At 45.3% G+C, this 138,411-nt stretch overlaps 2 protein-coding genes across 6 annotated transcripts; both read left to right on the top strand.

Annotated features, from left to right (window-relative positions):
• The first annotated feature begins 34,951 nt into the window (after nucleotides 1–34,951).
• Nucleotides 34,952–67,466, top strand: TFE3 (transcription factor binding to IGHM enhancer 3). 2 transcript variants are annotated; one of them, XM_061614269.1, is made up of 10 exons: nucleotides 34,952–35,325; nucleotides 49,084–49,197; nucleotides 54,949–55,162; nucleotides 56,554–56,829; nucleotides 56,949–57,026; nucleotides 59,255–59,372; nucleotides 59,502–59,558; nucleotides 63,993–64,068; nucleotides 65,024–65,171; nucleotides 65,275–67,466. In XM_061614269.1, exons 1-10 carry the CDS (start codon nucleotides 35,216–35,218, stop codon nucleotides 65,581–65,583), a joined length of 1,500 nt encoding a protein of 499 aa, XP_061470253.1. In that variant the 5' UTR covers nucleotides 34,952–35,215; the 3' UTR covers nucleotides 65,584–67,466. The 2 variants fall into 2 exon arrangements, with proteins under 2 accessions (XP_061470253.1, XP_061470254.1); XM_061614270.1 differs by lacking the exon at nucleotides 34,952–35,325 and adding an exon at nucleotides 38,498–38,681.
• A 2,635-nt stretch (nucleotides 67,467–70,101) lies between these two features.
• On the top strand, nucleotides 70,102–127,987 carry GRIPAP1 (GRIP1 associated protein 1). 4 transcript variants are annotated; one of them, XM_061614265.1, is made up of 26 exons: nucleotides 70,102–70,431; nucleotides 75,195–75,261; nucleotides 76,694–76,755; nucleotides 77,250–77,276; nucleotides 78,310–78,417; nucleotides 79,270–79,423; nucleotides 80,918–81,141; nucleotides 82,778–82,825; nucleotides 82,958–82,989; nucleotides 85,215–85,262; nucleotides 87,643–87,742; nucleotides 88,430–88,507; nucleotides 90,934–91,026; nucleotides 93,782–93,916; nucleotides 94,851–94,946; nucleotides 95,972–96,184; nucleotides 97,177–97,290; nucleotides 97,506–97,583; nucleotides 98,429–98,524; nucleotides 99,410–99,466; nucleotides 100,704–100,803; nucleotides 109,870–109,997; nucleotides 110,977–111,105; nucleotides 111,979–112,072; nucleotides 122,785–122,939; nucleotides 126,888–127,987. In XM_061614265.1, exons 1-26 carry the CDS (start codon nucleotides 70,390–70,392, stop codon nucleotides 126,978–126,980), a joined length of 2,571 nt encoding a protein of 856 aa, XP_061470249.1. In that variant the 5' UTR covers nucleotides 70,102–70,389; the 3' UTR covers nucleotides 126,981–127,987. The 4 variants fall into 4 exon arrangements, with proteins under 4 accessions (XP_061470249.1, XP_061470250.1, XP_061470251.1 ...); XM_061614266.1 differs by lacking the exon at nucleotides 88,430–88,507; XM_061614267.1 differs by lacking the exon at nucleotides 90,934–91,026.
• The last annotated feature ends 10,424 nt before the right edge of the window (nucleotides 127,988–138,411 follow it).

Raw genomic sequence — 138,411 nt, 5'->3', positions numbered from 1 at the left:
TATGGAGCACATAGGGAGAGGTGAGATAGAAAACATCTATAATACCTGCTGCATTGCACATTTCACATGCCAACAGACTGCTATTGTGCAGGTGTGTAGTGGAATAGAGAATCAGAAGTCATGTACTCCCAGAGGTAACTCCCCAGTTCCAAGGAACAGAACATTGCTTCCAGCTTTGTGCCAAGATTTTTACAGCAAAGAAGAACAATACAAGACAGACAAGTCTGCTAATGCCTGGTTCTGGAAATTGGATCTATGGCATTCTTCACTTGTAGGGGCTGCAAAATAACACCTTTATTAGGAACAATCAAAGTTTTTGATGTGGCAAACAAGCTTTTGACTTGCACTGAACTCTTCCTCAGAGCAATCCTATATTCTTAATTCGGCAGGGCTTCTGATATGCTGTGGCTATGCTGTCAGAATGACCACTGAATCGAACATGTGCCTGGCCCGGAAGGAGGGAGGGGAATGCACATAACACAGAATATCCAAAGACTGGGTAAAAATAGCAGCATCCCTGGAAACACTACTGTAGCACACCAATCAGAGATGGTGCTGAAGCTCATATGCCACCCAAGCATGGCAGAAGGGTTCAAGATCCATCTGAGGAAGAAATGAGTGTTTTGACAAGCAGCTAATGGAAGGGGCCAGGGCATACAAGGACAGACACACTCTGACAGCTGCCTCCTCCTGTGGCTCACTGCATAGGGTAGAGGAACAGGAGATTGGGGTCTGAGTCTCACTGGGGGAAAGGGGGAAAACTGCCTCACTTACCACCAGCAGGGCAATTGTCATAGGAATATAGGAATCCACTTTGTACTGAGTTGGACCATTGGTCTCTCTAGCTCAGTATTGTCAACACTGACTGGCAGTGGCTCTCCAAGATTTCAGGCAGGAGTCTCTCTCAGCCCTCTCTGGAGATGCAAGGGATTGAACCTGGGACCTTCTGCACGCAAAGCAAACGCACTACCACTGAGCTGCGACTCTTCCCAAAGGGTTGATGTGAGGCAGCTTTGAAAATATTTTACCCTTACCAGTGAAGTCAATGGGAGGGAAATGCTTTGTGCCAGGTCTGGGTTGGTGTCAAGTTGCACTGTTAATGGGATGTGCGGATTGAGGAATAGGATCTGGAATAAGTGTGCTGTTTCCCTGTGTGGTTCCTGTCCTACCTGGGACTCTACCCCACTTTAGCTAGGCCCGCCAGTGTGTCTTCACTGGGGCATCTGAAGTGTTCTGCTAGTGTATCTACATAGCAGCAGCATAGCTCTGCCATCATAAAAAGAATCCTATAGCTGTCAGCCAACAGATCTCAAGTATAGGATTCCTCTGCAAAAGTATTAAACATTGCATTTCTGAAACAGGGTTCAGTCCTGTTCGCAGTTTGTTTGGATTTAAGATTAAAGAAGTTATTGCAGACCACTTGGGCTGGTGCTGTGCCTTGTGCAAAAGATCTGTTCCTGGGTTAAACAGGTATTTTGGGACAGAGAGCAAGCTGAAGAATCACGTTTGAAAATACAAAACCAGCAATTATTCAGCAGCAGCTGGCAATGTTTTTTTTCTCAGTGCCTGCAGGCTGGCTGAAGAAAGCCCTCATCAAAGGTGAAGAGCTTTTCCTCACCACCAAAGACAGCCCCTATGAAGGGGAGAACAGCCCCAGATGTTGAAAGATGAAACGCTTCTGGCCACACAGTGCCCCCTAGTGACTGTCTCATTTGTTGCTGCTCAAATACTACTGAGAGCCTAGAGCCTATTGATTGGGCCTATTGGACCCTGATCTTTACTTGCAATGGGGCATGACCTGTTGAACTCTTGTACTCCCTGGCACAGTCATCTTCAGCCTATTTTGGCACTCAACTACATTCCCAGCAGAAGATGGAACACCAAGTCTATCACCTTGTATTTTTAACTTTCCCGCACAAGCAAGCTATTGATATATAATCAAGCCTCAATATGTATAATTGCCATCTTGACACATCCATACTTTGTTATCCTTCACATCTTTCCTGTACTATCGTCTCCACTGTAAAATTGTAAGTTTTGGGGGGCTGGGAACCAGACTTTTTTGACCTCAAAACTCTGTAAAGTGCCATGTACAATGATGGCATTAAGTAAAAAAAATAATTATTTATAATTTACAACTGCCCAGTCTCTGTTTCCTCTGCCAAAATTTTATTCCCTTTATCCAGAGTATGCATTACAAGAAAACAATAAGCTCCACGCATGTAGGAGTAAGGCCTATTGGAGTTCATGGAATTCACTTCTGACTAGACATGCATAAGATTGCACCGTTAAAGAAAGAATCACACCATGCTCTTCAGTGCACTTTTGTGCTGCTCATTTGCTGTTGTGCTGTTTGAATGAAGCAATGGTGAATGATAAGAAAACAAGGCCACTGCTCTGAGAGAGAGGTAAATGATCACCCAAGGAACTTCAGTGAATAATACGGCACAAGCATTGTATGTGAAGACGGGGGGGGGGGGAGAAAATCAGATATACCTCTTTTAATAAGAGTGTTAGTATTCCACTATATATCTGTGGTAGAAACAGAGGAAGAAATTAAAAGGACTGGGTCATCAGTGCCCTGCTTGCCTTAATGTGTCTCTACACTAAAAAAATGTATAATAAAATAAAATCTCAGCACATTCTGTAATTGTTTCACATAGAGAGACGCTGCCCTGTAGCTCCCAGAAAATACCAAATATGAAAGGTGACCCCTTTGATTGGGATAACAAACCTTCAAATTACACAGAACTCTTACCACATAATACCAATGGCCAAGCTTGAGGAGACAACATTCATGCAATTAACAATTAAGTGGATGGCTTTTTAAAAAAGTAAACTGCAGGCACAGGGGACCTGATCCAGACTGGGACCCTGGTGCAGAGTATAGGGGGCTTTAACCCTTTGCCCCTTATTAGGATTCTGAGCTTGATTGGGGCATCTGCTTGTTGTTATTGTTATGTGCCTTCAAGTCGATTACGACTTATGGCGACCCTATGAATCAGCGACCTCCAAGAGCATCTGTCATGAACCACCCTGTTCAGATCTTGTAAGTTCAGGTCTGTGGCTTCCCCCATGGAATCAATCCATCTCTTGTTTGGCCTTCCTCTTTTTCTACTCCCTGCTGTTTTCCCCAGCATTATTGTCTTTTCTAGTGAATCATGTCTTCTCATGATGTGTCCAAAGTATAACCTCAGTTTCATCATTTTAGCTTCTAGTGACAGTTCTAGCTTAACTTGTTCTAACACCCAATTATTTGTCTTTTTTGCAGTACATGGTATGCGCTAAGCTCTCCTCCAGCACCACATTTCAAATGAGTTGATTTTTCTCTTATCCGCCTTTTTCACTGTCCAACTTTCACATTCATACATAGTGATCGGGAATACCATGGTCTGAATGATCCTGACTTTAGTGTGCAGTGATACATCTTTGCATTTGAGGACCTTTTCTAGTTCTCTCACAGCTGCTCTCCCCAGTCCTAGCCTACTTCTGATTTCTTGATTATTGTCTCCATTTTGGTTAATGACTGTGCCAAGGTATTGATAATCCTTGACAAGTTCAATGTCCTCATTGTCAACTGTAAAGTTACATAAATCTTCTGTTGTCATTACTTTAGTGTTTTTGACATTCAGCTGTAGTCCTGCTTTTGTGCGTTCCTCTTTAACTTTCATCAGCATTCGTTTCAAATCATTACTAATTTCTGCTAAGAGTATGGTATCGTCTGCATATCTTAAATTATTGGTGTTTCTCCCTCCAATTTTCACACCTCCTTCCATCTTGGTCCAATCCCGCTCTCTGTATGATATGTTCTGCGTACAGATTAAACAAATAGGGTGATAAAATACACCCCTGTCTCACACCCTTTCCGATGGGGAGCCAATCGGTTTCTCCATATTCTGTCCTTACAGTAGCCTCTTGTCCAGAGTATAGGTTGAGCATCAGGACAATCAGATGCTGTGGCACCCCCATTTCTTTTAAAGCATTCCATAGTTTTTCATGATCTACACAGTCAAAGGCTTTGCTGTAGTCTATAAAGCACAGGGTGTTTTTCATCTGAAATTCCTTGCTCCGTTCCATTATCCAACGTATGTTTGCAATATGATCTCTGGTGCCTCTTCCCTTTCTAAATCCAACTTGGACGTCTGGCATTTCTTGCTCCATATATGGTAAGAGCCTTTGTTGTAGAATCTTGAGCATTACTTTACTTGCATGGGATATTAAGGCAATAGTTCGGTAATTACTGCATTATCTGGGATCCCCTTTCTTTTGAAGTGGGATATATATTGAACGCTTCCAGTCTGTGGGCCATTGTTTAGTTTTCCATACTTCTTGACAATTTGTTGTCAAAATTTGGACAGATTCAGTCTCAGTAGCTTGTAGCAACTCTATTGGTATGCCATCTGTTCCTGGTGATTTGTTTCTTCCAAGAATTTTAAGAGCAGCTTTCACCTCACATTCTAAAATTTCTGGTTCTTCATCATATGGTTCCTCCGTGAATGAATCTGTCATCTCTTTTATAGAGTTCTTCAGTGTATTGCTTCCATCCTCCTTTTATTTCATCTCAGTCAGTCAGTGTGTTTCCCTGTTGATTATTCAACATCCCTACTCGTGGTTTAAATTTCCCTTTTATTTCTCTAATCTTTTGGAATAGGGCTCTTGTCTTCCCATTTTGTTGTCCTTTTCTATTTCTATACAATAACCATTGTAATAGTTTTCTTTGTCCCTACGTACTAGTCGTTGTATAGTTGCATTTAGGGTTCTAACCGTGTTTCTATCTCCTTTTGCTTTTGCTTTCCTTCTCTCTTTAACCATTTTAAGAGTTTCTTCAGTCACCCACTGAGGTCTTTCTCTCTTTTTAACAAGAGGTATTGTCTTTTTGCATTCTTCCCTGATAATGTCCCTGACTTCAGTCCATAGTTCTTCTGGTTCTCTGTCAACTAAGTTTAAAGCCTCAAACCTGTTCCTTATTTGATCTTTATATTATTCTGGGATGTTATTTAATTGTATTTTGGCATTATGAGTGCTTTGTTGTTCTTTAGCTTTACTCTGATTTTCGATACGATCAGTTCATGATCTGTACCGCAGTCTGCTCCTGGTCTTGTTTTAGCAGAAAGTATGGAATTTCTCCATCTTCTGTTTCCAATTATATAATCAATTTGATTCCTATATTGACCATCTGGTGATGTCCACGTGTACAGTAGTCTTTTTGGTTGCTCAAAAAATGTGTTTGCAAGAAACACATCATTGGCTTCACAGAATTCAATGCGTCTTTCTCCTGCTTCATTTCTGTCTCCTAAGCCCCATTTCCCCACAATTCCTAGTTCTTCTCTGTTCCCTACTTTTGCATTCCAGTCCCCCATGATTATCATCATATCTTGTTTTGGTGTGTGATCAATTTCCTCCTGTACTTCTGCGTAAAATCTCTCCAATTCTTCTTCTGCGTTTGATGTTGGAGCGTAGACTTGGATGATGGTTATGTTAATAGGTTTCCCGTTTAATCTCATTGATATAACTCACTCAGACCTTGCGTTGTAGTTCTTAATTGCTTTTGCTACATCACTTCTCACTATTAAAGCAACTCAGTTTCTTCTTAATTTCTCATTTCCTGCATAAAATATTTTGTAGTTGCCTGATTGAAAATGTCCCATTCCAGTCCATTTTAATTCACTCATGCCTAGTATTGTAATGCTGATATGTTCCATTTCTTGCTTGACAATTGCTCACTTTCCCTGGTTCATGCTTCTCACAATCCATGTTCCTATTATGTGCGTCGTACAACTCTGGACTCTCCTTTTGCATATGTGCAGTTTACTTTTAATCTGTTGATACAGTTGCTAGTTGCTAAATAGCATCTGTCTGATTTTGGCCCTTAGGAGCTCCAAATAGTCCAAAAACTTGCTAGGCTCTGTCACCAGCACCATCTGATGAAGGAAAAAGGGTGCCACCTTGCCTGTTTCATATCTTTCTTTACCTACAGAATTGCAATGACAGGGAACACCACTATCCCTCCCACCCTTTCCTTACTTACTTTGCCTGATGAGTGGAAAAGAAACAAATTAAATCTATTCAGCAATGGAGTTTAAAAAAAAAAAGCCGGAAAAGGACTCCTGTGAAATAAACCTTTCCTGGCTAATTCTCTTCAGAGTGCACTGTAGCGCCTGGGGTTTCCTGCCACAGGAAATTCGCTTCGCTGGCTGCAGGCAAGTGAACAAAGCTATCCTGAATCCTCCCACTCAGCCGTCTTCCTTCTGGGTCAACAACGAGAATGAACAGCATCTGCACCCGCTCCCTAAGTCTCTGATTTAAGAGGTAGCGTGGCACCCGCCGAGGGATCATAGTCGCTTTCTCCCACCCTCAGAGGTGGTTGCGTAAAGTATAAATAGCTTCCAGAAGGAGCCGTCTCTTCTTGCCTCTGGAAAACAGAGTGGGTGTAGTAGCTAGCCCATGGTTGGGGAGACTGTGGCCAGTTGTGTAGTGGCAAATTCAGAAGTGGAAGGTCCCTTCATGATAGTCATGCTACATCCCCTCACAGCCATGCCCACTTTCCCTCGACTCCCTTGCTCTCCCTGTCATCTCAGAGCCCATACTGTGCTACAACAGACATCCCTAGGGATCAATCAGCATGAAAGGGGAGGCTGTGTTAGCTACAGAGAAGAGTCTTCTCAGTGGCTGACTCACTTCCTTTCACTCTGATTGTCTCCAATCAGCACGAAAAGACAAGGACTCTTCTCAGTGGCTAATATGCTTCCCTTCCATGCTGATTGGCTCATACATAAGGACCTGGCTGGGACCCTGCTTCCTCCTCCAAAAAGTAAGGTGTCTAGGACCCACTGGCACCCCAAATGACTACACTCCTGTCTGTGGCTTTCCAGATGTTATTGGACTCCAACTCCCATCAGCCTCAGCCACCATGGCCAATGGTTAGCAACATCTGGAGGGCCACATGTCCTCTCCCCACATCTGGATTATAGTGTTGGGACTATGACAGGGAAGACCCAGTTTCAAGATTCAAATTGCTGCACAGCCATGAGGTTCATTGGGGGTGCTTCCAGACTGCTGCTTTTTTGAGTGGGATTCAGTACATACCGGCAAATTCAGGATGCAAAATTAAAGTTGATTGGGATTGTGCAGCAAACCCACTTCCCTAAAAAACTGCACTTTTGGGGATAAGGGAAGTGATGGGAAAACGCACTGGGAAGTTTGAGATAACATTTGCTTGATGCAACATCATCTAACCTTCTTTCAAAACAGATGAGGATGAATGCTCAATAAATAGGTCACCTGGAAGCACCATGGGGGCATTAAACCAATTACTATCTTGCAGCCTGCTTTGCCTAACAAGGGTGTTGTGAGACTAAAATGGGGAGGGGGTGATGAGCTCATTGGAGGGCAAGATAAAAATGTATAATATGATCAACATCCCTCATTTGTAAGCAACTGCCTTATTAGGTGTAGAGTTACTGTATAAACAACTGCCTCCATCCCAAAAGCAACTGCAGTTCTGCAGCACACAAGATATCCACTAGCTACCCACTAGACTTGGATGCCACAAATGCATTTGGTCAGGAGGCGATACTGTAGTACTGATTTAGCAGTTGGCTGGTGACATAAGGGCCAGTGCAGTTTTAGGGACCCAATAATGCAGGGATGGCTAACTTGTGATTCTCCAGAGATATTGTTGAACTCCAACTCCCACTAGTCCCAGCCAATGGTCGTAGAATAATAGAACAGTAGGACTGGAAGGAGCCTATAAGGCATCAAGTCCAACCCCCCTGCTCAATGCAGGAATCCAAATTAAAACATACCTGATAGGTGGCTGTCCAGCTGCCTCTAATGCCTCCAGTGTTGGACAGCCCACCACGACCCAAGGTAATTGGTTCCATTGTCGTACTGCTCTGACAATTAGGAATTTTTTCCTAATGTTCAGCTGAAATCTGTCTTCCTGTAACTTGATCTCATTATTCCGTGTCCTGCACTTTGGGATGGTCAGGGATGATGTTAATAGTAGTCTAGCATCTAGAGGGCCTCAGTGTGGAATATTTGAGTAAACACTAAACTACTATCAGACAGTCTACAATCTGTTTGCCAGTCTATCTAGGCCCTAGCCAGTGACAATAACATTTCTGCCTTCCAGACTCAAATTATTTATTATTATTTATTTTATTTATGCGATTTATTTATCACCCATCTGGCTGGAGACCCAGCCACTCTGAGCGATGTACAAAGTAAAGGTATATAAACATCACAACATTAAAAAACAAGCAATAAAACTAAAACAACCAGGTAAAAGCTGGACTATGTGCCTCTGGACTATGAGGTATTACATCCATCCATGTATGGTACCACTCAGTGGATTTTTCTCCTGCCTTCTGCCCAACTGGAAAAAGGGATAAATAATTTCCAATAGCTGATTGTAATTGTGAAATGTGATTGCCTCTGTTTGTAGCTAATCCCACTACCAAAATGAACATTGTGTGCTTGGATCCCTCATACATATCCTTTGCTATTCCAGTCCATGTCACCAAACGTAATCAGGATGTCTTTTGTCTAAATGCAAATGCACCCTGAGAAAGTCTGTGGATAATTAATTAGAAGGTCTGCAAGGTTATACCTCCTAGCAAGCAGGAAATTTAGTTAATTAAGACTTCGTGTTTCATCCATGGCCAAAGACACGTGTCCGCAACAGCAAAGGAATTAACTACGCAGATTACATACTATGGATGTAGTTAACCCCTCTAACCTGATTGTTTTGTTATTCTTCTTCATTATATGCTACATATAAAGTGCTCTGAGCATCAGGCATGCTGGTATACCACCAGTAACAGTTACAATCTGTGTGTACACTTATGATGATGATTTCCATTAAAATTATGTCCAAAATAGTGTATATACATCACTAAATGTGTGTGTATCTTCCACCCAACCAATGGTGTTCAATTACACAAATATTTTTTCTGAGGTGAGATGGGTGATGACAAGGCATGCCCCATTTCTAGAATTTCTTCCCCAGACAGGCTCACCTGACACCAACCTTGCTATCCTTTCAGTGCCAAGCAAAGATCTTTTGTTCTCCCAGGCTTTTTAAATTCTGTGTTTAAACTGTTTCAGTCAGCTGCTTTTAATTGCTGGTCTTCACTGTAATTATTTGCACTCGACTTCATATTAATTTTATTGTTGTTTTGCTTTGGCTAGAAACCACCCTGAGAACACTTTGGCTGAAGGGCAATAAATGTGTAAAACAAAGAAAAAAAACCATAAAGGAAATAAAGTGACGGTTATGGGATTCGACCTGCCTCCCACTGAGGACATGTCAAGGAATGTTGTATATAATACTTGCAGTTTAGTTTTACTAAAATAAAACATATCTATACATGGATATCGACCCAATAATTGTACTTAATGGATGATAAAGCTTTTTTGTTCCAGCACAAAGTTCCCTGGCTCTCATGTTCAGCTAGGAGTGGGCCTGATGACTTCCAGAAGATTCTAGAGGTCACGGCTTAATGACAGAAGATGTGTTTGTGAGGGCAGGAGGGAAGGGACTGTGAAAATAAAATGAAGCTTGCCTAGGGTTGCCACCAGCTCTCCTGAGCCTTACACCCTGAGACTCAGGAAGAGGGGCTTGAGAACTCAAGGGTAGAGCACATGGTGAAGCTTGGCCACAATTTATTTTTAGGTTTTAAAAAAAATTTCAAGCCTTTTCTTTCTAACTGAGCTCCACTTTGAGAATATACTTGTTATGTCTGTATTGGTATTTGCCAGTTTTAGTAATGCTCCCCCACAGAAAGAGCATTGCAGAGCCCAAAAGAACATGCTGTGGGGTGGGGAATGGGTGGCTTCAACTTTAGACTTGAGGGAGAAGGCTGGGGATGGGTCTGGTGGAAGACAGGCCACCTTACAGACACCCTTCTGTCCATATCACTTCATCAGGATAAGACCTGCTACCTGTCCTCCAGAGCTTGGAAAAATTACTTTTTTTTAAACTCCAACTCCCATCAGCCCCAGCCAGCATGGGCACTAGATTGGGCTGATGGGAGTTGTAGTTCAAAAAAGTAACTTTTCCAAGCTCTGGTCCTTTCCTACCCTTAGTACTGATTTCATTATTTCCAATCAAGCACATGAAACAGGAGAGGGAGGAGTCACAGGAGAAAGAAGGATCCAGGCCTTCGTAAAAACATAAGAGCTTTGATGGATTGGGCTAAAGGCCCATCTAGTCCAGCATTCCCCCTCTAGGATGCACACCTTAACGTGGTGAGGGGGTTTGAGAATGTTGAAGAAGCTGAGGGCAATGTCGTCAGGAGTCTAGATCAAGAGGCTAGACTCCTAGCAGGGGCACCCAAGGCGGAATGGTCAAAGCTGAGACTCCAGACTAAGATGCATCCAAACTCAGAGGAAGGCAATGGTAAGCCACCTCTGAATACTTCCTACCACCAACACCCTATGAACAGAGTATCCAAAATGCAACACAATATAGTGCTGGAAGATGAGACGTCCAGGTCAGAAGGCACTCACCAAGCTACTGGTGAAGAACAAAGGACAAGTACGAGTAGCGCTGTGACTAATGACACAGCTGAGTCAAAGCCGAAAGGAAGCCCAGAGGCTGATGCGCACAGATGTTAAAGGAGAGTCTGAAGTTGTACCATGCACACAATAGGAACATGGAATGTGAGAAGCATGAACCAGGGAAAGTGAGAAATTGTCAAGCAAGAAATGGAACATATCAACATTACAATACTTGGTGTGAGTGAATTAAAATGGACGGGAATGGGACATTTTCAATCAGGCAACTACAAAATATTGTATGCAGGAAATGAGAAATTAAGAAATTAGGTTGCTTCAGAGCTTGGAAAATTTACTTTTTTTGAACTACAACTCCCATCAGCCCAATCCAGTGGCCAAAAGTAACTTTTCCAAACTCTGGGTTGCTTTAATAGTGAGAAGTGATGTAGCAAAAGCAATTAGGAGCCACAACTCAAGGTCTGAGTGAGTGATATCAATGAGATTAAACAGGAAACCTATTAACATAACCATCATCCAAGTCTATGCTCCAACGGCCAACACAGAAGAAGAGGAATTAGAGAGATTTTACGCAGAAGCGCAGGAGGAAATTGATCACACACCAAAACAAGATATGATAATAATCATGGGGAATTGGAATGCAAAAGTAGGGAACAACTAGGAATTGTGGGGAAATGGGGCTTAGGAGACAGAAATGAAGCAGGAGAAAGACGCATTGAATTCTGTGAAGCCAATAATTTGTTTCTAGCGAACACATTTTTTGAGCAACTGAAAAGACAACTATACACATGGACATCACTAAATGGTCAATATAGGAATAAAATTAATTATATAATTGGTAGCAGAAGATGGAGAAGTTCCATACTTTCTGCTAAAACAAGACCAGGAGCAGACTGCAGTATGGATCATGAACTGGTCGTATCGAAAATCAGGATAAACCTAAAGAAGAAGAACAAAGCACTCATAATGCCAAAATACAATTTAAATAACATCTCAGAAGAATATAAAGATCAAATAAGGAACAGGTTTGAGGCTTTAAACTTAGTTGACAGAGAACCAGAAGAACTGTGGAGTGAAGTCAGAAACATTATCAGGGAAGAATGCAAAAAGACAATACCTCTAGTTAAAAAAAAGAGAAAGACCTCAATGGATGACTGAAGAAACTCTTAAAATGGTTAAAGAGAGAAGGAAAGCAAAAGCAAGAGGAGATAGAAACACAGTCAGAACCCTAAATGCAACAATACAGCAACTAGTATGTAGGGGCAAAGAGAACTATTACAATGGTTATTGTATAGAAATGCACGATGAAAATGTCGACCCAGTGTGCGGCAGCTGTGAAAAAGGGAAATTGGGATAATTAGGAAAGGTATTGAAAATAAAACAGCCAATATCATAATGCTGTTATATAAATCTATGGTGCGGCCGCATTTGGAATACTGTGTACAGTTCTGATCGCCTCATCTCAAAAAGGATATTATGGAGGGTTCAGAAGAGGGCAACCAGAATGATCAAGGGGATGGAGCGACTCCCTTATGAGGAAAGGTTGCAGTATTTGGGGCTTTTTAGTTTAGAGAAAAGGCGGGTCAGAGGAGACATGATAGAAGTGTACAAAATTTAGGGTTGCCATATTCCAGTTCCACAAATCTGGGCAGGCTAATTTGCATATTATGCAAATTATTTGCATATTAATATTTGGATTGTCCAGTTGTTTTGTTTTTGTGCCTAGGAATTACCACCAAAAACTGGGGAAAGATGTGAGAAATCTTTTTTTAAAAAGCAACATTTTCAGCTTTAAATGCCTAGACTCTAGTTTCCAACACTATGGAATATTTATTGATTGATTAAGAGGATTTATATCCTGCCCTTCTGTTGTTAAAAACAGAGCTCAGCACAGCTTAGAAATATAATGAAAACAATAAAAATACACAATCAATATAAAAACATAATAAAAACACAAAATAGCAACAAAGAAAGTAAGTCAGGGCAGCAATATGGTTAACCTTTGCTGGTCATTGACCAAAATAAACTTATTTACATTTTTTAGTATGGTTAACCATTACATATACAATATATTTCAGATATGTGGTGGGTGGAGAAAAACATTTTGTTTTTCTCTAACATCTTTTCATCTAACATCTTCTAACATTTTGGAGTCTTTCACGCCACATGCTCAGTTCTAAATACTGTTGCAGCAAGTTTTACAAGTTCCTCCAGTATTCCACTAGTGCAGGCACTCAGACATTCAAAGTATCTGTATGTTTCTTAGGTTTTATAAAAGGAGAGCTTTGCTTAAGTCAAAATTTCTTCTCCCTTTGATCAACCACATCTACACAGTTTCCACCTGCATACTCAAAACGAAACTGTGCCTGGAAGTGTGCAACAACCCCACACATACCTTGCTAATTAAATGCCAGGATGTCTGTCTTATTGACTACTCTCCTGCTCCCCCTGGCATCATGAAAGACCCAGTCCTGGGCTCAGAAAGAAAATAAATATCTGGTCCTCTTCAAAGTATTGATAAGCCTCTTGTTTTAATTGAAATAATAATTATAAATTCTTGTTCTTATCACTAATGGGAGTTAATTATCTTGCATATGCTGCTGTTGCTTCTATGGCTGTAACGGAGTGAGGTTAAAGATAAGTGAAATGCAAATAGGAAAACAACAATACAAAAGGCAGTAACACTTTCCTAAATGTAATACCATACTAACCACAACAAGATTCCTATGAGTAAGGCAGAAAACTCAGCATCCCACAACCAGTCAGGATTCATAACCAAAAACCCAAACTAAAAAAATCCTAGCAGCCAGTCAGTCAAGGTCACAGAAATCCCCATAGCACAACCTGACCTGGGGACTGCAGTTAATGCAGAATGCTGCAGCACAATTGCTGACATGAGTGAGATCCTATCAGCACATAATACCTCTGCTCTGAAATCTGCATTGGTTGCTGATTTGCTACCAGGCCAAGTTCAAGCTGTGCTTTCCATGTTATGGGTGCCACATAGTGCAGTACTTGTTCTGCTCTTGTAAGAAATCAGTCCTATAAAGTGGCTGCACCTATGCATTGGAACTCCTTGCCTATTGACATTAGGCAGATGCCTCTTTTCAGCACCTGCTAAAATCAGTTTTCTTGAGGCAAGCCTCTCCAGGCATGTGGAAGCTATTGTGTTTTTAAATCTGTTTTTTTCATTGTTGGTTTTATTATTTTGAATGTTTTTAAGCATCTGTCCTTAATGCTTTTGCCAGTAATTTTATTGTTTTAATTCTTTCTGTAAACCACTTTGAGATTTTTTACAATAAAGCGGTATATAAATGTTGTAAATAAAAATACATAAATAAATGTTGGAGTCACTGTGGCCCTTGAGTCTCTTCCCACTTTTAGGAACCAATGAATCTGCCTTATACTGATTCAGGTCATTTCGTACCATGATTTCTTAAATGCAACACCATACCAACCACAACAAGATTCCTATGAGTAAGGCAGAAAACTAAGCATCTCACAACCAGTCAGGATTCCTAACCAAAAACCAAAAATATGATAAATGAAGAAATATTTATATAAGCATGACTATCAAATATATTTATTATTTACACAAACTGTAAAGATATTTATAGTGCAATCCTAGGTTTATTTATTCAGAAGCAAGTCCCAGTGTATTCAGTGGGGCTTACTCAAACAGGGACAGCAATGCAACCTTAAGTGATAAGCAACTTCATTCACACAACCCAAAATTCCGAATCATGCCACTTTACACTGTTTTGCAACTGTTTGTAGTTGTTTTTATGGTTATTGGATTTTAAATGGCTTTATTTCTTGTTGTGAGCTGCCTTGGTTTCCAACCCTACCTCACAGGGTTGTTGGAAACACTCCATACACGCGCGCACACACACACACACTGCAGATGTATAAATACATACAGCTCATATAATAGTTTATTGTCAAACCAGTTGGTCATTGCAGAAAAATCAATATTAGTTTTTTAAAAATCAGTATTAGTTTCCTACAGAATAAAAACTGTAATTCCTAAGTAAGCCCTGCCTACTTGCTTTAAAATAGGACTAGAGGAGGGACAGAAAGAGTTAGAACACAAACACAATTCTTTTTTACATTCACTCCAAAGCCCCATTGATTTTCAGCACATTCATAACCATGTCTACTCAAAAGTAAGTCCTATTGAATTCAATGGGATTTACTCTAGGCATATGTGATTAGCATTGCTTTTACAAAAGCAAGTATTGGGAAGGTTTTCAAAACACTGCCCAGGATCTGACTCCTGCACACAAGAGGAAAAAAAACTGAAATGTATATACTTACCCAATTTATGAGATTTTCAGATAAACGGGGGGGGGGAAACCACCATTATCTGACATTGCAATGAGGTTTTCTAGACACTGCCTCAGGTCAACCAAACACAACCCTGGCTTCACTGATTGGCTGCAATCCTGAACGGGCGGCGTTAAAGCTACGAAGTGCTATACAGTACTGTTTAAAGAAAGATTTAACAGTTAGGCTGACATTTTTATGTATATCTCGAGAACCAGACCTCCTAGAAACTTTTTTTTTTTAATTAAAGCTGAGAATCCGGGCCACCTAAGGGGCTAAATGGGCACCGGGTGGCATGCAAAGAATCCAGGTAAAACCCGGCTTACCGGGCAATATGGCAACCCTAATAAAATTATGCATGGCATTGAGAAAGTGGATAGAGAAAAGGTTTTCTCCCTCTCTCATAATACTAGAACTCGTGGACATTCAAAGAAGCTGAATGTTGGAAGATTCAGGACAGACAAAAGGAAGTACTTCTTTACTCAGCGCATAGTTAAACTATGGAATTTGCTCTCACGAGACGCAGTAATGTCCACCAGCTTGGGTGGCTTTAAAAGATTAGACAAATTCATGGAGGACAGGGCTATCAACGGCTACTAGCCATGATGGCTGTGCTCTGCCACCCAAGTCAGAGGCAGTATGTTTCTGAAAACCAGTTGCCGGAAGTCTCAGGAGAGGAGAGTGTTCTTGCACTCAGGTCCTGCTTGCGGGCTTCCCCCAGGCACCTGGTTGGCCACTGTGAGAACAGGATGCTGGACTAGATGGGCCACTGGCCTGATCCAGCAGGCTCTTCTTATGTTCTTATGTTCTTATGAAGTTCATTGTATGTGGCTCTTACGTTAAGCAAGTTTGGCCACCCCTATAAATAAAGTAGCTTTTCTTATTTTACTAAGTCTTAAGTCTCAGTGATCTCAATGCAGGGTAAACATCAGCTACTTAGGTAAATGCACACACTGGCACACAGTATCTCAGACCGTTGACAATGTCTGCTAATATATATACACGAATTTACATAACAAAGGGTTATGGGCCCAGTAAACTGTTGAATTGCAAGTTGCGCCTGAAAGCTAAAAAGGCTAAATACTGTGTGTGATTTACAAAGAGTTTAAAAAAAAAGACTAGGCTAGAGAAAGAAAAGCAGAAGAAAAGATAGGAAAGCCATGGCTGAAGAATCAACACTTAAGACAAGCGTCCCAAGGCTGAAGAAGGATAATTATGCGGTTTGGAGTCTTCGAATGACTGCACTCCTGGAAGGAGAGGATTTGTATGGAATCCTGACCAATCCTGAACCCTCAGCAGAGGATGAAACTGCTACAGCATCCTGGAGATGTAAGCATGCAAAAGTGAAATCTCTCCTTATTTCTGCATTATCAGATGAAGCACTAAATGTTTGCATAGGATGTAAGAATGTGAAAGAAATGTGGCAGAAACAAGAAGAAATATATGTCAGAAAGTCTAAAAATCATGTAATGTTCCTTTACAAGGAATTGTTTACTCTGAGAAAGGCAGACACTCTCAATACACATCTAGAAAGGTTCACAAAACTGCTCCGAGAACTGGAGAGATGGAAAGAAAAATGGATGATGAGATGCAAAAAGCATTGCTCCTGAGCTCATAAATTATGTCATAAATTAATTGCTTGTGTGCTACAACAGACAGAATATAAATCAGATTATATCATATTTGAAGGACCAGGATTTTAAAGAGAGACAGGAACAAACTTTGTCGTAGAAGGGATGAGTCATCGCCCGAATCCACAAAAGGGCATAGACAAACACAGCAAAAGGGGTTCAAAGAGATTGCAGTAGGTGTCAGACAGGAGCAAAGCCTGACTTTAAACAAAGGCAAACTGAAAGGAGAAAGGAGAAAAACTGCTGGGCAGACTAAAGTGAAGGCTTCTGGTTACCATGTATCTGATGAAAGGAAACATGATTATAAGAACAGATGTTTAATTGATTCAGGCTGTACAACCCACCTAATAAAAGATAAAAATTTGTTTAAGTATTTTAAAAAACTATATACAGGAAGTAAAAACCGCTTCTGGACACCTGTTCCTTTCTCAAAGAATCGTACTCAAAGAGTGCTTATCAATGGTTCCTTCTCAAACTGGGCGGAAGTAACAAGTGGGGTACCACAGGGCTCGGTCCTAGCCCAGTGCTCTTTAACATTTTTATTAACAACTTGGATGAGAAGGTACAAAGCATGCTTATCAAATTTGCAGATGATACAAAATTGAGGGGGGGCATAGCTAATACCGTGGAAGACAGAAACAAAATTCAAAGGGACCTTGATAGGCTGGAGCATTGGGCTGAAAACAACAGAATGAAATTCAACAGGGATAAATGCAAAGTTCTACACTTACGAAAAAGAAACCAAATGCACAGTTATAAGATGGGGGATACTTGGCTCAGCAGTACAACATGTTAGAAGGATCTTGGAATTGTCGTTGATCACAAGCTGAATATGAGCCAACAGTGTGATGTGGTGGCAAAAAAGGCAAATGCTATATTAGGCTGCATTAACAGAAGTACAGTTTCCAAATCGCGTGAAGTATTAGTTCCCCTCTATTCAGCACTGGTTAGGCCTCATCTTGAATACTGCATGAAATTCTGGTCTCTGCACTTCAAGAAGGATGCAGACAAACTGGAACAGGTTCAGAGGAGGGCAACAAAGATGATCAGGGGACTTGAAACATAGCCCTATGAGGAGAGACTGAAAGAACTGGGCATGTTTAGCCTGGAGAAGAGAAGACTGAGGGGAGATATGATTGTACTCTTCAAGTACATGAAAGGTTGTCACAGAGAGGAGGGCTGGGATCTCTTCTCCATCGTCCCAGAGTGCAGGACACGGAATAATGGGCTCAAGTTGCAGGAAGCCAGATTTTGACTGGACATCAGGAAAAACCTCCTAACTGTTAGAGCAATATGACAATGGAACCAATTACCTAGAGTGGTAGTGGGCTTTCCGACACTGGAGGCATTCAAGAGGCAGCTGGACAGCCATCTGTCGGGAATGCTTTGATTTGGATTCCTGCATTGAGCAGGGGGTTGGACTCGACAGCCTTATAGGCCCCTTCCAACTCTACTATTCTATGATTCTATGAATAGGCACTGTCCAACTGCATTGCAAAATGCCAGAAGACGAAAGACGGCTTGAACTTAAAAACTGTCTATATGTTCCAGATTTTAAAGACAACTTAATAAGTGCTACTAAGATAATGGAATTGGGGGGGGGTAAACTTTATGTGAGTAGAGAATTTTGCCACGTTCTAGATGAAGGAGAAATATGTTGCACTGCAAAATTGAAAAATGGACTTTTACATTTAGAATACCTTGAAGCTATGCATGAAAATATGGTCACGGAAACCTGTAATTCTGAGTGTTTGCATATTTGGTATATAAGAATGGGACATGCCAGCTTAGCCAGAGTAAATGCTCTAGAGAAAGAGAATTTGGCAAGAGGCATTAAAATGAGACAATGCAAATGTACAGAAAGATGTGAGTGCTGTATAAAGCCAAAGAGTGTGAAACCAAAATTTCCTAAGAAAAGTGAGAGGAAAACCAAAAAGCCTCTAGAATTAATTCACACTGATCTTTGTGGGCCAATGAAAGTGAAAATTTATACATGCTGACATTTATAGATGACTACTCCAGGTATACTACAATGTATCTGCTAAAAGTCAAGTACTTCAAAAATTGAAGGACTATGTCAGAATTGTGTCCAACAAATTTGGCAGAAAGCCACATATCATAAGATCTGACAATGGAGGAGAATATGTGTCCAGGGCTATACAAGACTTTCTCTGTGAGGAAGGCATAGAGCACCAGACTACAGTTGTCTACAACCAGAGCTTGGAAAAGTTACTTTTTTGAACTACAACTCCCATCAGCCCTAGGCAACATGGCCACTGGATTAGGCTGATGGGAGCTGTAGTTCAAAAAAGTAACTTTTCCAAGCTCTGTCTACAACCCAGAACAAAATGGGGTTGCAGAACACATGAACTGGACTGCTGGACAGATGATTTGTTCCTTCTTGGAAGATGCACAGTTACCAAAGAAGTACTGGGGAGAAGCAGCGGTTACTGCCACCTACCTGCAGAACCGACAAAATGCCATTTGAACTATGGCATGATAGGACACCAAGCGTGTCTCACCTTCGTGTATTCGGGTGCAAGGCCTTTGTGCACATCACAAAACAAAAGAGGTCAAAACTTGACAACACTTCCAGGGCAGTAATATTCATTGGATACTCTTCAACACAGAAGAGATATTGAGTAATAGATCCCAAAACTGGCGAAGTTGGAGTATATAGAGCTGTCCACTTTGATGAAGGAAAGTGCGCACACCAACCAGAAGGGGCGCCACACAAAACAGATGACAGCAAAATGGAAGAAGAAGCTGAGTTATTCTTCCACCACAGAAGGTATGACAATAATACACCTGCAGAGGAAGGCGAGGAGTCTGAGCCAGAAGAGGCAACAGAGCCAGAAGGGGCAGCCGAAGCGCCAGCACTCAGATGCTCTGAACGCACCAACAGCGGTGTACCACTGGAGAGACTTGCCTACCTTGTGGGAGATGAACTTCCAGAACCAGAGACCTAGAAAGAGATTGAAGCCTTACCCAAAGCTGAAGCTGAGAGGTGGAGGCAAGCAGCCAGGGAAGAGCTGGAAGCTCTACACAAAAATAAAACTTGGAGACTGACCAAACTTCCTCAAGGAAGGAAAGTTGTAGGCTGCAAGTGGGTATTCAAAAAGAAGTCAGATGCTGAAGGAAACATTGAGAGATACAAGGCAAGACTAGTAGCCAAACGATACTCTCAAAAATATGGACAAGACTACCATGAAACGTTTGCTCCTATAGTCAAATATGCAACTATCAGAACTCTTCTGAGTGTTGCTGCTAACAAGAAAATGCAGGTGGAGCACATGGGTATAAAAACAGCATTCTTGCATGGAGAAATAGAAGAGGAAATCTACATGCAACAACCGCCAGGGTTTGAAGTTCCGGGAAAAGAAACCTTAGTGTGTAAACTTCAAAAATCCATCTATGGACTTAAACAGGCTGCCAGTGTTGGAATGTATGAGGTTCAACTCCAACTTGGTGGGTTGAGGCTGCATGGGGTTAATAAGGGTAGCTAGAGAGCTAGACCTCTTGCTGGTTGAGGCTATACCTATCCCTTTGATCCTCTGCCGTCTCTTCCCTTCCTGCTAGACTGATAAGCAACAGGATGCTTGATCCCAGTTCCGTCCTGCCTCACTCAGTGTTCTCTTTCTCTCGAGAGGGGAGCAGACATCTTCTCTTTGTCTCTCCTCTCAGCCAGGATGAGGGCGAGTACTGGGACCAGTGCTCGTTGCTCCAGCATAGCCAGTTAGCTAGATATAGAACTCTTTCCTATCAAGCATGTACTTCCAGAATAAAGTAGTTGTTTCTTATTTTAAAGCTTAAAGTCTCTGTCTGACTAATTTGCAGGGAAGGTAGAATCTTAGCAAAGATTCAAACACACACACACTAAGCTCACTCAATACTCACCATTCCGCAGCGCTACGCAACTCAATAGAGAGAAATTCTGACAGCCAGAGCCTGGAATGAGAAACTGAGCAAAATGCTCTTGAAGGAAGGTTTTGTACAAGGCAGAGCACAGCCATGCTTGTACAGCAGATTCAAGAACAATAGATGGAATTACTTACTGATTTATGTTGATGATCTACTGTTGGCTTATCAAGACCCACTGGACAAGCAACAACTAGTGAATCATCTCAACAAGGAGGTCGAAGTAAAGTGCCTAGGTGATGTTACGCACTACCTTTGAATACAAGTTGAAAGAGAAGATGATGGATCCTTCTTGCTGAATCAAAAACAAAAGATCCAAGACCTTCTTGAGAGTCTAGGACTGAAAGATGCATATCCAGTACCTACTCCAATGGAAGTAGGGTACCTGAAACCAGACCAGAACAAACAACCATGGGAAGACCATGAGAGCTACAGACAAGCCATCGGAAAACTTCTGTATATCAGCACTGTTAGCAGGCCAGATGTGGCAGTATCAGTAGGATACTTGTGCTGAAAAACCAGCTCGCCAACCAAAAAGGACTGTAAAGCAATCAAGAGAGTCGTGAGATATCTGAAGGCAACTGCAACCAAGAAACTGAAGTTGGCAGCTACCCGAGATCCCAAACTAGTGGGATATTTATTTAATTTATTTATTTAAAACATTTATAACCCGCTCTATCTCCAAGGACTTAGAGCGGCGAACAAAAAGCAAAGAACAATCCCATATAAAAATTAAAATTAGCATAATAAAAACAATATTAACTAAGCATATGCAGATGCTGATTGGCCTGAAGACACTACAGATCAAAAATCCACCAGTGGAACCATCTTCTATTATGGAAATTCAGTGATCAGCTGGGCAAGTAAGAAACAAGACACTGTAGCATTCTCTTTCACAGAACCAGAGTATGCGTCAGCTTCTGAAGCAAGCATACAGTTGATGTGGCTGCTTGAACTGTTCAAAGATTTAGGCATCTCTATACCTGGGCCTGTTGTGATGCATGAGGACAACCAAGGGTGCATCAGACTCATGGAGTCAGAAGGGGTGAGGTCACGGACCAAGCCCATAGATGTGAAGCACCATTTAATTTGAGATACCTACCGCAGAGGACTACTCAAGATGGAGTATTGTCCAACAGAAGAAATGACTGCAGATGCTCTCACAAAGGCATTGGGCAAAGTCAGAAATTGCAAGCTGCGAGACAAGATGAACCTTGTAGGCTGAACCAAACACTTGTTGAGAAGAGGTGTTGGAAGTGGGGCAAGAGCAACTCCTGTTTTGTTCTTTTGTTTATGTTCCAGAAGGGAGATAGAGTTAGGGTCCTCCAGATGGCTAGGCTTGACTACCTTTACCTCTGATGCTCTGACTGACTTCCTTCCCCTTCCCTTCCCTTTCTTCGACTGTCCGAGAGAGAGGAGACGCCTTTGTCTCTGCTCTCTCCCTCCTGTGCCATGAGGGCAACTCCCAAACCTGTGTGTTGTGCCTCCAACTTAGTTAGCTAGTTAGAACTAGGTGTGCCTTTCCTATCTACTATGTATTTCTAGAAATAAAGTAGCTTTTCTTATTTTACTAAGTCTTAAGTCTCAGTGATCTCAATGCAGGGTAAAAGCCTGCTACTTAGGTAAACGCACACACTGGCACACAGCATCTCAGACCATTGACGATCTCTGCTAATATATATACATATTTACATAACAAGTGCCACAGCGTCTGATTCTCCTGATGTGCAACCTATACTCTGGACAAGAGGCTACTGTAAGGACAGAATATGGAGAAACCGATTGGTTTCCAATCGGAAAGGGTGTGAGACAGGGGTGTATTTTATCACCCTATTTGTTTAATCTATACGCAGAACACATCATACGGAAAGTGGGATCGGACCAAGATGAAGGAGGTGTGATCACTGGAGGGAGAAATATCAATAATTTAAGATATGCAGACGATCATACTACTAGCAGAAACCAGTAATGATTTGAAACGAATGCTGATGAAAGTTAAAGAGGAAAGCACAAAAGCAGGACCATAGCTGAATGTCAAAAAGACTAATGATGACAGAAGATTTATGTAACTTTAAAGTTGACAACGAGGACATTGAACTTGTCAAAGATTATCAGTACCTTGGCACAGTCATTAACCAAAATGGAGACAATAGTCAAGAAATCAGAAGAAGGCTAGGAATGGGGAGGGCAGCTATGAGAGAACTAGAAAAGGTCTTCAAATGCAAAGATGTATCACTGAACACCAAAGTCAGGATCATTCAGACCATGGTATTTCTGATCTCTATGTATGGATATGAAAGTTGGACAGTGATAAAAAATGGATAAGAGAAAAATCAACTCATTTGAAATGTGGTGCTGGAGGAGAGCTTTGCACATACCATGTACTGCGAAAAAGACAAATAACTGGGTGTTAGAACAAATTAAACCAGAACTGTCACTAGAAGCTAAAATGATGAAACTGAGGTTATCATACTTTGGACACATCATGAGAAGACATGATTCACTAGAAAAGACAATAATGCTGAGAAAAACAAAAGGGAGTAGAAAAAGAGGAAGGCCAAACAAGAGATGGATTGATTCCATGGGGGAAGCCACAGACCTGAACTTACAAGATCTGAGCAGGATGGTTCATGACAGATGCTCTTGGAGGTCACTGATTCATAGGATCGCCATAAGTCATAATTGACTTGAAGGCACATAACAACAACAACAGTCCAGCATTCTGTTCTCATAGTGGCTAACCAGATAACAATGGGAAGCCAGCAAACTTCCTCAGAGGAAAACATTTGCCGCTCCTTCTTAGTTCTACAGGATTTTTGCAAAGAGGGTGAAAGCCAGGATTTCTGATCTGTTGGCGGGGGTGGGGGTGGGATGGGGATTAGGGAGCTAAGCAATTTCTCTGGTTCCCATTCATTTGTCTGCCTCCCACTCCTCCCTCTTCCATTGAAGTTGGGATTAGAGAGTTTGCAGCAGAAGTCAGCACCTGACTTTAAATCAGTTTAAAAAGAAAAAACCAGGGACCAACTCAGGAGAGAGACAAGGGAGTCCCCCAGACCTCCCCACCCATACATTGGGACAGCTTAACTCTTTAAATCCTTTCACAAACTATTCATACACACGACACAGCAGGGCTGACGTCTAGGGCTCTCTGCTTCCTGTTCTAATCCATGACATTATTATTTATTTATTTCATTATTTATTAAATTTATATCCCTCCTTGTCTCCTAGCAGGAGGAACGTGTCCCCTTTCCCCTCCCAGGGCCTGAATTTGTGGCTCCCAGCCCCATCCTGCTCTAACCCAGGGGATCTTTAGGAGGGGACTGAAGAAATGTGTATCTGCAACCCTTCTCTCCCATCAGGAAATCTGCAACCCTTCCCTCCCATCAGGAACAACACCAGTTGCTAGGCAATTCACCAAGCGCTTCCTTCCTTCCTGACTTCCCTGGAGAAACAGCACAGCCCAGGAAGGGATGGTGTGCAGTGGCAAAAGTAGCCAACCTGTCTTTGACCAAATTTGGACCCTCTGTGCTAAAAAGTCCTCACTAATAACCATTGGAAGTGGAGAGATCCTGGGCTGGAGTGTGAGTCCTGATCCAAATTTGATCCAGAGTGCATACCTAGAGAAAAACCTGTGCTCATTGGTAATAATCCAGAAGTTCTGGATTGCTGCTTCTTTGAGCCAACACTCTCCAGCTCAGCTCCCAAACCTAGATTCCTACCCACTGGTTGCAAGTTATTAGATCATGTTTGCTTAGTTTCTATCTGACAAAAGCGGGATCAAGTAACGGCACAACAAATTTGTTCCTCTTTAAGCTTCATGCCTCCTTGTTGTCTTTGATGGAACAGATTAGCATGGCTACACCTCTGCTTTCTAGTTACAGAAAAATTTCATTGATTCTTCCACTGGTTAAGGGGGGGCGGGGAGGGACGAAGGAGATGTGGATTGGAGTCACCACCAGCCTGGTAAATTAAACTAGGTCAACCTGCCGCAGAGCTGTTTCCAGACTCCCTGCACTAGGCCACCTATAGCTTTGCAATTGGGAACAGGACCCAGAAGTTCTAGCTTTCCTTGGTCTTTCTATACATAATATGGTCCTGCTGTCTGTGTCACTTCCAAACCAGGAAATGGATGCAGGGGTCCTAGTTCTCAGCTGCCACCATTCCACACACTTGTAAGCTGATACACTGACCTGCTGTTTACCACAGCTTTTGCCATGATCAGGTTGGGTCTCCTTTAATTCTGCTTTCTGCCCTGTTTCACTCATTCAGTATTTAATTGGTCCCTGTGGCTAATTCAAAACATGATACGAGATGGGGTTTGTGTCAGCCCTGGTCACAGGGTAGGTCTGGCATCAGGATCAGGGTTAACCCACCAGGGGACTTCATCTTCCTAAAAAGCACCAAAGACCCAAACAAACTGGAAATTCAAGTTTGCTTTGCCAGAACGAGGCAGCCACCTCTTGGATAAGACTGGACAACTGTGTATTTAAGGGGTTTATTCCTCCAACACTTAAATGCTGCTGTTTCTGGGGTGGTGGTGAGTAGCTGTTTATGCAATGATCCTTCATCAAAACACTAAGGTTTAGATACTTCCTTCTGCACAGGGAGGTTTATGCCAGGGATGTACTAGCCCACACCAAGTAACAGCCATTTCTTAACTAGAGGAAGAAAAGAGATTACAGCATCCACATAGAGAGATCACACAAAGGCACTCAAATGTCATCTGTCCACCTAATGAAGTCTCTGCCCTTTGATGACTCAATTGGTGGGGAGGATGCTCTTTTCTTTGCATGGCCCTACCAACATTGCCATATACTGCAGCTGATACTTAAAGGGGGAGCTGACCCTCTCTTTAATCATATCCACGAGCTCACAGAGTCTCCTGCATAGGAATGGGAAGTGGTCTAGATAGGCCTATAACAGGAGATTGTGGGTTTTGCTCTGCCACAACTCTGAGGGACTTGCTCACACAAAAAGGAAAAGTGATGAGCTTCCCCAAACCTTCTTCTGTTTGCTGTGACCTCACTCCCCCTCCCATAGTTCTTACACCTGGGGCGGAATTAGAGCTGTATAGCCCAATGGTCAGAGTGATGGCCAGGGATCTCAGACCTGTCATGGATCGCAGTGGTGGTGTTGGGCAAGTCCCTGTTTTTCTTGCTGATTTATTATCTGTAAAATGGGAACAATACCAACAAGAATGCCTTGCAGGATAATTGAAATGAGGCACATATACACAGTTATCTGCCTTGAAAAATTGGAAAGGGGTGGGCTGTAAATTTAAATACTGTTTTAATTGCATGCTTCTTGTCCTTTGACACCCCTCGAAAAAAGCAAAAAACCTTGGATCAGAGTGAGCAAATTCTCATGTCTTCCCGTCCCAATTCTGCCCCTTTGTGCTGTTTTCCTCTCCTCCCCCTCTTCCCAGCCCCCAACAGTCTGATGTAGGACTGGCCCAGTGCCAATGCTTTCTCTCCCCCCCCATTACACCTCCTACCGTAAAATTAATGGATGAGTGGTTTTGCCACCCCCTCGCTGCAAACTTTTAAGGTGGGTGGATAGGGAACTACAATAGAGGCACACACCCCTTCAACGTAAAAAAATAATAAAGACCCCCGTCCCCAGTTGCCCATCTCTCTGAATTCTTACCATTTCCCCCCCGACAATGTTGATTCCCTCTTGATCCGGGTTGGGTTTTTTAGCCGTGTAAACAAGCCAGATCTTCGAAAGGCGAGAAGGTGAGAGAAAGGTGTGTGTGTATGTATAGTCGGGGTCTTCACTCTCAGCGCCGACCCCATCTCCAATCGATTAAGCCAGCTTTCTTCAACCCCATCTCCAATAGGGCTGGGTAGTCTCTGCCCACTGGAAATTCACCCTTTCTAGGGTTTCGAACAGGCAAGCGAAATGAGGCGGGTGGTGGTGGAGGGAGCTAAGACACAGGCGGACGCGATTGCAGAGGGGGCTTATTGTTTGTTTACCTCTTTGCGTCCAGCCCCTGATGGGTCATAATTCTTTCCCAGTAGTGCGTGCGTGCGGCTCCCACTTTCACACAAACACGCAGAGGCCGGCTGTAGTGTAGTGTGGCTGTTGGCTGCACACCCCAACGTATGGTGTATGTCTCGGGGAGTGTGTGTGCGCGCGTTATTCTCCTGCTGTATGCTTTAACCCTTCGGGCGCTGGAGGTAGATCTGAACATCCCTGCTGTGTCTCGTGCGCGTGTCAGAGGATCCGCTCTTTAAAAAGAGAGGGCGTGTGTGATTGCGAGAGAGATAGAGAGTCAGGTGTCATGGCTCAGTCCTGCTCCTTGGAATGCACCACCACGCACTCTTCATCCTGGAAGACCCTGCCGTAATCTCGTGTGTGTGTGTGTGTGTACAGAAGGGGCAAACTGCGATTACCAGGGTAATCGGAGCGGGATAATCCACTGTTTCCCATTCGGGTTGTCAGCTGATAGTCCTCACTTTGCCTTTCCCCCGCTGTTTCCCATTGGAAAAAACGCTTTTTTTGTGGCACAGCGAGATTCCCTATTTCAAACAGCAAATCGCATTTTTGCCGGTATTGGAAGGAGCGGATTTAACCCGCGAAAATGCATAACACCGCGCGACGTCATTTGGACGACCGAAAAATAATAAACACACATAGCGCTGTGTCACACATTTTGCGGTGGTCTGGATGAAGCACCCCCGCCTTTGTTCTGACTTTACTGGGCGGCAGCATTAAAAACAAAGGACAAGATCCAGACCATATTAAGCAAGTCTGTAGCCTGATTCTACACATTTTACTTGGAAGTAAGTCCTACTGAATTCATCCACAGAGTGTTCCATGGAACTGGAGGCAACCTGCTTTCAAAACCTCTCTCACTGGATCAAAATCACTCTCCCTCTTTCTCAGTTCAGTGAAAAAGGGAAATGATAATGACCTACCCAAACAGATGTGGTTTAATCTGGGACACAAAAACTACTATGAATACTGAAGAATGATGATGATAAGTGAAAATAACAAGAGTGCATCTGAACATGAGCAGAACGGTTAGGGATCAACCGAGAAACCAGGGCTTCTGACTCAAAGGTTGTTGCTTGCAGGTAGGCTTGAGCCATAGCATGTCTAAAAGAAAGAAAGAAAAAGAAACCAACACTGTTTGTTGTGAGAATGAAAGAGCCTTTGCACATTAAATGTGCTAATGATTCTTAATGATGTACAGTCAGGTAAAAATGAATGACAAAGATACATTACTATACAATGCAACAATTCAATCAAATACACAACTACACTAACTCTGGCAACAGAACAGCTGGCATGTTCGTACAATTATGCACACTCTGTGACAACTGACTTTGGCTTGGTTCACACACTTGCATGCTCATCACTTGAGCAGTACAAAATCCAGTGATTACCTAAATGTGTGAATAGTCTGTCACAAATATTACACCAGAGGCAGTTTCATATTATTTATAAGTATTTATAGGCCACACTTTTCATAGAGTACATCAAGATGGCCTACAACATACAAAGGCATAAAATATTAAAAACAATAAACATAAAATAGGAAAAACAAGAAAGCATCAATCATACTGTATTGGTTGGGGAGGGGGAAAATAATGTTAAAAGGCCTGCCTAAAAAGTTCAGTTTAGAACCTCTGTTGATAGAGTTCCCCTGTCTTGGTCCCTGGTGGAGGCCAACTGAACCTCAGGGATGCAGGAAACCACCCAAAGTGCCCCATCACAAGATCTTAGTGACTGAGATGAAACATAGAGTGTCAGGTGTCTTTAAGATACTTTGGGCCCAAGTTGATTTGTGAATTAACCCAAGTACTGGAATCTGGCCTGGTAGCAAATTGGCAACCAGTGCAGATCTTCCAGTAGTCGGGCGACATGCTGCTAGTCATCTGCTCCTGTGAACAGCTGGCCGCTGCATTCTGCACTAGCTGCAGCTTCCGGGCCAGATACAAGGGCAGCATATAGTGTGTTACAGTAACTGAGTCTTGAGGTTACCATTGCATGGACCACTGTGGCCAGACTGTCACAGTTTAAGAATGGTTGCATTTGGCATACCAGCAGAAGCTGGAAGAGCACACTCCTGGCCACAAACATCACATGAGCGCCTGGTGACAGAGATAGATTAAGGAGAACCCCCAAACTGCATACCTACTCCTTCAGAGGGAGTGTAATCCCATTCAGAACAGGCAATTGACCTATCTCCTGGACATGGGAACCACCACCCACAAAGCCTACATCTTTCCAGGATTAAAGCTCAGTTTATTGACCCTCATCCAGTCCACCACTGTATATTACCGCACATCACCTGTAATAGTGTTAATAATATCAGTTCATATAGTCACTTCCCAGTCATCAAAGTCTAGTTCACGCATGTGCATGCACATCACTATTCTTACTTGTTTATTGTAGAAATAATGTCTGAACTTCACTGAACTGTATGTGAAACACTTGAAATGCACAGTATGAAAGCTAACAGCATACTTCTTTGCATGTCTACTTAGAAATAAATCCTGTTGAGTTTGGTGGAATTACTCTTAAGTAAGTGGGTATAGGGTTGCAGTAGTAGAATGACAGATTGATAGACAGACAGGCAGATTTTTAATTCATTTTTAATTGCAGTTACATTAAAGGAAAAAAGGAAAAAAGAGAGACAGCCAGAGATACTATATATTCAAATCAGAAAGGTGCCAATTTGAAGCTGTGCTTTCTCAGCAATCCACAAAATACACACTTCGTACCATAATAGAGGCAGAATGGAGCTCAATAAGGGAAGAATAAGGCAGATAAGCTCAGGTAAGGGTGCAAGGGCATGATTGATAACTTCAACATGATTGGCAGGGGACATGGCAAACTGGAAGAAGTCTGGTGGGTCATATAGGAAGCCCTTGCAGGCCAGATTAGGCCCATGGGCCATAGGTCCCACACTGCTGCTATAGAAATGTAGAGGAATGGGCAGACAATGTAACAGGAAGATGGAGGGATAATCAGTTGGTGAAATCCAAAGAGAAGCAGAGCCGGAAAAGAGAGTAATGAAGAGATAGTGAAACAGATGTAATTGAGGAACAGAACTTTCATTTAAGTATGAATATATATCCTTACATGAAGGTTATCCCATTTTATTCTTACAACATTCCTGTGAAGCAGACTGAGAAAGCATGATTGGTCGAATATTAATTTTACATCTGAGCAAAGATTTGAACCCATGTCTGTTCTCTATTAGTTGCACCATCCTACATACAGAATGGAAACGTAAGGGTGTAAGATTCGATAGCTGGACGGACAGACAGACCATAGAGAGGGGGAGAGAAAAATTGAGGGCGAGAGCCCAGAGGAAGAGTGTGTGAATCCCAGCAAGTATTTAACAGCCAGCAGTTCGCACAGCTTGGTATACTAGACATATGTGCCCCACAAACACACACAGTCTGTTTCTCTCCATCTCAGTCAATTCCCGACTTCCAGACATCCAAGAAGGCGCCACTCCCCTCCTTGGATGGAGAGACAGAAAAGGAAGCTTCTTCAGAGACACAAGCCAGAAGTCCTGGAATGACACTACGTAGCAGGTGATGTTAACAACGCAGGGAAGGTTTGCCCATCCGCGATAGCCTGAACTGCCAAGGGGCCCCCGCGAATCACCAGTGATATTTTTGGACCAATAGCTGATAAAGGCCCAGACATCTGCAAAGTGTCCCATCATTTCCGCGCCTGGAGCGAATGTAGGTGGTCGGAGAGAGCAGGAATTAGCCGCCTGGAAACGGCAAGTCGTGGCGACAGCATCCCCTTCTGGTCAGTCTGGAACTGCACGCGTGTTTCCTACCCCCAATTCCAGCGAAAAAATTGTGGGCGGGGAAGGATTTTCTAGATTTTATTCTGCTGGGTTTTTTTTTATATATTAATAAAAAAATCTCACTCTTGTCAGCTACCTTGAACTCTATAGAGGTGTGGGGGTCATGGAATATAAATGGTCAGATAAATAAATTAATTAGAACTGAACTGAATCTCAGTGATCCAAATGTCTTGATTTTGTTGTGCGTTCCTCATGTATGTGTCTGTAGCATGTATTCAGACAGCACTTTTTGATATTAAATCTCAGTAATCCAAATTTATTTATTTATTTATTTATTATTTAATTTAATTTATATACCGCCCTAAGCCCGAAGGCTCTCTGGGCGGTGTACAAAAAGATAAAAAACAAGCAATATATAAATACAATAAATACAGTAAATCAAGAAAACAAAACAAACAAACAATAAAAGAACCAAACAACATCCAAAAATACAAATAATGATGAAAATACCATTAAAACACACATTAAAATGCCTGGGAGTATAAAAAGGTTTTCAAATGTCCTGATTTCCTTGTGCATTCCCCCCATGTATATGCCTCTAAGTAGTAATTCAGAGAGCACTTTTTGATATTAAAAGTGCTTCATGTGCATGTATTATCCCAACTCACAGAGCAAGATGAACAAATTAGCTATAGCATAAACTTTCTTGGACCACAGCCTACTTGTTCGGATGCATAAAGCAGAATCTTCAATTGGTAAGCTTCACACCATTGTTAGGTAGGTAAGCCTGTTTTTAAGATGTTTTAAAGTGTTTTTAGTGTTTTGTTGCCTCCCTGGGCTCCTTCTGGGAAGAAGGGCAGGATATAAATTTAATTTAAAAATAAAAATAAATACTGCTATCATATTCATATTGCAGATGAGGGGGACTGAGGTAGGAAGAGAATGCAAGGTTGAACTTAGATAATTTTAAACTCTGGACTTCATTGTCTTATGGGCTCTTGCTGCTGAGTCAGGCTCTGGACTTCTGCCATGAGGGCACCAATGAGAGAGTGGCCTGCCCCAACTCATTAATTTATTAATTTATTATTCATTTATTTATTAAATTTATATCCAGCTACTTCTTCCCAAGGAGTCCAGGGCACCAATGATATCAAATGAGTTCATGGTAGAGAGGTGAGATTTGAGCCAGGAATTTTCAGGCTCAGAGCTCATACTTGGAGCCACTATTTCCCCAATGTTTGATGTTACATCTACTCGAATGACAAGGCTGATTCTTCCTCCAAATACTGAAACAGGATGGATGCACTATACATGATCTTCAATCCAAAGTTGCCTCTGAAATCTACTAAGATAGGCTTGACACAGTTTTTAGAGCAAGGGCAGATTTGGTAAAATTTTGAAAGCCAAAGAGAAGGCCGAGCATGATAATTTCTTATGGTCACATACCATTTGTGGTTTCTGCTGTGTTTGGGGGCCCTCCTATTCATTCTGCTGAGTGAGGCCCTGGATTTCTGCCCCAAAGTCCTGCCCAGATGGCACCACTGACTACCAATCTTGGGGGCGTTGGGTGTATTTTTCTAGATAGCACTTTCTGTTTAGGTGGGTCAGTGGTGAAGCCCAAGAGCCTTGGCCAGTGGGTCCTTCATGAACTTAGGTTTGGTCTACAATACAGCAGGTGTGGGGGGGGAGAGGAGAGAATGGACTATACCACTTCACACTGCTGGTGGGTGGGATATCACTTTTGAATGTTCTGTCTTAGTGCTGGGCTCATTTTTTATTTGAAGGAAATTTTTAAACACAGGAGGCATTGTTTAAAAATGCCATCCGTCCACCTGATGTCTGAATTGCAACATATAACTTCAGCTTTCTGTCACCTTGCTCTGCTGCCTGAGCAAACTAGTCTGAAACCAGCTCTACACATGCAGCTGGAGAAGGCTAAATTCTGAGGTGACAGAATGGACTGTACCATTTTGGACAGTGGTAGGAAACTATAGATTTGAGTGCTCCCCCATGTGAACAACTTGCATGTAGACAACTAGCACAGCATAAAGCAGAGTGGGCTAGAATCTCTTTCTCTCTAATGTGCTAGCTTTTTATTTCCAAGGAGTTTCTTTTATGTACAGAAACTTTTTAAAATTGCATCCTCAGACCCTGAGTCTGAAGTAGTATACCACCTCAGAATTCCAACACCTTATTGTACTGCATGTGCAGACAATGCCTCAAGATGTGTGGACTAGTCTATCACTGGTTACGAGTTTGTTTCTGGGCCCAATTCAAGGTGCTCACATTAGAGTGTAAAGCCCAAACAACTTAGTCCCCAAATATCCAAAATTACCACCTCCTTCTCTACTGACTCTCTCGGGTTAAGATTAGCAGAGGAAGCCTTCTTGATTGTTCTGTTGTCCTCAGAAGTTTGGGTTTTTTGGGGGGGGTGACTCAGGAAAGAGCTTTATCTGTAGTAGCCCCTAAATTGTGGGATGCCCTCTCCACAGAGGTGCATCTAGCATCTTCATTGTACAGCTTTTCCCAGATGCTGAAGACACACCTCTTTAACCTGGCTTTTGACAGTTAAGGCATTTTGTAGGATCCACCTTCTTTGCTGAATTTATACTGTTCCATTTGGAATAGTTTGATGTGTGTCATAATTGTCACTTTATCTGTTTTTATAATTGTATATTCTATTGTTGTAACCCGTTCTGGGACTTTATGGTGAAGGGCTGGTATGAAATCTTATTAAATAAATTGATAAATAAATAAAAATTTAGATTAGAACATGCCCCAGAATCCCTGATGGTAGAAAAACGCTAGCTCAAGATGATATGCATAAAAAGGATAAAATTTACAATCAAGAAAGAAATAATAAAGTGCAACCATACTGGTGGAATTGTAACACAATAATAAGATACTAGCCATTTATTCTGAAAGTTGTGTAAAATAATAATAATAATAATTATTATTGTTATTATTCACCACTAAAGCAATATAAATAAGAAATTTACAGTACAGTACAAGCTTATACACATCTACTCAAAAGTATGTCCCATTGAGCTAGGTGGGGCTTCCCCCCAGACAAGTGTGTACAGGACTGAAGCATAAGGAAGGTTTGGCTGATAATGATAACAAATAACTCGTATTTTGCTGACTTTCATAGGATGGCAAATTATATTCTGGGAATTCTTTCCTTAAAATATGGCAGCCTTATATTGTCTGTTAAAAAATGAACAAGGCAGAGGAGAATGTGAAGCAGAAAATATTAGCTGTACTATGGTGTAATAATGAAACTCACTGATGTATAGCAATGGTTTCATTCTCTGATGGCTACATAATATTTACCTGTATTATATTTATCTGTATAAGAATGTTTCAATATTTCTGTATTCTTGTGAATTAATGGATGAATAAAATATAATAACCATGAGCAATGACTGATTGATTGATTTTTATTTACGGTCATAGACCAAACTGACATGAGCAGTGACAGAAACTTAGCAAACTCAAGAAAGGGGGGGGGAAGGAAAGGGCTCTTAGCTGATGGCAGAATTAATACAGGATTGGCAGATGGAGGCAGGGTTGCAATTTCCTTTGGGGGAATATTCCAGAGGGGGAGGACACCAGATCAGATCCAGACCCTAGAATCTAGTTACCTCCTTAATGGGACAATGCTTCTCTCACAAATCCCAGCTATTTGTTACCTTCATGGTTCTGTCCTTCCCCTCTAATTGGCAACATGGTAAGAGTCAGGGGTGTCTTAGACTCCTTACTTTTTTTGGGAGCAGGGTCCCAGCAGGGTCTCTATGTCTCCAGCATCCTACAAGCCAATCAGCATGAAAGGAGAGTATGCGGGCCACAGCAAAGGGTCTTCTAACATGCTGCCTTGGCCTTGCCTGCTGATTGGAGCCAATCAGAGTGAAAGGAGGTGAGTTAGCCACTTCCAGAGGCTAACACTCTCCTCTTTCATGTTTATTGGCTCCTAGGGAAAACTCCTGTTGTGGGAGAAGGTATTAACAAGGATAACAGTCTCAACCGCAAAAAAGGGGTAAGGTGATCCTGTACTTCTGAATTTGCCACTACATTGGAAATGGACTGCCTTCAAGTCGATCCCGACTTATGGCTACCCTATAAATCGGGTTTTCATGGTAAGCGGTAGTCAGAGGGGGTTTACCATTGCCTCCCTTTGAGGCTAGTCTAGTCTAGTCCAGCTGGCTAGGGCCTGCTCAGCTCGCCTCAGCCAGTCCCTTCCTTGTCCGCAACTGCCAGCTGGGGGTCAACTGGGCTTCTTGAGACTCTGCAGCTTGCCCATGGCTACACAGGTGGCAGGGCACGTAACCCCCGAGCCACTCACTGTGGGGGTGATCTTTAGCTGGCCCTTGACACCTAGGAGACACAAGAGGGGATTTGAACTCACTGACTCTGGACTCCTACCAGGCTCTCCTCCCTACTGTGCTGTACGAGAGGTACTTGCCACGTCTAAAAATGAGCCCTTCAGGGGCACAAACCCAAACTCGGAAGTATCATCCTGTGACCTGCAGCCTCAGCCATCCGTTTTCGTTATAACGATCATTCTGCACATGCTCAGAAGCACACTTGCTATTCACGTCACGTTCCAGGGATGAGCGACGATAAGTGTTAAAACCCCGTTACTTTGTCTTGAGTGTTGACAAGAAATCTCCTTCGACTTGCGGCTGATATTAATCTTTGGCCACGCCCCGTCCCTTTCCATCCCCCCCTTCCATCTTCACCGGTGGGTGGATCCCAGTCTGATGTCATTTCCCGTGGAGATCCCCCCCAGTCTGACCCCCTTCTCCGCTTTGAGCCGGAAAATGAAGCAATACTCCGGCTGGATGTTTTTCCCTAGTTAGCTTTGGGAGGAGACGGCTTCCTATTGATTTTCTTCTGCAATCTGCGCTCAGGTCTTGAACTCCCACCCATCTCTTTTATTTGCACTTCTAAATTATATCCAGCTTGGATTCTGAGCGCCTCTCGCCGCGTCAACCGCTGAGAGCCCTAGATTCCGGGGGGCTCCAGTGGGGGGTGGGGTGAGGGAATGATGTCCCATGACACGAGCGAGAGGCCCCCCGCCCCTGAGCCGCCCCCCCCGACTGTCTACGTCCTAGTGGAGGATCCACGTTCGACTGACGCTCTCCAGCTGCTCTGGTGAGAAGGGGTCCTCCCCACATTTACGGGGTACAGCTAAGATTGCGGAGAGGAGGGGCGGGGTTGCAGGTGACGAGTTCCACAGGGGTAGGCGTGTTAAGGAGAAAAATTGTGGGGCATCTTTGCAGGCACCTCTTGTGCGTCTAAATAACTCCCCAAAGGGAAATCATTCAGTGCAAAGGTATTTGCACGGTTGTAAATCCTCGTGAAAGAAAGGGCAAGGATATTCGTGCTTTTGGGGGGTACATTTCTGGGCTAACATTCTAAGGCGAGTGAACAGGACGGTTTGTGGGGAGAATCCTTGCTGTCTGATTCGCCGTCAAGTTGGTCACAGTGTGTGCATGGAATGGGGTAAAAAAACTGTTCTTGTGCACAGATATAGTGTGTCAAAAGTAAAAATGTGATGAAGGAGGGACAGGGGTTGTCTACCTGACTCTCGAGCACTGGAATTATTGGGAATCAGGAGTTCTGATTCTTTCTCTCTCCACCCTCCCCAAAATAAATTATAAAAGAGGAAGTGAAGTCTATTGGTTAAGGAGCTTTTTAACAGCTATTGGAGGCCTATATGCAGTCAAGACTACTTTCCTACCTCTGTAGTTCAGTTTAGGGCCCTTCAACACCAGACCGGCTGGCTCCAGGAACTGTACCCATTTATTTACCTCCAAATTCTGCACAATGTGTAGACCTGCTTTTAATCTGAGTCTGGGTTCACCAGGATTTAGCTCAGATGCCTGATTTTAATGTCCGAAACTTGGGCCTTGGGAAGTAATAGTAGTGAAGAGAGGGTATCTCTGAGCATGTGCCAAAAGCATGTATCACACCACCTCTCACCCAGCTACAATTGGATTTCCATTCGCTAGGGTTGGCTATAATCCCAATTAAGATGGAAATGTACTGGGAAGATGAAGAACAAATTGCTTAAGGGTATAGTAGGGATTTTTGTACCACAGAGGTCTCAGTCCTGCTGAGCTTCAGAATCCAAGTTTGCCAGATTTGCAACAGGGACACAAAAACTCTGTGTCCCAGTTCCTGGTGTTTTCCCAGCCCTGTGCTTTGAATTTGCAGAAAACTACAAAATTATTTGTGTGTGTATGGTGTGTGTGTGAGAAGTATCTCAATGACTCACTTTCCTTCTGTTTTGCTGACAGCAGTGCCTCCGCAGTGTGCTGTTTCTACTTCTTCTTTTTGTTTTTTTAAACTTTCTGCTGATCTCAACTTTTACCTGTGAAATGATCAATCTCAGCCTTGGGTTCCGTTGTTGACTGTGTTCCATACCCTTACTTTCTGCCCCCTTCTCCCCACCCCCTCCCTTAGGCCATCAGTCTCAGACTGAAAAGCTGGACTTTTGCTGAGATGTGCACTCTTGGTTTACTTGGATTTGGGGAAAAACAACTATAGATTGTGGACCTGGGAGACACAAGTTCTCTGCTATAATAATGTGGGGAGCTGTGGGGATGGGGAATGGGATAGTGGTCTCTAATGATCAGAGGAGGGATGGGGAACCTATGGCCTATGCTACATGATTTTTAATTGTATTTTTATTGCTTCTTTTTATTTCTTATTTGTATTGTTTGTACTACAGTTTGCATTCCATAGAACTCAAAGTGGAATACATTACATTCAACATAATGAATAAAAGAAGGAATAAAATACAATTAAAAACAATATGGATATTTAATGCAGACATGCCGCTGACCTGAAGGAAGCTTGCAGACCACTGGTGGCCCATGGGCCACAGTTTGGGAACCCTTGTTATAGTGTGATGTTTCAGGGGGAAGTGGGGAGAGGAGATAGTTCTTCTGACCCACTCTCCAGCCCCTCTCCCCTATTTAGCTATACAATACTGAGGTTGAGAATATAGGAAGCTGCCCTATGCTAAGTCAGACCATTGATCCATCTGGCTCAGTGTTGCCTACACTACAGGCAACGGTTCTTCAGGATTTCAAATGGGGGTCTTTCCCAGCCAAACCTAGAGTTGCTGGGAATGGAGTCTGGGAACTTTTGCCTGCAAAGTAAAGCTGGTTTTCTTTCACTGAGCTATGGCTGGCAGCTATATAGTGCAGCAGAGGAAGGCCTGGGTGGTGGTAAAGCAAAGGTATCCTTTTCCCCTCCCCCCTCCTCCCCTCCCGCCTGGAGCCGATCCCTGCCACAAACGGGCCTTGCATTTGGCGCTGAATTTAAATTGCTGAATTTAGCTTGCCAAGAATGAGCTCTATGGAACACGCTGGGACGTCTGCAATCTTCGGAACATTTGCTTGGAAGCAAGTCCCATCGAAAACATTGGGACTTCGTTACGAATAAATATGTAGTGCATTGGGCCGCTCAAGAACCAGGCGCAACCCAGTCCTATACATGTTTATTGGAAGCTGGGTTTAACTCCAGTCCCAAGTAAGAGCGTTTAGGATTGCAGTCATGAGCCATAAATCCGATTGTGTTGCAGCTCTAGAACAAATCAAGGAGCACGTTGGAAATAACTGAATGGGCTATATAAAATAAAGTTGTATATTACGATTTATTTGGCTCATTTTATCAAGAAAAGTGGGGTATAGTTTAATAAATACATACATATAAATCTGCTCCCCCACTCCCCCGGTTACAACTGTTTAGAATCTCGCCCCCCCCAGTCCTTCCCAGCCAAGTTTGAAACTTGTTGCTCTGTTCAGGGTGCATTCAATAACCTATAATGGTGATAATGTCGCCTCCGCAAAAAAAAGAAGAAGTCGAGTTCAGGAATTCAGGCGCGGCCCCTTTAAGCTGGTCATCCCTGTGGAGATAAGGAGGGAGTGCCTTTGGGGATTGGAATGAAGACTCGATGCTGCCCCCTGGCCACCAGTGGGGCGCAGTGCCGAGCAGCTTCCGCACCCGTCGCTAAGCGAGTCATTCCTCTCACCGGGCTCGCTATTTATAGCTCCAAAACAAGGGCGCGTTTGTGGATGCGTAACGCGGATTGTGTTTCCTCGTGTGGATTGGGGGAAAAAAGTGGGAGTATTGGCCCACACTGTGGGAAAGCAGATCAGGCTTCTGGTGGAAGGGTGTGTGTGTAAAACACAGGGCGGTTTCTGCTTTTCCTTCCCTCCTCCCCACGCATTCAGTGATGCCGGGTTAAAATGCTTCTCCAAAATGGCCCACACCAGGAAATGCTGCGAACACTTTGCAGAGGCCTAAAGTGGGGCAGAAAAGCGAAGATGCTCTTGGATCTCGGAGCCAGCCGAGAGCAGCGGGGATCGCAAAAGGGGGTTGAAGGCTCTCTTCCCTCCCGGCTCTCATTTCCCCACCGCTTGCCCAGGGCCGGTTTGCGAAGCAGACATACACGGCGGCAACCTTAGAAAAAGACTCCGGCTGGAGAGGAGGAGGAGGTGAGCGAGATCCGGGCTTGATCTTGGTTCTCACGGGCGTAGGAAACTCCCAGGCCCCTATCACAGCTTTGTCTGGCCTCTTTTGCGAATAGGAGGGGGGGGTACGCTCCGAGATGACGAGTTAAGGGTTGGGATTTCTTTTTTAAAAAAACTTTAGCAAAAAACCACCCCAAAGAGAAACAGTTTCGTTCTTTCAATTCCCCGCCCCCTACGCATAAATTAACAAAGGAAATACTACGTGTCAAACAAAAAATAACGTAATGTGACATTTCACATAAGGGATTTTTTTATGTGCAGATTTTTTCTAAAGTGTGTGCCCCACAGTCTTCGATAACACTTCCCCCCCTTGAAATCCCATTCATTTCAGTGGGTTTTATTTCTAAGTCCAGTGCTAGCAAAGATTGTGGCGTTGTAGGGGAAGTAATTTTTCCTCTAGCCTTGTTAGAGGGATAGACTAGAGAATGAGAAGAGAATGAGAGTTTGCATTTTTATTGGCTATTGTCCTCCTGGGGGAGATTGTGTGTGTTAGTATTATCTGCACAGTGAGGAGGTTTTTGTAACTCCTTGGCACAGAACTGTGCAGTGTAATTGCTGAGAAGACCATATTTCGAATCTCACTTTTGCTCTGAACTCAGTGCAGAGATGAGGAACCTGCTGCCCTACAGATGTTGATGGACTCCAACACCCACCAGCCCCAGCCAGCATGGCTAGTGATCAGGGATGATGGGAGTTGGAATTCAGCAACATCTGGAGGGCCACAGATTTCCCATTCCTGTGCTAAGTGGGCTTGTTGCAAAATCCTATTGCTATTACTCAGAAGTGATGCCACCTATGGACAATGGGGCTTATTTCTATGTAAGCATTTATAGGATTGCAGCCTTAGGCCAGCCTTCCAGTGCATACACAGTTTGGAAGTCCCATTTGGACTTATTTCTGGATAGGTATTTATAGGGTTGTAGTGTTAGCCTCCCATCTGTAATATGGAGATAATAATAATGACCTTATGCAGTTATTGCAAGGAGCATACCAAGATAATGTATATGAATCGTTTAGGCTGCTGCATAAATACAGAGTACTATTATTGTTAGGGCTGTCAGATGGTTAAAGAATTTTAGTTGATTAATTATCTGCACTTTAACAAATGGACTGGTTGATTGATGTGCATTTTACCGAACCTTAAAATAATGGTGTTTTTCTGTGTGTGCGTGTGTGTACGTACATGTGTAGGTACTGAAGAAAGTCTCAGATGGTTCTACAATAGCCTTTCTCAACCTAGCGACCTGAGGATGTTGTTGGACTACAACTCCCACAGTCACTGATCGTTGGCCATGTTGACTGGGGCTGGTGAGAATTGGAGTCCAAAAGTCTGTAGGGCGTTAGGTTGGTGAAAGCTGCACTACAGCTTTAAATTAATAAATAAAAAAAGAAAGCAACCATTCATTGTGAGAAGCCCAAGGCGTCTTTTATTTTTTCATTCTTTGTTAACAGCAGTGTTTATTGCTATAAAAATAAACATTGCAACAGTTTAGTTGATTGATATTCCACTAAAAGCTTGCATCCTTAATTGCTGATATTGGCTAAAATGGAAAGTACATTTTTGTTCTAAAAAGCTCATGGCTGATCTATCACTGCACTTAATTGGAAGAAAACTTCTTATTAAAATCAATGAGGCAATCCTAGGTAAGAGTTTTTAGGATCAGAGTGTTAAGAGAGTTTTGTTGCTGGTGTGCTCATGAATTGTTTGAATTGTCTCTATATTTGTGGTAGAGGTAACCATGAAGATTTTCTTGGTGGGTTTATGCTGCCATTCAATCCCTCTCACACTTTTTCACATCTCTAGAATGTAAGTTATGGATTAATGAGTAACAACTTGAGTTGTGTGAATGCTACATTTGGAGGATTGTGGAAGAATATGGAAGTGGTTGTGTATGTACAGGACTAGGGTGTTGGAAGTAGTAGACCAATGGATTCTGTGTTTGTTTGGGATGTCGTGTTAAAGTTTTAGGGCTGAATTAAGGCTGCAATTATATATGCTCTTACCGGGGAATAAATCCCACTGAACACAGAGGGGCATACTTCTGTGGCAATATTTATAAGATTATGACGTGAGTCTAGAATTTTAAATATTAAATTAATTCCTTTTAAAAACTGTTCCTATTTGGGGGCAGGTTTTTAATCAAAATGCATGTAACCGAGTGATTGAGCTGATAAACTAATTAAACATTTCAGCTTTAATCATTGTTGGCATTTATTTATATAGTGAATTCAAGTGCTGAAAGTGCTTCCCTTATGAAAGCCAAGTGCTGTGATGGTTCTGTATAAAAAATATTGTTGCAACAAACAACAGTCCTATGAGATCGGATAGTATTATCTCATTTCTGAGGACAAGGGTTTGTGGCTGAAAATACAGATTTGTCTAAGGCCCAGTAGTTTCATGGTTGAGCTAAGATCTTGAACTGGAGGCATTTGTCTCCTAGCTCAGGTGCTTCTTAACTATTGTACCAGGCTGATGGTCATTGGGACTAGTGGGGTGGAAGGCAGGGAGACCAGCTATAGGTGGAATCACTGCCAATGACAGCAGACTCCTGGGAGCAGACTGAGGTTGGTGGGGTAGTTCTCCACTTGCCCCAATGGACCCCAGAGATGGGGAACATGTGGTCCTCCAGATGGTGCTAGGCAGCACCACCCATCATCCCTGACTATTGGCCATGCTGGCTGTGGATGATGAGAGTACAACACCATCTCAAGGCTCACAGGTCCTCCATCCTTGTATTACACTATACCAGCTCTCCCCCAAAAAACTCCACATGGATGAACTTTTGAGGGGATCTACGGAGACCAGGTATAGATCATATTATTCTAGGAGTCGAGACACTTTTGACGTTGTGCTAGAGCAGCGTTTCCCAACTAGTGGGCCACCAGATGTTGTTGGACCACAACTCCCATCAACCTCAGCCAGCATTGCCAGTGGTCAGGAAAGATGGGAATTGTGGTCCAACAACATCTGGTGGCCCACTAGTTGGGAAACGCTGTGCTAGAGGTATATGTTGATGGGAGAGGCTAAAAAAAAGGACACAAGGCAGTTGCTGGTAAGAGATTGGTGATGTGGATAATGCTGAGTGTAGTTTGCACAGGGGATCAGAATAGTGATGGGGTGTATGTATAGCAACCGTAGTGTAGCCTGCTGTTTTCTGTGATATAAGTAGTATGCATGTTAAGAAGAGGGTGCTGGTAAACATCTATTGCTGAAATCAGTTATGTGGCCGAGGTAGTTAATGCGCCGTATGTGATCTGTGGATAACTAATTTACACACTTAGTATATGCCTAATAATACTTTTCTATTTATATAGTGCTTTCAGTTGTATATTCAGGAGTAACATATAGACCAAACATTGTGCTTCTCTTCAGTGTTGCCTGCCAGCCATGCTGTCTTCCAGGATATTCCATTCCATTCCCCCTCCCTGTCTCTTTCCTTCCCCTGCAACAGTCAGTCAGCATTCTGTGGCCACTGAGCATGCTCAGTCCTCATTTGGATGTTGAGGATTTCTGCCCCTAAAGAAGTGTTGCATTTCTGTGAACCTCAGGGTTCCCATAAGCCTACAAACTAAATATCTTCTTTCTTTCTCCCATTCCCCATCCATGGGGGGTATATATTGACTTCAAAAGAGTGAACTGGAAGAGTTTTATAAGTCTGCTCTGCTTACAGTAAAGTTACCACAGGTATGGTGTTAGCATGCTTCATTATTGGAGATAAAACTATAGGTGGACTAAGCTCCCTAACTTCCTCCTTGCCATTCCAACGTTGCCATTGTTGTACACAATGTATCTGATTGAGCAGGGAGTGTAGCACAGTGGTAGAGCATGTGTTTTGCATGGCGAGGGTCCCACATTCAATCCCCAGCATCTCCAGATAGGGCTTGGAGTGGGAAGATCCCTGTCTGAGACCTTGGAGAGCTTCTGCCAGTATAGACAGTACTGAATTAGATGGATCAATAATCTGTGTAAGACAGGTTATAACAGTGAAGCAGTTTGCAGCCTATGAAAGCCCACGCCACAATGTATGTATGTATTTTATTAGCATTTATTTTCTGGCCTTCAGCCTTGGCTCTCAGAGTAGTTATGTAAAATACAATAAATCAACAAACTGCAGCAATAGATTTTAAAAGTCTGGCATAAAATCAAAAACACAAATGAAAAGGCTTGGGCGAATAAAAAAGTTTACACATTTGGCACCAAAAAGAAAATAAAAATGGTGCCAAGCGAGCCTCTCTGGGAAACAGTTTCCCCAGACAGGGTGCCACAACTAAGAAGGCCCTGCCTCCTGTCGGCACCCACCTTACTTCTGATGATGTGGGGAATGTGACACCAGTCTTAACAGCCAGGCACAATTATGTCAAAGCAGGTGATCCATTAGGTACCCTGGTCCCAAGCTGTTTAGGGCTTTATAGGTAAAAAACAGCACTTGTCAATTGTGCTCAGAAGCTGTTAGAAAGCTGGCATGATATGACTGGCCCCAGTCAGCAACTTTGCACTACCTGTAAATTGGTTTTTTGTACTAACTTTTCCATAGGATTCCTGTCATTATCACCATTGGTGTATCTGTCTCCCGTGCACCACAGCTATGTTGACAGTGGTGTTTGGTCATGTGTATGCATACGGCAGGGAGTAGGAACTTAGCGGCATAGTGATGATGAGGCTGAACCAAAAAACAGTAATCCCTGGTTGAAATCTTGTCTGAGGCAAGCTGCTATATCTCTGCCTCAGCCGCAACATGGGCTGAGGCAGCCCATGTAGGGATAATATCGACCAATATTACAAGGTTGTTGCAAGGATTAATATACATGATGTTCTTTTAAACACCTGAAACATGCTTCTTTTAAAGGCCAAGGGTCATTACTGGAAACATTGTTGATCCATTTTAAGGCTAAGATGCATTGTTTGTAATGTTTAGGGAAGTCATTACACCACCAGAGCAGAATGAAAACAGGCCTTTTAAGTAGTTTGAGACAAGTTGGCTGGGAGAGGCCAGTCCTAGTGTTTGTATCTCTCCTTGTTTATCAATTCTCTGGGTGGAATTCTCACTCTGTTTTCCCAGATTTGGGCCCTGACCAACTTCTTCCTTTGTGGTATGAAATTTTGTACAGTCCTTAGCAGTGTAAGTATCTCATTTCTCATCTTTGACACACAGGAGGGGAAGGTCTGTTTTCATCCGCTCACCTGTCATTCAGTTGTGCAATCTCTCTTCTCTGCGTTAGGATGGACTGTCCTCTTCACCCCCTTGTTGTTAAATCTTTGGTGCCAATTCCATACAAGACTAATGTCTGCCTTAGCTCTGCGCTTTGTTAGAATGGTGGCATAGTTCATGGCCCTGTTGCATGTCAGCTTGTTGCTGGCTGCAATTCAGCCTTCCCCATCCTGATGCACTCAAGACATTTTGGACTACAGCTCTCATCAGCCTTGCTGGCTGGGGCTGATGGGAGTTGTAGTCAAAAACATAAGGACAGCATCAGGTTTGTAAAGGCTGAAGTACTATATAATTGCCACATGGTGAAAGTCCAGTGGAACTAAGAACACAAGAACTACCTTGCTGGTCAGTTCAAGAAATCCATCCTGTTCCCAATCATGGTCTTGCCAGATGTCTCTGGGAAACTTATAAGCAGAGCATAATAGGGGAGAAAGCCTAGATATCCTGCTAATCTTCCCTACCATCTGTTAATCAGAGGTATACTGTCCCTGAACGTGGAGGCTTCATTATTCACTTTTATGGCTAGAATCTGCTAACAGACAAACTTAATGAAAGGCTTAACCTGTATTTGCAACCATCTGAATTACTGTCCTTGCATCTTGTGGCAATGATATGAAGGAAAGATTTGCCACGGTCCTGTACATAATGACACGCACATATACCCAGGTGTTTTGAGGCAGGCCAGTTTCCCTCTGTTCCTTTTCTCCATGCTGTTCATAGTCTTGTAACATTTTGCTATGTCCCCTTAAACATTATTCTCTAAATCGGGTGGGGAACCCTTTTTTCTGTGGAGGACTGCCTTCCCTTGTGGGTTATCTGTTGGGGGTCTGCATGCTGGTGGTGGGTGGGGCTGAAGCCAGTGCGGGGGGAGTCAGAGCCAAAAGTGGATTGGAGTCCCCTTTTATTCCACCCCCTTTTTTTCCACCTTGTTACCCACATGAAATTAGGCTGAGGACTTCAGGTTCCCCACCTCTTCCCTAAACCCAAAAGTTCTGTCTTCAGAATGAAGACAATCTGTCTCTCCTACTTATTTGCCTTTTATGAGTTTCTTACTTTCTGTCCCTTCTTGTGCTCTGCATTAAACCTTTTGAGATGGTTGTACTTACTGTAGGTAAGATAACTGTTTGCCTTGCTTTAAATCCCTTTCCTATTAATTTCAAACTCTTTTGAAACTGCGTATTTTGCGACCACTCTGAGGGGATGCTGACAGCATGCTTTCCAATATGACCTCAGTTCTTTCATGTCTAAATTGGCTAGTTTGTTAGAAACCTACAGCCAAAGAACCAGGCTGGTTATTCAAGTTAGCATGTGAAATTCCTGGCCAGTATTTTTTTGGCACTCATTGCTCCCTCAGGGTTGCCCGGTCACAATACTGTAGTGACAGTATTTTTTATTAAATTTATATCCCTCCCTCCCCTTCCAGTAGGAGACGCAGCATACAACGTCTCCTGATTTTAAGCTGTTAGGATTCTTCAGCACCTCCCTTCTTGTTATCCCTTTTTTACTTTAGTTTTTTGTCTTCTCTGCCATCTTTCTTAAACCTCTTTCCCATCTGTGCTTCTCTCAGTTTCCTTCTTCTTGGTCCACTGCATCCTTTCTTCAGTTATATTGCCTCTGGGGCTGTATGTCTCCTAGTCTTTCTGCCTTCATCCAGGGACTTCTTTCAAGCCCTCAGCCTGCCCCACAAGGTTGCTCCTGCTGTCTCTAGGGACTTTGGGAGATATTAATTCCAGCCAAACTGGCTATTCCCCCTTTCCTCCTGAACACTTGTTTGGTCTTATGAGCTATTGGAATGCTTGGAAGTCTTATCAGTTCAGCCAATGATGTTGGAAGCTTCATTGTCATGACCACAATACAATATAGATGCAGCACATGAAGTTGGGATTTCTCTCTCTTTTGTCCCAATGGGCATGACTTACCATTGGATTTGTTAACATGTCCAATAAGTAATGAATTTCCTAATCACTAAGCAGATTTTTTTTAAAATGGCAGCTTATCTAAAATGTGGTAGCCAAAAGAACACTTTACAGACTTTGAGTTCATCCAAACCTTTACTTCTATGTAACTACAAAAAATGAACACTTCCAACATGGTGCCAAGGACAGGAATGGAGCACCAGTTTGTCTTGGAGCTGCAGTAGTGCCGCTTTAGTTAACACAAGAGTGAATTTTTAAGTGTTCTACCATTATGATGCATCACAGTTCTATTCCCAATAAAGATCAATTCCATTTGCCCAATTAATATGAAATCTGCTGTGGAAACTTTCCTTCTTAAGCTGTATAAGCAGATCAAATTTCAGGGGGGAAAAACCCAGATATAAACTGACGGGGTTTCAACAGGAGCAAAGAACTTTGCGTTTGATCACTAAAAGCAGGGGGGTGCCAGTAAATAATATACTCCCCACATCAACCCATGCTGAACCTGAGACTTTAGAGGTTTCTACTTAACGGAGTGTTTGAACCTGTTCTGCCTCTTTCCCCTGGCACCTGGTAACTGGAAAAACATTGCACTTGAATGTGGAGGTGCTGTATTAGCTGAAAACCATATTCAGTTTGTCCACAGGGGAAACAAGCCTCCTAGCGAAAAGAAGCCTGCTCTCTAATTACCCCATGCAGTGATACAGTTGCATGTATAGCCACCACTGTGCTGCCCTGTGTTTACGCAGGACAGCGCTCTAGGAGCTACACACAAGACACTCTCTCATAAGGAACTGGCTGGGCAGATTTATGTTGGTGATGTGTGTTTTTCCCTTCATTTTGAGTGCAACTCTAAATCCAGGTTTACAACACTTGCCTGACTTGCTTTTGGTGGCTGTGCAGTGAGTGGGATGTGGTCTGTGTGAAACCATGGTCTCTGTGACATGTGATTTTTTCCACACTGCTGGTAAATGCCCCTCATGATGATTAAACCATTATCAGCGATAATAACATCATATTCTGTCTTTCCTCCAAGGAGCCTAGGGTTGTATATGTGGTCCCCCATCTTATCTTCTCAATGACCCTGTAAAGTAGGTTAGATTAAAAGATAGTGACCAAGGCCCAAGGTCATCCAGTGAGCTTCACTACTGAGTGGGGAGCTGAACCTGGGTCTCCAAGTGCTCGTTTAGTACTCTAATCACTGCAGCACCCCCACTGGTGCACTGAAACAGCCCTGACACTGCCACTGTCCTGTCCGCTCCCGTCCTGTCCAGGTAAGTTGCATCAATGCCGATGCTGAGAGAGCAGTACCGCCCCACTACATGGTCACATCTGCATCATATACAGGAATACCCCGCTTTACGGACCTTCATTTTACATACATTCACGAGTACGGACATACTCCATACACCACCATTTCCCACTTTACGTATGCTCACTTCGCACTTATGGACACGTAATGGCATGAAGCCGCTGCCATCTAGTGGCGATTGCGGTGCAGTACATGCATCGATAAGTGCTTCACTTTTAAGTTTTATGTTTATGTTTTATGTTTTCGGTTTATGTACTCGCTCTGGACCCATTGCGTATGTTAATGTGGGGTATTCCTGTATTTTACCACTTTAAATAGCCATGTCATCCTGCAAAGAAGTCTGGGAACAGTAGTTTGTTAAGGGTGCTGAGAGTTCTTAGGAGACCCCTGTTCCCACCACAGAACTACAATTCCCAGAGTGGTTTAACAATCAGTTCCTCTTCCCAGGGAACTATGAGGTCCTAACTACTCTCAGCACCCTTAACAAACTACAGTTCCCAGGATTCTTTGGTGGGTGCCAGGAATATTGAAAATCGTAACTTAGTATTTTAAATGTCTGTGTGGATATGGCCCATGGGCCACTATTGTATGCCACAGTGGCTAAGGTATGTTCAATCCACATTGACATTGCTTTAGTCTTGTATGAAATGGACCTAACATGTCCTCCTCTAAATTTCTATAGAGAACAAGAGGAACCTGAGCTTAAGCTGCAGACGTGGTAGCAGATGTTTTATTTATTTAGTATGGAGGTCGTTGTGAGGTAAAAGATGGTGACAAGGAGGCTGAAACAAACTACAAGTGTTGGTATATCTGCAATAGCCTATCCCAATTCTGGTGCCCTCCAGATGTTGTGGACTACAACTCCCATCAGCCTCAGCCAGCATAGCCAATGATCAGGAATGAGGGGAGTTGTAGTCCAAAATATCTGGAGGGCACCAGTAGAGATGTGAAGGCCACGGGGGGGGGGGAAGGGTTATTTACCATTTTTTCCCTAGGGTGTTTTTTTCCTGGGTTTTTTTAGAAAAGAAAGCTATGGGGGGGAAGTTTTTTTTCCTGATTTTCTCTGAGCTTTCACATCTATAGATACCAGTTTGGGGGAAGGGTGGTCTCCTACAACAACAATTGTTGCTACAAAAATTCTGGTTTGTTTTCTTAAAAGGTATAAAGCAGCTACTAACATTAACAATTAGAACAATAGTCATTGGTTTGCAAAACAAATGGCAAGAGTGCAGCAGATTACAAAACCAATCAAAAAAGGGACAATCCATCGAAATATGCAGCAAGCAGATTGATTAAAAAGGGATGCAGCTCCATTGCAGCAGCAAGAAGTCATCTAAAAGCCCTCAGGACTTCCCTGTGGGGGAGGGGGCATTTCATGAACCTAGAATCACAGCTGAAAAGGCCCTGCTCTTTGTGGATATCTGCTGTAGTTCATTTGGTGAGGAACTCTGATATTGATTGGAGCAAAAGATGGGGAGTGGGGGAATGTATATATAGGAGATGGTGGTCCTTAAAGTACTTTCAGGATAAGGATTTCAAGATATGAACAGTGGAACCTGGAAATAAATAGGTAATCGGTGTAGATTGAACAAGACTGGAAAAGACTGAAATAATATCTGGCCCAGGTTACAGTCTGGTGGTGGTACTTTTGCACCTGTTGAATATTTGGAATGCTTCTAAAAGGCAGTTCTATGTGGAGCATGTTATAGTAGTCTAGTCCAAAGGCTATGAATGACCATGGTAGGTCTGATTTCTCCCAAAAAGGGCACAGCTGGCATACTTGACAAATTTGGTAACATACATGTTTTCTCTGTATAGAAAGTGGCTTAGAGGGGCCGAGTCTTGGTCTGTTTGCTGAGATGGCAGCCTTTACAGTTTAAAGTGAACTCATTATTGTGACTCAATTCCCTATGTATTTCTTTGAACAGCTTCAACTCCCTCCTCCCAGAGTCTGGGATTGTGGCCGACATTGACTTGGAGAATATCCTCTCGCTGAGCAGTGACAGCTTCTATGAACTCAAGAGCCAACCCATTGGTGTAAGGTAGGGAGGCAGAGAATAGCATCTTGTAACCACCTTGTAACCTTGAGTAACCACCTTCACCTGTGAGGGTGGAGAGGAGGAGAAGGCTTTCTGAATACCCCAACTTCATATAGAGATCAGATAGGATGAGTTTTGTGAATTAATGATGGAGCTAGCTGTTGGTGCTTCAAAAATCAATTGTTTGCCATCACAGGCCTCATAATCCTTGCAGTGTTTCTGCTACCCCTAATTGGGGACAGGTTACTGGGGATGCCAGGGCAGGAACAAATGTAGGTGTCTCCACAGCTTTTACATTGGTGATCCTAGACCTCATTAGAGCAGTATGGTGGCTCATTTCAGTACTGTAGCCTAGAGGAGAGAGTGAGAGCACCATGGTTTGTCTTTACTTGCTGAATCTCCCTTGGCAGTATTGACACTTTTGTGTCTCTCAGGGCAAAACTACTGCCACCACTGAAGTTTATAATATAGATGCATGTATATGTGCACACACAGAGAAATGCCTGAGACTTCCACTGAGACCGCTAGCTTCCATCCATGTTCAGGAGGCCTAGAAACTTTATTTTTTGAAGCAAAGGCGCACGCACACAAACACACCTTTTTTCCAGGGTAGTGTGGTAAACACTGGATTTTTGTCACGGTCAAAAAAGGTTCTTTGCAGCACTTGTGGTGGATTTGGAGCCTGGTGCTTTGTTGCACAAATGAGTGCAGTAGGATTTTAAGCACTGTCCCTCATTTGTCTATCCTTTCCCCCCCTTTTTTCTTCCACCTCTGTCCCTTTCTGAGTCCTTCTGTACAAACATATTTTAGAGTGTGGTGTAGTTAACAGCGATAGTCCCCTCCCTACACACCCTAAGGCAGGAATTGGCGTAGATTGTGCACTGCAGGTTGGGCAGCTGGGCATGACTCTAGGTGTGTGAAATGGGTTTGGAGGGCACCGACCATAGAAGCTGGTGGTGGTTGTTCTCTGACCCATGTTCATCTTTGGACTTCAGTGAGGCAGCCGGTCCTCTAATGCAATGCAAACAATGGGAAGGGAGGCAAATAACTGTGAACCCATTACTGTCTCCTGTATCCAACTCCCTGAAGCACAAGATTTGCAACTGAGTTCCCAAATCTAGTTGCATTGTAGCAAGGTTCCTCCTCTGAACCATATGAAAATGGAAGTGGGCTGCCTTCAAGTCGATCCCAACTTATGGCGACCCTATGAATAGGGTTTTCATGGTAAGTGGTATTCAGAGGGGATTTACCCTTGCCTTCCTCTGAGGCTGAGAGGCAGTGACTGGCCCAAGGTCACCCAGTGAGCTTCATGGCTGTGTGGGGATTCGAACCCTGGTCTCCCAGGTCATAGTCCACCATATAGGGAAGGGCTATAGCTCAGTGGTGGATCATCTGCTTTGCAGGCAACAGGTCCTAGAGCCAATCCCTGGTACCTCTCAGGTTCAATCCACAGCACCACCAGGTAGAGCTGGGAATGGGAAGATCCCTGTCTGAAACTCTAGAAAATTGCAGCCAACCAGTGTAGACAATACTGAGCTAGATGGACCAATGGTCTAATTCAGTGTAATGCAGCTTCCTGTGTTCCTAGGACCGATTCACTTGTTGCTCGTTTATCACATGTGAAACTTGCTACACGTGCATGTGTGGGGAAGCTAGGATCAGTAACAGAATCCCAGCCCATTACAAGTACATAGCAAACTACATGTGTAATAAGATTGGCCTCATGTGATATCTACGTGCAAAGTTCATACAGATTCCTGCACAACAATTCAGCTATCAGCAAACTGCTTTTTACTTAGCACTTACACTTTATAGGACACCTGTGGCCCTCCAGATGTTGTTGACTCCAGTACCCCTCTGTTGCAACCTGCATGGTCAGTGGTCAAGGATTATGGGAGTTGTAATTGAGCAACATCTGGAGTGCCACAGGTTCCCCAGCCTTGCCTTACAGAATAACATGAGCCACCGAAGGGTCTCTGCCCTGAGCAAGATTAAAATCTATATTAAAACAAAAGGGATGACAACAGGGGAAGTGAAATCTGAGTTGATGAAGTAATCTATACTTAAATTTCATTTCAAGTTGGAGGGCAAGGACAGACCCCAGTTTTTCAGCTGGAGTAGTTTTTACTAGTAGGTCAATTTTTATAACCTCTTTCTCATAGAATGTAAGCAGGGGGTGCTTAAAGGGGAAAAAAGCCCAAGTTATAGGTCACTGAGCAGGGAAAGAGAACAATGGAGGAAGATTAGTGTGTCGAAGGCAAGAGACTGGGGCTGAGGTTAAAGGACTATGACCGATAAGTGGAGATAGCTTCTTAACCACAGGAATCTGCCCATAAGCCACTCTTGTGGCTAGCCACTCTTGTGGAAACTGACTACATAGCCTCAAGCTTCAGATTATGTTTCTTCCTCCACATTTTCTTTCTTTTGGTTGAAGCTGTTGTTTAAAGATTCCATGGTGGCAACCATATCCTGTATTTCTGGGTATTTTTGTTAACTGCTGCTGATCTACAGATCATTAAGGTGGTGCTCTGTCCCTGTTACCGATTAGGGCTGAGTGTGGAAGAAGACCTGCTCCAGACACCCAAGCAGGCTCAATAATCAAAGCAGGCAAATGTGTGAACGTACTTTGTTATCAGAATTTTTTGCCTTTTTAATGGCACCCCAAATTATGTGTTTAATTTACGCATATGAAGTGTGTTATGCTACATGGTCTGCTTTTGTTACATTTTCAATGAAACGAGGAGTTCAGAAAAGTTCCTTCACAGTGTGCACTTTTGTGGTACAGGTAACAGACATGTATCGTTCTTCTGCTGGATGGATTAATAGGTTACTAGAGCATCTATATGAGAAGCACTCAATCCTGTGGAAAGACTAGAAAAAATACAGTTGTTCGGTTCTGTCTCCCTCGCTCTCTCTGTATGTTCTTGCTAAAACAAATAAAAATCCTTTTTAAGAAACAACAACATGAAATACCCTTCCTTTTCTCACTGAAGGCTCCTCCACATGTGATTACCTGCTCTCTCCTAGTATCTGCCTTCACCCCTTCTTCCCTCCTTGCACCCCTTGCCTCCAGCCACCAAAAGCCCCTGTTAGGTACTGGATCCACACCATACATTTAGAGCACAGCTTCCCCTAAAGAATTCTGGGAACTGTAGTCTGTTAAGGGGGCTGGAAATTTTAGCTCTGTGAGGGCTGAACTGTAGTTCCCAGAATTAAATTTTGGAGGGTGGGGTGAGAAGAGTTTTAAATGGTGTGGATTGCTCCTCCTTCACCCGGCTCCAGATCAAACCGTGGCCTCCAGCTGTGGCCTCTCTCTCTCTGCAATGGCTGTGGGGACAAAGAAAGCTGAACAGCAGAGAATGTCCAGCTTCGGTGTATTGAAACTAAACCCCCAACTTCCCCCTTGCCACTTAGCCTGTAGCAAAAGAAAAACTTCAAGTGATGCTGAGACTGAGCTGGCAAAAAAAATGTTAAGGTGGGAAATGGGCTCTGGGTGTTAGGAAACGGTTCAGCTGTGTCCAGTTCAAGGGGATGAAACTTGCTGCCATGCACCTGTTGCTGGATTCCAACTCCCATCAGCCCCAGCCAGCATGTCCTATTGTCAGGGATGTTGCGAGTTGTGGTCTAGCCACAACTGGAGGGCTGCTGGTTCCCCACCCCTGGTCTAGCTGTACCATCAGCTTGGACCCTTGAACACCCATCTTGTATTTGTTAAGTTGCCATAGCTGTGTTGTGGAGCATGTATTTTGGATGGAGAAGGTTCCTAGGTTCAGCCCCTGGTATCTCCAGTTAAGAGGTCTTGCCTAGACCCATTTAAAAATGTGAGAACCAGTTGGCCTAAATAACAGTAGGCAAGATGCCCATGTGGTGGGGTGAAGCTGCTCTCCCAACATAGGAATTGCTGCAGCTTACCTGGAGGGTGGTTGAGAAACTGGGCTTATCGCCGGGAGTGCTGTATTGGCTCTGCTGGTGGATCCACACAGCTGGGACCTCGCTGCTGCCCTCCCCATCCCATTCCCATCTAGGTCAGTTTTATTTATTTGATTTATATACCGCCCACAGCCCGGGGGCTCTCAGTTGCAGTGTCGCCAGTAGCGGCCCGTGTGGTGGGGCCCTGTCGGCCTCCCAACACAGGCAGGATGAGCCGGTGTTCTGACTCGGCATAAGGCAGCTTCCCGTGTGTTCATATTGGTCTCCCTTGCTCTGAAGGAGACAAGTGGTTGCCCTCCGGAGCTGCTTAAAATGTTGGCAGGGTCAAGGGGGATTTTGAAGCAGCCAGTGGGGAAAGCAGAGTAGGTGTTTGTGTTTGTGAAAGCAAGTGTTTAAGGAGAACACAGGCAAGATCTAGGGCCTTCTCAGTGGTGGCCCCCGAATTGTGGAATAGTCTCCCCGAGGAGGTACGCCTGGCGCCGACACTATTATCTTTTCGGCGCCAGGTTAAAACCTTCCTCTTTTCTGAGGCATTTTAATTTAAGCTAATTTAAGTAAATGTTGTAATTTCATTTTAGATGGTGTACTTTTATATACTTGTTATATTAGATCCTGTAATTTTATTATTGTACATGTCTCTATGTTCACCGCCCAGAGAGCTGTTTGCTAGTCGGGCGGTATATAAGCTTAATAAAATAAATAAAATAAACCTGTTCACATTGTGCAGTTTAACGTGTAAAATTCTGTGAGAAGTGTAGCTGTGTCAGTGCCAAAACAGAGTGCCATTGGGGAATCATGTGTTCCTTTACCTGTGGTGTTCCTTAAAGAGGTCAGCACAGCAACAGCACCACCTGCTGGTAGCTAACAAGCATCTGTCACAATGTGGGGAACCTTTGGCCCTCTAGATGTTGCTGAACTGGTGCTCCCGTCATCCCTGGCTGTTGGCTATGCTTGCTGGGTCTAATGGGAGCTGTCATTCAGCAACATCTGGGAGACCAAAGGCTCCCCACCCCCTGATCTATTGCCAACTTTAGCATACCTTTAACTACTATTTAATGAACTGGAGGGAAATGATGCTGCTTGGGGAGAAGGGGCTTTCCTGTGGAATGAGGTTTGGTCCAGGGTGAGTCAGGGGGGCCAGCTGGAGGAGCCTGGTGAGCCACATCCAGGCCCTGGACTTGAGGTTTTCTATCTTTCTTTATACCCCCTTAGCTGGGAGTCAGCCGACTGAACTCAATAGGATTTACTATTTGGAGACATATGACACAGAGGGTATAATTCAGCCCAAATTATGTAAGTCTGTGTGTGGATGTGGAGGGGGGCAGGATGGAAGGGCCATGGCTCAGTGGCGGAGCAGAAAGCCCCTGTTAAGCTGCTCTTGCTCAGAAGCCCATCATGCAAAATAAAATAAAAGAGGTTACTGCTGTGCAACATCTCATGTCTCTGAGCTTCTCCTTTTGCACCAGGCTGTGTCAAGCTGCAGGCTCCAGGGCTAATGAGAACATGCAATGGTGCCACCCTGCCTAGTTGGCTGCCCTCGCCAAGCCTTTGAGCAAATATGTATCTCATTCTCCTGTATCATCTGTTGGGGGGGGGATACATTATTATTCCATATTGAAAGGATACCTTTCATGATTTAATATTTATATTCATGACATTGCAATGACATGCACTTTCGACTGTTTTACTCCTCTATCCTGGTTGTGTCCAAGGCAGAGAGTCTTGCCACTCTAGTAAAGTATGCACAACCCTGGCTGTGTGGTAAGATAACCCTGATGGCTGCTGAGTGAGCTCTACATCTCTCTCCTTCCTTTGTTCCCGTAGTCCTCCGAGTGCCCCGGCTCAAGGCCCCGTCATGTCATCCCGGGTGCTTCTCCGGCAGCAGCTGATGCGGGCGCAGACGCAAGAACAAGAGCGCCGGGAGCAGCAGCAGGCGGCCCAGTTCACTCCTGTGCCACCTGCGCCTTCCACACCTGCGATTTCCGTGAGCCCTCTCGCTCGTACTGCACCTGCCCAGGTTCCTGTGGAGGTACTGAAGGTAAGAAGGAACGAGAGAGAGAGATAGTCTTGGTTACGGAGGGATGATCACCTGTTTTATCTAGCCTAAAGGGACTGTGATGGGGGGAGGAGGAGGACTGGCTAGCTGAGTGGTGGGGAGTTTTCATTTCTAGGGGTGCTCCAGTACCTTGGTAGGGATGTGCAATGTGGCAACAAAAGAGATGGTAGTTTGAAATGTGACTTGAGCTAGCTGGGACAAGTAGTCCTTGAAGCATCTTTCTGCTATCTGCTTGTGGTACCATTAGATGAGGAGTCACCAACCTTTTTAGGGCCATGGGCATATTTGGATTTTTGAGTGAGTGCTATGTGCTCCCCGTTGCCTCTCTCCCCCACCCCCTAGAGACAGAGAAAGAGAGAGTGCTCACTTGTGCACACGTTTATTCTTTCCCAAGTAATCTCGGTAAAAGTCAGATCAGGTAGAATTCATCTGAGCTTTGAAAAGTATACAGAGATAAAAAGAGGAAGTGGGAAAGGGTGTTGCTCTTCCAACTTGCTACTTCAGTTCTATGTACATGTCAAGGGAGAAAAAGGCTACCATCCTCACCAACTCATGACCAGAAGGGCAATGATGGGGGGGGTGCTCAGAAGCTTTGTGGGCACCAAGTAGTACTACTGTACCCACAGGCATAATGACCCCTGGTTTAGGTAGATGAGTGCATGAAGAGGCTTAGTCAGCCTTCACTAACCTAGTGTCCTCCAGATGTTTGGGATTCAACTCCCAATGGGATTTAGTGAAGGCTGCCTCGGTGGATCAGTGGTAATGCTTCATGACAGGAATGGGCTTGATCACGTCTTCTTTTATTCCCTTGAAATGTATTATTTCTTTATTATTTTAAACGTTCATACTCACTCTTTCTTTGGAGAGCTCAAGTCAGCTTAATGATAAAGATAAAACAATAAAGTTGGGGTTTTTGCTGGCACAGGGGGATTTACTTGTGACCATCCAGCAGCTGTTACTCAAGTCTAGGATTGTTCTGCTAATTTGATTTTAAGAATTACTCATTTAGTCTTTCTTTTATGATTGCTGTTAGGCATGATTCTTGGCAGGATTCAAACCTTGTTTGCCATTGTTTAGGGTGGAGATGCTTTTGGGGCTTTGCTACCTTAGCTCGGGGTAGCCAGTGTGATTTTGGACTATAACTCCTGTCATCCTCTACCATTGGCCATTGTGGCTGGGGGTGATGGGAGTTGGAGTCCAAGACGTTTGGAAGGCACCACGCCAGCTCCCCCTGCTGTAGCTCCTTTTACTTGGAAAAGAATCCTCCTGTCCTGTCAGTGCAGAGGCGGGACTCTGTCCACTTGAGTTATATTCTGGCTCATGTTCTTGCTGTTGTGGCTCATGTGCTGTTGCTTCTTCTCTTCTGTGCTTAGGTTCAAACCCACCTGGAGAACCCCACCAAGTACCACATCCAACAGGCGCAGAGGCAGCAGGTCAAACAGTACCTCTCCACTGCCATGGGCAACAAGATGGCAACACAGGCTGTCGCTGGGGCAAGCCCGGGAGCGTCAGCCTGCTCCCCACAGGCTGCATCGGCTCCTGAGCCCCAACATAGTTTGGCGCAGCAGCAGGGAGTGGCAGGGGCCCCCGGCAGTGCCCCCAATAGCCCTATGGCTTTGCTGAACATTGGATCCAGCTCTGAGAAAGAGGCGAGTAAAATCGTCCTCCCAATATTCCCTGGTTTGTCCCTTACTTTCAAAGTACTTCTGATTAAGGTCTCTTATTTCAGGTTTAACCCCTTTGCTCTCTTTCTTCCCTTCTTAATTAGATCGATGATGTCATTGATGAGATCATCAGCCTGGAATCCAGCTACAATGACTACAGTGGCCTACAGATGCCCAGCACTGTGAGTAGCTTTTAATATGGGTTCTCAGTGGAGGAGTGATTGTGGAGGAGCTGGAATTTAGAATGGATGAGAATGCCCAGTCTTAGCTAGCATGGCTTATAGGGCTGTCAACTGATTTTAAAAAAATGTGTCATTAAGTCCCCACAGTTTAAAGTACGTTTCCATTAATGAAGGGAAGTTAATAAATTATTTGTTGGAAGGAAAGACAGTTTTAATATTTTCTTTGTCCTTCTTTAAAAAAAGATAGCTTCGCCCTTCTAATAAAGAATAAACAAGAATAAATAAAACAAACTTTTATTTCAGCTGTACTGATTTTTAAAAAAATGTCCTCACCAGTTAATCAGCCTTACAGTGCTGGGTGGTTTTTTTTCCAGGCACCCAACCAATATTATTAACTAGTATTGTAGCTTAATTAATCAACTAATTTTAAGCCTGCAGCTCTTACCAAAACAGCTAAGTTTGCAAATTCTTATCTTCGGTTAACGCATGGAAAGGGTGTTAGTAAATAGAACTCTTTGTTTATGAGACCAATGACAGAGCTGAGCATCCTTTCTTAGGGTGGATTTGACCTTCATAGAGGGGATGACTACATCCTTTTTTTAAAAAGCAGCTCTTCAACACTGTTGCTTCCAGGATTTGATTGAGTGGTGGCATGCGCCTGTTTGTCACAAGAGAGCCTGCAGCTCAGTGGGCAGAGCACCTGCTTTGCATGCAGAAGGTCCAAGGTTCAATCCCTGGCATCTCCAAGTAGGAAGGGGAAAGATCCCTGTCTGAAATCCTGGAGAGCTGGTGCCAGTGTAGAGGCAGTACTGAGCTAGATGGGCCAATGACCTGACTTGGTATAAAGCAGCTTCTTGTGAGTTGGAGCAAACAGAATCCAGGTATCTTAACAGTGGTCTCCACTTTCTGGAACTCCCTCCCAAGGGATATATGGTTGGCTCTTTCAGTTGCAGCATTTAAAAAGATTTTTTTAAAAAAACCACACCTATTTATGTTTAAAATGGCTTTTAATTGATGTGTTCACTAGACTTGCTACTATTAAATTGTGGTTGGAAATGGTTCTATACTGCCTTTTATTTTTATGTATTTTTGTGGTTTTTTTATTTTTAAAAGTTTTATCAACAATGTTAAATTATGTTTTATGTTGTCTTGCTACTGCAAGACGAAGTGATGGCTGCCAACTTGGACAGCTTTAAATAAATTCATAGAGGATAAGGATATCATTGACTTATTAGGAGTTGTTATAAATTCATGTAAACTATTGTTATGAATCATTATATGTTTCTGATTCATGTACATAATAAAAAAGTAACTTTTTAAAAAAGCTATCAATGGCTACTAGTCATGACAGCTGCATATTACCTCCAGCACTGGAATCAGTATGCCTCTGGATATCAGTTGCTGTGCAGATCATGAGCAGTGAGAGTGCTCTTGTGTTCACGTCCTGCTTGTGGGCTTCCCAGAGGCCACTGAGACCAAATGGTAGACTAGGTGGGCATCTGCTCTAATCCTACCATGGGTGGACATAGGCCAGAAAGGTGGCTTATAAATAAATCTGTGGCCCTCTTGATGTTGTTTGACTCCAACTCCCATCAGCCCCAGCCAGCCTGGCCAAAGGTCAGGGACAAGGGGAGTTGGAGTCCAACAATATCTGGAGACCCACAAGGTACCTACCCCACTCTACCCCAACAGTTTCCAATACTCCTGGTGACAGATCCTTTCCCCATTTTCCATGCACCTCAACCAAGTGAATATCAATCCATTGTTTTCTATTACTGTAGGCTTTCCTCCATTTAAGGCAAAGTGTGACTTACTGTGCCCTGTAGCTTGTGAGCCCTTGGATTGTTCTCTTCTACTCCACATCCCTCCCCATGGTTTTGGCCCAGCAGACAGATGGCAAAGGTTTAAATCCCAGTGGCCAATATTGGAGGCTGTCTTGCCAATTCATGTCTTGACATGAAACTAGGATTTTAAACCCCAAATCTGTTTTTGAATTTTCTTTGGTAGAAAATGGAGCTCTAAATTGCCAAAATCAAAGTCTCATAAGAGGAGTTAATTTCAGCTCAGGTAGCAATTTTTTTTGCATTTAGGAGCAGGGTGATCCTTTAAAATAGATGTATGTGACACATAAACATAAATGCATTGATCTTCAGACCTTGTTCACTTCTTTCTTGAGCCAATCTCACTGGCATGAAAGTAAATGGAACTCTTCCTATGATTATGTGCAGCTTCCAGTCTCTGGAAACCTCCTGGATGTATACAGCAACCAAGGAATGATGGAGCCGGCTGTAACAGTCAGTAACTCCTGCCCAGCTGACCTGCCCAATATCAAGAGAGAGATGTCAGGTACTGGGATGTAGGCCTCCAACCATCAGGGTTCAGCAGCAATAAGATGCCATACTGTGGGGAAGTGGAAGCAGCTTCAGAGTCAACCCTGACCATCTTTGTTTTGTTTTGTTTTGTCCTGCTCCACAGAAAATGAAGCCAAAGCATTCCTGAAAGAAAGGCAGAAGAAAGACAACCATAATCTAAGTGAGTGCCCTTTATAGGTGAAATGTGGGTGATTTCATCTTTAAAAAAAGGTTTGAAGTGGATACACTCTTATTGGGTTGTATCGAACCAAGTTCTACTCAGAGTAGACCCATTGAAATTAATAGACCTAACCTACTGACGTCCATGAATTTCAGTGGGGAGCACCGAATAACAATCCATTGAGTCAGGGTGGGGGGCAGGGAGAAGATGACTAAATATTTATCTAGCAATGACTTGTAACCCTAAGCATGCATACTTGGAAATAAGCCCTTTTAGATATATAGGAGGCTGCCTTATACCAGCTCAGACTGTTAGTGTCATCTGCTGTGATTGGCAGCAGCACTCCCAGGATCTCAGGCAGACAATCTTTACCATCACCTGCTACCTGGTCCTTTTAACAAGATTGATGCTGGGATCTTCTGCATGCAAAGCATGCACTTTTCCATTTGAGCTGCAGTCCTTCAAAATCAATGGGGCTTTCTTCCAAGTAAATGTGGTTCAGGCTACAGGTGTATCTTGCCTTCTCCCGAAAGCTCAAGCTCGGGCAACAGCATGTCCTCATTTCATTCACCCATACAAACCACCACTGCGGGCTTCAGTCAGTTTCTTTCCATGTGGAAGATGGTGATGCTGGTGCACCTTGCTCAAAGTCTCTGGTGTAGGGGACTTTCTGCCCAGCTTCAGTCCAAAAGGCTTCTCTGAGGCTAGAGGGGATGTCTCAGGTCAGCGTTGGGGACAGACTGTTCCCTGCACTCCTTGGGAGTGCAAAGGGGAGGCTTGCTGTAGCCATGGAGCAACCTTATCCAACTGGGAAGCCCTCCAGATATTGTTGTTAGACTCTTTAACTCCCATCAGCCCCAGCCACAAAGGTCAGGGATGATGGAAGCTGTAGTTCGACAACATCAGGGCACCTAGTTGGGGAAAGCTGCCATACAGTTTTGGGCTCAAGGGTGGAATAGCCCAGAGTTAATGTACGCCTAACTATTTTTTGGTTGGTTGTTACTAGAATCCCTTTGGTCCACTGACGCATTTCAATTTTCCAAGCAAGAATGCATACCTTTAATTTTGTTTTTTAATTTGAAATATTTTTAGGCTGCCCTTCTGGACAAATGCCCATCCAGCGCTGGATTTCATAGGGATCTGTCTTGTGTTGAATGATGCTGAATGTGCCTTTAAAAACAAAAACACAAGAAGCGTTTTTACATGATCAGACCAAGCTCTTTCTAGTCCAGGGGCTCCCAAGCTATGGTCCAGGATCTTCATTAAGGTTTTCTGTGGTGTGTCTGCATTAGACATTCATATTGATTTTTAATTATATTTGTAGCTTTTATTTCTTATATTGTATTTTATTGTATTACAATTTGAATTAGAAACCATAGAATTCAAATTGTAGTACAAGAAATAAAAGCAGCAATTAAAATGCAATTAAAAATTGTATCTCATTTAGCACAGCGCATTACAATTGCTATAGCAAGCAGAGAAATCATTAAGTGGTCCACCAAGACCCTCTGCAATTTTCAAGTGATCTGTGGGGACAAAAAGTTTGGGAACTTCTGATCTAGTCCATGATTCCTTGCAAGAATCCCAGCAACCTGTGGGCACTGGGTAGTTTGCTGGAATTTGGTCAATGGTTCACATACAGACCAAGGCCTCCCTTCTGTCTACCCTTAGGATTAGCCAACTCCATGGTTCTCTCCCTCCCTCCTGGCTCTTGCCTCATCTGGAGAGGAGGAGGGCAGCAACGACTCCTTGCAGGGGAAGATTCCTGGACTGGGTGACAGTGGTGATTTAGTGGGGAAAATTTAGGCAGAGGAGCACTTTGCCTAGCTGGCATCAGCTTCTTCCTCATCTCTACCTGTGTTGCTCTGGCTTGGTGTGGGGAACGTCAGGCCTAGGAGCTGAATGTGGCCCTTCAGGCCTCTCTGTTGGACCCTTGAAACCCCTCTCCCCAGGTGGAAACCTGCACTGGCCCTGCTTTGCACCCCAGGTGTTTTTGCCTGGCTGGAATGTGTCCTTGAACTCTGATAATGCGTTTTGTTTGTCTGGATGGAGAGATGCTCGTACATGCACAATGTGCATTTACTGCTCCACCCAGTTTTGCCTCTGGCTCTGTCTACCACTTGGCATGTGGTCCTCAGAAGGTTGCCCAGAAGGTAATGCAGCTCTTGGGCTGAAAAAAGGTTCCTCACCCCTGCTCTAGCTTGTTCCATTTTACAGGGCTCTAGCCTTACCTTCTGGCATGCCCAGACAATTGGATCCCAGGACACACCCATCAGATCCTCTGTCACAACTTCAAGGAGGCTCCTACCACACTCAGCTAAATGTTGGAAGTTGCCCAACCCTGTTGGAGTGACGTCATCAGTGAGATTCTTTCCCACCTAAGAGGTTCACTTGTTGTGGTCTAGCTGATCGGACAGTGCTTTGCCAGCTGAATGGGGGAGATCTATTACACAGTTCAGTTAGATGAGGAGCAATGTGATACAGTAGGGCCCCGCTTCCCGGTGCTTTGCTTCCCGGCGTTCCGCTAATGCGGTGGCTTTCATTCCCCATTTTAAAGCCACTTTTGCGGTATTTTGCGGCATTTTTGCATCATTTTCACACGACGTGCCCCATTATACTCAATGGGGTTCCGCTTTACGGCGATTTCCGCTTTACGGCGGGGGGTCCGGAACGGAACCTGCCGTATAAGCGGGGCCCGCCTGTACTGTGGCTAGAGTGTAAAGTTTGGACCAGGGATACCCAGATTTTAGTTGGGCTGCAAATCTTGAATTTGCAAACATCTATTTTTAATTTTACAGAAAAATTACAAGAAGCGAGGGTGTTGAGTGCCTTCTTAGAGGAGGTATGCTCTCTTCTTCTCACAAAGAATGCAGCACATGACTGCATCAGCTAAAGCGGGGACAGGGAACCTGTGGCCCTCTACATAGTGTTGGACTCCCAACAGCTCCAGCCAAGATAGCCAGTGGTCAGGGATGATGGGTGTTGGACTCCAACAACATCTGGAGGTCCATAAGTCTCCCCATTCCTGTGCTAAAGGTAGTTTGCTTCCCATCCTGTCCTCCTCAGAACCAAATTATTTTTACTCATTTACTCATATACAAACTTAGGTAGAATTAATCATATGATGGCTGAAGGTAAGACTACTTTGATTGGTAATGGCCCAAATTTAAATCCCTTTATGGCCTTGAAAATTCAGTGGATGGCTATGGGCAAGTTACTAATTCTTTCTCTGCCTAACTGACCATGTGGTGGTGTTAAGAAAGTGAAACTACATTAACCTGACAAATGCTGCAGAAGTGCCTGACAGATAATACTGTTTTTAAAGCAGAGGGCAAGAGACTGGAAATTTGTGGTGGCGTTAACCAAGTTGTATGTTTTGTTGGAAGCTGGGGATGCTAAACTGGTTGGGCCTGTTGGATTGATCCAAGGGGTGGCGTGGAGAGGATGAGGGATGGTTGGCTTAAACCATTTGAACTACTGTTGCAGGAGAGGGGGTAAAACTGCAAGCCTGCTAGGCCTGATCAGGTATATGAGAGCACAAACTGGCTGAACCAGTTGTAGAGGATGCCCTGGTCTGGTGTGATGTGGGTGGGTAAGAACGGGATTGGCTAATTCTATTTGCTTCATAGAGGTCATGGAACCTCTCTCCTCCCCGTCCCCCACCCCCACATTTCACCCAACATTTTGTATGATGTACTATTTCACTACAGCGGCCCTGCAATTAAACTGTATTTGGGACTATGTGTAAACCTAGATTTTGCGCAAGCACAGGGAAAAAAAGCACCAGATGTACTGGAGCAGGCTGTGGTGCAACCACAGGAGCAAAATTTTGCACCAAGATAACCCAAAAAGCAGTGAACTCTTGTGGCTTTTATAGGTTATGGAAATTAAGCCTGTTTGGGCAACTTCTCCCTTCAACCTAACGGTGACAGGGAGGAACAGGTCACAGAATTCCAGACCACTGGAAATATTATTTAGACATCTGGCAATTGAGACTTCACCAGTGGTGCTGCCTACATGCTTCCTAGCATACCTTCACAACCATGAGGGCTAGAAACTTTTGTTTTCTTTGTAAAGAAAACTGAAATCCTTGGGAAACCGAATTCAGTGCTCAGCTCCACTTGGTTCTCTGCTTGTGTGGAATGGCAGCAGACACCCATCCCCGAATCTAGGGTCCAGACCAATAAGGTAGTTTGAGGTTTGCATGCATATTGGGCAGGGGAAAATCCCTGGCTGCCTTTGGACAAGTCACTGTGTTATTTGCCTAACCTGCTTTTCAGGGCTATTGTAAGATTAAATGAGATGACAAAATGAAAAAGTGCTTTGCTTGCTGGAAAGCACTGTAGAAAGGAGTTTTTTTAAAAAAATTTAATCACAAAAGTAGTCATGCTTTAACCCTCCCCACTGACACTTGTGTTTTCTCCCTCTTGGCAGTTGAGCGGCGGCGACGGTTCAATATCAATGATCGAATCAAAGAACTCGGGACGCTCATCCCAAAATCTAATGATCCGTAAGTCTGGCAGATCAATGACAGCTATTGGCCATTGTGAGACAAAAGCCTGATAGTGTGTGGGTAGGAAGGCTCCAAAATTCCTTCTTCCCTGAGAATGCTGTAGGTATATACCACCTTTTGCCAACCTGGTGCCCTGCAGATGTGGACTATAGTTTGCAGCCGCTGTTGCGGGCTGATGGGGATCCAAAACATCTGGAGGGCACCATGTTGGTGAATGCTGGTGAAAGTGTGTTCCCACACATTCAAATTGTTGTTGCAAACTAAACGTGTATGTAGTGCTGATAGTTTACCTATTTGGATGTAACAATTCTGTCTTTGGATTATGTCTGACCAGTGAATACTGTGTAGAATATTTGGTGTGTGTGTGTTAATGATGTGCTCATTCTGAATTCATTCTCTGAATGCCTGTCCTTAAGAAGCCAAAATGACACCATCCACACAGAAGGGGGAGGTATCAGCAGGCTTTGGAGGATCCTTGAGATTTGCAGAAGCCCCAAAATCTTTTAGCATGAAAAAACTTGGGGGGGGGGAAGAGAAACTCTTCAAAAACAGCCCAACCTGGCATTCCCAGTGGTTATGCAGTGCTGACTGACTGGGAGTGTGTGTAATGAATGGAGTATCCTGGAAGAGGGCAGGGTGCCAGCCAGCCATGAATGGGAATATTCCACACAGCAACATTTTGTTGAAAGTCCCACCTTACTTAGCATTTACATAGCCCATGAACCTTGATAACTTAAATGGGGAGCCTCCATGTTCGTAGATTTCCATTCCAGCGTGTGAGTGCTCAGAGGCATCTGCCTGGTTGCTGTTAGGAGCAGGATGCTGGGCTTGACAGAACCGTGGTCAGATCCAGCAAGGATCAATTCTTATTGGGGTGTGTGTGTGTCAGAAGCCCATGGGCCTTTGCTCTCCCCCAGGTGCCTAGCTCTTTTTCCCCACTCCTCCTTCCTAGAGAGATGCGCTGGAATAAAGGAACCATCCTGAAGGCCTCAGTGGATTACATCCGAAAGCTGCAGAAGGAGCAGCAGCGCTCAAAAGAGATGGAGATCAGACAGCGCAAGTTGGAACAAGCGAATCGCAGCCTACAGCTGCGAGTACAGGTAGAAAAGGGGGGGCTGGGCATGGATGGGTGGGATGGGACGGAGAAGGTGTAGTTCAGGCATGCTGCTGGGTCTCACTAGCCTTTTCTGATCCCTTCCCCAGGAGCTGGAACTCCAGGTCCAGATGCACGGGTTGCCCTTGACTTCCACGCAGGGGCTTCTGACTCAGTCCTTGGGAGGAGACCCAACTCCTGCCTTTGCAGAGTCTCTGGATCTGCCCTTCTCTGCCGAGGAACTGGGGCTGGGTCTTGCACTGGGATCCGATGGGGGAGCCCTGCAGGATGTTCTCATGGACGATGGGACCGCTCTGTCCCCACTTGGCGCCTCTGATCCGCTGCTCTCCTCCGTCTCGCCTGGCGCCTCTAAGGGCAGCAGCTGCCGTTCCAGCTTCAGCATGGAAGATGATTCGTGATGGCAGCACTTGAACTTTGACAATGGGAAAGGAGGAGATGGACAAGGCTTCCACTTTAAACATCATGCCCTGCTTTTACTCTGACTTTTTCCCCGTTATCCTCTACCACCTCAAATCTTGGAGGCTTCTCTCCTCCACTCCTATATGATGTGCCCCTTCTGAAGTACAGCCCCTTTCCCCAGCATTACATATTTTGAAGAGTTTACCCTTGGCCCCTTGAACAAGTGGGCCATGGAAAAGTGGGCCTGCAGAGCCACTTAGTACCAATCCTCCTTAGCAGCAGTAGAAGTAAGGTATCCCATCTGAAAGTGAGGGACCCTAAACCTTCTGGCCCCACTCACGCTTCAGAAACTCTGAGAATGGTCCATTTTTTGCATTTCCCTAAACCTGCCCACTTTTAAACTATGATAGGGTGCTGCTTTAACACTGTGTGAGGAGTGATTAGCCACAAACCTCGGTTCGTCCACTCCAACCCTTGCTTTATATCCTTGCACCTTTGCTGTATATAATTTGGGGAAATTGAGGTGGGAGAAGAGAGGAAAGTGGTCTCCTTGCTTTTGCATAATTTAGAGGCACTTCCACCTCTCCCGCTTTTTTTAAAATTAGCTTTTATTTTATATAAATATTGCACAATTTTTATTTGTAAATCTCACCCTTTCATGTTGTTTAAGTTGAAAGATTCAAGGTATCACCAAAACTGCCACTTTTAAATTTTTTATTTTATTTCTTTGGCTCTCTTCTTCAGTTCTGACCTGGCCGCAGGAAAACCTGATTTTTGTCCCTTGTGATTTCTTTGTGGGAAAAGGAGGGGAGGGGAGATGCAGAGAGAGAAAAGGAGAGAAATACTGCTCTTGTTCTTGCTTATGTGTTTGCATTTAAGAGTAAATTCCTGCTCAATAGAATTTAATTGCCACCTCCCTTTTTTTAATATAAAGAAGTTATAATCACGTTTTTTTATAATCCAAGTTTTTTGCATACCAAATGGACATTAGGAGAAACACAGAGCAATTGAGACTGTACTGTTTATTGAATCCACTAGTCTTTGAAAATACTAGAAGCAGGCTTCTGTATAATTGATTCTTTGTTGGGTGTTTACAAGGGTAGCCGGAACTGCTGCAGAGACAATCATTTGGGCTCCAGTGTTAGCCTTCCCACTGTGAGTGTGTGTGTGAATGTGAATTCTCTCACAGAAGTAGATGTCTTAAAAGGTTATCTAAAAATACTAAGTCTCTAAAATGGGGGCTAACCTGTGGCCCTCTAGATGTTGTTGGACTCAGCCTCCCATTATCCTTGATCATTGGCCATGCTGGCTGGGACTGATAAGAGCTGAATCACAGCACTGTCTGAATGTCTAGATTGAAAAATAAAATATGCGCCCTTTGTCCTTCAGGAAGTGTAACTTTGAATCTGGAAAGATCTGCCTTAGAGGAATAGGGTCTGAAGTACTACTTTATCCTGCTGGAGGATATGATGATGTATGTTTGTGATTGGGGAGGAGGAAATATGCACATCAGTTTCTGAGTTGAGTCCCTCTTGGCCAAAAAGTAGAGTAACAGGAGACACTGTAGTGGTATTCCAGTATGTCTTAGTTGTACGAAGCAAGAGGACTGAGAGCAGAGTAGGTTAGTAAAAATAAGGTTAGGCAAGTGGTCACCAGATCTTAAAGGAATTAAATTGTGTTCCATTAATAAAGGGTTGAGTCTGATTAAGGAGATGAAAGGGAGAGAATGTCAGACTGGGGGAAGGGACTGGTTTTCCTGTTGTGGATTCTGCACTCTGACCTGGACACCATCACCTGTCCTTCTACTTTGTTTCTTTAAACATTCCCATGACCAGTACTAGAAGCTTCTAAACAAATAAACCAGCAATCACCATTTTCTATAGCAACTGTGGCACTGGTTTCTTCATTGTGTCTTGTAAATCGTCTGTGTATAAAAAGTTTTTGGTTTTCAAGCCACATTAAGTTGGATGTTTGTGGGATTTCTGGTGCTGAAAAAGGAGACTGACTCTCAGTTCAAAAGATGCTGTTCAAGGCTAGCAGAAACCAGCACCCATCAAGCTTGTAGATACAACTTATTTTAGGCCAGGGATAGCTAACTTTTGTATCCTCAGGAGTCACCTGATTACCTGGACAGTATTTTTCCACACCTTGATTAAACTTTTGGAAAAGCCATGGAGGCAGAGGCTGCCAGTTTGCATTCTGGGTACTAGACACTCTGAGTTCCATACACCAAATGGAAATGGACTACCTTCAAGTCAATTCCGACTTATGGCGACCCTATGAATAGGGTTTTCATAGTAAGCGGTATTCAGGGGTGGTTTACCATTGCCTTCCTCTGAGGCTGAGAGGCAGTGACTGGCCCAAGGTCACCCAGTGAGCTTCATGGCTGTGTGGGGATTTAAACCCCGGTCTCTCAGGTCGTAGTCCAGCACCTTAACCACTACACACTTAAAATCAGGGTTACTAATCCACAACACACTTGTGTACTAGCACTGAGGAATCCGATTCTGACACCATAAGATACATGTATCTAGTCAAAATATACATGTATCTAGTCAACTGGAGGTTTGTGTCTGTGTAACTTGTTACAATTGTTTTCAAGTACTTACTAATAGGGCTCTGTTAATTTCAGTCGCCACTTGTGAATATTTTGATGGGAGATGCTGCAAATTATACAAGTGTGTACCCTTCACAAATGGCATATGACTGTAATAAGGGAACCTAAAGACAAACACAGACTTGGGAATTAAACCTCTTAGTGAGACTGAAAGAACTGGATTATGTTCCACAGCCAGTGTGGAACCATATTCTGTATACCATCAGGCTTTAAGAGGCATAGGGTTTTATTAACATGGAAGCCTTAGTGTGTTTTCCAAAGCAGAGAAATTCATGCTCTTTACTAGCAGGGTGAGAGTAAGCAAAATGAAAAATGTACCTCTGCAGTTCCATATTTTTGGTGACAAGGGTGGATGTGTGTTTTACTACACACTACTGATTATAGGACATTATAGTAAAGCTAGCGCCAAGGGTTTCATATGCATATTCAAACCCCAAAGTGAAGAATAACATTGGACAGTAGAATCTCTCTTGTACTACTTTGGAAAATGATTTTCTTTTCCTCACATATAGCACTGCAGACAAAATGTTTATTGGATCTCTTATAATTTGACGGACCTACTAATAGTGGGATGAGATTGCTTTCGAGGCTACCAGTTTTATTTAAGAAGTCCCTTATTCTAAATTTTAACTCGCAAGTAAAAGTGTTTAGAAATTGCAGACTTACAGTGCGATCCTATGCATATTGGAAGTAAGTCCGATTCAGTCAAGTGGATCTTGTTCCCAGGTCAGTGGATGGGTGCAAGATCGCAGCCTTATGTTAACTTTTGTGAGGATTTACACTGTTGTGCATTCATAGATGCATATTTATTATTTCCGAACATTTCTGTTCTACTGCAAAACCATACCTAGCGTCAAAAGGTTACAAGGAAGGGCCATAGCTCAGTGCTAGATCATATGTTCTGCATGCAGGTTTAGCGTCCGGCATCTTCAGGTACAGCTAGGAATGACTCCTCTCTGAAATCCCGCACAGCCTCTGTCAAACGACGCTGAACCATGTTTACTAATAAAGACCACCAACCATAGGGCGCCCAAGCCTTCAGCGCTTCCTCTCCCTTCTAACCACTGCAGGCTGGTCTAGGAGTGGAGCGTGCCCTGCTTTATGATGGTCACTTCCGGTTCGTGGGAATTTACCTTCCGCTTTTTCCTACGGACTATAGACTTAAAAGAGCTGTTTGTCCTTTCTATGGAATATAAAAACATTTAAATTTTCCCGATAAGCTTCGAGTAGTTCTTCCTATCTCTGCGGGTTTTCCTTGCAAAATTCTACGTCGCTGCCTTCCAGATTCATGTCCCCCATAGCCAGCTAGTAAAAGTGTAGAGTGACTAAATGTAAGAATGGAAAAATATCATTGGACATTACTCCACACGGATGCAGAGGGGCGTCGGTCTTTCCCTCGGTCTTCCCGTGCTGAAAAGCCTCGTATACTTATTTTGCATACAGTGTTGGAGGAAGATCCGTTCGGTTTTAGGCAAGAAGTGACAACGAGAGCTGTGGTGTGTGACTCGAATTTGTTATCTCTAACTTTCAAAAACTCGTCATCAGTTATATCATTATTATATCATGTACAATGACACTGAGGGTGGAGTTGCTATGGTTCTCGATTACCTCCGACAGGACCATTTAACCCTCATTCTCTATTGTTCCTTGCGTGTTTAAGTGCTGGGGGAGCAGTGCTGAGTTTCTTTCTAGACCATCCGCCAACTTACATTTCTATAAGCAGCGTCTATCCTACAACTCTGTGTCCTCTTTCCATCCCATAATATGACCTGATGCCTTCCCCCCCTTAAGTCATCTAACTTCTCAAGCTTCTCCGCTCTGCTTCCGGTTACTGCTGACCAGTCTTTTCACATCTTTATGCTTCCTCATTTCCGGCCTCCAGGCGTCAATAATTCTTTCCCGCCCTCCCTCCCTCCCTCCCCGGCTTCGAAGGGCTCGCTATCATCGCTCTGTTCCGGGGGAGAGACAGACAGAGACAGACAGAATGAAAAACCCGTCCTTTTTCTTCTCCCCCAGCTTCCTCTCTATGATCTTTCCTTAAAGTCATTTCCCCCCCCCCCGCCTCCAGGACCAGGCGGGGGCGGGGTTTCTGCCCTCCCCCTTCTCCCTTCTGGTTTCCCTCCGCCCCCCTTTTTCTCTTGGGTCAAACCAAGCAGGATCCGAACGGGGGGGCGGAGGGGGAGGAAACATGGCGCAGGCCTTGTCTGAAGAGGAGTTCGAGCGCATGCAGGTGCGTGTGCCCGGGGTTGCGGTGGGGGGGGGATTGTGTGGCTGGCTGGGAGGGGAAAGTGCAGCAGTCACTGCCAGTGGGTGTCGGGAGTGGGGGAAGGGGGTGGGCAGGCATTCAGAGGAGGGGAAGCTTGTAATGGGGGGTGTCAGGCCAGTTACCATGAAGATTTTGGGGTGAGGTGTATAGATGAAGCTGGGAATGCAGAGTGGGGATGTTCGAAGGACTGTTTGGTTTGTTTCAGTCCATATCACACGTGTTACACGGGGCAAAACCCGGGTTTGTCATACGGCATGCTTACTGGCAGCATACAAGGTGCTGGCGGTCAGCCATGGTTTCCTGACGAGTGTGCCTGTGTGATACATACCTTTGCTGCATTTGTGCTTTTTGCCTCTAAGTTTGCACTTAAAACACCTTAGGTCAGGGATGGGGCAGAGCTGTGGCTGGACTACAGTTCCCGTCATCTCTGACTTTTGGATGTACTGGCTTGGGCTGAATGAAGCTGGAGTCTGACAACATCTGGAAGGCCACAGGTTTTCCCACTTGTGCCTTAGTGTATCCTGAAAAATATAACGTGTTAGAGCTGGCTCTCTGCCTGTGAGAATTATTGAACACATTCTTTAAAGTTGGCATCTCCTGCTGTGGTTTGCTTTAAAATTTTTGACCTGCTTTTCTTTTCCCTCTCCCTTCTCCAAAATTATTACTGGCAAATTTTCATATAAACTGAAAATAAATTCTCTTTTTTATTTGTGGCTTCTTCTCTATGGAATCGCCTCCTCTCTGAACTAAGGTGACCACCAACACCAATGTTGTTTCATTTACGTTTTTCAGGCCTTTGCTGGCCATTAATACCCGCTGGTTATATTTATTAATGTTATGTTTGCCCCTGCCTGTTGGCTGCTGTCTTTATTTTATATTGCAGTGTTATTTAATTTACAGTATAATTTATTTATTTATTTATTGCACTTGTATACCGCCCCATAGCCGAAGCTCTCTGGGCGGCTTACAGCAATCAAAAACATTAAAACAAATATACAATTTAAAACACATATTTTAAAAACAATTTAAAACACAATTTAAAAATTTAAAACAATATAAAAACAATTAATAATGCTAGCAATAAATGAAAGGCAGCATATGAGTATTTTAAATAAATAGGTAGGATAAATATACTTTTCCCAATCCAACCTGTGGCGCTCTAAACTACTTGCAGGGCTTGATGGCCTTGTGTGTACTAGGGTGGCTTCAGACAATGGAGAACGGGGCTCCTTTATCCTTTAAATCAAGTGTGGGGAACCTTTTGCCCTCCAGGTGTTGCTGAACTACAACTCCCATCAACCTCTGAAAGCATGACCAATGACCAGGGATGATGGGGATTGTAGTTTAGCAACATCTGGCAAGATGACCATCTACCTGTGTGAGTTTCTGCAAGACCTGCTCCCTGCATTTCTGGCTAATTTCCACCTGGCCTGGAGGGGTGGGGCCCTGTCTCTCTCCAGCTACAAAAGCAGCAACTGCTGAAGGGGCCAGAGACCATCTACCTGTGTGAGTTTCTGCAAGACCTGCTCCCTGCATTTCTGGCTAATTTCCACCTGGCCTGGAGGGGTGGGGCCCTGTCTCTCTCCAGCTACAAAAGCAGCAACTGCTGAAGGGGCCAGAGACCATGTGTGTGTATGTGTGCGTGAACCTGCTGCTCGGGATGTCTATAGACTACAGGGGTTAGTTGTTTTTTAGTTGTTTTGGGGGTCAAGATTTAATTTTGGAGATTCATTTTTGCTGTTATTTGGACTACAGCATATTTTTGTTAAACACTGTTGTGAAGTGTGTGGGGATTGTTTAATTGTATATTTATTGAGATGTTCTCATTAGTTTGTTGTTTATTATTATTGTTTGGCTACTTATATACTGTGTATATTTATATGTTAAAAATAAAAATGCTACTTATTTGCTGGGAAATTGAAGATTTTTATCTAGGCCTTTTTATAAAGTGTTTGGTTCTTTTATTGTGACACATTTAAATGTTTTTTCTTTTCTTTTAATAATGTTATTTGTTATTTAATTTTGAGAATTGCATTATTGTATTTATGCATTATGATGTGTTATATTCATGTTTTTGTAAGCCGCCTTGAGGGCCTTTTGGCCATAAGGCGGGGTATAAATTTAATAAATAATAATAAATAATGAAGGTTCCTTATACCTATTTTAAATAGTTGTGTAGAAGAAGGAATTCTAGCAGATGCAGCTTTCTCATTCCTGCATGACAAGCTGTTCTTGCCACCCTTCCCTCTTCTATATATTAAAGGAACCCTTTTCTCCTTTGTTATTTGGTCAGCCTAGCATACACAAATGCATGCAAACACATCATCCTGAACTTTTCTGTGTCCTGGAGTAATTGGGGAGCCAGTTCACCTCTGCAGGGGATGCAGTGTCACGCCCTCCTTTGCTTTCTTCTCCTGCTGCCCCATTCCACAATTGCTGCCCCTGTGGTTGCTTTGGAACGTAAGGAGAACCCCGGTGGATCAGCCCAAAGGCCCGTCTAGTCCACCATCCTGTTCTCCCCATGGCCAGTGAGATGCCTGTGGGAAGCCCACAAGCAGGACCTGAATGCAACAACGTTCTCCCCACTTGTGATCCCAACAGCTGGTATTCAGAGTAGTTGTACTGCCTCTAACAGTGGAGGTAGAACATAGCCATGGTGGCTTGTAGCTATTGAGAGCCTTATCCGCAGTGTTTTGTGAAAGGGCTAGCCCTGAATCCTTCCTGATTTGCTGCTGAGATTTCTTTAACATGTTGCTTTCCTCTTGCAGCATGAAAGATGGTGAATGTGGTACCCATTCTATAGTCCCAATTGTTGCTTTTAAAGAATAAGAGATCATATGTCTCATTCCTTGATCTCCTGTTCATCAGAATATTGGAAGCTACTTTATAGTAAGGCAGACCTGCTGGTCCATCTAGCTCAGTGTTGTCTACACTTACTGGCAGCGGCTCTTGAGGGTTTCAGAAGTTTCTCCCAAGCCTACCTGCAGATGCCAGGGATTGAACCAGGAACCTTCAGCATGCAAGGCAGATGTTCTAAAACTGAGCTACGGCCCTCCCCACTCCCCAACCACCACCAGTCCAACAGCCAGACCACAGCTTGCTTTTCCAGAGTGCAAAAAGCCCCATTGGTGCTTGTTTAACTACATGCATAGTGGAGAATTCTACTTGTGAAGCAGTATGTTATATTTACAGTAAGGATCTTTCCTGTTTCAGCAAGTAGGTTTTTGATGTATGCTAGGGATGGGGAACCTGTGGCCCTCCAGAAGATGTTGGGCTTCAGCTCCCACCAGCCCCAGACAGGATGGCTAATGGTCAAGGATGATGGGAGTTGTAGTCCAGCAACATCTGGAGGCACAAAGGTTCCCTACCTCTGATGTATACAATGCGATATGGAACTGGGTCCACTTCATTCTTCTTGAGGGCCTTGAGGAGGACAGTTCAATGTAAGGAGAAATGAGCTAGGAATAAAAGGAGCAATGGAGGGGGTTTGTCTTGTGATAAACATAAGGACTCTTTCTGCCCTGTTCCAGACTTAACTTGCTGGATGTGATGTCTTTCCGATAGCTGCAGCAGTTCTTTCCAGCTCTCCAACAATATATGCTTTTTTGTTTGGTGCTGAAACAACAACCATCTCTTGTGGGGAAGAGAGCAGTTGACACAGGGATTTCTTTCACAGATCAAAAATGCATGGATGTTGTGGGGTGTGATATGGTGAGGGAACAGAGTTAAGACTAGAGATCAGTAGCTAAAGCAGGGGTGGGGAACCCTGTGACCAGCCAAAGTTGTTTGGCTACAACTCCCATCATCCCTGACCACTGGCCATAGTGACTGGGCTGATGGGAGTTGGAGTCTAATGCTATCTGGAAGGCCACAGATTCCCCACCACTAAACACCTGGACCAAATCTGGCCCATTGAATGATGTTTGGAGCCTTGCATATCATCCCACAGTCACTTCTTGGAAGCCAGAAAAACCAGTCTCTATTGGGGCTTTAGATGTTCAAGCAACTTAACGCAATCTGATGTCCTCCAGATGTTTTGGACTACATGTCCCAACAGCCCCAGCCAGTGGTCAGGGATGATGGGAGTTGTATCCCAAAGGTTGGGAAAGGCTGCATGAGATAATAGGAATGGCTGAAAGCTCAGTGGCAGAGCATCTGCTTTGCATGCAGAATGTGCCAGGTTCAGTCCCAAGCAACTCCAGGTAGGGCTTGGTAGTGTCTTCTGTCTGAAACCGTGGAGGGCTGCTGCCCTTTGGTGTAGCTTCATAAGGCAGCTTCTTATGTTCCTAATAATAAACGGGGAAAACTGTTACAGAGACACTTTAGCAATACTGAAGAGCAAATGGGAGCCTTTCCATTTCTTTGGGCTCACTGCGTTCACATCCCCTCTCTCAAACTCAAGTGTAAAATGCTAGTGTGCTGATTGTTGAGATCAGGATCCAAGTCCTATCTCCTTGGTTGCCTTCAACTAGTCTATTATTTGCCCTCAAGTCTGTAAAAGGAGAATAAAGCAGGCTTATTTCTTAAACATTGAGGACAGATGAAATAAGGATTGGATAGCATTGCCCGCAGTTCTAAAAGTGTGACACACACACTGTATCCCAAGAAACTCATTTTCCAGGCCCAAGTTGTGGAAAGAACCCTGGGCTCCTGACCATTAACCTGGCCGGTGTTCTGCATTGACTGGCCCTGACAGCTTTTTCATCCTTCACCGTTTCTCTTGCTAGGCTCAGCTACTGGAACTCCGGACACAGAATTACCAGCTCTCCGATGAACTCCGCAAAAACACTGCTGGTAAGAACAGGACCTTTCCCTACCACCCCACCCTCCCTGATCCTCCCAGTCTCTCCTGCTATGGGGTACAAGTTATTGCTCACAGGCTGCTGCATTCTGCACCCGAGACTAAAGTACCACAGTAACTCCTTACTCCTATTTATTCATTTATGTTTATATTTGCACATGCTTAACGCATGTTCTGTTTTGCGTTCAACAATGGATCTGCTATAGAGCCTGTAATTTTAATGAAAGAAGTGATGGCAGGAGGAAAACAATGGGCAGGAGTGGCACTTTCTGCACATGCCACGCTACCTGTGTGCTGTGTTTTTGCAGGAGTGCAAAAAGAAAAAAGTTATTGGAATCTGCTATTGACCACAGGACTTGGCTTTTATATATGAAAAAGAAAACCAGCCCATATGATTGTGAAGGCATGTGTGGAAGTGCATGTGTAATGCCGATGCAATCATGAAAGCCAGGCAGGTTGCCAAATACATTTTCCTGTGGTTAGAGGGTGGGGCATTGGTGCCCTGATTAGGTCCTTCCTTCCCTATGATTAGCAGAAGCAGAATAAGTTATGCAAAAGTCCCAGGAGCCAATCCCTCCCTCCCACCCAGCCAGTCCTTGCATGAGGGACAGAGGGGTTGCCAAACACCCATCTCTTCTTCTAGCTTGAATGTTTCTGGCCTTGCAGTCAGACAGGAAGATCATTCCATAATTAGAGGGCCTTCTCAGTGGTGGCCCCCAAATTATGGAATGATCTTCTTGACGAGGTGTGCCTGGAGCCATCACTGTTATCTTTTCGGCACCAGGTCAAGACTGTCCTTTTCTCCCAGGCATTTTAGCATGTGTTTTTAAATTGTTTTAAATGTTTAAATTGTGTTTTAAATTGTTTTTAAAAGATGTGTTTTAAATTTGTATATGTGTGTTTAGTGTTTTAGGTACTGTAAACCGCCCAGAGAGCTTCAGCTATGGGGCGGCATATAAATAAATAAATAAGTGGATTCCACCTCTGCAGTTCTCTACTGACATCTTCTTCTGTCTTTCTTCCCTCTTTTGGCTGCTTTCCTCTTTCTTAATATGATTCTCTTTACACATTCAGAAGGCCTGAAGTCTTTTCTACCACCTCTTGTGAAACTTTCCCCCTGCAGTCCTGTTTGCCTGTGTTGCTGCCACACAACCTGAGCTTTTGGTCTCCCTGTCATTTCCTGTGCCCAGGAAAGCTCCCTTACCACAGCAAAGACGCACGTGTTCTGCTTCTTAGGTACTGTTGTGTCTGCCAGGGAGGACTAGAAACTCACTTTTTTACACATAATAAGTTGAGATTCTAAGGAGTTCTGTGTCAGATTCCAGACTTTGCATCATGTTCTACAAACATAGAGTTTAGGAAAAAATTGCCTCTTCTCTCTAAAATATTTTCTCAATTCCGATCCCTTGTTATCTTGATTTTTAGAATTAAATGGCCTTCGGCAACGGGTGACCTATTTGGATAAGGAATTTGCCAAAGCTCAGAAGGTAAAGTGACATTCTTCAGTGGGGGAACCATGGGACCTCAGCCACTGAGCACTAGCGGGTACACTCTATTCTGCCTTGGAAAAATAATTGAGCCTCTTCCAATGAGAGCTGTCTCTACCCTGATGTTGGGGTTGGCTCTTTCGGATTCAAGATTCAGCAACTTCCCAAGCAAGGTGTCCATGTAGTACCTGTGCAGTATTTTCTCATGTTATGTTCCCATTCCTACATCTTAAGAGATGCAATGACAGAACTGGAGGTTTTTTTGTTTTTTTTAAAAGGAGGGATGAAAGTGCCTAGACTTGGACATGTTGTAGAGGTCAGATGGTGGTATGAAAGAATTACAGACCAGCTTCAGGAGCTACCCAAGATCCATCCCTCAGAATCATGAAAAATCACGTCTAAGATACAGCTGACTCTAGGGTGTAATGATAACTGTTCTCTTCCCACCCCCCTTTCCTATTGATGCCTCATTAACTAGCTTCTCTCTTTTTCAGGCTCTGACTAAGAGCAAGAAGGCTCAGGTAAGGCTCCTTGTACAGAGTCATTTGCTGTAGGTGCTCCCATTTGCCATCCGACCCAGGTCCATCCCATCTCTCCTGCCATCACCTGTCACCTCCCCAATTTTTTTCATATGTCTACAACAGGGGTGGGGAACGTCTAACCTGCAGGCCTAATTAGGCCTGCCAGGCCTCCCCATTTGGCCTGCAAGGCCATTCCGGCCCACCCACATCCACTTGCCTTACCGGTGAGGAGCAAGCAAAAGTGTGTCTGGGCCACAGGAGGTTTACAAGCATCTCCAATCAGCTGATTAGCATTGCCTGCAAAGCCCAGTGCATAGCTCTTTGCAACCCCTGACAATCAGCTAAACATCTATGCGGGCAAACATGGGTTGTTATCACGTCAGGTGACTGATAGGTGGGTGGTCCTGCCCACCCATCAAACTTGGCTCATATGGAGTAGGAGAGATTAGGGTCTGGTCTGCCTGGTCCAGTTCTCCACCCCTGGTCTACAAGGCCTCCTTCCCTTCTCGCAGAAGGTGAGTATCAATAATCTAAGCTGAGGTCCCACCCAAAACCTGATTTCGCAACCCACCAATCTCTACCCCAGATTTTCATAAAATCTCAAGATTCAGGATATAGTGACGTAATGATTTTTGTGTAACTGTATCTCGCTGTGAGTGTCAGAGTTGGGGGCTGGCAGTGGATCACCTGGGATAGGAAAGATGTCTTCCAGGCCTCTTCTGCTAAATGTAGAAGAGGACTCTGTTACCTTCTCCTCCCTTCTGGTTACATCTTTGTCCAACCCAGTATCTTTATCGCCCAGCCTTTAATTTCTGGCACACTACCTGTAAGTACCACTTGCCTAGGGCTGAGTGGCCCTGTATCTTAGTGTGAGAAAGATAGGAAGAGGGTATTTTCTAGTATTGTTGGGAAATAGGAACTCTGCTGTGATTGTGGAGTAGGTGCTGCCCCCTAGTGGAGGGATGATGAGCCTTGCAGGGGTTATCTCTGTCTGTGTTCTCATGAGGTTTTATTGACTTCTCTGTTCCCCCAGGAGGTGGACGCCTTGCTTAGTGAAAATGAAATGCTTCAGGGAAAACTGCACAGCCAGGAGGATGACTTCAGGCTGCAAAATAGCACTCTTATGCAGGAGCTCTCCAAGGTACTTGACTGCTGAAGTTGCTTCGGCAATGGCACTAGGGGCCTACTAGAGGGCGCTATGTGGTATAAAGTGACATTGGTGGAGGGGAGTCACTGATGAGGCATGCAGAATTCTGGCATCATGGTCTCTAAAGGATGGTCAAAGGTGCACAAGACTCAGTGTCAGAATAGAGTAGGGTAACTATACAGTTATATGATGTAATATTTGTAATCTTGCATCCACAGCTGTGGCCACAATGGGGTATTTCCTCCCCTTTTCCGTAGGACTCACAGCTTGCCAGAATAGATATAGAGCAGGGTGGGTGTGCGAAAGGGCCAACTTAGCTACCTGAGCACTTGACTTTCTTTGGGCTTGTGAAAGAATTTCTCTTCCTCCACCAATCCGATTGGCAGGTAGCATCAACCTGAGGGTTTCTCCACTTCCCTCAGTAGTGTGTTGCTTGAGTCGAGTGGACTGTGTTACTGAACTGTTTTAGCATTTTGGAGGCACCTTGTTAACCACAGCTTATTATTCTTTGGATGGTGTGGGTTCATTAATGTGGCCAGAATCTTCCCCAAGAGTTTTTTATGCAATGATTAAGTTATTTCCAGCCCTGTAAAGCTGGACTGCTGGACCCCTTACTTACATCCCTCCAAAGAACAGTTATGGAAACAAAAGAGATGCACGGATGTTGTGTTGTTCTTTGGAAGGGTGCATATAGGGCGCACTTTCTCTTGGAATGAAGATCCTGGTGTAGTCATGTCCCCGTTTCTGTCCAGGTGGCTCGCTTCTGCTCTCCCCCCCTTTTTTTGGTTCACTGCCCTGGAGACAGTGGTGTTGTCATAAGTTAACCCTCTGGTCCCTCTAACCCAGCTGTGCTCCCAGATCGAACAGTTGGAGAAGGAGAACAAGAGTCTTCGTGAAGGGGAGGCGGCAGTCCCTGAGGGGGCATCCTTGGCCAGCCCTGCAGATGGGGAGCTGCTGAGGCTGCAGGCGGAGAATTCTGCACTGCAGAAGAACATGGCAGGTACTGTTCTGGGCTGAACTGGACTGGGGTAACTAATTAAAGAAAAGAAAGTGCAGGAAATGGGGTAGCTTGAACATGGGGGAAGACCAACAAAGTGGAACACCTTACAGCAGGAATGGGAGATCTGGTGCCTTCCAGATTTCATTGGACTGCAACTCCCATCAGCCTCAGACACCTTTGCCAGTGGTCAGGGATGATGGGAACTGGAGTCTGGCAACATCTGGAAGGCCACAGCTTCTCCATTACTGCCCAGAGTATAATTCTGCAAACTGAACAGCTACCCCAGCCAGCCAGTTTTCTAGAGAGTTCTTCATCTACGGCAGAGCCGGGGTACCTGTGGTCCTCCAGATGTTGTTGGACTATAACTGCCGTAATCCCTGATTACTGGCCAGTCTGGGTGGGACTCATGGGAGTTGGATCCCAGCAACATCTGGATGGCCACAGATTCCCCAGCCCTGATCTTTGGCCACATTATTAGTGGCCAAAGCTGCTAGGCTAACTTAAAAGTGCTGGTTTTGGTGTACAAAGCCCTGTACAGCTTTGGATTGGGATACCTGAAAGATCGTTTCACTCCTTATTCGGTCACTGTGGTCTGCAGGTGAGGGCATCCTGCAGATATTATCTCTTCAGTGTAGGAATTGGACCATTTAGTGCTGTGGCACCTACCCTTGGGAATTCCCTCCCCTTAAGTATTAGACAGGCGCTGTCTCTGTCATGTTTTGGCGCCTGCTGAAGACCTTCCTCTTTCAACAAGTCTTTTAAGTAGAGACCTTATCCCAATCTGCATCTGTATTGGAATTGTTTCTAAGTTGTTTTTAAGACGTTTTAATTGTTTTATATCTTACTGTTTGCCTCCCTGGGCTTCTTTTGGGAGGAAGGGCAGCATATACATTTTATTTATTTGTTTATTTATTATTAGTGTAGTGGGATATAAATTTAATTTATTATTTTTATTATTATTATTAGTGGTAGTGGTAGCGGAGGTGATGATGATGTGGGTCTGGTTACAGTCCTGCCCATGTTGTGCTGAACCACCCTTTCATTACATATGTTGGGATGTACAGACATGGAGGTGGAACTGGATGGGGAGGAAAGTTAAGGGCAAATGGACATGCAAGCCAGGTGGGATACAGAAGAAAGAGAGAGGTTCAGGCTGCAGGCCCATCTAAGGATCTCTACCTGGTGCTAACAGATTAGCCTCCCAGCAGCCTCGGCTCTTCCTCTTTCCTTTTATAAAGGCTGCTGGGAGGCTAGAACCTTTTGTTCCAGTCCCATCTCAGATCTGAATTGGCTGACCTTGAGTTGGTTAGTCTTTCTCAGCCCCACAAGCGCAAGCAGAGTAACGACGGTGAAGCACTTGGAACTTTTTTTAAAAATGTGGTTTAAAAAATTAATTTTACAGGGCAAGAAGATGTTGGTGGAGATGGGGTTTGGACTCTGGGGACCCTGTTTTGAGCTGAATGGGAATCTACAGTGCTGGCTGTTGTTTTTCAGCTCTTCAGGAGCGCTATGAGAAGGAAGTGGCCTGGCAAGGAGAAAGCCAAGGTGGCGGGAAGGGCGATGCCTCTGTGGAGCCTCATCCTGCCGGCCAGGAGGGTCCAGAGCCACAAGCGGTTGACAGCGGCCCCTCCCAGCAGCTCCTGTCAGAGGTGGACCTGAAGTGGCAGACAGAGCGGGAGGAGAAAAGACTCCTGAAGGAACAGCTGCAGAGCCTCGAGGTGAGAGGCCTCTTCAGGATGCAGTTCTTCTCTTGCCAGCGTTTGGCTTCTAGCCAGGAGAGGCAGCCTCATCTGGCAGAATGCAGCTTGTATGGAGGGCTGTTGCTTTGCAACCCCTTCTGGAATTCACATGCTCAGCAAATTAAATGCAATTCCGCCCCCCGCCCCCCCCAAAAAAAACATTCCTAGAAAGCCTGTGGGAAGCAGGCAGGACTCAGTAGGGAGCTTAGGATTCTGCGGCCAGGGCTCCTACTCAAGCCTTGGATTGACGAAGGCAAAAGGTTAAGAGTGGTGTCTCCTCCTCCCAGACTAAGCATCCATGTGCTAAACTGGGCTTCAGACAAACCGGTCCTGGTCTGGCTGTCTCTAGCCTTTTGATGGTCCCTCCCAGCCAATGTTCACTTCCTCCTACAAAAGAGCAGGGCCCTGCTGGATCAGGCCCATCTAGTCCAGCATCCTGTTCTCACAGTAGTCAACCAGATGCCTCTGGGAAGCCTGAAAGCAGGAGCGGAGCACAACAGCACTCCCCATTTATGATTCCCAGCAACTGGAATTCAAAGATATTCTGCCTCCACTGTCAGAGGCAGTATATAGCCATTGTGGTTGGTAGCCATCGATAGCCTTATCTTCCATTAGTTTGTCTCATCTACTTTTAATAGCATTCAAGTTGGTAGCCATCACTAAATCTTGTGAAAGCAAATTCCGTTCTACGTCTGTGTGAAGAAGTATTTTCTTTTGTCTGTCCGTCATCTTCCAGCATTCAGCTTCTTACCCAGCTTCATGGCAGCCATGCCTTCAGAGGCCAGGCAACACTGGCAGCATGGCTACTGGCATCACCTTCTGGGCTGCACCTTCATTTCCATAGTAACAGGGCAGTTGGCTCTGTAGCTGCGTTCTTGCAGAAAGCTAGCATGACATAGCGGTGAAGAGAGTGAGCTGTGAGCCAGGAAGTTTTTCTGTCCAAATCTTAGCTTTGCTGTGAACTGTCTGGGTGGCCTTCAGCAGGCCGCTAACCTCTTAGCCTTATCTCGCTATTAGTCATAGGGCCAAGGGGTGGTTAATGATAATAATTGGTTATGCTGAGTATGTTGAATCTCACAAAGTTATAGGAGGAGTCTGGAGGATGTGCGCTTAGGAAAAGCGCTGAATAGATTCATATTGTTACTAGCAACATGGCTGTCATCAAGATGGGCAGGGAATGGTTGGGGAGGGGATGTTGCAGGGGTCTCCTGGAAGGGCATCCTAGCCCCAGGGAATGGGCTCCCACCGCCATGATCCACTCCCCAAGTGCAGTGCTTTGTTTCAATTTTTTGGCAGAAGAGCGTTTTGCATGGGAAAAAGTCAAAGTGCCCCATGATGCTGGGGTCTAAGTCAGCCCCATTTTCTTGGGGGTGAAGAAGCATGCAAAGTTGCCCCTCCCTTGTCTTGCCACTACACTAAACCAGGTTTTACATTATAGATTGGCCTTTGCCAACCTGGTGTCCTCCCACTGTCTTGGACTACAACTCCCACCAGCCCCAGCCAGCGCAGCTTGGTGAAGGCTGTTACTTTGAAAGGGCTTCTGTGAGAGTATATGTGAAGCGCTCTGAGCCCTTGAGAAATGTCGTTTTCTTTGCCTCCACTTTTCCTCCTGTAGGCATCCAAATTGACAGAGATGTCCCGGTTGCAGCAAGAACTCAGCAAGGTAAGGAGAGACGTGGATGTGCATGCATGGTTCCCATGCCTTGGGAACAGGGAAATGAGTGGTTATGTGGACAATATTGAGGGGTGTTCGCTGTTGCCAGTGGGAACTCACAGCCCATTCTCTCTTATGCAGCTTGCTGAAAAGCTAAAGAAGAAACAGGAGAGGTAAGTTTGGGGAGGTAGATGGGCCGCTCCAGTGTGGTAAATGAGACTTGTTTCTTATTAGCAGGCCAGACTTTTTGCCATATTCAACTAACAAATGTGCCTCCTGCCACTGGGCATTGACACCTGGGAGGGTGTACAAACAGGGCTGAGTCTATTCTTCATATTAGTGGAATCTGGCATGTGACATTCTGCAACTGATTTGACTTGTTTTTTATAAAAATGCAAGTTACTAGACCTTATGACTTGGGAGAATCCCCACCCCCCACCCCGTAATGTTCTTCAACAAACGTTCACCCAAGACAGCTTTATAGAGGTGCAGCCCTGCCCGTCAGAGATGATGCTACCAGAGGGACATTGGCCCTGTTGCCAGGCAACACAGTGACATCACCTGGCCTCTCAAGATGTGGCCATCCTGAATGAGCTGGAAGCTTTATAACGGGTGGGAAATCTTTTTTGTCTCCACCCCACGGGCCAACTTTGACAGGTGGATGGGCCATCTTACTTGTCAGTCACATGACATTATTATGACATCACATAATGTCATTACACACACACAGATGTCGGAGATGCAAAGGAGCAAGGTGTGCTGCTACTGCCCATCAGCTGATGGGAGCATTCTTTCCAGCAAAGGAGCAGTCGAGAGCCCACTTATAACTCCTGGGTGTTCCTCTGAGCCCCACCCTTACACACACCCCACCTGATGTCATGTATGATGTCAAGTGCAGGGCAGCTGGGTGTGGCTTCCCCAAAACAGGATTGCTGGCCAAATAGGGAGGCCTGGTGGACCAAGTTTGGCCAATGGGTGGGCGGTTCCCCACCCCTGCTTTATAATAAATAGCAATAAAACCACCATCATAAAACACTGCACAGCCCACAGGTGAGGAAACTGGGCCTGTGGTGGAAGAAGGGGGAAGGCTGAGTGGAGAGAAGAGCCACAGGGGGAAGCAGCAGCCTGACAGCAGGGTGGTCGGTTCACCTATATGGCCGGTTTTCTTGAGCCAGAGTGCTTGAGCGAGGCCATGTAAGCATGGCAAGTGAGGCTGGAAGAAGATATGGCTGGGAAACTGCATATAAAAGGCAGAGGAGAGAAAGCAAGGAAAGTGGAGCTGTTTGACTCCCTCTGTCTACAGAGGGAGCCAGGAACTGGAGGAGAAAGAACATGCTGTGGGTAACTGCTTCCCTCTGGCTGAGGCCAAGGCCTGGCCCGCCTTCTGTAGCTCAGTGGCAGGACATCTCCTTTGCATGCAGAAAGCCCCAAGGTTCAATCCCTGGCATCTCCAGGTAGGTATGGTAGAGACCCCTGTCTCAAGTTCTGGAGAGCCACCGCCAGTCAGTGGAGACAGCACTGAGGTAGATGGACCAAGGTGACTCAGTATAAAGCAGCTTCCTCTGTTGCTTCCTCACACCCACCACTTGAAAACAACCTGAAGCAACAATTGGGCACTCTGTTCCAAATCTCCATTTGTTTCCACTAATCAGCAGAAAGTATTTAAAGAGCTGGGCTCTTTGGAATTTTCATGCTTGGGAGCAGAATACGGCTCTGTGGTTAATTTGCACAACATATTCCAATTGTGGGGATGGTGGTTGTATTAGCTGTATTTGCCTTTTGGACAAAATGTTGTGTCGGACTCTCTGTGTAGGCCTGGTGCTGGATTCCCTTTTCTAGCAGTGGCCAAACTTCAGATAGCTGACCCACACTTGCCCTCCCCTTCCCTAATTATTGAAAATTGGGTGGCAGAGTTAGAATTGCCCTGACCTGCAGAGGAGCCATCATCTTGCGCTTTCTGTGAGAGTTGCTGTTCTGGGTGTGCCTTTTGGAGCAGCAGGAGCCCAGTCCAAAGCAGTGACTCATGCAGAGATATAAAACAGGCTGCCTCCCTGAGTGCATGCAGGGAATTCTGCTTCATCCCTGCAGCAGGAGGAAATTGGGGCACAATTGTGGCAGAGTAACAGAGGCTTGTATTTAACAGCATGCCTGGTAGCCATTTTGGTAGGAATTTTGTGCAGGTGACTGCATAGGTTGGTGGCGGAGGGACAGATCTCCCCACTCCTCCTACAGCAGTCCACTGAGTTTCCACATTAGCTGCCAAAGAAGAAAAGCTGTGCAGGGGCCTCTCATTGGGCTTAGTAGAGCATGCCCCTTTTTGGCGACACAACTTTGGGTGTCTGCCCTGTTGTGTGTGTGTGTGTGTGTTTAATGTTTCCTCTGTCTTGTTTCCTTGTAGCTTTCTGCGGCTTCAGACCGAAAAAGAAGCTCTCTACAATGACAGCAGGTATGGAGCAAGCTACCTAGAGCTCCGGCCCTCTGTGCTGATCCCCACCGACTATGCTTGATGCAGGGCGTGGACAAGTCTTTGGGAGAAAATCACCCTGGGTGTTGGGACAGAGGTGGGATTCCTGGGAGAGGCAAAGCAAGTCGTAGGGAGATGGACGTCACTGCCAGTGGCTGCAGGCCTGACCAGCAGAAGGTCACAGCAGCCTGGTGACATGACATAAAGCCTGACAGGGTGGGCCCAAGGGGGATGAGCTGCTTAGGCCAGTCGATGGCTTGAACGAGCTGCATCTCCTGTTGGGCTTGGAGGGAAGCAGATGGGCACGTACACAGGCAGCCCAAGAGCCTTTCTGCATGCACTGGGTGTGGGAATGTTGTCTTCACCAAAGCCTCCTGAAGGAAAACTAGGGGGGCAAGGCCCCCCCCATATTTTATTGTGCTTTATTTATCTCTTTTAATACCCTGGCTTTCCAAGGAGAGTGTTCAAGGCGGCTTAACAATATGTTAAAAGCAATGCAAAGAATACATTTCATCCATAGTAATGCAGCATCTGCATTAACCCTAACCGCTGCAGAGCAACACACTATAATAAGAGAAGCTAAGGCTGCAGTCCTATATGCTGGTCTATGACCGTAATAAAGCTCTCTATCCATCTAGGCTGCAGTCCTAAACTCACTTAACTTGAGAGTAATCTCCATTGAATTTGGTAGTCTTCTAAGTAGACGTGGTTAGGACTGCATAATAAAACCATCAGGCAGAAAGCAAGCCAAATGCCTGCCTAAAATAAGAATTTCTTGGATTCAAGGATTTGCACGGTCTGGGTGCTGTGGTAGAGAGCACCTGTTCCCTTGTGGCAGAAGGCAGATTGTGGACCACTAGGTGATTTCTGGTAGCCTGCTTGGTTAGGAAGTGTTTGATCCCAATCCAGCAAAGGCACTTCTTATCTTTTTGAGCAGAAGGGCATACTCGGCTTCCTGTAACACTGATCAGTTATGCTTTTAACTTTCAAGAGATTCTGAGTAGGCATTCTTTCTTTTTATGTATTATTTATTTAAAGCATTTTACTCTGCTCTTCAGCCAAAAAGGCTCCTAGAATGGCTTACACAAGATTAATTAAAAAGAAGACAACCCTTGCTAATAGACATAATGGAAAAGGAAAAAGAGATGAGGAGGGAAGAGGGAAACAAAACAACGTCGGGTACCAATTCTCAAAGTTACATAGTAACTCCTACAAGAATCAGCTGGAATGGAAATGGCTCAGGGAGGGGTGGAGCCAAATGGAGCTGGTCTCTGAGCAGAGTTGATGAACTGGCCCTGTTTCTTTCTCTCTCTTGCCCCCTGTTGGATTGGCTGCTGCCATTTTCTAGGTCAGCTAACACTCTGGTGGCCAATGAGGATTCTGGGTTGGAGGAAAGTAGATGCTGTTTTGCCCTTACATGTGACATTAAATGCTTTAATTTAACATGCAGGTTTTTAAAAATGCAAATAGCATTAGCGGTGTGGGTGGGTGAATGTAGGCTAATACATACCAAGATTGCAAAAATTGAACTCCCCTGCTTTGGTCCTAAGGAAAATCCCCCCTCTAAAGGTAGTATTTGCATTAGGAGGAAAACCTCCATTGGCTGGTGCTATCTGCATTTTTTTCAAACCTGTACATGAAATGCAGAGACTCATTAACTGTCTCATTTAGTGTGGCCCTTAGATTTCCAGTGATTTAGGGTGGGTCTTCATTGCTTCTTTCCCGGCCCCAGCTAGCAAACCCAGGAGCAACTATGGACAGCAGTAAAAATAATTTATACAGGTCAGAGAATCGAGCTTTTCTTGATCTAGTGGCTTTGTGCAGAGTTTAGCTGTTTGGAGCGTTGAGCTCGGGAGAGGGGCTAGAGCAGTAGCAACAGATGTGCAGGTGGTTCAGAAAAGGTTCTGCTAAAGAAATGGATGCTGAAGAGACACTTGGAGCAGGAAAGTGTTCTTATTTAAGGGAGTCAGTAAAGCTGAATGCAGGGGAGAAATGAGAGAAGAGGACCTCCTAGCAGAAGTAAGGAGGCTGGAGAGCTGTCAGAAACCTTAGCCGTAGGGTTAGGGGAAGGGCTGTAGCTCAAGGGCAGAGCATCTGGTTTGCATGCAGAAGATCCCAGGCTCAATCCCTGGTATCTCCAGTTAGAGCTGGGAATGTCTCCACTCTGAGACTCTGCTGCCAGTTGATGTAGGCAATACTGAGCTAGCTGGACAAATGATCTGGCTTGGTATAAGCTTGCTTCCTATGTTAATGAGCCTGAAACAGCTGTGAGAATTACCAGTACAAAGGCTTAAGGATACCCAAGAGAGAAAATGGGTGTACTTTGGTCTCACACACATAAGCTTTCATTCACCCTTTTCAGGACCAAAATTGAGGAGATCCAGCAGCGGAAGGAGGAGGAACTGAAATCTCTACAGGTTCGCAATCAAAAACTGCAGCAGGAGCTCCAGACAGCAAACCAGGCAAGAGCTGCCTTTCTTTCCTTTGGAAGGCGTGAGCTCCAGTTTGAGCCACATTCAGGGCATGGGTTCCTAGGCTGCCTCTCACAGTTCAGAAACAGCCCAGGAGCTTTGCCCCTTCAACTAGAAAACCTGGTGATAGAAAGTGTGTGAAAGCCCTAGGTTCAAAGCTCAGCCCAGCTCCTCATATGCTCTCTTCAGCCTCAGTTTTCTAATCTCTACAGTGGGAATAATTGTGGCCTAGCATAGATAAAGGCCTGTCTTTACTGCTGTGTTTAACTGCCACGGCTTCCCCCAGGAGTAGTTCTGTGAGGGATCTGAGGATCCCCCCAGAGAATTCTTAGTACCTCACTAAACTACAGTTCCTAGAATTCCTTGGTTGGGGGTGGGGAGCCACGACTGGTGTAGCATAAATGAATTCAGTGATAATGAATACGTTGTTACCTGTGCTAGTGGTTAGGTCAGTGTTCAATTTTGCTTTAAAGGGAAAAGTTTCAGTATATCGTCTCTGTCTCTTGCTTGTTTGTTTGGCTGTGAGCCAGATTCCTACTGAACAGTTCTTACTGACATAGTTCTCTCTGCCTGGGTGTGTGACTGATGAAATACCCATATTGGAGAGCCGTTCACCTCTGACATCTCTCCCACCGCCACCAACCCTGCAGTTTGGTACACTTGTTCCTTCCTTCACAGGGCTCCTCTGAGCTAAAGGGCCAACTGCAGAGCCGTCGGAAAGAGCATGAGGTGGCTCTGCAGGCTCTGCAGGACCAAGTGAGTATGCCCCCTGCCCTCCCCCCTTTGTTGAGACGAAAGTCGGCCTGCATCAAATGATAATGTGATGGCAATACATACAGCTCTCTTGTTCTTCTGGGTCTGTGTAATCTCTCCATTTGAATGTGTATCTTGTCTCAACAGCCACAGCTGTTTGCACTTCACAGTTTAAAAAGGGGGGGGACTACTGTGAGGCAACTCAGATTTGACCCCAAGAAAAGAGGAATTCGGTGACCTGTGTTAGTTAGGCAGACTGATCCTATTTGCATAGCCCTCCTATTCTGGTTCTGGTAGCCTTGAGAAGAGGAAAGCCCCCACCCCACCTCTAACTTCAGAAAGGGTTACTTAACCACCCTGCTGGTTTCTGAAATTCTAATAGTCATTGCCCCACAGGTCCAAGCACATCTTTGCAGTCATAAGGGGTAAAAACTTGTGGCTCCTTGAACTGAATTCTATGCCTACTTCTATGCACACATCTCTAACTATTGTAGGCAGGGTGAATACAGCAATTAATTGCAATGTTAATGCAACCCAAGAATGTTTATTCTTTTGAGACACCTGGGTGGAGGCTCACCTGGCTGTCTTGGCAACAGGAAGGCTTCCTTTTCACAAAGTGATTTGCCTTCCATTCCCTTCACTGAACTCATTGCATTGCACATTGGCTTCCTGTTCCTCTTCTTTCCCTTTGACTTCCCATTTCCTCTCTGTTGATCCATTAGAGTTTATGCCTCCCTGCCTTTTCCCAGTTTGCTTCCAAATATACGCAATGTTAATTTCTACTGTGTACATATAAAAGACATTTGGATTCCGTTTGCTGTTTCTTGGTGTGTTTATTGTTCCAACGTCTTACACATGCTTACTTGGTAGTAAGCCCCATTGAACTCAATAGAACTGGCTTTTGAGAAAAAATGCCCAGGATTGTGCTGTGATACTTCTCTGCTGCAATCCTATACTCACTTACCTGTGAGTGAGTCCCATTGAACTCAGTGGTGCTTACTTCTGAGTAAATGTGCACAGGATTACACTGTCATTTAGAGCACCTTGTAAAAGGAGGTTAGAAATCTGGACTTTAAAGTGTGAATTCTTTTTCATACTAGCTGCTTGGCAGCATGTTGAAAATGTTGAACTGAATTCTCAAACTGGCCAAGAGAATAGGTAGTATGCTGGAAGAATTAAAGAGTTGAAGGCTGCTGTAAGACCAAAGTACCCACTTACAGAGGAGGCTGCCTGCTGTAGCTCTGCATGGTATACTGCCAGACCTTACCGCCCCCCAACACTGCCTCTTTCCAAACTGCCCCATCTCTGCATCAGGTTGGTTTTGATCATTAATTACTCCCAGTGCAGAGACATGGAAAATGTTGCTTCTGTACATGAATCTCTTCTCTAGGCTTCCCTTCTTCTAGTCGGGAATAGTGACTCGCACAAAAATGCAAGGGTGAGCTTCAGAGGGTAGGCAGTTCCTGCTCCTCTTTCACCCTCTGCTTTTGTTTATAGAAGTGAAATGTGCCTCCGATTTTTTATTTTTTTTACAATGTGTGCATCATCAGTCAGAAGTGTTTGAAAACAGGACAGGAACTAATGAGCATCAGTATGTTGCTGAACCATGAGAAAACCAGAAAATAATGGAAGTGAATTATCTGTTACAAGCCAGGGTCCTCACACACACACTCATCCTCCCCCCCCCCCCGCAGATTAACCTCTGTGATTTAGGCCCGCAAACTATGGGAGTTTCAAAATGTTTGTATAGCAAGGAGCCCCAGCTAAGCAGAGCAAGTGAGCCAAGCTAAAGAGAGGGGAAATTCCATCCAGGTACTATCCAGCATGATATACTGGAATATTTGGAGGAGGGGGGGGGAACCAAAGCAATATGATTATATGCTGCATGTGGAAGTGCTGGTTTTAACCTATAAAGCCTTACACGGCTTGGGACCACAATACCTGATGGAACGCCTCTCCCAATACGAACCCACCCGTACACTACGGTCAACATCTTTCTTCTGGACCCCTTCATCTGAAGAGCCTTCACATTCAAGGACTCTTTTGCTTCCTGTTTTATTTTTCACATTTCTTTTCTTAGGTCTGTCTTCCCCTCCTCCCCACTTAATTTGCATTTCTCAGCTCTTCTCCTTTTTCTAAAAATGTCTTGTGCTTATCTTGAGTCTTGTGTGTTGTCTACATAACTGTGTATATGAAACATGTTTTATTTTGTTGGTCTTCTTTAAAATTTGCAATTCACGTTGATTTCCAAGCCAAAGAAACCTGCTTTTCCATTTTTTTTAAAGAAAAGCCTTAGTGCAATGCTGCTACTTGTTCTGCTCTGTATTTTTAATCCTTTCTCCTTTTTTCTCCTGCTTCGGTCCCTCCTTCTCTTTTTCTCTTTCTCTGATTCTTTTCCTTTGCCCACCCTTTACCTCATTGGGGATCAGGTGGCTTGCCAAAGTGCGGAGAGCCAGGAGCAGGTTGAAACCATTCTGACTGAGAACGATGCTCTGAGAACCAATCTGGCAGCGTTAGAACAGGTACCAAGGGCCTTTGTGGGTGCAAAGTGCTCAGGAGGGCAGCAGTGGGTGGCGGCTGAATCCAGGATGGTAAAAACGAAGGCTGTATCTACTGGTGGTTTGTGTGTATGTGTGTGTGTGTGATATTTTCAACTCAAGAACTGAAGAGCCAGCAACATTGGCTCTTGACTAATTTCCATTTAAGCCAAGATGGAGGCAAAGGGCTGTTTATCCCACCCCAACCCCTCTGGTAGTGTGAACAACAGTGGAGGCTTTAGTAATGCCTTTTCTTTAGGGCCAGCTCACACCACTCCTTGTTGTGTCTTGGCTTGTGTCTTGTGGTTTTTGGGAAGGGGGGTTCCCATTACATGGGCATAAGAGCCCTTCTGCAGCTGTCAAAGTGCAAGAGCTATTTTGTTTTGTTGAAAGTGCTTTGCAGGTAATTGCAAAGTCCGCATTTTTAGTGGCACAAAAACTGTTATGGTGGACAAATATCCAATGTGTCTCAATACTCAGAGGAGCCAGTCTGGAATTCCTACTTAACTTTTTTGGAAATTTGCATTTTTGCAATGGGTGCATTATCAAAAATTGCCCATACATACATATACATATATATATTTAAATGAAATTATTATTAGTTGCCTCATACCCAACGGTCTCTAGGCAGCTTACAACGGATTTAAAAACAATGTAAAAGATTTGATTTTAAAAACATACATTATAAAAACTTTAAACCCAAACAAAAAGGAATAACTGAAAAGCATATACCTTTTTTTTCTGGTGCTGGAAATTCTGCCACAGTCAGCCCAGATTAAATAGCTGTACAATTCTGTGTGTTAGAATGTAGAATAACTCTAGATATTCTGTATTCTATATTGAAAATAAAAAGCATGAAGTGGCAAAAAAATCAAAGAATCCTGTGGTACCTAAAAAACTTTTCATGTGGCATGCAGTTTATTTATTTATTTATTGCACTTGTATACCACCCCATAGCCGAAGCTCTCTGGGCGGTTTACAGCAATCAAAAACATTAAAACAAATATACAATTTAAAACACATATTTTAAAAACAATTTAAAACACAATTTTAAAACAATATAAAAACAATTTAAAACACATGCTAAAATGCCTGGGAGAAGAGGAAAGTCTTGACCTGGCACCGAAAAGATAACAGTGTTAGCGCCAGGCGTACCTCATCAGGGAAATCATTCCATAATTTGGGGGCCACCACTGAGAAGGCCCTCTCCCTTGTTGCCACCCTCCAAGCTTCCCTTGGAGTAGGCACCTGGAGGAGGGCCTTTGATCTTGACCGTAGTGTACGGGTGGGTTCGTATCAGGAGAGGAGTTCCATCAGGTATTGTGGTCCCAAGCCATGTAAGGCTTTATAGGTCAAAACCAGCACCTTGAATTGAGCTCAGAAACATACAGGCAGTCAATGCAAGCGGGCCAGAATCAGGTTTATATGTTCGGACCATCTGGTCCCTGTTACCAATCTGGCCGCTGCATTTTGCACAAGCTGCAGTTTCCGAACCGTCTTCAAAAGGCAGCCCCACGTAGAGTGCATTGCAGTAATCTAATTTGAGGTTACCAGAGCATGGACCATTGAAGCCAGGTTATCCCTGTCCAGATAGGGACGTAGTTGGGCCACCAACCGAAAGAAGGCACTCCGTGCCACCGACGCTACCTGAGCCTCAAGTGACAGAGATGGTTCTAGGAGAACCCCCAAGCTACGAACCTGCTCCTTCAGGGGGAGTGCAACCCCATCCAGAACAGGTTGGACATCCACCATCTGGTCAGAAGAACCACCCACTAGCAGCATCTCAGTCTTGTCTGGCTTGAGCCTCAGTTTATTAGCCCTCATCCAGTCCATTGTCGCAGCCAGGCACCGGTTCAGCACATTGACAGCCTCACCTGAAGAAGATGAAAAGGAGAAATAGAGCTGCGTGTCATCAGCATACTGATGGCAACGCACTCCAAAGCTCCGGATGACCGCACCCAACGGTTTCATGTAGATGTTGAACAGCATGGGGGACAGAACTGACCCATGCGGAACCCCATACTGGAGAGTCCAGTTGCATCGGTGGAAGCCTAATTTGGCTTGGTGCAACTGCAATGTTCCCAAATCTCTAATCATGCTTAAGAGATTAGGAATGGACATGCAGACTCATGTACTCTCTCTCCCCAGCTCATCCATTCTTGAATATAAATTCTCCCTGGTCCCTGACCTTTCCATGCCTGCCTTAACTATGGTTTAATGAACAGGTCTACATCCACCTTTAACTATGGTTAATGCACATCAGAGTTCCTGTTCTCACCAGGATTTCCAACTGGTTTGTAAACACTGGTTAGGAGGGAACTATAGCAGATGTGAGGAGCCTTTGGCCCTCCAAATGTTGCTGAATTGCAGCTCCCATCAGCCCCAGCAAGCATGGCTAATGGCCGGGGTTAAGGGAGTTGTCATTCAGCAACATCTAGATGGCCAAAGGTTACTCACACCTGCTCTAGTGTTGTTCTTGTCTAGGTGTGGTCAAAGACGGGGGGTATTATGACTGCATAGGGCTACAGTTGGATGCATTGCTCACACTCGTAACTCCCAGCATATAGGACAAGGAAAGAGCTTTTTGTGAGGCTTAAAGGTAAAGATAAAGGATGGGGAGCCTGTTGCTGTCCAGATCCCAGAATACCAAACATGGCTTGAGTAGGCGTAGAGTCTACACAGCATCCTGTGATTTCTTCAAATGGCCCTGATCCTTTTCACTCTCTCTTTTGTACTGTAGATCCAGACATCCAAGACTCAAGAGATGAATCTGCTGCGAGATCAAGTGGCAGCCTTGGGGGCAGAGCTGCAACAATGTCAGAGCGAGAAGGAGGCACTGGCTGCCCAGCGGGAAGACCTCAACACTCAGCTGCAGGTAGGCCAAAGTGCTGTCAATTCACACAGGCCTCGCAAGAGGCCTCTAGGGCAGTCTGCTCCCAGGGGGTGCTGCTGCTGCGTGCAGGGGGTCACTTTGCATAGCCAGGAAAGGAAGAAGGAGGCACTTCTCGGCACACTGTGTTTCCTTCTCCCTGCCACCCTTGGGACACAGCATGCAAAATGGCAAATCTCAGGACATTCACTGTTCACATCCCCAGTGGCAGCGAGAAGGTAAAAAATCTCTGGCATGAGCTCCTACTTTACTGCCCAGAAGTTTCTCTCTCTGATTTCTTCATTTTCGATACCCCTTTTCTCCACTACCTTTCTCATCTAATCCCTTTACAGCCCCCCCTTCTATTTTTCTCCTAATCGTCCCTTTCCCTTCCTTCCTTGCAAATAATTCTTTGGGTGCATTGTCAATAATCTATCTATACCCCTCTTCACTTTTCCTTCTATTCCAGAGGAAACATTTATTGTTTTGGTCCTGAACCCCTCCCCCCTGTCACACACAACTATTTCTAACCGGCAGGTCCAAAATGTGGCTCAAGTTTATTGAGGGTTCACTTAAGAAAAATCAGTTCAGCTGCAGTTGCCCAGGTTGGGAAAAAGCCACCCTTTTATCACTCTTGACTGTGAGCACAAAAGGGTGTTTAAAGTACTTAGCACACACAGAGAGTGTGGTGGGGGGCAATGAGCATTCATGCAGCTGATCTCAGTAGTTCTAATAGCTCTGTAAGATGGGTCAAGTGTGTTACGAGATGGCTGTTCTCAGTGATGCACTCTTGGGTGTTTCTGGCCCCTCTGTCGGAGGCGTAAGAGGTTCTGTGACATAATTGGGTTGCCGGACAAAGAACTTGCCACTGTTTGCGGGGGATGGTGTATCCTTGTCCTCCATGACAGCTCTTTTAAGCCATCTTAATTTTCTCCCTTAGGAGTCGCTCCGGGCTAATACTCGTCTCCTGGAGCAGCTTCAAGAGCTTGGGCAGGAGAAAGAGAGATTGTTACAAGACCTTGATGAAACCAGGAAGGTAAGTAGTGAGTGTGCATAGAGGGGGTGGGGGAGGCAGAGATTTAATCTTTTGGAGATTCCAGTTTGCCTGAAGAAAATCACCACTTCTCTTTGGACAGTGGTTACACTGAGACGTTATGGTAAACCATGGTGTAGTATAGAGCAGAGCCCAAGATTTGCGTACTGCTTCCTCTTCCCCTCGTCCTCCAGGATTTCTAAACATGACCTCACGTTTGTAGGCAAAACTTCGATTGCTGTTATGTCTGAACATGGCATGCTGTGGTTTGCTCATGGCTTGTTCACCCTTCAGCCGGGATCCCAAGCCACAGCTTGGTTTGAATTTAAAAACAAACAGGAGATCAGTTCCAGAAATCCCCAGGCATATGATGGATAGCAGGAGGGAGCATGTGAGCCTGCGGCTCAGCTCTCCTCCTGCATGGAACACTAGACAATAGTTTCGCACTGTTTCTTGATACAGTCAGTGTATTCTCTGTCAAAAACAAAACAGAACTTGGATCCCCCCCCCACAAGCATTTTGAAAGCTGATGGCTAAAGGGAGCGAAGGACAAGGGAGAATGGGGATTGGATGGCTACTTAGGGCGAGGAATAGTTGCTGTGGAAACTTGAAGGATACTAAAGTGGTACCTGCTGACTAATTGAAGCCTGCTTAGATCTGCCTGGTTCCCAGGCTTTTTCTAAAAACTGTCCACTTACTTACAGATTTCTGTCTACAGCCATGAGGGCTAGAATCTCCCATGTTCTTGTGTTTGCCTTTTGAAAAGCTGAGGTTTTGGGGTTCAAACTATGCACTTGTAATCTGTACATCCCAGGCTAAACATTTCTCCCCTCACAAAACACTGAGGTACAACTATAAGAGAGAGGACTTGCTTGTCCCCAGCTTTAAGAGCTGAATTTCATGAACCAGACTGCTTGGTTCTACACCAGAGCTGTGGGGAGGAGTGGGGGATTTTTGTGCTGGGTTCCTTAATGTCAGGATTACAGCAGGTCGTGGTGTGATTCCTTTAACCTGTGTCCGCTTTCCAGACGGCGGAGAAGCGCAAGGCCATGCTAGATGAGATGGCCATTGAGACACTCCAGGAAAAGGGGCACCATAAGGAAGAGCTTGGCAACCTCCGTCTGCAGCACGAGAAAGAGGTGCTAGCTGTGCGGGCGCGCTATGAGCGGGAGCTGCGGGAGCTACACGAGCATAAAAAAAGGCAGGAAGATGAGCTGCGTGGCCAGCTTAAAGAGGAGAAGGTATTAGTCAAGGAATTGGGAGCCTACGCCTGGTCTTCCCATGAAGACACACACGTTCAAGCCTTAAGGACTGGAAATTTCATCTTTTTTCAATGAGAGCTGAAGTTTCCAGGATGCTAAAATTCTGTGTCTTCAATCTGCTGAATTTCAGAAGCATTGGCCTACCACGTAGTGCAGTTGTGATGAGAGGAAACACACAGTAAAGGCTGTGCAATCCTTCGCATACTTTCAGATCATGCTAGCTGCCTCCTAGGTTCTGTTTCATGCTAGTGTCAATTTCTGGAAAATGAAGCTTTGGGGGCAGAGCTTTGCAGGTAGGAGGGTCCAGGGCACAGGCTTAGCTTTCACCCCATCAGCATCCCTGGATACACCCCTCTCTTTTTTCCCATACATGTGAGTAAAGGACAAAGTAAATGGCATTACCCAAGGATGCTGTTGCAACAGGAGCAAAACTTGCAGCCGGTTCCCCTGCAGGGGGCGTAATGCTATACAGTAGGGCCCCACTCATACGGCGGGTTACATTCTGGACCCCCGCCGAAAAGCAAAAACCACTGAAAAGTGGAACTCATTGAATAGTATGGTGTGCAACGCCCGAAAACCGCCGTAAAAGCGGAACAAGTGGCGTATGAGTGGGGCTTCAGTCTAATTGCGTCTAATTGAGACCGCCACATTAGCGAAGCACCATAAAGCGAAGTGCCGTAAAGCGGGGCCCTACTGTACATAGAATACACAGACCTATGGCCTCCCCACCGCCGCCATCCCATGTCCCTGCCACATACATCCTTTCTTTCACCCCTTTCCCTGCTTACCTGTGATGGGCACTTTGTTAGTAAATGATAACTAGTAAAGAGAGTTCAGTTCCTTCCTCTACAGCACCCTGTAGTGGGGGAGAAGTCCTTAAAGACCCGGTGCCTGTTTTCTGCACAAACCTTTGGGTTGTTGTATTTCCTGTGTGTAATGCCTGCATCTCTTTCCTTTCTCTGGCGCTTCAGGCTCGTAACCAGGAATTGGAGTCCATGCAGCAAACCGTAGAGGAGTTGCACCTACAAATTCAGTCCATGGACGGCACCAAGGGCTGGTTCGAGCGGCGGCTTAAAGAGGCGGAGGTGACTGTCAGGAGGAGGAGCATGCAAAATTAACATCCCACCCGTTGTGCAAAATCTCAGATTGTGTTCCCTATCCTACTGGGTCCCACTTTCCCTTTAGAGATGACCCACAGAGCAGAACTGACGTAACCTCTTGAAGGGCCAGCAGGGCCCCATGTGCATGGTCCCCTTCTAGCCTTGCTCCAAGGATCTGATCATTTCTCCCTCTTTTGCAGGACCTGATAGAAAAGCACCAGCAAGAACACACAGAGGCCATGCGAGTCTGTAAGGAGCAGCATGTGGCTGACTTGCAGGTATGGGGAGTGGGATTTATTTTGGATTTTGCAGATCAGGAGGAGTGGCAGTGATCTATTCTGAGTTGCTCCCAACGTGTCACTGGGTGGGAGACTTTGGAACTCAGAGGATATGCCTTGTCTGCTTCTGCTCTCCAGTGGTTGGCAGCCATTGTGGGTTAATTTGTCTGTAGGGAGGCTGACATATGGAATGTCCCTGCTTTGGGCTAATAGTTTGGTGTGATGACAGAACTGGACCCTAAAGCTCAGTTGTGCAGATGACCAAAGCACCTCCCCAGTGCAGTTTTATTATTTTATCCATCCATCCAAAATATGTTTATGCTGCACTTCATCTCATAATGGATCCCAGGGCAGTTTACAATAACAAGAACAAAACCAAATGTAAAATAAACCAGCCTAAAACAGAGCAGCAGAGAAAAGATCAGAAGCCATACTTAAAAATGCTTGGGTGAATAAACATTTTTTGCCTGGCACCTAAAAGATAACGGTTGGTACTGGCCGGAGACGAGCATTTGCTGGGAAGTGAAGCGGTGGTGGCAGGGTTCTGTGTGTGCTTAACCCTTTCTCTGCTTGCCACTTTTCCTCTGTATCCCCCCCCCCAGGTTTTGAAATATGCTTGCTAGTCAAGTGGGGGGGGGAGATTGGAGATGCAGATGAAGGGTTAAACATGCACCCCTTTTTTGCTGCCTCTCCCCTGCAAATGCCCCTCCCCCATCAGCTACTGGCATTTTCCCAGCAACAAACGTAGGATTGGAAAAATCCCATATTTGCCACCAAATGTGTAGTTCTGACTTTAGCTGCCCTTATTTCCTCCCCCCCCTACTTTTGGGGTTTCTCCTCTGTAGCTAAAGGATAAAGAGGTAGAAGCAATCAAGGAGAAGTTACGAGAGATTGAAAGAGCCAAGGATGATCACTTGGACACAATCAGCCAGCTGAAACAGGTGTGTATGTGCTGCTGCCTGCCAGCTTCCCCCAAGAGCTGGTGGTTGGCAGCATGAGGTTCCTAGGTCCACCTGTTCCCTTTCCTCATGCCAGGATGGCCCATCTGCTGGATTGTGCCTCTTTCTCCAGTGCTCTTGCAGTGTCTGGCATACACCAGCAGGTGGCACTGTCCCTCCCCAATTCATGTACCCAGATCTGGATGTTTGCAGTTCCTTCCCAGAGAGTCAAGACGCTGGTGCTACTCCTTGTCTGGTGCTCCAGGTGGAAAGCAACCGGTGCTGCGTTTTGAGTGTAGCAGAGCTGCTTTGAGTCTCTTGGATCCTGCTCAAGATGCCTCCCCAGTCTGTGTATCCTAGTTTAGACCAGGTTACTGTGCCCCCTGATTGCAAAATAGAACAATAGGAAAGTGAAAGTAGGAATGGACTTTGGGTTGTTGGTGGGTGGTGAATGGGTCCAGAGGATTTGGAAGTGAGGGTCATGAGCAGGTATAGAGAAGTGTGAAGATTCTAAAAATTTTAACTGGAAGTTTTATGCGGAGTATTGGTGCATTTTAGTGCATACTGCCTTTTGTAAAATGACATTTCTAGTCCAACATGATTCTCTTTTTAAAGCAAAAAGAGCACTGGTATTTTTCAGGAAATTGAAGGTAGACTCCGGATTCCACAACTTGCCGCCCAATTATGCTCCACACAATCATTATCCCTGAATAATAAAAATTCTACCTTCAAAGGGTGGTGGTTCTGAGGATGAGGAGACAGGAGAATTGTCAAGCTTTTTTTATATATATAATCACCCTCCAAGTATGCTAGAAACATGAATTGGCACCTCTGGCCCTAGCGGAGTTGCAAAGGGGTGTGTTTGTGACAGCCTTGTCTCCCTGGCAGGAGGTGAAGGACACAGTAGACGGGCAGCGGATCCTAGAGAAGAAAGGCAACGCAGCGGTGAGCTGGGGAATTCTGGGGGGGGGATTAGGGGGGGTAAAGGTGAGACCTCCATTCATCTAACCCTTTGAACCCAGGCTGCCATTCCTCTTTGCTCTAGCCATGAACTTCCCTCTGGGCTTTTTTAAATATGAGGACCAGGGCAATCTTTTGCCAAGGACATATGCAGTTGGGGGTTGCTGGTGGCCTTGAAGGCAAAGAGCTCCATTCCCCACTTCTGCTAAAACAGAATGTCAGGAGCAGCAAGCGTTTCTGTTGCACCCCAGCAATTGTGCATTGGAATGTGCTCTTTGCAGTTCCCAGTGGGGGACCATGGTTGAGGTCCTTGAAAACAGGAGAAGGGGCTGCTATGAATTCTGAAGGCACGCAGCTGTGTTCCCCTGATGGTCCCTCTGCTGAACCTGGGGGCTGAAGTGCCTGAAACTCTTGAGTTGCTGCTGCTGCTGCTGCTGCTGTGACAGCCCCCTTGCCTCATGCTGAGCTGTCTCGTCCATATCCTCTTGTCTGCCTGCCTTGCTTGTCTCCTCGTTTCAGATGGTTATCTAAGCAACCAGACGAAAAGAGACTGGATTGCAGAGGGCAGATTGCAAGAGTCGCGGTTTTCCCCGAAGCTGGGATTGCAGCCACAATCCCCTTTTTATGGACAGCTTTCATGTGCTGTGATGCTTCTTTCCCCTTGCACTGAGAAATTAGTTTCACTGCTCAGATGCTGAGCTGTCCCAAGACTTTGCCAGATTCTGATCAGAGGGTCCCTGTGGTCTCCAACTAATGCCTCCGTTGGAAGGGTTCAAAGATGCCTGGAAGTTGAACCTTCTGCCCTTTAATTGCAGAGGTGTATTTGGTCAGAGGGTTCCCATTGAAGCTAGATTGGCCCTTCTTCCAATGGTGCAGCCATAGAGATGGGGGGGGTGAGGAGAGAATGTTATTTTCCCACCTCCCATTATTTATGTCATGGTCCTGGCACTCAAATGTCAACTTTCAAATTGGAGCTAGAAAGTGAGGTTTGTGTGAAACGCTTTGACTTTTTTTCTTATGGGGCGGATGGTTGGGGCCCCACGCTGGTGAGAGAGAGGTATTCTGCACGTGCTTAACAGTAGGCTTTTTTTTTTTTTTACATTGTTACATTTGCCTGTTCAGGGCTGAGTTCTGGCATTGTGAACAGGTTGTGGGACTAAGCCTTGGTGACGCCTGCTTCCTTCTCTGATTTCTCCTGCACCTTCTTCCCCCTCCCCAACAGCTGAAGGACCTCAAGCGGCAGCTCCACCTAGAACGGAAGCGAGCGGACAAGCTCCAGGAGCGGCTCCAAGAAATCTTGACAAATAGCAAGAGCCGGACAGGTGAGAGGCGACTCCAGGGATCATAGGAAGCTGCCTTATACCAAGTCAGACCACTGGTCCATCTAGCTCAGTACTGTCCATACTGACTGGCAGTGGCTCTCCTGGGTTTCAAGCAGGGAGTCTCTCCCAGCCCTACCTGGAGATGCTGCCAGGGATTGAACCTGGGACCTGCTGCAGGCAAGGCAGACGCTCTGCCCCCGAGTTATGGCCCCCTCCCCTCCATTGGGCATTGAGATCAGGAAGATGGCATGGCATGGAAGGAGCAGGGGGTGGGTGGATTATATCCATTTTGGGTTCCTTTACCTGGGATACAGATGCCGAAGTATAAAATATGCATGTGGTGGATCAGTAGTGAAGGGCACGTGCATTTTAAAAATAGCTGGGTAGGAAAGGAATAATTGCAGCACCACCTGTGTTTTAAAGCAACTATATTTACAGCAGGGGCAGGAAACTTTTTCAGCCAGAAAAGTCAGGCCGCATTCCAGTGGTGGGCAGGACCAGAGGCAAAAGTGGGAAGGGCAACAAATGTATATTTTACCTTTGTAGAGCAGGCTGTTTTCTACACATGCTCATTCACCCCTCTCCATCCTCCATCTAGACAAGGAGGAGTCATTATTGGAGTCAAAGGACACGATCCAGCCAGGCAAAAGCACACAGGGTGCAAAACAAGGCAAAGTGAGAAGTGTAGCTTGGGGAGAGTTCCAAGGGCCAGATGAAGAAGTCTGGAGGGCTGTATTCAGCTCCCAGGCCTTTAGTTTCCCACCCCTGATTTGCAGGCATGTGTTCTTGTCAATTGACAGCACACGTGGAAACTGGCGGCTTGTCCCCAAGTACACAGCCATGTGAGAAGCCGCCTTGAGGGTGAGCTTATATGGATCAGGGAAGGAGTTAGTGACTTCAAATTGCTTTTCCTCTTCAGCAGTCCTTCTCCAGGGACCCCTTCGCATAGAACTACTAAGATGATAATCAGGGCTGTGTGGACAAAAAAGAAAAAGAAAAAACTTGCTCCTGGGAAACCTAACATCTACTCTAAGAAAAAACTGAATTCTTCAGTCTGTATAAATCATGCACTCCAAATTGATCTGCATAATTGATTTTGCAGCAGCTGCTGTTTCAAATAATTCCAGTTTTAGTACACATAGAGAGGAAGTCAAGAATTGCATGTAGAGCCACGAAGCCCTGTCTGCTGACCAATAGAAATATTATTCAGCCACCTCTCTCTGCTTTTCAGCTTGACCCAGCTATTGCTCACCCTTTTAGGAGTCTGCATTTGTAGCTGAAAGGACCAGAAACCTGCTTATGTTAAAAAAGAAAAGTTAAAAAAACTGATATTCTCACAGAGAGCTAAATGCTGCACCTTATACCAAATTATGCTTCATGGCACCACCAGCACCCCAGTCCCTGTGGAATCACAGCATATGTGTTCAGCCCTGAGGATTAATTTTGCTGCACATAATATCCCTGTGCCTTTAATCTCACGCGCACACTGAAAATACACCCTGGGAAGGGGAGCCAGTGATGGCTCTTTCTTTTCTTTTTTCTTTTCTTTTTTGGTGAGGTTTAAAAATGGTAAATAGTAGTCATTTAAAAATGTCACAGTTTTTAGTAGAGACATCATGTGGGTCTTCAGCCTTTAGATTTCTGGTGAATGTTCTAGATTTGGCTCTTGAGGGCTCACTCAAGATGTGGGCTGGTGTGGCTTATAGCCCCCACTAAGGGAGAGGGGCTGTGATTGGTGATTCCAAGATGAGAGACTGGATTCTTGCCAGGCCTGTTCGAGACACCACTCGCACACCCTCAGTGCCAGATAACGTACACTTGAATCCTATGCTTGGAATAAATGAAGCATTTGAGCAAATGTATTTCTAGAAATTTATTAAGAACTTGCTCAGGCAGCAGCTTTCAAAGCTCCTGGCTCAGCACTGTTGCCAGCATGAGTAGTATTCCTAAGGGAAAAAACAGGCCCTTCTTCCCAACCCCGGACACTGCTGCAGTAGGGAGTCAGCTGCCCAGCTTGCGTAGTGGTCAGTCCGACACCTGGCCACATCAGCTGCGTGGTCCAGAGAGGGGAGAGGGAGCTGTGCCAGGTGGAGGTGTCCTGCAGGTGCATAAGCATTAAACCAGCTGATCTCTTAAATGAGCCATCTGGTCGAGTCCTCCCTCTGAGAGGGAGGATACTGGGAATGTATCTGGCTGTGAGATTTGTGTCTGGCTATGCTGCACCATGACAGTCTGTAAGTGTGTGTGTAGGAGGGGTGGTTTGGGGCAGAGTTGGGCTGTCTGAGGTCACAGTCGGAGGCAAGCTGGTCTCCGTGAAGGGAACAGGTGACATCTGTGAGGACTGCAAAGGAAAGAGGAAGGGAGAAGAAATCGAAAAGCTGCTTCTTAAGAGTAGCAACAGGAAAGCTGGAGAATGTTGTCAGGACACAGTGAGAAGAGAACTGTCTGAAAATGTTCCCTTTTCTGGGGGAAGAGTGAGAATTTCCCTCTGGGTGTTCATTGCTGCAGGTGAAATAGATCAGATTTTTTTAAACTGCAATGGAAGCCTTTCCGTGTGGGTTGAGCCCTCAGCTTATGTGAAGGGCCTTATTTCAAAGACCAAATGAATAGCCCTGTTTGACAGAGCTTTTAGGGCCACAGAACAACTACCACCTTCCAGTGCAGAAGTGAGTTCCTTGTAAGTGTGCAATCGTGCCTGAAAGCAGCCCTTGGCATTAACTAGAGTCTAGGGTCTGCTAGCCCTGGCCTCAGGGGTCCCTGTTTCTTTTATACATTCCGCCTCTACCCGTCGGTAATGTAAGAAGTAATACTGGCCTATCTCCGATGGCAGTAATCAAATTAGTACAACAGTCTATATGAAGTGTTTTCCGAGCATGTAGGAAGTGTCCCATCAACTCCTAAAGCCATGCTTTAGAAACCAGATCTCTCAACCTCCCCTCTGCATGTCCTAATCTGCTAAACTCTCTCACTTTGCTAGAGGACAAAATCGTGATACCTGATTTTCAACCTAGCCAATCACCTCCTGTGATCCATTCATCTCCCAGGAGCACTGAATTTCCCCATTTCTACGGCAGTCTTTTGTGTTTCCTGGGCCATAGACACAAGATCATACTCTTGTTCCCAGCCGTAATTTACAGGCACTGCAGAGATCTTTCCTCCATCCACAGACGTGCGTTGAAAGGGCTGTAGGGGCAATCCTTTTACTGTCCGCTAGTTTTGAAGGCAACAGAGCAGTGGGAAAGTATTTAAAGAGGTAGTTCATCCATGCTTAAAAAAATATTTTTAATTTTGCATCCTGGTTTTCGCTGCTTCTCCGCTCCCAGGTATGGCTGGGAAAAGGGAGTGTCAGATTTTGCTGCTGGAGCAGCAACCTGCAGAGGACACTGTCTTTGTCCACACACACACACCTCTCTTCAAAGCAGGCCTTGAAATGTGTGTTGTTCTTTCCCTGGGACCCAGGAGGCACTGTCATTTGCCCCCTGGCAAATTGCTTGGCAGAGATGCCTTTTATCTTGCTCCTTTGATCTAATGTGCCCTGGAGTGTAAAGGGACTTCCATCGCCTTCTGAATTCATCCTTTTGTGTGTGTGTGTGTGTATGTGTTTCCAGGGCAGTCTGCACAAAAGAGTCCTTCTCCCTCCACAGCTTTCTCCCAGCATGGAGTTTTGCTGAAAAGACATAATCTGCTGAATCCCCTCTTTTTTCCTCTCTCTCTCTCTCTCTCTCCCCCTCTCCTCCTCTCCCCTCCTCTCAACAAAGGCCGAGTGACCTCCAACTCGGCTTGCTCCTTTGAAAAAATAAAGGAAAAAAGAAAAGAAAAGCTGGGCTTAAAGAGGAAGAGAGTCACAGGACAGGATTGAAAGGCATCATCATTGGTCCAGAGGAGGTTGGCGCTTGAGTTAACAGGTGGATCTGAAAGGAGATTTGGCACGTGCTGGGTCCGGTAGGTGCCTGTCTTTGGCAGCTCCCAGCACTGAAGGGGTCTCTTGTTTTCACAGCCAGATTAAAAATTAACCAGCTGGGCTAGGCAGCTGCAGCACTTGCTTGTAGGATTTCTCACTTCCTACGCACCCAGCACTCTCCCTCCGCAAAGCTCTCGGTGCCGTGCTCAACGGGCGGGCAGCACAAATGGCTAGAAATGCCATTTCTGGGCTCAGGGAACAGTCTGGGAACACAAGGTGCCGCAGAGTTTCTGTAGCAAAGTGCGGATGGACCCAATTGATAATCTGCCTAGGAGGCCACCTTGACCCCACACAAGAGCAGGAGATGCATAGAAGCTGTGTGTCTATCTGTCTGTGATTTTTTTAAAAAGGCCTCCTTTCTTTGACTGAAGCATGGCAGATAATGGTGGCTATCAGCTTACCATGTTGCTGCCAGGATCAGAGGCTGCCCTCTGCCTCTCTTTCCTTACTCCGTTGTTTTTGTAACCAGCCATAATTTTTGAGCATTTTTATTTTGAAAGTTGTCACACTTCAGTGTGACCCAAGAAACAGAATCCAGGGTGGAGCTATATAGATGCAGGGGCTGGGGTTATGTAAGCTGAAACAGGCTTGGTTCTCATTGAGTTCACAAGGGGCAGGGGGCACATTGAGTTTTAAGGTGCTCCATCAGCACTGGGATTTCTTCTTGTGTGACAGAACTTTCCTCCCCTCCCCCTTTGTATGCCCTGAATCTGTTCTAAGGGTTTCCCCAACCCTTCAGAGCAGATTGGGGGGGCACAGGGCTTGCGAGGGGCAAAGTCCTTGCGCTGATGGGACCAGTGAGTTGACTACTGCCCATTTAGCCTGCACCCCCTGTTGGTGGTATCCTTGAATGCATTCTTTTACTCTCTCCCATAAAAGCGAACAGTTGCCATTTTACTCCTGTTAGGGAAGTGACAATGGCTCAGTTGTAGAGCACATATCTTGCATGGAGGAGACCCCCAGGTTCAGTTCCTGGCAACTCCAGTTAAAGAGGATCAGTCAGGTAGCAAGTGATCAACCTCTGCCTATCGAGAGTAGACAGTACTGGGCTGAAGAATCCAACTTTAGGTTTCTTCTGATAAGGAGGCGAGTCAAGTGCAGCACTTGGAGAGTATTGTCTGTGTGTGAGTGTGTGGAGTACAGTGATGTATTGTAACCCACCCCCATACCAAAATGCCCATCATGAGGATAGGTGGGCTGTGTGCATGTATGTATGTAAACGCACACACACAGAGCCCACCCATCCTCATGATAGGTAGCTTGGTAATAAAAGCAACACTTAGCTTTTCTCTACTGTCTTAGAGTGTTCAAAGTGCTTCACTTACTTTATCTTGGCAGTGCTTACCGCTTCTGAGCCCCTGTGTTTTTGATGGCTTCTACAGGGGCTGAAGCTGCAAGAGATATGGCTCACCCTTAAGCTAACTAGCAAACTCATGGCCAGAGGTGAGAGTGAGGCCAAAGCAGTGCAGTTAGCCGCTATGTAAGGGAGAGTTGAGAACCTGTGTCAGCTGCTCTGCAGTTCCACATCTGTTTTTCTACAATAGGTATCGGGTTGGTTTCAGAGAATGTTATCTGTATTAGCTGTCACAGAGGGGGTGTACATACATATACACACACTGATCTTCTGCCTTTTCAATCCATGAGGGTCCACAAGCTGATCCATAGCAAAAGTAATCATGACAACTCAAAGCACTAAGTTAAGATGTATAAAAAGTTGCAACACAGAAGCAGCAATAACATAAAAATAAAATCCAACAACATTGTACCGCGTTATAACCCCAAATGCCCTCCATGAAAGCAGTGTTTTTACTTGTCATTTAAAGTCAAATGAGTGCTGTGGACCTCATAATCTCTGTGCACATGTTCAGAAGGCCCTGTTCCCATGTAGCCACCCACCACACTTCAGATGGCAAAGTAGAGCCTCTGATGGCGACTCAAGGGCCCAGACAAGTTCTGATGCAAGAATCGTAGAGCTGGAAAAGGCCTTGGAGGTCATCTAGTCCAACTCTCTGCTCAGTGCAGGTTATGTGATGCAGGACGCTAGTACAGCATCCCTGACAGGTGGCCACCCAGCCCCTGCTTAAATGCCCACCACCTCTAGAGGCAGTTCTACAGTCAAACAGCAATCCTCAAGATATTACGGTTGTCCTAGACCTTTTGAGGATTTAAATGTCAAAACCAACATTTTAATCAACTAGATCCCACTGAAGTTGACATGGAAGCAAAGTTACATGCTTTGAACATCTCACCCTCCATCTCTGTTTAATACTGTGGGAGCTGCTCCTTGGACTATAGTTTCGAAACACTCTTCAAAAATCACCCCCTCATGCAAAACTGGAAGGATAAACACCCACCATCTATTTCTCAGTGGTTTGAAGATCTCACTGCCCTTTCTGTATTTCAGTGTATAGTTTAAAACCTTCAATCTCATTTGAGTACCTACTTGAACATATGGACTGCCTATATTATGTGTTGAAGTCAAGATTAATAGAATATTTCTATTAATGTCAGCTGATGATCTTCTCTGTTATATTGGCAAAACTAAAACTTTTTTTAAAACAGTCATCTAATGTGGATGAGTGACAGTTGCCAGATTCTTTTTAACAATTTTGATTTTTAAACAACACCACACATTTCCATTGTATTCATTAATTCATAGCAGTCTTGCAGTTATTTCACTGAGCAGCACTCACTTTTTTTTAACGTCCGTAAAAATGATATTGGATGATTTGCCAATGCTGCCATCTCACATTAGGATAAATCTGTCTTCACTGTCAAATAATGCAGTAATGGTAGACAAGACTCTCTTGTGATACTAGTTAAGTAAGGTTAGACGAATTGGGATAGGGACCTGGGGACAGAGGAAAAACTATTATTTGCCTGTGGAGCCCCATTGAACAGATTATTTGGAACCCCTTTCACTTTGGGTACTACTTCCCTTTTAGAGGTTTCATTGCACTCAGCATTGCTAAAACCGCCCTTTAAAAAACAAAACAAAGGAAGCAAGCTCAGTTGTTTAGGGGGTCTGGTGAATGCACCAGATGGGCTGTACTGGAAGCTGCATTTGGCAATCTGCTGAGTAAAAAGTGTCCCTCATCTTTAGAGTTTCTCTCTCTCTGGTAGACTGTATGTGTTCTAAATCAGATTTGTATCCTGCCCTTTCTGTAATGAATTCAGGGTAGAGTGCAAAGTCCCCCTTATTTTACATCTTCATCACAATCCTGTGAGGTAGGTGAGACTGGGAGATCATGACTGGCCCAAAGTCATCCAGTGAGCATAAGAAATCTTAAGAACAACTCTTAGTTTCCTAGATTGGGGTGAACTAAATTCCGACCTGTGCAATTTTTGTGCAATTTTTGCTGAGATTCTGAGAGTATGCTGGACTAGGTGGATCTTCTGATCCAGCAAGGTGGTACTAACACTGTTCAACAGGAGTGTAGGTTTGGGATAACTTAATATAGGTTAGTTATGCTTTAACTGGGTTAGAGACCCTGAGTAAGCATGCTTCCTTTGTAAAATTTTAAATACTTTGATAAACTACAGGGCTTCAGGTTTAAAAAAGAAACAAGTAGACCACACTAGTGGACTAGTTGGCTGATCCTTGGCTAAGGTGTATTAGCTCTCAGTGCTTGGGCTTCATAGTGGATTTCAGCACTTGGGACAACTCCCTTGGGATGGAGAACCTGGTGCTCTCTAGATGTTGATGGACTCCAGCTCCCATCAGTCGCAGCCAGCATGACCAGTAAGTCGGGGATGATGGGTGCTGTAGTTCAGCAACATCTGGAGGGCCACATGTTTCCCATCCCTGCCTTAGGAGAAAGGGTGGGTGGGTGGGTGGATGGATGGATAGAACTAATAATATCTTGCACTATTTATCTTTTTTATATACGTACATACATTATACATACAGACATATGTACAGACATACACACACACAGAGTCACTTGGCAGGAGAGATTTCAGCTGAGACTGGCTGGTACATTGCAGCATAAGAGCAGACATAACACAGAAGCTTAAAGCTGAAAATTCAACACAAGCAAATGACTTCAGACCGAGCGCCAGGAATCTCCCACACGGCAAACAACTTGGTTTTGCAGACATAATTGCTGCTGTTCCAATAGTCGTGGCTGGAAAGTGGGCTTTTGGGGTGGGTTTCCTTAAATTCTCCTGCTAGCCTTTTCCATGGTTAAGAGTTAGGTTGACACCAATCTTTACCATGGCTGATGCTAACCAGGATTCATGTTCACCATGTTACAATAAGCGTTAGCCATGAATACCAGAATATGTGCGAGGGGGAAGGGGAGAGACCAGGCGAGCATGGAATCCAACAGCCTGCCCCTGCTGCCTTCTCTGTGGTTAATGGATTGGAAGTGTTTGCCTCTGCTAAGAACCTTGTGTATTTCTGATTATGTAAACAAGATCATTATTGTCTAGTTCCTCTAGGCCACTTGGGACTCCTGCATTTGCAGGGAGAATGTAGCTCCAAAGGAAAGGAGTTAGTTGGCTAGGGGAGATGTGAGAACAGGGATCAATTTAGGACAAGATTCAGCCTTGGAACTTGCATGCAAATGCTCAGGTAAATCCTGCTGTAGGTGGACAATTTCTCCCAGCCTATGCAACCATCTTCTTTTTCAAAATACTCCTCAGAATATGCTGGGAAATAGAATCTTCCTGGAAGTCATATCTCCCAAAGAGCTATCATAATCACCCAGCTATTTCATTGCAGCCAGGTATTTTCAAAGATTGAGGGGAGGGAGGGGGGAAGAGAAGAGCCATAATTAGTGTTTAATTGGAATTTGTTTGTGCCAACCCTGTTTGAGAACAAATACCAGCCTGTGATCTACTGTGTACATTTGTTACTATCTGGGGGGATGGATGGATGGACGGACGGATGAACAGACACATACACATATACATACACAGTCTGGCTGTTGAAGGTATTGCCTCTGAACATGTAGAGAGTGTTTATCCTGTGCCAGTAAGCTGCCCCAGCTAGTGGCCACACATCTCAGGGTTGCCGAACAGGGCCAGGGAGTGGGTGTGGCTTCCTAACAACCTTAGTCCCCAGAACCAGCATCCTTCTAACGTTGCTCTCTGCCTTCCAGGGATTGAGGATCTAGTCCTGGCAGACATCAGCTCACCGAGCAGGGCACAGACAGGAGACAGCAGCAGCATCTCGTCCTTTAGCTATCGTGAAATAATGAAAGAGGGATCTGTAGCCGGCAGTAACAAGGTGAGGCAAGAGGTTTGACTGTAGGTGCCGAGGGTGCTGGAGCTGTTGAAGGGGTGAGTTCTGACTTCATCACGTGGGTGAAACTTCACTTCCTGCAGGGTGAGTGGCCTTGCTTTAAATGGGGCTGGTGCTTGGCATTTCTCTTGAAGAAGAAGCATCTCTCCTCAAATGTTTAGTCAGCGCAAGACTTCCATTTGCTGGCAGTTTTCCTGTAGTGTCATTTAGAGAGGGTGTGCGAGAGATTTCTTTTCCCTATCTGCCTGGTCTTGTGGACCACACAAGAATTTCTTAGGATCACCTATATTTCTGGCCAGCTCATTGATTCTATGCATTATTGTTCATAAATGATCAACTGGGCCTATATGTACTAGGTGCACAAGCCAAGGAGAGTCCTTTTGTTTTTTTAAAAAATCTGTCTGTGTGTAAGAGAGAGACGGGGGGGGGGACTGTGATTTTTTGTCCTGCCTTTGATTAACATTTCTATTAAAAAGTTAACCACAACCTAGGTTTTGCATTTCCCCTTCGATATCATCTTGGAATACATCCAAGAGAGAATCTTCCCTCTTCCCACCCCCCCACCCCAACTATCCACCAAAGTCTCATCTGAAGATTGGAGAAAATGAGCTTCTATCAGAGAAGAACAAATAGCTAATCAGTCCCTCATTGGAAAATTGACCCAGGTGATAGACATGGGGTTCCCAATCCCATGCTATAGGCAGATGGAGATACTGTGGATCACTAGGAGCTAAATCGGTAATTTAGGGCCTATATCATTGTAGCTATTGTTCTTTAATTTTTATATGCAGTTCTGATGTACACAATTGTGTTAAAGTTACAAAGTGAGCCACCTTTAAGCATCTTTTAAAACAGGAGATAAATATTTTAAACTGCTTGGGGGAATTTGGAGTCCTCTCCAGTTGCTATGGGGAGGTAGGTAGGTCAAGACTGAAGTGGTGGCCACCACCTTCTCTGTTTGCAGTCGACCACAGGCAGCCCACAGTCACAGTCGCAACCCCCACGGCCAGCTGACCTCTCTGACGAAGAGATCTCTGAGCTATTCCAGCGTCTGGCAGAAGTTCAGCAGGAGAAGTGGCTGCTGGAGGAGAAGGTACTGAAACTGCAAGCTGGTTTGTGGAATGGCAGGCTAAGCTATTGTTTGGCACCTTATGGCTGGATGTCTGACGCAGTGGCCTGGGTACACACTCCCACAAGAGGGGGTATAGAGGATATTGGCAGAGATTGTTTCCTCTGATACTTGGGAGTGTTGCCTGTGCCTGGGGTGGGGAACCTTACAGGAAACCTTTTGAGGGGGTCAGATGCCAGTCTTGAGTGGTATTTGAGGGGAAAAGTGGCTGGATCAATGGGTGCAACTCTTAACTTTGTACATTCCAAAAGATACATTCCAGCCACGCATAGTCTGAGAGGTTTCTACACCCACATCCACCCCTCTCTATTCAGGCAAGCAGAAAGCATTACCACAGCCCAAGGACACATTTCCAGACAGACAGAAGCATTTGAAGAGGGTGTGGAGCAGAGCAGAGATGTGGCTGGGGGGGGGGGAGAAGACAAGAGAAGAACCTAGCCTAGCAAGAGTCCCAAGGGCCAGAAAGAGAGTCCTGGGGGGGCAACCATATTCAGCCCCCACCCCACATGCCCCAAGAAAGCTGGGGTTTCAGTCCCCAGGGGAACCTCTGTATAGCAGCAAGTTCTGAACCTTTGGAGATATTTCCAGAGTCCAGGCTTGTGAAACAAGCCCAGAGAGCAAAGCCGGTGCTAAAGGAAGCTCTCCCTTCCCTGTAAATGGAGGAGTGAGCCAAGAGCCCTCTGGCTTGCTGAAGATGGGGATCAGGAGTCTGAATGAGGCTGGCCTGTCACATCTGAGAGACATTGGCAGAGCTGACATCAATAGAGCTGGTGGGCTCCAGGGCTTTGGGGGTAAGCCAGACTGGCAGTGGGGAATGATATCCTCTTCCTTTGCTAGGTGAAGCACCTTGAGGTCAGCAGTGCCTCCATGGCTGAGGACTTGTGTCGGAAGAGCGCCATCATTGAGATGTACGTCATGGACAGCCGCATTGGTGAGGACTCTTGGCTTTCAGGAGGGAATCAGCTTGGGCAAGCCAGGGTTTTGGGGGCTTTGACCTCAGCCCAGGGAAAGGGGTGGGTCAAAGCAAGAATTGTGTGGCCAGCGTGTTTAATTTCAGATTAATTGATCTACTGTGGACACATGAAGTGCCTTCCTCTGATTCTATAGAATAATGGTTTTTTGAATAGTCTCCTAGTGGGAACCCTGAGGTTGCCAAATAGGCTTGTGGCTGAGGTCAGATCTGAATCAGGGGTGTTGCTCTTCGCATAGTTCTTTGGTATAGTTCCCATTAGATGGTGCCTGGTTGTTCTAGTATTTCTCTCAGAAAATAAGGGATTATACTGGGTAGGTTAAGCCAGGATGGAGGGTCGAGCAGAGCACGTTCCCTAATGATGCTGTCAGCAAGTGAGGGGCAGAATTGGACAGGCATAGTTCCTCCCTCTCTCTCTCTGTCATACTGGAGCATAACCAGCAGATCTGAGATTTTCTATATGCATTGATCTGTTCCTGTGAGAATGCGAAGGTGCTTTGGAAATATTTTATATTTAGGGATATAAATCCATAAAAGAAATCAGGTTAAAAAAAACCATGATTGTCAGAGTCCCCCCCCTTCCCAATCCTGCCCTGAATGGCTAGTCCAGAATCTGGCACATCTCAGCTTCATTTTAAAGAGGAGCCAATGTCATGGCTGCAAAGAAGAAATTGCAAGTGTGCACAGATAACGTTGGCTAAAGCTGGGGAAAGTAGATGAGCCTTGGAGGGGCCTCCTGAGGCTTGGACTCTTCTCCTTGTTCATGGCCAGCCCCTCTCTATCTCCACCATGGAGCCTTCCCTCTTGTACGTGAGGGGAAAGAGAGGATGGTAAAAAAAAATCCACCCTTTAAGCTCTTGTCTGCAAGTACAAGGTGCCTTTTAAATGTTAATGTTGGCACCCTGGGAGGTGATTTTTTCTGGAGGGTCATCTGGTGGTGCAGTTGTGACATTTTATGAAAGGTCATGTGGGTAGAGCCAATCGCATGTGTCTTGAATACAGAATCGGCCCCTTGCCTTCCCATTCCGTGGGAACTGTCGACTGCCTTCAACCATACCCCCACCTCCCACCTGTTTCTACATAAAGTGTTGGCAGATCGGGGGTGAGGGCTGGGGGAGAGAGAGAAGAGTGGAGACTAAATTAGAAGAAATTAAATCATTTCAAAATGGGCTTCTTTGCAGAATGCAGTTGACTTGGCAGAAGAATTCAGGCTTGGGGGGACGGGGCTGTGCACAAATATTAGCAGCCCTTCCTTTTTAATTTTTTTATTTATTTTTGGCACATTTGACTACTAATTGACGTGGCAAGAGCAGCTGCCTCTGTGTTAGTGGCCTCACACATATTTGGGGTAGGGTGGGGGGTTGTTACGCTGTGTGTAGTTGTGTTGCTTGATTTCGTTTAAAAGCAGCACCACAGCAGCAGAGAGTAACAGCAGATGTTGAAATGCGAGTGTGCCAGCGTGTGCGTGCGTTTGCCTAAGAAAGCAGGCTTTTATCCTGCATCAGCATCACTGAGACTGGAGACTTAGTAAAATAAGAAAAGCTACTTTATTTAGAGAAATACATAATAGACAGAAAGGCATACCTTTTCTAACTAACTAGCTAAGTTGGAGGCATAACGCCCAGGTGTAGGAGTTAGCCCCATGCTTGGAGAGAGAGCAGAGACAAAGGGATGTCTCCTGTGTCCTGGTCAGCCAGAGGACAAAGGAGAAATGGGAAAGGGCAGAAGGAGGAGGGGCAGGTAAGCTTCCCTAAAGGCGTCACAGTCTAGCGACAGAAGGAAGTCAGTCAGAGCATCACAGGTAAAAGGTAAAGAAGCCTATCCATCTGGAGGATCCCAGCTCTATCTTCCCTCTGGAGCTTAAACAAAAGAACAAAATGGGAGTTGCTCTTGCCCCACTTCTAAGAGGGGTGGTATCCTGCTAATGCATTCCATCAACGTAAGGATAACCACTAGCACAATGGGACTTCCCCCCCTCTTCCCCCGTGCGTGCTTCATGCTCTCCCAAATCTGCTCCACCAGCGAGAACCCCTAGAACAGATTTAAGGGGGTGCTGGGGGGGAGGAAAGGGAGAGAAAGTTCTGTTGCGCAAGCAGATGTCTTTGCGCTGATGAACTACTTACTTAGCACAACGTTGAATACAACCCATGACCTTTAACCACTGAAAAGGTTTGAGGCACATGAAGCTAGCGCAGCAAGAGGTGGAGCTGGAAGGAACCCTTTCAAATATTCCATCACTACACATGCATGTGACTGTGGCTGTTTCCTCCTTTCCTTCTGTCTGCCTGCCCAGGATCTTGCCTCCCTGCCCCACCCCCATATTTCTTCCGTGACAGGCCCAGCCCACAAAAGGGACCTTTTTGTGTCATCGGTGAAGCCAAGGAGGCAAGGCGCTCCCTTGCAGCAGGCGAAATGACAGTGTCCGTGGAGATCTGCTGCCAAAACCTGTTAGCGTTCATGGGACTCGGACAAAGGCAGGAGAAAGGGGCCGTTCTTGCTCAACCTCACTGCAGTACAAAGGGAAATGCACTCCCATGTACAGCAAGGTGATCCCAGATTGGTCTCCCTAGCTTTGATACCCCCTCCTTCCCCCTGCCCTTTCATGACTTCTCTTATGGGTTTGGCTCTAGCATGGTAGCCAGGAGTGTTTAGGATTTGGTGGTTCTGATACAGGCAGACCCAGATTTCAGCCAGGGCTTTTAACCCTCAAAGTTCTATGGATTAAGAGTCCCAGCTTTTTTTAAAAAAAAAAGTTTCTAGTGCTTATGGTTGCAAATACAAGCTTCAAAGAGCAAAGGTTTCTGCTAAGGGCTCTGAGGCTGGAGACCATCTGGGAAGTGACTTCCAGTGGGTAAGCACTTGACAGCTCAGTCCCAAACCATCCATTGTATGTCCCATGACATCATCTGAAGGTATGTGATGAAACTAAGCAGTTCCTGGTCTGGTCAGTGTCCTGAATGGGAAGACTGCCTGGGTACTCTGTGTATGCAGCCTTGAGTCCTGTTGCGGAGGAAAGACAGGATATAAATGAAATAAGTACAAATAAAAATAGATGTGCACCCTTTCTGTTGTCCACCCTTGTCTCATGCCTCCTTCTTGGTCTACTGTATAATGTTGCCGTTAGGATTAGAGGACTTAACCTAGTGTGGATGTGAGAGTGAGTTCAGCATTAAACTTCAAATGGGATCCTGTGCTCAATTAATTGTGTGGCCTTAATCCACCACACACACAGACTGTGAGAGGAAGTCATGTCCAAACAGTTCTGCTGTCTTGAATAAGCTGCTTCTGCTTCAGGCTGGATGGGGCCAGTGCATTAGCTGGTGTTTATTAGATCAAATCATGCTTGTGATAGGATTCATGCTCACTGTTGCTTTCCAGGGTGGCAAAGTTTTGATATATGGCTTTTACAGCCTTTGGATTGCTGCCATTTGCCCTTTACTTGGGGCAGTGGTGGTGGTGGTGGATCTGTCGATAGCATGCCCAGGAGGAAACAGGGGCACTTTACATGCATGGCCAATGTGTAGGAGAGGTCCTCATTATGCAATAGTGAGCATTGTGGCCAATTCAGGTTTTGAACTTGCACCAGAAGCCTGGCTGAGACATTTATTTATTTTTATTTATTTATTATGCGATTTGTTAGTCACCCATCTGGCTGGTAGACCAGCCACTCTGGGCGACGTACACGTTAAAACAGTATATAAAACAGTTAAAAATTTAAAACAACAGTAAAACTAGCCCGTTCCAAAAGCCTGCCTAAAAAACCAGGTCTTCAGGGTCCGGCAGAAGCTCATTATAGACGGGGCATGGCGTAGATCAGTTGGGAGAGAATTCCACAGGGTGGGGGCCACAATTGAGAAGGCCCTCTCTCGAGTCCTCACCAGTCTAGCTGTTTTGACCGGTGGGATCCAGAGAAGGTCTTCTGAGGCTGATCTTGTTGAGCAGCATCCCTGTCGATGCTGGAGGCGCTCCTTCAGGTAAGCTGGGCCACAACTGTATAGGGTTTTAAAGGTTAAAACCAACACCTTGAATTGGGCTCGGTACACAACCGGTAACCAATGCAACTCCTTCAACACAGGAGTGATGTGATCTCTACGGCGGCCGCCTGTAATCAGACGCGCCACTGCATTTTGTACCAGCTGTAACTTCCGGACCGTTTTCAAGGGTAACCCCACATAGAGCGCATTACAGTAGTCTAGGCGAGTGGTGATCAGGGCATGTACCACCGGTGGGAGTAGATGATTGGGAAGGTAGGGGCGTAGCCTCCGTTTCAGATGGAGTTGATACAGAGCTTCCCGGCTCACAGCCGAAACTTGAGCCTCCATGGACAGCTGGGAGTCAAGAATGACCCCCAGGCTACGAACCTGGTCTTTCAGGGGCAGTCGTACCCCGTTGAGCACCAGGTCTATATCTCCCAGCCTTCCCTTGTCTCCCACAAACAGCACCTCGGTTTTGTCAGGATTCAGCTTCAGCCTATTCCTTGCCATCCAGCCACTCACCGACTCCAGACATCTGGACAGGGTTTCCACAGCCAACCTTGGTGAAGATTTAAATGAGAGATAGAGCTGCGTGTCATCCGCATACTGATGACACTGCAGCCCAAATCTCCTGATGATTGCTCCCAGCGGCTTTATATAAATGTTAAAAAGCACTGGAGAAAGGATAGATCCCTGTGGTACCCCACAAATGAGGGGCCAGGGATCTGAAACCTCCTCCTCCAGTGCTACTCTTTGGTACCTCCCAGAGAGGAAGGAACGGAACCACTGCAATACAGTGCCCCCAATACCTAACCTCTGCAGGCGGTCCAAGAGGATACCGTGGTCAACGGTATCGAAAGCCGCTGAGAGATCGAGAAGGACAAGGAAGGTGCATTCGCCTCTATCCCACGCCCTTCTCATATCATCTACCAAGGTGACCAAGGCTGTTTCTGTCCCATGTCCCGGTCTGAAGCCCGACTGAAATGGATCTAGATAATCCGTTTCTTCCAAGTGTGCTTGCAACTGTTTAGCCACCACCCACTCAACTGCCTTGCCTAAGAATGGCACATTTGAGACTGGGCGGAAGTTGTTCAGATCTTGAAGCCTCATGTGTGAAATTACCCTTGATGTTAAAGGGTACTGACCTGCGGAAGAGTCTGACCCCCAAACCATCAGCCAGGAGGCTTCAATATGAGAGCCTTCAGATTCTTTGCAACTTTGACTTCACTGATCTTTTAAAAATCCCTCTCCCATGCTTCCTGTACACCTCCCCCCCCCTCCCTCCGGGATTCTCTCCTGTGGCACTACACCTTGAACGGTGCCAGGACTGATAAAAGTTTTTGGATTCCCAGGCATGGACATTTGGGGTTACAGCCCTTGGCTTACTCTGTTAGTCGTAACCAGAGTTTTTTGTACTTTATGCTTTGTGGAGGTGGGGGATAAAAATTCTGTCCCAAAAGAAGCACAGTTCTGCAACCTGTATAAATTGCGACGAAAAGGACATTTTTGAATATATTTGCATGACATTACGGAGCAATGAAGCCCCTTTTCTTGACCAGTAGAGATCCTGCTCAGTTCTCCTTCCTCCCCTGCATATCCCTAAGGCTATGCCTTCTAAGATTCCACCTAGCAACACTGTCAGACCTGGCTTTGGAGCCTTAAGGACTAGAAAGTTGCTTGCCTTTTTTAAAAAATGAAAGCTGCAAATTTCTCACTACAGAATTCTGTATTCAGCACCAGGTTCCATAGTTCTGTTGTGTGGTTGCAGAATTGTGGCCTGTACAGAGCCCTGGTCTTTATTAACTTGGGGGAAAGGGACTGTCCCAGATAGGGATCCAAATGCAAGCTATATCTGTTGTGGTTTTATTCCAGCTACCAGTAGGAATTCCACAAGTTTCAGGGAGCTTGGGGTCAGGGGCAAACTGCTCAGGATCAACAGCCCAAAGTGCTCCCAGCTTCACTGGTGGGTGGTGGGTGGGGAGAGCACAAGCTCCCTGTAACTCTGTAAGGCAATGGCTTCTCTGCACTTAGTGAGTTTTCTGCTTAGCAAGAGTGAAAGAGACGGAGAGGGAGAGTGGGGTGCTCAGTCGGACGAGTGGTTCCATAGTTCAGGGAGAGCAAGTGCGTGGATGTTGTGCCACAGATGGAAGGTGGAGGGAGGCCTCCTGCTGCTTTGCTGTGCCATTTGAGGTGGACAGTCTGGATGAAGTTCTTGTTTTTCTCTTGGCGTGAGAAAGTGCCAGGCTTAGCAGATCCATTCGGCAAGTCAGTCGGAGCGAGAAGCCAGGACACCAGGCCTAGGGGGAAACTCACTGATCCGTCCGGTTTTCATTCCCAGTGTTTCTCCCAGACAGCTTCTGCAATCTGTCCCCCACCTCCAGTGTATAAAGTGGGATTGTCTCCTACGCACTGCTTTCTCTTCCCTGACTTTGAGCCCCCTTCTCCCCCTTCCGTGATAACCTCCTGCTCCCTGTTAATCATCTCCACCCTCGTCCTGTCCGTGATCCCACTGCTGTTCTTTTGGCCAACCAGAAGGTGCATGGAGAGCAAAGGAGGCAAGGTCTTAGAGGCAACCACTGGGGAAAGGTCACAGCGATGCGAAGGGGTAGTGTAGAACTGGCCTCTCCTGTGCTTAGGGTTAAAATTCAAGCAATGGAAGCAGGAGGGAGGTCATCTTGAGTGGCTATGGATAAGTTTTCCATACTTCCACGCAGAACCGCGCCACGGGCAGGGAACAGGAGCTAGTTATAAATAGCTTACACAGGGTCGCCTTCGCCTCAGCTTGGCAACACACACCAGCCAGTGAATATTTCATGAACGCTAAAAATACAAACCTCCTCCTCCTCTTCCTGCATCTTGTGCCACTTCCTTCTGCCTTTGTCTGTCATTCTCAGACAGATTTGTCCTCCAAATCTTTGTAATTCAATCCAGAAGTCACTGCTGGCCCTTCTGCTCTAGCCACTTGACCCTACTGCCCCAGGAGTCCTCAGCATGTCTCTCTCTCTGTCTCTCTCTCTGTCTCTCTCTCTCTCTCTCTCTCTAACTCCTCTTTCACTTCTAACTCTACTGCAATATAAGCTTGATGGCTTTAGCCATCGGTTTTGATGACTGAACTCTGTCCCCTCGTGCCCAGCCCTGGACGGGCAGCAGGGCCCACTGGATTGGGACAGTGCAAAAAGAATGCTGAGAACAAGGAGGCTGGGACCGGAGGCCTGCTCAGGGAGCGGGGGATAAACTTAGTGAATTGCACTGCGGGGGCGGGGGGATGACATTGACATTATTCTTAAAGCTTATGAGAGTGAGCCAGGCTTATGAATTCTGGGACCAACCAGAGAAATGTGGGCTTCACAGAGGCCTGTTGACACTTGTCAAGGCTGGGGGAAGTGGAGGCTGGGGGAAGTGGAGAAGTGGTTGCGCCAAGAATCCTGTAAACAAACATCCGTGGTTTTCTGTGCGAAGAAACACATGTTTGATATTGAGGATTATGCATTTCCAACAGACAACAGGTTTTTGAAAATGATGTTGTGACTGTATGCACAAGTTTTGCACAGTTGTGCATAAGGACATACGATATATTGCATAAAGACATCACACCTGAATTATTCTGCTTCTGGGGTGTCTGTGCTGCAATACGTAGCATGATGCACATTTAAGCCCAAATGCACATGCAACACACCACAGGCAGATTCATGTCTCCTTTGTGAAACACCACATTCTGCTCTTTCAGAGAAGTATCCAAACATGCTACGCCAGCGTGTGGGAAGATGACAATATCAGTGGAAAGGAAGGGGAAGGTTTTGCACCCAGGGGCCCAGTGCTGGCAAAGGTGAGCCAGAGCACTCAATGGCTGTGACCTCAGCAGTTTAGTGAGAGGCAAGGGGTGATTTGGAAGGTTGTGCGGCTGTAAGGGCTGCTGGGGATGGTGCACAGTGTTTCATCGGCGCTTCTAAGGCATGCTTAGTTGTTTGGATGATGCTGCAAGGTCTGCCCTCTTTATCAGCGATGGTTAAGCACAGCACTGCGTGACATTTTGGCAGGCCAGAAGCCCAGCTCTAATGTGCCTGGTATCCCACTCCCAAGAGCAACTTGCCAGTTTTACAGGCTTCATGCACAAGTTGGCTGAACTTGCATCAGTTAAGACCTTTTTGTCACCCCATCATATTCCCAATCAGGGTGGTAAATGGGGTGGATCTTTGCAGTATATGAGTCTGCACTTGCATGGCTTGTGCAAGCTGCAGAATCCCCTTTCTTTTTTACAATGAAGAAGTTTTAATTTTTAAAGCTGTGTATAATCTACCTCAGCCTTTCCCAACCAGTGTGCTTCCAGATGTTGTTGGACCACAACTCCCATCAGCCTCAGCCAGCATTGCCAATGGTCAGGAAAGATGGGAATTGTGGTCCAACAACATCTGGAGGCACACTGGTTGGGAAAGGCTGGTCTACCTTGTTAAACATGTTGACGATAAGGGACACTGAAGTGATGAACTGAAGGGCATGGGGCGATGATCTTCTGTATATGATGGGCTGTGGGGAGGGGAGACTTTGGTTTTGAGGTGGGAATGAGCTGAGGCTGGGTGTCAGGATTCCTGGCTTCTCTCTGTTCCTTGAAGGGGTGTGTGCATGCATGCGAGCACATGTGCAACAACACACACTGGCACAGCCAAGGGACAGAAGGATTTCTGTCTTGAGAGACAGTCGGGCTGATGAGGGCTGAAGTTGTGGAGCAGGGAGAACAGGCAGCATTGATTTAGGTGTCAGGGTTACTTTAGCCTGGCATCACTCTGGTGAATCAAGGGAGCAAACTGCAGTGGACAGCCACTGTGAGCCTGTGGAAAGAGCCAAAGAATCTGGGTGCTCAGCTTCAGTCTTTTGCTATGTCTTGTTCAAGTCATCATCAGAAAGCGCAGGGAATGCAACCAACTAAGGTTCATCCTCATGGCAACCTGGAAAGGAGATGCATTTGTGTCTGCTGTGTGCATCGAACCAGGACTAACTTGGAAGGGTGTTAGTTACCTTCCAATCTTAAAACAACCCGCCCCCTAAGCAGGAGCAGAAGGAGGGTCAAGCCAGGGGTGGATCCCGCTGTGTGAATTGGTGGAGCCTAGAGGAATCTGGGGGGCCAAGACAGAGCCAAGATGGAACCTGGATGGACATTGGCAGTAAACTCCAGGTTCTGGCTTCTTGCAGCTTAAAAGTGATTATCCTGCAAATCATGGCTTTTCTGTGCAGGCTGGTTTGACCAGGCCCAGGCTTGCCTGGATGTGGTTGCATCTAGCCTGCAGGTGCTCTGATAGCCCTAGATGTATGGGTCCTCAGTGTGGCTACTCAGTGGTGAAGAGGGAGCATTCTGCACAAGCTCAGAGGATGCTTTTCTTATTTCAGTAAGTGTTTTGAAAATGGGTTCCAAAGCCATGCACTCATGTGCTTTATGAAGCTCTTGTATCTGGCCATAGTCTGTGCCATCCTTGCAGCTTGCTCCTTGGGCTGGTCCCCTGCCTGCCCCACCAGTCCAAGCAGCGGGATGCAGTGCTATTCAGGTCAGGCAGAATTCCCTGTAGCAGTCGTGCTGTGAGTCTGTCTTCCTGTACACAAAGGCTGTGATATTGCAGGAAGGGCCTCTTGGTTGTTCCTTCTAGCATACAAGTTAAACATCTCATTTAATTTCTGTTCCCGGTTTCTTTTTTATTTTTGAAGCCAGTTTCTCGTGGGGGGCGGGGGGCAATGGAGGAGGATGGGCCTTTGCTCTTGTCTGTTTCCTGCTGTTTTGCTAATTTCATGGCTGAATAGGTTTCAGCCTTCCTACAGGGAAAGACTCCAAATTTATGTCAACTCCCTAAGGAGATCAGAGCCATCCCGAGCTCTGGGAAGGAGAGCAGTGAGCAATGGTTAGAGGGCAAGAGAGGTGGGGGAGAACAGGAAATGGGTGGGCAGTGGTGGATGGCACAGTTGCTGTTTTTTTAATATACTAAAATGTAACACCTACTGGGGTGGAGGGGTTGTGTGTTCCAGAACAGATTCTGCCTCTGGAAAAGACACTCCTTATTTTGGTGATTTTTCCAGGAAGGAGGCCTGCAAACAAGGGTGATACTGTTTGCAATGCAGAACACTTATTCAGGGAATACTTCCTGCCTTTGCTCTGAATTGGCTTCTTAACATGGTCACATAAGCAAATCTGATTGGCTTATGTGGCATTGCCTATTGTTTGCCACATGAGCCCTGATTGGCTGAGATTGTTCAAGGAAAGGAGGACCTGGCAAGAGAAAGGGAAATAATTTTCCTCAAGGATGTTTTATGCTATTTGTTTCTCCTATTCCTTCCTTTTGGCCGATGGGCTCCCAGGGTAGCTTACAATAAGCAATAAACAAACAAAATCATATGAAAAACAGTAACAATAAAAAGCACTTTAACATGGGTGGGTGGGTGAAGTACATCACTGAATATTCCTCAGCATAGAAAGCTAGTTCTCAGGGAGAAGGATTCTAGATGAGTCCTTTCCCTGACGTGGTAGTTTTCTGTGTGCAGAGATTTCTTTTTGTATTAAGGAGCATCTGGTTGTATAAACCCCCTTCTGCCCTCTCAAATGGTACAGCCCAGGCAGAGGTTTGCCTCCCTTCTGAGAACTAAGCCTGAGACACCCATCCAATCACAACTCTCTCTCTCTGTCTGTCCCTTTGTGACTCTTTTTCTTTCTGACGGCAGATGTCTCGGGGGCCCACGGGCAGGTTGATCGTAGCAGCCTGAGCAGCGTCTTGCGGGACCTGGTGAAGCCTGGAGATGAGAACCTGCGCGAGATGAACAAGAAGCTTCAGAACATGCTAGAGGAGCAGCTGACCAAAAACATGCACTTACAGAAGGTTTGTGGGCAGAGCCTTGGTGGAATGTGTGGCTGGGAAAGGATCTTACTGGAAGATACTAGAGATAAGAGCCTGTTCCTGGAGAACCACAGAGCTAAGAAAAGAAAACAGAGAGATAGCCAGCCTTGAACTTCTAGTACTGAAGGCACGTTTACGTTGTATAGGATCACGGTGTAAGTAAAGGCAGTTTCTTTACCTCCATGTGTTTCTGGAGCAATCCCAAATTGCCTTGCCTTGGTCACCCTCTAAATATCTGTGTTCAGCTGGAACCTAGAAGTGATCATTAAAATGCTTTGACATTATCCCAAGCACATGCCATTGAAGAAAGTGGGTGGGCTCAGTTCTTAGTAGGAGTGTCCATCCATGCAGGTGGACTTCAGGAAGGGGCCTTGAAAGAGCATATTTTCTCCCAAAGCACAAGGTTTCACAAGGTACATAAGATTAGAGCTTAAGGATCTGGGGAGAAGACGGGTGGGCTGAGATGGTGTTGATAACTAGCCAGAACTTCATCCTCTGTCTGGTAGAAGTAAGGTCCAGTTGAGTTGTTTTATTCTTAGTGTGCATGTGTGAGCATGTCGGAGCCCACACTTGTACCCTAAAGCATTACACAAAGGTGGCCTGCATTTTGGTGCAGTGCACTTGCCTGCACTGTGAATGTGTGAATACATGGTGCCACCAGGAGGAGTCTTGCACAGGAAGTGGCAGAAGACTGCTTTTCATTTGGCAAGGCAGCACATAGGTACGTATGCAGGGGTGCCCATCTGCCCAGCAGGAAGCCCAAGCCTTTCCTGCTCAGATGCTGGGCACCATGGCAGGCAAGGGAGTGGAAAGTTGCATTTGCAAGCGATTAGAGAGACTTTGCCCCTAGATCCATTATTATCCTCACCACCACAGAGATGTGAAGGCCCAGAAAAATACCGGAAAAAGTTGGAGGGGGCAGGGAACCATTCTTTCTCATTTCTTCGGGGGCAGGGGCGGGGAACATAAAATGTTGGGGAAAAACAGGAAGAACTTTTTCTCTCCTTGACTATTTCCAGCTTTTTTTCCTGGGCCTTCTCATCTCTAATCATTACTATTTACTACTACTACTACTACTACTACTACTACTACTATTATAATAAACTATTGAAGGACTGCACATGCTCAGAGGCACGTAGCCAGAGGTAGCATCATATATTTGGGGGGGGGGAACAGTTGGCAACCATACCTTACATGTGGTCAGGAGAGGAAGCCTTATTGGAGGAGCTCCCCAGGGACTGGCAGAAACTGGGTGGGGTGCAAGGTCCACGGAGGGTGCGGGGCTAACACACAGCAGCAGAATGGTGGGGTTAAGGAGAGAAGCCTGTTGCAGCTGAAAAGACACCTGCAAAAGTGAGGGCTTTAAGGGCTTTGGGTAATTAGAGAGGGGGTGGCAAATATGGGAGGGCATTCCCCGCAAACTACACTTGACAGCATATGTGGTGCCAGGCGTGAGGCTCCTACAAAGGAGCAGTTGGGAGCTTGAAGAGAACAGACAGAGGGGGAGCCCCTGTTGAAGCAGCTCCACCACTGCAGGAAATGGGGCTGAGTGGGGAGATCTCCTCCCTCCCCCCCCCCGGAAATGCTGTAATGGTAAGTGAATAAGGATAGGTGGCCTGCCTCTCGTCTGGGGGTCAGGGTTGGCTCCTGAGATCATGGCAGCTTTTTCCACATGCTCCTGTTGTGAGGCCAGGGTGCACGGAAGCAAGGGCTTCTACAGCTGTCCCCCCATTCCTCTAGTTTTCGTCCATGGTCTCAGCCTGTGACTGCTGGGGGGACAGAGGCAAGCGCGAGCCTGGCTCCTAGCACCAAATGGCATCTAAGGGAGTAGCCGGTTTCCTTCCACATTAAAAGCTGGGGTGACCTTCAGCTGCCAGGAGCCGCTGCTGCTGCTGCTGCCGCCTCCTTCTGCCAACAACCTGCTGATTCTGAAGCCTTCTCCCTGTGACACAAGTGGGTGAGCACCCCAAGCTAGAGAGGGAGTCTGCTCCCTGGGCCGTGGTGCAGCTGCCTCTGAGGCTGAGCAGCCAAACAGAACAAAACAGCTCAAGGAAGAAATCATCTCCGCAGCCTTGGAGGATGTGTCTGTTCTGGCCTATCGCAGTGGCATTGCCGGGGGGGGGGGGCTGCTTCCTGGATGTCATCCCTCCCAGCCCCCCCTAACTCCAGAAAAATGGGGAAGAAGAAAACAAAGGCTGCCTCCCCAGCCCTTGCGCTCTTAAGCCCATGAATGTTCTGATGCTATGTAACATGGTGGAAGAATAAGCAGGCAAGAGCCCAGAAACAAGACCGGCCATTCAGAATCTCATGCAAGGATGATGGACAGTATATATAGAAGTCCTGACCATACTGAAAGGGTTCTCTCTTCTTTTTCCTCCTCCTTGGGCGTATTTGTTATGCTTCTATTCTGCTCTTCCTTTCAGAAAGCTCAGAGCAGCTTACCTTTTGTTTGTTTGGTTTTATAGGATCAGATAAATTCATGGAAGATGGGTCTGCCAATGCACTAGCAACGGCCACTATACCTAAATGGAGCCTCCATGTTCAGAGGCAGTATACCTCCAAATACCAGTTGATACCGTCAGCCTTAATGCCCTGCTTTTATGAGTTTTCCCAGAGGCATCTGCCTGGCTGGTGTTAGAAAACAGAAGGCTGGGCTACGTGGACCTTAAATCTGATCCTGTGAGGCAGTTCTTGTGCTCACCCGTTTTAATCACTAGAGCGTGTGCACAGGCTAGAGAGCAGGGGAGAGAGCCCGCCCCAGAGAAAGACTTTGCAGTATATTGGTTTTTTTCAGTGTTAGCTTGATGTAAAATCTGATCCTTCCAACGTCCTAATGGAACAAGGGGACGGAAAAGTGATGTCAGCGGAAAGAGGAGGCTATTTATAGCTGCATCTAAGGTGGGGATGGATTCGGGGTGGAGCTGCTTCAGAGGACGGACTTCAAGGTTGGGGCTGCTAAGGAACAGTCAGTGTGGGGCAGAGGAGGGATGCTATCCTAGAGATAGAGGATGGGGCTGTCAGAGGCACAAGGTGGGGGGGCAGCGGGGGGGCAGAAATTTGCATATATGGAGTGCATGAGGGGTGGTGGTGTAGGGTCGAGGTGCAGATTAAGTAGTCTGGGTGATCTGCGTGGCGGCCTCTAGGGAACACTGTGCATCTGGGAAAGGAGGCTGCAGGTGTGGTGGCGGCTACAGAAGACTCTGTGCAGAGGTACCCTGAGGGTGGATGGGGCAGGCTCCCTGGGGAGCAGAACTCTCCAGGGCATGCTATAATCAAGGGAATGTGCTCTGAGAGGCTTAAGATAGCAGGTTGCTTGTATTTAAGATGAGCTCTTTTGTTATCAACATCTACACTTAGTTCATTCTTGGTTTTTTTGCTTTCCAGACTTTTCCTTTGAACTCAAGGCCAATGATTATCAATAAGCAGCTTGTAACTGGATAATGAATGTATTTATAACATTTAAATCCCGCCTGTTGTCACAAATCATCTCATTGATGGGCACTGGCTGGGAAAGGGGGGGTTTGCTCTTTGGAAAGGGTGTCAATTTTTGCCCTTGGCTACATCAGTTACATTTCCAATATGAGGCAGGGAACCAAATGAGTGAATATTCTTCCTCTACCAAACTTGAATTTGTGCCTGCGCTTCCATGCTTAGGGTTGCCAACTTTTTCTTTTGAAAAATACTGCCCCACCTCCCACCCCAAACAGGATGAATGGAGCCAAGCCCATGTGGCCAGTCGCAGGGCAGGGCAGGGTGACACATGGCAGAACACTGTTTTAGAGGTAGTTGGCAGCCCTGACCATTATCCTGAGCAAAAGCACAATGTAAACTTGACTTGCGTTGATCAGGCTTGTCCTTTGACAAAATACATTCCTCCCCATGGCCTTACCTCACTTGTTTCTCCCGCCCCCTTTCTCTCACCCTGTCCAGGATTTGGAAGTGCTGTCCCAAGAGATTGTCCGTCTGAGCAAGGAGTGCGTCCCGTCCCCCAACACTGAGCCTGCCCTGGATGATGCCATCTGAGCTCAGTTCCATCCTGTGATATCCACACCCTTCACTTGGCCCTCCACTGTACTACTGGCACAGGGAGGTGGGGGGGGGAGGGATATTGACACCTTCTGCCTCTCTCCTGGTGGATCACTTATCTTAGCCTTGTTTTGCTTCAGGGAGGCGTTTAATCCTCTCCAGCTAGCTGTCTTTCTCCTTCCTTAGCACAGCAAACAGTTTGTCCTTCAACTGCCTCCCTTCATTGGCTGCCTCACTCAAGCCTCCCTCTGCTCCCCACCCCATCTCAAAACAGATTTGCTTCTCCTGTCACACGCATGCTGCTGATTATCTTCTATCTGTAAGAAGCAATGGTTGAGATGGCTTTTCTGCGGGAGCACTCCTAGTGGGCTGGAGGGCAAACTGCAACTTGGTTCCTAAGATGGTTGCTTTAAAAAAACGCAAACCAGCATTGACTCCAGGAAAGGTTGTGTGCTCCAGTCTGAAATAACAGAGAACCTACGAAGCTGAGTGGGAGGTATTCCTGCCATGGTAAAGAGCCATTTCAAGCTTCCTCCTTGAAAATAACATGGTTCTGGGGATATATAACTTCCTCTTAAACCTCTCTGCCTTCATCCCACTCTCTTCAAAAGCTACACCTCTAATCTTCTGGTCTCTTCCTCCTGATTCATTTATGGCCTCCTGGCTCTCTTCTTCCACACATCCCATCTTGCATGCTCAGCCCTGAATTTTCTTCTGCCCCAGCTCTATCCAGCTGTTGCTGCTGTTAATAAAAAAAGAGTAAAATACTATAGATATATAGATATATATTTGCGCTGATTCCCTACCTCTGGGTGGGACTGAACCCAAGTGGATCGAAGCTTTTGTCTCCAGGAGGGGAACTCTTGGGCTCATTCAAGGTTCCAGCTGCACTTTTTTTTCCTTTTGGGTGGGGGTAGCGTGCGTGTTTTATTTATGTATCAATGACTTGTACAAGGCTGTAATTGTTGAGCAACTGATAATGCAAACATTGATTTTTGACTGGCTCTAGCTCTGTGTTGTCCTTGTTTGAAGAGATGGGGCAAAATGGGGCTGAATTCCCTCCTTTTTTGCCTGAGCAGCCTCAGTGTTCTGGATTCATGGCAAGGAGTATGCTGCTGTCTTGGGGGTGAGGGGTGTGTGGGTCCCAATAAGCTCAGGAAGCGTTTTGCTTGCTGAGATGAGCCAGAGAGGCGGCGGCAACACCTTAGCTAACTTAACACTCGGGTTTTTGACTACAGTCTGTGCCCGTCCCCACCCACCCTCTGCAAATTTTCACAGTTGCCCCTGCAGTTGATCCTTATTGCTGAAATGACAAGAGCCGGGGGGGGGTGGTAACACAGGAAGCTGCCTTATACCGAGTCAGACCATAGGTCTATCTAGCTCAGTATTGCCTGCACTGGCTGGCAGTGGCTCTCCAGGGTTTCAGCAGGGGGCATTCTCATCACTACCTGGAGATGTCGGGGACTGAATCTGGGACCTTCTACTGACAAAGCAGATGCTCTACCACTGAGCTGTGGCTCATTTTCTATCACAGGGAGAGGGAACCCATGCTTGTGGGGCGTTGAGGCACCTCACAAAAACAGAGTAACTCTGGTTCTTCACCTCTTCTCTGGGTTCCTTTGACACCCACCAGCATTTTGGGTGCTCTTATAGCCCTTTTTAATCTGGAAGAGGCAAGGATTTTCTCATGCTGCTCCCCAAACTTTTCAGATGCTGTATGTCACTGTTCTTCGATCTTGAGTCCCCAGATGTGGTTGAACTACAACTCCCATCATCCTTGGCTATTGGCTGAGCTGGATGGGGATGATGGGAGTTGTAGTCCAACGACATCAGGGGACCCAAGGTTGAAGAACACGTTCTGCGTAAAACGAGGAAGATGGTACTCTTGGGGCAGTGGGCTCTTGTCTGTGCTTGTGGCCCCAATGAACACCTGACTTTACAGGTCTGTCTGCAGAGCCTGGCAACTACTTTTCCCCTCATGCTTTCATTTTGGAAAGAACTTGCACTTTGACCGGAGTTGTCAGACTTCATCCCAGCAAGCTGAGCCATTCCTAGACAAAAACAACATAAGGCTTGCATGAGTCTTTTAGTGGAGATGTCAGAGATTGAAACAGAGACTTTTATTGTCTGCAAAGTGCATGCTCTACCAGTGACCTGGCAGAGCTGTTGTATTTATTTAATTTATTTATTTTATTTAATTTATATACCGCCCTAAGCAAAAAGGCTCTCTGGGCGGTGTACATAAAAGTATAAAAGTACAGGCTTCTGCTTGACTCTGGTAGAGGAGAGGGTGTGATCTGAATCTTCCACCCCAGCAAGACAACTTGATAGACGCTATTGCAGCTCATCACCGCTGCATGAAAATAATTCATTTTGCTTCTAAAAGTCGGATGTTCAAATACCTTGCCTTTTTTTTTCTTTGAAAAATGCCACAAGAGGAAAATGGAGTACGGCTATGGTAAATCCCTTCATTTCTGTCAGGGATGGCCTCTCAAACCTTTGCAGAACCCAACCCAGCTTAGGACCCCCTGCAACAAAAGTACCCCAATCACGTGCAAATCATTTTCTTAACCTTGTCCCAACACTTCTGGGTTCATGTGATTTCTATGCAGCCCTGTCTTCCCTTGGCAAATAAGAAATGAATGGCTGATTCTAGAAAGCAGTAGTTGTGGAGAGAAGAGAGTGTGGTGTAGTGGTTAAGGTGTTGGACTAGGACCCCACACAGCCATGAAGCTCACTGGGTGACCTTGGGCCAGTCACTGCCTCTCAGCCTCAGAGGAAGGAAATGGTAAACCACCTCTGAATACCGGTTACCATGAAAACCCTATTCATAGGGTTGGCATAAGTCTGGATCGACTTGAAGGCAGTCCAACAGGTGGAGAGAAGATAAAGAGCAATGCTAGACCCCTAAACATTGCCAATACTCTCTCTTGCATTTGAGCATACTCACAAAACTGCCAAGTGTCTCTGCAACCATGAGGACTACAACCTTGTTTGTGGGGAGGGGAGGGTACAAGAAGAGAGACTTCTAATTCTCAGAAGGTGACAGCAGCAGATTACCCAGTTGTACCATAACTCCACAGGTGCTATAAAGATGTAGATTCAAGCTATACCTTTGAGGGCAGCTCTGTTTCAATCTCTAGATGCAAGCTATACATTTGAGGGCAGCTCTGTTTCAGCCTCTCTTCACCTGCAAATTCTGGATTTAAGATGGTTAAACCAAACTGCCCAAGTTTTTCTTATACTCTTCCCCCCCCCGCTTCTACTGCTTAAGACGCCTTCAAGGATCTAAATAAAACTGGGCCTTTGATCTTGGGGGAAAATAACAATGAAATATTTATGCATCAGGGACTTAGTAACATTTCAACATGCGGGTGTTGCCTATCACAGTGGAGATGCAAATTGTATCCATCAGTACAACGTTCCTCACCCCCGCCCTCAATAGTGATTCCCTGTATTGGTGGTATAACACACAAACACCCCTACCTACAATAGCTCGTTCCTAACATGCTTTTGACATGCTCTTAAAAACCGAAGACTCCATCGCTCCAAGTAACAAACCTTGGGTTGGGGGTGATATGCAAGGTGGGGGCTGCGTCCAGGCCTGATGTCGCCCTATTTCAATCTGTTAGGCAAAGGAAATAGACTGCAATCCAGAATGCAGTTGAAAGGGATAAAACTTTCCATTTGCACCAGATACACTGTTAGCAACGCCCCAGTGCACGTGCCCCTTTACTTTCAGATAAATGAATCGCTGCCATTTGCTCTTATGGGGAACTAATAAGGTATGGCGCTTTGGACAAAGTTGCAATAGGAACAGAATATGCCTACCTGACCTGAACAGTCGGTGGCCAAGCCTCCTCTGACCAGGACCTCCTGGGTGACCATGCATTTCTGCATGCTCCATGAAGACAGCTTGCAACATCCTCAAAGGTCTCTGAAATATTAATGTCTTCCAGCTCCACATTCTTATATCCTGCAGCCTGCCATAGTGCTGTGTATCTTGCTAGCCAACCATTTTAAACAGAATAAGAGCAGAGCTTGGAAAAGTTACATTTTGAACTACAACTCCCATCAGCCCAATCCAGTGGCCATGCTGGCTGGGGCTGATGGGGGTTGTAGTTTTAAAAAGTAACTTTTCCAAGCTCTGAATAAGAGAGCTGGGAGGTGTAGTGGTTGGAGTGTTGGACTAGGACCTGGGAGAACAGGGTTCAAATCCCCACTCGGCCATGAAGCTCACTAGGTGACCTTGGGCTAGTAATTGCCTTTCAATGGGTTGCTATGAGATAAAATCAGAAGGGAGATTGTAGACTATCTTGAGCTCCTTGGAGGAAAGGTGGGATATACATGCAATAAAAAAGTTGTAGTTATCTCATCCGCAAATTCACTAGCTGTCCTTAGGCAAACCGCTTTCAACCTCAGCCCCACATTTGTAATACAGGGAAGAGAAGAGAGATAATAACAATAACTGGCCTACCTCTCAGGGTGTTGTAAAAGATTTCTGTGATAACATTTGTGAATGGTTTGAGCACTGAATGCATTATATAAATGTTAATGATGATGACAGTGATTGCAAGATTTGGTGCATGATTAATGCACAAAGCTACTTTTAAAATCTGGTTCCGTGTCACAACTCCCTTGTGAGTGAAGCAGGTCTGTGATGCAGCCTGTAAAATGTGAGTGGGGCTAATGGCATAGAGATCCAATTGGTTCTTGTACTCTGCAATAATGAATCCAGAAGAACTACCACCTGCTTGTGCAGTGCTCTTGCTGTCTCTTATGCTGGAGAGGCACGCTGCATAGCAGGTGAGGAAGGTGGGTGGATAAGATGTGTAGGCAGCCAACGGATAGGAAATGGCTACAGCTGGTGATTTAAAGCTATGTCTGGTGTCTTGGTAAAAGGTGGCCAACCTAATTCACTATCACTAACAACTAAGGCACGTGTTTAGAACAGCCACATTTTATGCATTTTATTTAACGATAGACGACCTTTACGTAATTTACAAATAAATATAATTATGCTAAAGAACTACATTGTACATGCTATGTAGTTATGTTGGGGCTGTGCCACTTCAGCCTAGAGGTGAGAAACTGCATATGTAAATGCAGAGCTTGGAAGATTACTTTTAAAAAGTAATAAATTACAGTTACAGTTACATGGCCCCCAAAAGTAGTAACTACTGTTCCAATTACAATTGCTCTGAAAGTAACTGATTACTTTACTTTTCCTCCAAAGTAATCACTACAATTACATTTCAGTTACTTTAAAAAAATTGCCTACAAGGTGGTGGCTTTGGCTGCTGCACATCTAAGTAGCCTAAAACAACATTAATAATAAGCGCACACTGTGATGCCCTTCCCTGGCTCTCCCTGTCAGGTTCCTACCTGCTCATGGTTACTGCCTGTCTCTAGGCACCACCAGGGACTCCACCAGTCCGGAGTGTCCTTTTTTATGGTTTCTCTCCCCGCTCTAGCATAGACCTCACCAGATCCCCCTGCTAGGCAGCACCACCAGTCACATTCTATAACCAGTATCCCCAGAGACTCTGCCTGAGTCTCTCTCAATCAGGTTACCTCTGTGACTGCGTGCTCAAGCTGTCCCACTCCCTTTGTATCAATGCAGATAATTCTGGTTTGCTCTGAATACTTGTGGTGTTATATTTCCCTTCCCCGCTGCCACCATTTGTCACTCTTCAGCCTTGGTATTTACCTTACCCTCCCTTCTGGTCTGTGAAACCCCAGCCAAGGATCAGGCCTTTGGTAAACCAAATATATTTATTAAATAACAAAGATAACAAAGATTACTTTATAAAGGCACTTAAGCATATGGTTACATCTATTCCTGAGGTACTGGTCTCAGTATTAATCCGAACTCCACACTCTCCTCTCATAAACCCACCAAACAACCCTCTAACGTCCACACTCCACCTCACATCCACCAACTCTCCACACAATCTCCTCTCTTAAACCCACCAAAACAACCCACTAACATCCACCCAGATTTAACTGTCCTCCTTCCATTTATAATCTCCGCCCTTCTCCACCCTCAGCCAATCATCCAGCATTCTACTGCCCATTCACTCCCCCCTCCTCTTTCACTCCACTTACCATGTATCTCCTATACAAACAGCACTTACCATATATACACTAATAGAGGAAAATCACACACACACACACACAGAGGGTAGTAGTATTTCCCCCCCATAAGATTAACAGAATGGCATAACAGAATCTCACATCCCCTCATCCCACCCCCAGCAATGATGATACCCCAACACACATATTTTTGTATATATATATATATTGCCTCCAGCTCTTTTCTCCTTCCACTCCTGTCAATTTTTAAACAATTGTTTTCTCCACTCCGTCTCACTCTCCACCTCCTCCCTTGTCGCCTCCTAAGCACCCACAGAGCATGAAGGAAGAACAATGCTGCACAGAAGCCCAATTTGAAGCACATGATTTTTATTCACAAATCAGAGGAGCAGAAGACTTCCCCTGCTCCCCCCCCCCAAGTAATGCGCAAAAGTAATGCTGGAAACATTACAATTACTCCTCAAGAGTAATGAAGTTACTACTCGTTCTGTTACCAGCAAAATGTAATGAAGTTACCCACTCTTTACTCAAAAAAGTAATAAATTACAAGTAATTCGTTACTTGTAACTAGTTACTTCCAAGTTCTTTGTAAATGCTCCCCCATGTCTGTCTTTTTTAAGCCCAACAATAAACTCCCTGCAATTAAAAAACTTGTGTATGATTAAGATTTCACTATAAATAGATGTTTATATAAATAGTGTATTTTACAGAGAGATAAACAGAGTGGCCAACCTTTCTAACATTACATGCTGGATGTTATATTTATGGAACATCCATGGACCAATTACCTTGGATACAGAGGTCTTGCTGATTAACACTGCCCCCCCTATTCCCATCCAACAATGGATTTTATTCTCTGCATATATATGCTTAATTTCTGTTTTAAGGCTGCTGTATGTAAAGGTGGCAGCCTGAGGAGAGAGAGCACTTGTATGCGTCACAAAAAGAGGACAATGAGCTGCTATGAACAAGACATCCTGAGAGATTCCATCTCCATTTGGGGAGCCATCTTTGTCCTCTAGACTAGGCCCACTCTTATGCTTTTCGCCACTGCACAACTGGAAGAAATGGGCAAAGCAATAAGACTCTAATTAGGAGGCAGGGGGAGAGGCTGTGTGAATGCTGTCATTATTTTCTGAATATGCTGAGGGTCTGCAAAAACAGCCATGGTTCCTGGCCTTCCTGGCCTTTAGTTTGTCTCTGTACTGATTGCACTAGGATGTCAATCAACCTATCAGGAAAGGTGGGGTGAATGTGACTTTAGAAACTGAATCATGCCATTGGAGAGAGGCTTTGGCGTGGATCTGTGAAATAGTCACCCGTGGGCTATCCTAAAGTCTCCTCTGCGTGCAAAATGAAGACCAGGGACTGCCATGAGGTAAGGGGAGATGACTGCTTCAGATAGTTGATTCAAAAATGGATCTGGCCTATGGAGTACAATCCATCCCATGCATGCTCCATGGAAGTGAATGGGAGCTATACAAGCACAGTTGTCCTCACAACAGCCCTGTGAGGTAGATTAGTCTGAGAGATAGAGTGGCTGGCTCAAAGTCACCCAATGAGTTTCGTAGCTGAATGGGGAATTTGAATGCAATTTTTCACCCAAGCCCAACACTTTGCTGACTATTACACTCCACTAGCATTCAGGTCAACTTTTCAACCAGTCTCTGTGCCCATACTTTTCATGACAGCTTCATCTGCCTAATTAGCAGGTGATAACACCACTGCATGATATTAAAAACATTGCCTGGTCACATTTATGGATCAAGCTGATGTTACAAGGCCATGTCGATCTTTTTCCTGGTACGTTTTGTTTATCGATCAGTTGGCAACTCTGTGCTAGGACTTAATCATCCCCCCAATCAACCATTACAACTCAAGCCAAGAAAGAAAAGCACTGTCTGCACTAGAACTCTTCTAAGGCACCACCACCCCATCCTTTTCAAGAAGTTCCTGATGGAATGCACCTCTCACGGTTGCTAACTGGCTGGGGGAAAACCTGGCTGACCTGTTCTTATGCCTCTAACAGGAACTAGTTTTGCAGGAATTGGCTGCTTATATTAAGCTTTCCAGGGCATGGTAGGGGAGGGATGATGTTACTACTTGCTGATTGCTGCAAATCACATTGTTGTTAAAGGTGCAGCTCAAAAGTTAGCAGCTCTTCGTTATCCTGTACATATGGTATTTAGGTTTTCTGCCTAGGGCATCTACACATCTTGGGGCAGGCTTTATTTAATAATAAAATAAACAAATGTTTGTATTCCACCTTTGTTCCAAGAAGCTGAAGATGGCGTACATTGTTTCCCCGTCTCAGATTGTAGCCTCACAACACCCCTCTGAGTGACTGGCCCAAGGTCACAGTGAGCTTTATGGCTGAGTGGCGATTTGGTCTTCCAGATCTTAGTCTGTATTCTAACCACTATGCCACAGTGGCCCTCCTTTGCTGAAGTCGGTATAGTCCAGCATTCACAGCACTTGGGACAATGATTAATTCCTTTAAAGCAATGTTGTCACGCTGCTTTTAAAAGTGCAGGACCAGGTGTGCTGTTAAAAGAAGAAAAAAAAGAGGGGGAACCTTAACAGCTCTCCAGTGATTCTTTTTTGCCTTCCAGCATTTTACACATCTCAGGCTTGAATTCTATCAGGAAAAAGAAGTTCGGGGGCTTGCATTAAGCCTTTGCCTTAGATCAAATTGCCAATGTGGTGCTGTTGGTACTGGGCATGAAAAGAGTTCTGATCCCTTTGTAACCGAAAAGCTCACTTAAATGAATCTTTTCCTTTCTCAGTCTATTTCTCAGTCTAACCTACAGCACAAGCTAGTTGTGAAAATAGCAAGGGATGACCCCATGCATGCAAGCCCTGAGCTCTGGGGCTGGGAGTAAGGTGGGGCAAGACACATATATACTGTTACGAACATGGGGGTTGGGATGGATGATTCCTGTGGGTCCCCTTTCCAGCCTTTGATTTGGAATCCCATGCCTTGGGGCTGGCTCTGCTGGCCAGATGAATTCCCTTTGTTAAACAAATAGATTGGCCAGCTGGGATAATGGGTCTATCAGTTGCCTAGCAATGGTGAGGTGAATGGGCCAGGAAGACCCTTTTGTCATTGAAACTCTTCAGGAGAGGATACCCCCCCTTCCTGGAGCCCAGCAGAGGCTTGCTTTTTGAGTGGGGCTAGAGAAAGGCTGGTAACTGCAGGCAGGCAGGCAGGCAGACAGAGAGGCTGGCTCTCTGCACCATGGCATTTGGGGTGCCTCCTGCAACCCAGATGGAAAAGCTGGATATTGGACTGCTGATGCCTTGAATCCTCTCCATCTTAACCTCAGGTTGGAATGTGTGTAAACAAATAAACCATATTTCATAAAGACACCGCAGTCTCCGCTGACCTTCTTCCCAAAGGAAACCAAACCCTGGATGAGCGCAGGGACCCCTGGAATCTCACCGCTTGGAGATTGGGGAAGCGCACAACACTGGTGTTAGCAGTGGGATTGAGTTTCCTGGGAGATGCATTGGGAGCAAGGTGTGCCTGAGTTAAAATGGAGAAAGAAACAGCAATTCTCCTGGAACAGATAAAATTAATGTTCCAGCAGCAAAGGCAACAAGAACGCCAGGGGGACCAGCAGTGACAGGAGACCCAGATGTGGGACTTCCAGAAGAAAGTTGATGAGGTGGATGAGAAACTGCTTAGCCTGGACTCTAGGGTGTTTGAGTCAGTAGCCGAAACCCAAAAAGCTTTAGCCAACTTGGAACTAGCCAACAGAAATGAAAATGAAAAGCTCCAGAAAGAGTTGTGGGAACTGGAGAGGCAGCTGCAGGAGGTGAAGCAAGAGTACCAACCCACCTTGGGAATGAGTCGTTGGGTGAGCGGCCAGCAGCTAGCAACTGGCAGTACGGAGTTTCCCCTCATAGCCTTTTGTACCCCATGTGCTCCACGTAAGGGCCTCAAGAGAAGGGGGCTGGTCACTACAGTTGGTGTGGTCCAGAAGCCCACTCTCTGTGATGGAAAAATCTCCTGGGAAGCCTATCTCTCCCAGTTTGAAATAATCTCCCAAATAAATGGCTGGGATGAAGGACAGAGAGGAGGATTCCTCGCAGCCAACGTTAGCAGCCCAGCCCTGGTGGTCTTGCAGAATCTCCCATCTGAGAAAAGGCAGAGTTACCCCAACTTGGTGAAAGCCTTGACCTAGGGTTTGGGGCTGTGCACCAATCTGAGTTAGCCAGGACTCAGTTCAGGAGTCACAGGAGGAGGAAAGAAGAGGCCCTTCCAGAGTTTGCTGAGGAGTTGAGATGCCTGGTGGGAATAGCATGCCGGGATGCCAGTGAGGAGATGCAGGAGACACTGGCAAAGGACCAGTTCCTCGATGGGCAGAGTGATGTGGACTTCCGCATGAAGATCATGGAGCGGCATCCAAAGACCTTGCGAGAAGCAGTAGAAGTTGCCACGGGGATAGAAGCGTTCTACACAGCTACCAGCTCGAGTGGGAGGCAGCCCCTCATGAGGAAGACCTTTGTGGGTAAGCATGCACCCTTTTCTAATGTGAATGGGGATATGGAACCATCTGACCGGGCAGCTAATGTTTTAGGCCAGTTAGAAGAGTTCCTAGATTTGGTGGAAAAACCTAGGGCAATTGGTATTGGCAAAGTGTTTAGGGCAAGGTGCCACTTCGATGCTGGCACTGCGACAAAATTGGCCACAAAAGGGAGAACTGCTATCTTGCCAAGGGAAGCCAGGACAGAGGTTCACAAGTGCCAAAAGACAATGAAGCAGGTCGGGGAAACGAGGTGCCACCAAGCTGAAAGGGCAAAGCTTGGAGGGAGGAAGGGAGGCCCCACAGGGTGTGCCTATATCTGGGCCATTGAACTATAATAATAGGAGCTTGGCAATTTATTGCGAAGTTGGTGGGGTGAAATGCACAGGGATACTAGATACGGGATCAAACATTACTGTTATTTGATCTGATATCGTAGGCATGTTCAGGAAGAAAGGGGCCCAGGTTGGGGATGCCACTTGATCTCAGATGGAGATGGTAAATGGAACCCCAGCCCCTGTGAGGAAATGGGGAAGTGTGAGCATAAAGATTGGCCCAGCCCATTTGCAACATGTGATCTGGGAGGCAGACATTGTGGACCAGTTTATAATTGGCCTGGATCTGATAATGGCCAATGGTTGTGTTAAGAAAAATAAGAAATAAGAAAAATTTAGCCCTTGGTAGTCCAAAGTATCTGCTTATGAATACTATTCGCAAGAATAACAGTCCAATGCTTTAGGATTGTGCAAAGTCCTAATGACTTAAGGGAACTCGCTTAAGATGTTTAACTGCCTGGAAACCGT

The sequence above is a fragment of the Rhineura floridana genome, chromosome 3 (assembly GCF_030035675.1).
Source record: "Rhineura floridana isolate rRhiFlo1 chromosome 3, rRhiFlo1.hap2, whole genome shotgun sequence".
In the NCBI taxonomy this organism is placed as follows: domain Eukaryota; kingdom Metazoa; phylum Chordata; class Lepidosauria; order Squamata; family Rhineuridae; genus Rhineura; species Rhineura floridana.
Note: the sequence above shows the minus strand (reverse complement) of the source record. Positions and strands in the feature narration are given on the sequence as shown.

Excerpts from the sequence above, each read along its gene's own strand:
- TFE3 (XM_061614269.1), top strand. The coding sequence starts at position 35,216 with ATGATGTCCCATGACACGAGCGAGAGGCCCCCCGCCCCTGAGCCGCCC. Across the intron at positions 57,027-59,254 it reads GCCTACAGATGCCCAGCACT|CTTCCAGTCTCTGGAAACCT; the intron begins GTGAGTAGCTTT and ends GATTATGTGCAG. Across the intron at positions 64,069-65,023 it reads ATCCCAAAATCTAATGATCC|AGAGATGCGCTGGAATAAAG; the intron begins GTAAGTCTGGCA and ends CCTCCTTCCTAG.
- GRIPAP1 (XM_061614265.1), top strand. The coding sequence starts at position 70,390 with ATGGCGCAGGCCTTGTCTGAAGAGGAGTTCGAGCGCATGCAG. Across the intron at positions 99,467-100,703 it reads AGAAGAAAGGCAACGCAGCG|CTGAAGGACCTCAAGCGGCA; the intron begins GTGAGCTGGGGA and ends CCTCCCCAACAG. Across the intron at positions 111,106-111,978 it reads AGTGGCTGCTGGAGGAGAAG|GTGAAGCACCTTGAGGTCAG; the intron begins GTACTGAAACTG and ends TTCCTTTGCTAG.